Genomic DNA, 139349 nt, shown 5'->3' on the forward strand with positions numbered 1-139349 from the left:
TGTGTGCAGAGTGCTTGGTTTCCAGAAGTGGGGTGCTAGAAGGGTGTTAATTCCAGCAGATGACCCCTTTGCCTCCTTTACAGGCTATCCCTTTAAAGGGTTGTCGTAGGTTATTTTAGAGTGTTCCGAGATGCTGTTTTTAGGGTGCTAAGTGTGGATTTCGTGTGCATGCGCAATGAATTGAGTAAGCTCCAAGACCCCATAGGTCTACAGAGGAAAATGTAGCTTTCCAGTATGGTCAACGTTTGAAGTCGGGGGAAAGAACGAGGAGGTGGGAGCTTGTTCGGCTGTCTGACCAGTTGTGGCCATTCGTTCTGTCCACTGACAGGAATGTAAGGCACATGACCTGTGTGGTTCTCTACCGGTTCTTTTTTAAGATTTATTTATTATACATGCCTACACGGCAGAAGAGGGCACCACATCTCATTACAGATGGTAAAAGCCGCCATGGTTTGTAGTTGGGAATTGAACTCAGGACCTCTGGAAGAGTAGCCAGTACTCTTAACTGCTGAGCCATCTCTCCAGGCCCTCGGCTTCATCCTTCATTCTGGTCTCTTTGGCAGCTGTCAAGATCAAGAAGAACAAGGATAATGTGAAGTTCAAGGTTCGCTGCAGCAGATACCTTTACACCCTGGTCATCACAGACAAGGAGAAAGCCGAGAAACTGAAACAGTCCCTGCCCCCTGGTGAGTAAGCCTGAGAGTGGTTGGTGAAGGTGGCCAGGTCCCTGCTTCGAGTCATCCCCAGGATTAGGAGAGCCACTTTATGGGGGGTGTTTGTCTTCGCTGTGATCGGTGCTGGGGCATGGTTGTGATTCTGTCTGATTCCCCTAAAATAGCCTCCTTGGCCCTAGGCAGTTTATAGTTGATTTAATCCTCAAAAGCCCCTACTCGGGGATAATCCCAAGTTTGCAGAGGGAGGAGCCTGTGAGATGCAGTGGGCTAGGTCTGCGGGGACCCTTTGTGTCAACCATCTTTCTTTCTTTCTTTCCCAGGCTTGGCAGTAAAGGAGCTGAAATGAAGCAGACCTCTGTGTTTGACTATTAAAAACTCTAAAAAATCGTATGTGTCCTCAGTCTTTAATGGGAAGTGATGTGGCTGTGGTAGAAGGCAGTGTGTGCTCCCAGGGCTGGAAAGTGGTTTGTGGGACGGGTTACCTCCTGTAGTAATTGTAGGCTGAGCAGTGTGCCTGTCCTCCTTGGACCTTCGCCCTTGGAATATCCCCTGGGTGCACTGGAAAGAAGTGCTCCCACTGTGAGACTTGGGAAAGTCGGGGGTCAGTGGGGTGAATGCAGGACAGAATCTGGGGGGGCTGTCTACCATGAACAGCCTGGGAGCAGGAAGAAGTGGGGCTCCAATGCCTCCGGGCATTGCACTGTACACGGTGCACATACATGCAAGCAAGCAAAATGACACTTTTTTTTTTTTTTTTTGAGTAAGTAGACAGTTTGCAAGAATTTTCAAAAAACAGGGCAAAGTTAACTGTTCTGTCCAGCAAAGTGGCTTTGAACCACACTGGGTTCACCACCAGGTGGCACCCTATTATAGTAATGTGGATGAGCCACATAACTGGTGGGGGGGGGCTGTTGGAGATAAGATCCCAGGCTGGCATGAATCCCATCCTCCTGCCTCCACCTGAGTTCAGGGGCTGTAGGTGAGGTGAGTGCCTACCCTATTTAATGCGCTAAGGTTGTCGGTTCTTTCTCTGCTTTTAAAATGTGGTACAGCAGAGGGTTATTGAATACTTCAGTAGGTTATAACGGAAGTGATGTGCTTGCTGGAGAGTTTGCGGGCGCTGTGAGCTCATGGAAGATGGCTTTGTTTATCCCGGGAGTGGGTGGGACGGGATAGAACCCGTGGTGTTAACGGATTCTAGGACAGTTTACAGCTTTGGCTTTTTTGTTTGTTTGCAGCATATTTCTCAAAGACTCCCTGGCTCCTAGGAGCCTGACAGGATTTGTCTGGCATTGTGGTCCACTGAAGGCGCCTTTTCATGCCGTGCCTCCTACCCTGGCAAGCCTGAATCACGTAGGGTGCTTCTGTGGTCAAGGCTGGCTCTAGAGACTCAATGATGCCTTTGTGCCCTCAGGTGGCAGTGCACCCTGCTAAGGTTCCAGCTAGTGTTTGTCGGTGTAGGGCGCCCTGAGCTCTGCCTCGGTATACCGGGAACAGCTAGATGCTCAGCGGACTGTGGTCTCCTGAGCTCCACACGGTGGCCATGCCATATCCCTGAGGGAAAGCTCAGAACTTGGCTGCTGCAGTGCAAATCCTCTGACTCAGCACCAGGCTCAAAATCATAAAAGTTACTATTTGGGGACATGAACAGTATTATCCTGGGGCCACTGAGGACAGGTATGCAGGACACTGGGCAGCACCTCTGGATTTTCTGACTGAAGGGGCTGGCTGTATCCGGTTCAGAGGCTGAGGGCATGTTTGCCCCTTACTTGCTTCAACCAGCCTCACTCCCCGTCCATTCCCTTTTCTCTACTTCCTATTGTACTATTTTTTATTTGGGACAGGGTAAAGGGGTTTTCTCTTGAGGCCCTCCCACATTGTCTGGGCTGCCTTGAGCTTGTGACCCTCCACTTCCTGAGTGCTGCAATCTCATGCCCATGGGCATAGGTCACCATGCCAGATGTTTCTATAATTTACATGTATCAGAATACACTTGTGATCTCAGTACCTGGGAAACAAGCAGGATGGTAACATACTCAAGGTCAGCCTAGGCTACCTAACAAGACCCTGTCTTAGAAAAAGGGAGTCAATCCCAGAACTCAATAGGCAGGCAGATCTGTGAGTTTGAGGTCAGCCTGATCTACAGAGTGAGATCTAGCACAGTCGTGGCTGTTAACTGAGAAACCCTCAAGGTAGGGGTAGGAGGGATAAAGATGGAAAGAAACAGACTCACCCTTCTGGGTGTAGATCTACTAATCTTTGGGGTTTTTGTTTTGTTTTTTTGATAAGGTTTCTCTGTAGCTTTGGTGCCTGTCCTGGAACTAGCTCTTGTACACCAGGCTGGCCTTGAACTCACAGAGACCCCGAGGGCTGGGATTAAAGGCGTGTGCCACCACCACCTACGAATCTTAACCTCTGCTCAATTGCACAGAATATTTCCAGCTGCTCCCTGCAGCTGCTCATCCTGTCATTGTCTGTGCTCCAGGTTTTCCCTGTCCTAATTCCCTTTCTCCCCTACCTACTGGTCCCTGATCCCACAAGATTCCCATCTGCCACTCAGAATCCGCCTGAGACACAACTCCCCTTTCACTTAGTCCCCTCAGGAGGCATTCCCAAACTCCATCCCCGCCCCCCAAACATGCCAATGTAGGGTTCTGAAGCACTGGGAATCTTCATGAGTAAGAGGTTTAAAACCTCCCCTACTGGGGACTGGAGAGGTGGCTCAGGTTAAGCAATTCCCAGCAACCACATGGTGGCTCACAGCCATCTTTAATGAGATTTGATGCCCTCTTCTGGCCTGCATGCACACATGCAAGCAGGACACTGCATAATAAATCTTTAACCAGATTCAGCAACTACAGGATGGAGCAATGGTGAGGAGGGGCCCCAAGTGGCTGGGCAGAGCAGGATGGAGCAAGGGCATCTGTTCTCTGTTTCAAGATGCCATGAGAGTCTGTTAATGGTTCTCAAGAATTTAGGTGTGGGCTGGAGAGATGGCTCAGTGGTTAAGAGCATTGTCTGCTCTTCCAAAGGTCCTGAGTTCAATTCCCGGCAACCACATGGTGGCTCACAACCATCTGTAATGAGGTCTGGTGCCCTCTTCTGGCCTACATACAGACAGAATATTGTATACATAATAAATAAATATTTTAAAAAAAGAATTTAGGTGTAACATAGGGATAAACACTCAAACTGACACAGACTGAGTTAGACATCACCTCTGATCAGGCTGCCTTTGCCGCTTGTTCTGCCCAGGGGTGAAGAACAAGCCACCTGCACCGCTCCAACCAGTGTGGGAGCCAGAGAGTGTGGGACTGTTTCCCTCAGTCTTTAAACTATCACACCCACAGACAAGACCAGGCCATGGGGTTCGAAATCCCCAAAAGCCATTGGCTAAAAGGATCGAGATCCCACAACTGTTCTCCCACCAGCAGTAAATGTGTCCCTCGCCATTTCCAGGACACGAGCAGCGCCTAGTGGACTCTCCGAGCTAGACCCTCTGGGTCTCCTCTGCTTACAGCACCAAGTGGCCTCCAGCTGACTACCCAGCACTGTTCCCAACCAAGCTTGACCCAGATTTGACCCTTTGGCCACCTCACAGGTGTCCTGCTGACCCTTACCTGCCCACTACCTGCCTCTTTTTGTTTCTTTCAAGACAGAGTTTCTCTGTACTGTAGCTTTGGAGTCTGTTCTGGAACTAGCTCTTGTAGACCAGGCTGGCCTCACAGAGATCCGCCCACCTCTGCCTCCCAAGTGCTGGGATTAAAGGTGTGTGCCAGATTATAACCAAAAAACAGATGCAAGATGTACCCAAAACCCTGAGTTCTAACCCCAACTGCAATAAACAATCTGGGTGTGGGCGGCACACACCTTTAATCCCAGGCAGAGGCCTCTGATTACAAGGTTAGCCTAGTCTACGTTCCAGGGCAGCCAGCACTACGTAGTGAGATGTGGTCTAGGAAAGAAAATAATGGAAGGATGAATTTAGGACTAACCCAGCCTCCTAGGCCAAAATTACTAATTATGTGTCCACTGGCCACTTTGTGGTCTTTTTCCTCTCTCTCTCTCTCTTTCTCTCTCTCTCTCTCTCTCTCTCTCTCTCTCTCTCTCTCTCTCTCTCTCTCTCTCTCTCTCTCTTTCCTTTTAAGATAGGGCTCACATAGCCTAGGCTGACCTTCAACTCACTACCAATCTGAGGATGACCTTTGAACTCATGGTCTTTTTTGCCTTCCCATCCTAAGGCATAAACCATCAAATGTCCACAATCTTTTTTTTTTTTCCGAGACAGGGTTTCTCTGTGGCTTTGGAGCCTGTCCTGGAACTAGCTCTTGTACACCAGGCTGGCCTTGAACTCACAGAGATCTGCCTGCCTCTGCCTCCCGAGTGGTGGGATTAAAGGCGTGCACCACCACCGCCAGGCTAAATGTCCAAAATCTTGCTGTGCTAGCAAGGCCTCACAGTTTAGGGACTGACGTTCACTTCTCTTCACACCTTTTTCGCCCATCGGATCAGTGGACCCTTTGGGGTCTAATTTCTGGAGCGGGTGTGTATGTGCAGGAAGGGGTCCTGAAGGAGAAATCAGCCAGGGCCTAGGGTAAGAGCCTTGTGCAGGGCGGGGCGTGTCCTAGCCTTGGGCTGGACTTGGGGCGGGGCCGAGGCGGGGCGGGACCCGATCGCGTCCAGAGCCGGGCGGTAGTAGCGGCCGTGGCACTTGCAGCGGACCGGCTGCAGCTTTTCCAAGCCATGCCGGCGGCGCGCGTGGAGTACATCGCGCCCTGGTGGGTTGTGTGGCTGCACAGAGTCCCACACCTCGGCCTGCGCCTGCAGCGGGTGGACAGCACCTTCAGCCCCGGTGACGAGACTTACCAGGAGGTAAGTCCACGCGTCGCAGATCTGAGCCACTGAAAGGGACCCTCAGAGAGGGAACCAGAGCTGGTCTGGTCTGATCGCGCCCAGGTCCCTGCTCCAACCTCTCTTGCCTCAGCAGCCCGCGTCTCCGCGCGTCTCAGACCCTCTCGGACCTCAGTTTAGTGCCCTCCGCTCTCCTGAGGCCCTTGTCCGGAACGCTAGTCCTGGCTGGGAACCTCGGGGTTCGGAGAGCTGGAAAGATGGGAGTTAAGAGTGCCCAGAGGAAGAGAGGAAAGGCGCGGAGGCTGCGCCCAGGAGGCGGGGGCTGAGCCACCCGGAGACTGACCGTGGGGGTGGGGCATCGGAGTCAGGGTGACTGGCTGCCGAGGTGGGTGAGCAGGGGTTCCACGAAGTTCCCTCCCGAAGACTACAACACCAGACGCTTTTTCTCCGGGTCCTGACGGCCTGAGAGAAGTTTAGACAGAAACTGACTTGAGCGTCCAGAGTCCTTAGTGCTCCTTTCCCAGCCCCAGCTCCCAATACCTCTGCCTCTTCCCTTCTCAAAGGCAGCGGTACTAGTCACCACTAACCTCTCGGACGCCAAGAACCCAAACCTGTTTGAGTCAAGGAAGGAAGGGAGCTTCACCTCGTCTCAGACATCCTGCACCTGTCCTGTCTGTCCTGGCATCCCTACACTCTAGGCTCTGAAATTCCAAGGTCTTGGTTCCTGTGCCAGCTACACTCTGTACTTCTGAGTTGTCCCTGATAAACAGGGCCTTCCCGCTGCGGGTTTGGTGGGCAGGTCCAGGCTTCTGGTCCCCCTTCCAGACCCAGCTACAGTCTCTCTCAGCCCGTCTCAGCCGCGGTCAAACCCACAGCGGCCTCAGCGGCCCCTGAGTCAGTTCCCTCACTAGGTCAAAGATTCAGGGGTTGGGACAACCTGGGAAGAGGGCCATTATCAGTTCAGAGCCCTGTGCCCATGTCGGACTTTGACCTCTACCAGCAGTGGCTAGGCACCATCTCCTGATCGCCGTTGTGGGGCAGTCTGACCGAGCAGAGCCTCTCTAGCCTGTACCCACGAGTGGATTATTTGCCCTCCCAGACAGTCCTCATTCTGAGGCTTGGGGCTCCTGATCCCTGTGCTATGTATGCACTGCCCACGAGCCAGTACCAGGGAGTCTAATTATAACTTTCAATGACCCTGCTGCTTGCAGGCTTGGGCAGTCAGCACCTGCTCTTCTGCGAGGATGGAACCCCTTTGTGCTGTTGGGGGTGAGTACTGTCCCCCCCAGGCAATGCAGCACTATCCGCCCCCCACCTGGCGCCTTTCTCCCCCTCCCCCCCACAAACATCTTGTCTGGTCCTGGAAGGAAGGCATGTTCCCTGCGGACCAGTGACTACCGGCACAGCTCCAGGGAGTCTTCCTTCGGCTAGGGCTTGAAAAGAGACGGATATGGTTTCCGAACAGCAGCTGTGTTGGGGGTGTGGAGAGGTCCCAGAGACTGTGCTCTGAGTCCAATCATAGTTTTCTCCTTTCTCCTTGAAGAAATCTAGCCCCTCAGTTGGGTCAAGGAGACCCCTAGCTGGGAGAGGAGTGGTGTGGGTACTCCCCTCACCCCCACAGCCCAAGCCTGACTCCACCCACCCCCAGTCTATGGCTAGATGGCAGCTATACCGGTGAGTCCCAGTCCCTAAGCCCCAAACCTTTGGTTTTTGTTCTTTCTCATTACCACTGTACCTACCCCACCCCTGCTTCCATCCTGGTCCAGCAATGAGTGGAAGTAAAACCCTGTGAGATGAATGTGGTGGGCCTTCATGGAAGTCTAGCATTGGGTGTTATTTAAGGCCACTCCTATATTGATAGGTTCCCTTGTTGTCTGACCAACGGGTCTCTTTCGTACTGTGCCCTGGAGTCAGGCAGCTGATGAGCTCGCAGTGTAGACTGGGTGCCTTCTATCGTAAGTCATCTTGGTGCTCAGCAAACTTAATTTGAGGCTGAGTGTTGTGCCAGGACCTGGAAGATATGGTAAGCAGGGCAGCAGTGACTTAGGCATCTCTGAAGCCAACATAGTGTGAGGCAGGGGCATTACCATTCCTGGGTGGGATTCCAGTTCTATGGCTGTGTGAGCACAGGCAGATGAGATTCCCCCTTCACCTGCATGTAATCCCGTGAGTTATTCTACAGAGCACGCACAGTGCGGGCATTTGCAGAAGACATAGCCAGACCCAGTGATGCAATCACTAGGCAAACGGTCTTGAGATGATGGGTGTCTAAGGACTGTGCCCTATAAAACAGAGAAGAAGAGAGCTAAAGGCCCTGAGCAGGGGAGACTGGAAAACGCTTGGGAAAGTCCCAGTGTGGACTTTAGGGTCAGTGTGTGTGTTTACACACGTGTGTAGATAGGCTGGAAATGCCCAGTTAGGCTCCAGGAATGACTCTTTGTGTGCTGGGACCTAGCAAGAAAACCAGGGCATAGAGGAGCAGACCATCTGATGAGCAGGCCACTTGGTAAGCACGTTCTGTGATCTAGAACTTTCCTGAGAAAGACGGGTTCTGCTTGCTTCCTGGGATTTTTTTTTCTTTCTGACTAGAAGAGGCAAGAAGAGGGGAGTCGATGCCCTTGGAACTGGAGTTAGAGATGAGATGGGAGCCACCCTGAAGGTGATGGAAACTGTACCCCTGCCCTCTGCAAGAGCAACAAGTGCGGGGCTGGAAAGATGGCTCAGTGGTTAAGAGTACTGACTGCTCTCTCTGAGGACCCGGGTTCAATTCCCAGCACCCACATGGCAGCTCACAACTGTCTGAAGATCCAGTTGCAGGGGATCTGACACCTTTGTACCAATGCACATAAAAAAATAAAGTTAAATAAACCATAAAATATTTAAAAAAAATAAAAGAGCAACAAGTGCTCTTAATTGCAGAGCCATCTTGCCAGCTCTTGATTGATTGATTGATCTCTTGGAGACAAGGTTTTATATAGTTCAGATTTGCCTTGAATTCACCACACAGCAAAGATATTGAACTTCTGATACTCTTGCCTCTACCTCCCCAGTGCTGGGATTACAGGTCTGTGTCACCATGCCCTGTCTATGGAGTGCTGGGGTCTGAACCCAAGGTTTCCCACGTGCTAGGGAAGCACTCTACCAACAAGTTACATCCCCACTCGCCCCTCCTATTCATTCACTTATTAATTATTTTTGAGGCGAGTGCCCCAGTGTAGTTGAGGCTAGCTTCCAGCTGGTGATCCATCTGCCTCCCACCCTAAGATCTGGAATTACAGTTGTGTGTTACGTTACCACTCCTGGCTTCTGCCTGGGGACTTTGGGCACCTTAGAAGTCCCTATTCTTCTGAGATGCTGATCCTCCTCATCTTCTCTGTCAAGGACCGGCCTCAACATGTACACTTCTTACCGGGGTAGAGGCGTGGGAATTGAAGAAATTTAAGTAAAGAATACGAACACACATCAAACAATAAGACAAGAATCATAAGACAGGAGGGTTTTACAGGGATTATTGAAATCCTGAAATCACCTGCATTTATTTTACCACAGCTTTTATTCCCAATGTAAACTGGGGGAGAAGGTAACAAAAGGCTTTATTAACATGATAACAAGAGGTTAACTCACAGTCAATGGCCTTCTCACTCTGAGACTTCAAATCATTAGCATTCTGTTCTCTAGGTAGCTAAGGTGATCTAGGTCACATATGCTGAAGACCGCCCTCTATAGGTGACCTCATAGTTACAACAGAAGTACATTTGCATATCCTGACCACCCATCATTATGGCATTGGGCATTGAGCTATCTTTTTTTGTTTGTTTGTTTTTTGAGACAGGGTTTCTCAGTAGTTTTGGAGCCTGGCCTAGAACTAGCTCTTGTAGACCAGGCTGGCCTTGAATTTACAGAGACCAGCCTGTCTGCCTCTGGTGGGATTAAAGGCACGCGCCGCCACCACCCGGCACGTTGAGTTATCTTAATCTCAAAAGAACCAGGCAACCACCTCCTGAGTTAGGAGGTGCGAATAGGCCTGTCAGTCTCCAAACTCGCTGACCGGCAGACAAGGTGGAAACGGGCCTGCATTTTTTTGGTCTCTACAATTCCTCTTTTTTTTTTAAAAAAAAATATTTATTTACTTATTTACTTACTATGTATACAATATTCTGTCTGTGTGTATGCCTGAAGGCCAGCAGAGGGCACCAGACCCCATTACAGATGGTTGTGAGCCACCATGTGGTTGCTGGGAATTGAACTCAGGACCTTTGGAAAAGCAGGCAATGCTCTTAACCTCTGAGCCATCTCTCCAGCCCCCAATTCCTCTTTTTTATTAATTTTAATAACGCCTGTGCTTCTGCAACAGGACAGATGATCATCCGCCTTAGGCGAACACTTCCCCATTTCCCAGGCACGCCCTTTGAAACAGCATCCTAATTATGCAAGTCCAAGTCTTAGTCTTAGGTGCCTGGGGCAGGGGGAGGATCAGACCCGCCACTGACTGCTGACCTCTGTAAACATAGGATTAAGGGAGAAAAATACTTTTGGGCTCTGTGTCTCAGAGACAGTTTTTTTGTCAAGAGAGTTCATCTGTAATTAGGTAGTGTTTTGTGAATAATCGTGCTGCTAATGACTACAGTCTCCTAATTAAAGGAGAGGGGGATCGTCAGGGTTGGGAATGTCCTTTTCAGTTGGTGTAGAGCACTTTTTAACCATTTTTTTTTTTTTACTGTATCAAAATCTAAATTTCTTGCCAGGCAGTGGTGGCGCACGCCTTTAATCCCAGCACTTGGGAGGCAGAGGCGTTGGATTTCTGTGAGTTCAAGGCCAGCCTGGTCTATAAGAACTAGTACCAGGACAGGCTCCAAAGCTACAAAGAAACCCTGTGTCGAAAAACCACACACACACACAAAATCTAAATTTCTTATCAAATATGTCAAATCCAAGTGCTCATAGGAAATGTCAAAATTTTTCTTAACTTATGGGGAACTAAAGTAGCTACAAACATTAACCAGTCAATACCATAATTCTAGAATGGAAATTAACAATAAACCCACAATTTCTCCTATCACAATTCTCTTAAATCCGTTGCAATCAAAAGACAAGAAAAGTTTTTCTGATGTGTGAGAGTCAGCTACATTGCTGCTTTTAAGTAACTGTCCAGTCTCTGAGCAGCAGCCACACCCTTAGGCCACCCTCCTCATACTGAAGAGGGCTTCACACTCCTTGTAATGAGTCCTTTTTCCCCCGAGGGGAAAGTTTAGGTCTCAGGTCCAATATTCCAACAGCTGATACAATATCACACTGTCAAAATGAGTTCTGTGTCCCAAAGAGTAAAGCATTCGACTGGGTGGTAGTGGCGCACACCTTTAATCCCAGCACTTGGGAGGCAGAGGCAGACGGATCTCTGAGTTCAAGGCCAGCCTGGTCTACAAGAGCTAGTTCCAGGACAGGCTCCAAAACTATAGAGAAACCCTGTCTCAAAAAAACAAAACAAAAAAAAGAGTAAACAGTCAAATGTTGAGTCTGTGTTTCTGGTCCGACTCCATGGTAAACAGGACTCAGGAGGTCTGTGTAGCAAGTCCATCAAGAGGCTGGAAATCACCGGTCATCACCACGATGATGTCAGACTGCAGCCAGTTGTTTTCAGGATGATTGGTTCAGGTACCTCTTTCCTCGGCCTGCAGCATGGTGGTTATGAGAAGTCAGGATCATGAGCTCAGGAACCTCTTTTCACTTCCCCTATGGAGTCATCAGCGGCTGTGATGTCATCAGGGCTGGTACTCCTCTGTGGGTGCGTTAGCAGCTACCATGTCATGGAGGCTGGCTCTTCTTTTCTGTAAATGCAGTCATCTCATCCAGGTTTATTTTCTTCCTGTGAAAAAAGCACAAACACATCCTCCATCCCCAAATTAATATAGGGTCAGGTCTTTTGTATAATCCAGTGCAAAGGTTTTTTTTTTTCACCTTGCCTTAGCAAAGGTCACCTTGGTATCCTCACGCTGTAATCTGTACCTGACGTAAACTAGGGGAGAAGGTAACAAAAGACTTCATTTAAACAAGATACAAAAGATTATCTCACACAGTCAATGGCCTTATCACTGTGAGACATCAAATCCTTAGCATTCTGTTCTCTAGGTAGCTAAGATGCCCTAGGTCACATATGCTGAAGACCGCCCTCTATAGGTGACCTCATAGTTACAAAAGAAGGAACAGAAGTACATTTGCATATCCTGACCACTCATCATGATGGCATTGAGCTATCTTAATTTCAAAAAAGCCAGGCAACCACCTCCTGAGTTAGGAGCTGTAATTATGCCTGCCAGTCTCCAAACTCTCTGATGGACAGACAAGGTGGAAATGGGCCTACATTTTTTGGCCTCCACACCTCTCCCCATTGAACTTGAGTCTGAGTCCTCAGGAAGCCTCTGCATCCCCAGCCATTCAGAGAAAGTATCTCTGGGCCCAGCAGAGGCTGACAGGGCAGGGATCAGGAATTCTACTGAGCTGTGTCTATAACAGGGAGTAGCCTAGCTCTCCATCCCAGATCCTAGAAGTGGGAGATGATCTGATCCCTGCTCTGAAGAGTAGCAAAAAGGCCGAAGAGCTCACGAGTGGGAAGCAGATAACCATAATCCCCGCGTGGGGAGAAGACCCCAACTGGCTTGGTACCCAGCTGGCAGTGCTAAGGATAATTAGAAAGTCACAAAGTTGAACTGTTTCGTAGGAGGCCGCTCGTTTGTTCCTAGCTGCTCAGCCCTGAAATAACCACACAGAAACTGTATTAATTAAATCACTGCTTGGCCTATTAGTTCTAGCTTCTTTTTGGCTAGCTCTTACATCTTAATTTAACCCATTTCCGTTATTTTATATTTTACCACAAGGCTCGTGGCCCGCAAGATTCTGAATTGTCTGTTCCCGGTGGCAGCAGCTACATGGTGTCTCCTGACTCTGCCTTCTTTCTCCCAGCATTCAGTTTAGTTTCCCCCCACACCCCCGCCTAGCTCTGTTCTGTCCTGTAATAGGCTCAAGCAGTTTCTTTATTCATTACCCAATAAAAGCAACACATATACAGAAGGACTTCCCACACCAGGGCTGTGTCTCTAAAGCTACTTCAGTTCCCTTCTCATCTGGGGAATTGTTGCTCTCATCATCCACCAGCCACTCAGAAGAGGCCAGACCCTGATGATGTCATGTCCACAGTACTTCCTGTTGGGTCTGTGAACAGCACACCCATCCAGGCCTTCTGCAGGCCGTGTGTTAGGAAGGTGTTCATTGTTAGAATTTGACTTGGATTTTCCCACATCTCAGTTCAGACTCCCCTGAGAGTCCCCTGTGAGAAGTTGAAGATGTAGTTTAGTTGGGAGTTCTTGCCTAACATGCATGCACGAAGCCCTGAGCTGCATCCCCAGCAACCCAAAAATATGCGTATGTTAAACACATGCCTCAATCCCAGCACTTAGAAAGCAGAGGCCAGTGGATCTTTGTGAGTTCTAGACCAGCCTGGCATACACAGTAAATTCCAGGACAGCCGAGGATTTAGAAAGATCCTGCCTAAATAACGATGATGATGATGATGATGATGATGATGATGATGATGATGATGATGATGATGATGATATAAACACAAACAAAAAATAACTCTTGGCTTCATATGCAGTTTGAGACCAGCCTGGGCTATAGATCCTGTCTGTTTTGTTTTTTTGTTTTTTTTTTTAAGCCCCAACTGAGTATAGAAGGGACAGAGTGTGGAATTCTGGGAGAACAACAGGATGCTCTGGCTCAGCTGGAGGCAGATCTGAGGAGGAAAATGCAGACTTTCAGAACCCAGCCCTGTGGGAGATGAGCCAAGGTCGGGATGAGGAAGCCCGTTCATTCCATCTGAACTTGGAGTCATGGTCATCAGGCAGTCACGCCAGTTCCCCAAGGGATTAACCCTTCCCTAGCTTTGAGGTGCTGTTCTCCCTACAGAGCATGAGGAGAGGCCACCTGCTTCGACCAGAGGCTAGCACACCACTCAAGATGTCCATACTCCCTCAGGGTCTGTCTACAGTGGTTGCTGCTGTCCCCCTGACCCGAGTCCTGGGGTGGTGCTGACTGCAGATGAGAAACCAGAAAGAACTGAAGGAGCTTTGATGATGGGCATGGTACTGGGCCGGCAGCAGTGGTGGTGTGAGGGTAGGGGGCGGGGCAGTAGGAGTCGCAGGGCGATGTGGACGTTGGCGATCGCTTGAGTGTGTATGAGTGGAATTATCCACCCGTCTTCCCTCCCCACTCCCTGTCCTGTCCGGGCACTAATTAGGAACAGAGACATAATGGCCTGTTAGAGCAGCAGGTGGCACCAAGTTGACTGTGCTTCCCTCTGTCTTCCCCACCCCGTCTTTCTTTCCTAATTCCCTTTCCTTTCTGTCCCTTGGTCCTTGGCCATTGGACAGCCCAGTTTCCAGCTTTAATCCTTTAGTTGCCCAGGGCTCATGGGGTGAACAACTAACAGCCCCACCCCGCCTGTATTTGGGCTTCCTATCCACAGCCATTTTACCCTGACCTGATATTATTGACCGAATTGAGGCTAACTGCCTGGCCTGGAGAGAGCCCAGACCCAGAGCTGTCCAGGAAATCCAGGCTCAGGAGTTCAGGGCCCCGCAGGAAATCTCGGCTCATAATTTCCAGGAACCAGAAATCCAGCAACCAGCTGTGGAGAGCTGGCGGGTCAAGTTTATAGAGACTGGAAAGGCAGTGGCTCGTCTCCCTCCTGGCTGAGGACACCTGGTAGAGTCAACGGTTCCTTCTGCTTGGGAGGACCACAGAGGAGACCCTCCTGGGAGTGAAGGAAGCTGGGCCATTAGCTTGGCAACGCCAGTCATTATTATTGAAAATACTTTCTGGGGCCAGAGAAATGGCTCAGATAGTAAAGACACTTGCCACCAATCCTGATGACGACGTGAATTCAGTACCCATGACCCAAGTGCGTAAGGTGAGAATTGACACCCTAAAGTTGTGCTCTGACTCCCACACTAGAGTCATGGAATGTGTGCACCCCCCCCACATAAATAAATGTAATAAAATGTAAATTATATATTTATTCATTATAACATAATACAACATGTCTATTCCTAACTCTTCAGCTTAATCAATCCCACTGTCTCCCAAGACAGGGTTTCTCTATGCAGCCTTGACTGTCCTGGAACTCGCTTTGTAGATCAGGCTGGCCTCGAACTCATAGAGATCCGCCTGCCTCTGTCTCGCGAGTGCTGGGATTAAAGGTGTGCACCACCACCACCTGGCTAATTTTCTTATTTTAAAAACTGTGTCTCTGTGTGTGGTGGTGGATACACACATGTGTGCATACGCATATGCTTTTTCACACATGGAGGACAGAAGGAGACATTGGGTGTCTGGCTCCATCACACTCAGCCCTACTCCCATGAGACAGGGCCTCTCACTGTGTTTAGAACAAGGTGGGGGAGCCAACAAGCCTCCTTCCTATCTTCTCTCTATAGATCTGGGGTTATAGGTTTTGTGTGTATGTGTGTGTACACGCGTGCGCATGTGCGTGTGTGCATGTATGTGACCATATTCAGACTTTTAGGTGGAAGCCAGCATCCGAACTCAAGTCCCCATGCTTGTCAGCAAGTATTCTTACCACCAAATCCTCTCCGCAACCCTCACCTTGTATGTAATATATTATCCTGGCCAAGTGTACCCTTGACCACCCAAGGCACTGTGGCATCCGCCTCCACCTCCGTTGCCACAGGTGATCACCTCTGACAGCACTGAGTGTGGTCTGTCGCCCCGTCCCCCCTCTGTTAGGTTACCCCTATCATACGTAGCTGCTGGTACCCCCTGATGCCTGTGTAGAGTTCCATCATATGACTACAGCACCAGGCGTGTGTTGAGTGCTGTTTCCAGTGTTTACTGACGGCCGCTGAGCTGAGTGACTGTGGACTTTTGTATGTGGATCATGTGGGGATGACACACCCCTCCTCTCTAGGAAGTAGAGCTGCTGGGTCACGGTGCATATAGACACACAGTGGCTTGCAGGTTGTCCAATGGGAATGCCTGTTTCTTGGTGGTGGGTTTTCAGGGCCTGTAAGAAAAGTGGGGTGGGGCTTACTTTTAGTTTTTGGAAACGGGATCTCATTCTGAAGTCCAGGCCAGCCTTACTTCCTTGATTGCTAGGATGATGGGCACAGAGTGTCATTTCTAGAGCTGGATGTGGTAGGAACACATCATCCTGGCACTTACAAGAGAGGGACACCAACAGGACAAGGTAAACCTGGGCTACATAGTGAGCTCAAGGACAGTGTGGGGACCTGACGTGGAATTCCCCTCTGTGTGCTGTGACTACCATTGGTTAATAAAGAAACTGTCTTGGGGCATGGAGAAAACTAAACTGAATGCTGGGAGAAAGGAGGCAGAGTCAGAAGCCATGTAGTCCTGTAGGAGACAGACGGACAGAACTTTATCCAGTAAGCCACAGCCACGTGGTGATACACAGATTAATATAGATGGGTCAAAAATATAAGAGTTAACCAGTAAGAAGCTAGAGCTAATGAGCCAATCAGTGATTTAAATAATATAGTTTCTGTGTGTTTATTTCGGGGCTGAGCAACTGGGAACCAACAAAAACTACTTCCTCCAACAAAGACCCTACCTAAAAATAAAAAATAATTAAGTTTAGAAACCAACAGTGGTGAGGCTGGAGAGATGGCTCAGTTGTTAGGAGCACTGACTGCTCTTCCAGAGGACCCAGGTTCAATTCCCAGCACCCACATGTCACCTCACAATTTTCTGTATTTCTAGTTCCAGGGTATCCAATACCCATGGCAAAGCACAAGTGCGCATTAAAACAAACAAACAAAAACCAACAGTGGTAATTGCACCCCCAAGGCTCTGTGTACCCTGAAGAGTAACTCAATTTCAAGAAGAAGCTAAACTGCTGGGATGTGTGGCAGGATGAGGTGGGGTGGGGGGTAGAAGGATCATCCCTTAATTAATCTATTGCTTCTGAACTTGAGTGAGATATGGTTGGCATGGGGTCAGCTCTAGTTTTGTTCTGTTCTTTGGGATTTTGTTGTTTGTCCTAGTTAGGGTTTTATTGCTGCGAAGAGGCGCCATGACCATTTCAACTCTTATAAAGGAAAGCATTTAATTGGAGCTGGCTTATAGTTAAGAGGTTTAGTCCATTATCATCATGGCAGGAAGCGTGGCAGCACACAGGCAGACGTGGTGCTGGGAAAGGAGCCAAGAATTCTACATCTGGAACAACAGGCAGCAGGAAGAGAGAGTGAGGACACTGGGCCTGGCTTGAACTTCTGAAACTTCAAAGCCCACCCCGCCCCACCCCCACACATCCCAGTGATGCATTTCCTCCGACAAGGCCACACCTCCTAGTAGTGCCAATCCCTATGGGCCTAGTGGGGCCATTTTCATTCAACCCCCCACACTGTTACTGTGGTTGACCTTTGAGACGGGTGTCTCATATGGCCCAGACTGACTTCAGATCAAGTATGTAACCAAAGACGATCCTTCCCTCTTCAGGCCCACCTAGAGCTCAGAATTTTCAAAGGGAGTTGTTGTCTGTCAGGAAGTCAAGATGTCCCCTCTACATGGGATTATAGGTGTGAACCACCAGGCCCAGTTTTATGCAGCGCTGGGGGTGCAATTCTGGCCTTCCAGCTTGCTAGGCAAACCACTCACCTCCTGGACCACATCCTCAACTCCTCCTACTTCCGACTCTGATGGTATAGGCCCAGGGTAGGCCTTCAGGGTCCCCCAGCTCCAGGGAGGTGTCCTGCTTCTGTCAGAGAGCACGTTGCAGGGTGGTGACTTTGTGTAGGGAGCCTTAATCACCCTTCCCTTGCCCCAGCATCCTCTGCAGGGGAAAATGCCTTCCAGGAAGGTGGGCGGTGACTTCCCACTGTCTCAGGACAGCAGAGTTTTGAGGTCATTCTAAGGGGCAGGTGAGTGGTCCAGGCCCGCCTCAGCTTGAGGACTATGGAGGATGCTGCGCGCAGAGATGCTGCCCCACCGTCCATGCTTGAGTGTTTGTTGCCCAGGTGGAAGTGGGCATTTGCTAAGTGAAATGAGACATCTCATTTGTCCTCCCAGTTGACCTCATCACTTCCAGATTTGTCCCTAAGGATGAGAAGCCTGTCCACCCTGTGTTAGCATAAGGGCAGCCCAGTTAAGGGGTCCTATGAGCTTCCAGCATCCTCCCAGGGATGCAGGGCAGCTGAGCAGTTTGGCCATAGAGTTCATCTCCATACAGTCTACCCAGCCTGCAGCCACCAGCCTCAGTGCTGCGGGTCGCCTCCCTGTGGTCTCCTGCACACATGATTGCTACCACCCGCCCAGGTTCCCTGGCGAAAGCTCTAGAGAGAGCAACCCCCACTGGGACACTCTGGATGAGGGCATGGCTGAGGCCGAATGGGAAGCCAGGAAGCTGTCAGCTCAGGAGCCTGACTTAGAGCCAGGTCCAGCCCTGGCTGACGGCCACTGATCCCTGGGCCATCTGGCGTCCATCTGGCCAAATCAAGGGATTGGAAGAAGCGGTGGAGGGGGCCACCTAGACCTCCCGACAGCAACGGTTCCCTTTGAAAACCCTGAGCTTCTAAGGGGAACTGAAGAGGTATCCCCACACCCCTCCACGTTCTGGCTTCACTGCTACACTGGCATGTCAGTTGACTGTCCCTGGCCGGGTACAGCAAGGAGGACACCACAGATTATCTACCCTGGTCTTTTATACCCACCCTATAGCACCGAGCTGACTTTTGAGAACTCTGGAGAGCTCCAGCATTTGGGATAAGCACATTGCCTTTTGATATAAAAAGACTGGTCTGGCCTGGTGCGGCCGAGGTATGGCAGCATCTGTGATTCTTAGTGTCCGTAGCTTAGTTTCACGGAGCACTTAAGAGAGACCAAAGGCTGCTGCTTCAACTGGCTTTCTCTTTCATATTCAGTCTGGAACTCCAGCCGATGATCCCGCCCACATTCCTGTTGGATCTGCCCACCTCTATCAAATTGATCTAGAAACACACAGAGAGAAAGAGAGAGAGAGAGAGAGAGACAGAGACAGAGACAGAGATACAGAGAGAGAGAGACAGAGACAGAGACAGAGATACAGAGAGACCAAGAGAGATTTGAATTGCCTAGCCAATTCTGGACACCTCGCCAACCCTTCTCATCGCCAAGCCCTTCCGGTTCATCCATTATCCCCATGCTGGCACCAGTGGAGGACAAGCTGTTTATTTAGAGAGCTGAGCATAAAGATGCAGTAGGCTCCTGGGACTCCCCACCCTGCTGCTGGACCAGAAGCTGACACGGCCCCTCCCTCTCTTACAGTCGCTGCTCTTCCTGGGGGTGGTAGCGGCCATCGGCCTGGGCCTGAACCTCATCTTCCTCGCTGTTTACCTGGTGTGTACATGCTGCTGCCGGCGGGACCACACAGCGGAGACCAAGCAGTCCAACTCCTGCTGCGTCACCTGGACAGCCGTGGTGGCCGGGCTCCTCTGCTGGTGAGTGTCCTGAGCGCAGCCACACCGTGGTTTCAACTCAGCTGGCAAGGGAAAGCCAGCCTGTGAGCAGGACACGCCCCATGTCCATGTGGCCCCTCATCAGTGACTGGCCACATTCACCAACCTAGCTGATGATGCCTGGATGAACAAACCTGCCTCCCCAAATGAATACTGTCCCTTTTGTGGCCACACATCCCTAGTGTGGTGATGGGGGTCTACGTAGTGGCCCCCCCAAATCTCCCCTACCAGACTAGGGCCAGGCCTGACAACTACCTGGGTCCCTCCCTGAGGTGACCAGATGACAGTGGGCATCTCTCTTCTCTGCATCCCCATCGCCTTCCACAGCTGCCCTGGGTCTGTAGCCCCAATCAGTTCCGTTGTCTTGTGAGATCAGGAGCTTTTAATGCCCTTCAGTAGATCTTCTCCTGGGCTCTGACTGAGAAATGAAGGCTCCCAGCACTGTGGGAGAGCCCACCCCACCCACCCAACACCCAGCCCATGTGTGCAACCTCTGTTGGGAAGTTGCTGTGTTTTTCTTGTTTCTCTAGCTGTAGAAATTTTTCAAATGTGTAGCGCCCCCTTGAGATGTTGAAGGGTGTGGCTACCCTCTAAGGTAAGAGTCCCTTGCTGCTTGTTGGAAGGGCCGGTCCTAGGCTCTAGTCTACAGGAGGGACCCCTTACTCCTAAACACTTCATTTCTATTATAATGTATTCATTCACTGTTTCTTTGTTGCCTTTTGGCCAAGATGGAGTGTGGTGACATGTTCATGATATCATGTGGGTGGGAGTGGGGGTTCACGGAAGCCAAATGAGAGGCCATCCTCAAAGCAACGAACTAAGACCTGGGACTAGTGAAACTGTGGCTGGGGCCAGGGCCTATGGGAAAGAGTTCCAGCCCAGATGGGTAGGTGATCTGACCAGAGACGAGCTAGAGCTCCCATGAAGAACTGGGGTGCTAAAAACCCTCTGCCTGGTGTAGGACATCACAGAATGGTTAGGGAGAGGTGGGACCCAAAGACACACACCAATAGTGCTTGCTCCAATGCAGCAATCCCTGGATCCACAGAACACTACCCGTGCTCCAGGTTTCCAGTAGGGTTACTGCCGGATAAGCCTATTATCAGGTACAAATGCCAGTAAAGTGCATTAAATGCTGGGTAACCCAGCGTCCAAATAGCACCATCATAATTTGGCCGTGTGTATTTTGTAGCAGGTAAAAATGGCTCTAAGTGGTCTAGTCCAATAAGCAATTATTACCTGTAGTGAAGAAAAACACCAAGGGGCCGAATGAGAAGACGGCTCAACAGTTAAGAGCCCCGGCTGCTCTTCTGGAGAATGTAGGTTAATTTCTCAACAGCCACATGGTGGCTCACAAGCAGCTGTATGTGACTTCAGTTCCAGGGGCTCCAATGCTTCGTTGGGCCTCCATGGGCACCAGGCACACATGTGGTGTCTAGACATACGCTCAGGCAAAACACCCACGCTTATAAAATAAAATGGAAAAGGAAATCAGGAGACGGGTTTCCAGAATAAGCTGAACTGAAAACAAGGAGGAGGAAGAAGAGAACAGCTCAAAACAGAAGGGGCCATGGTGGCAGGGTTCCTTCTCTACAGCAGGCTCCAGGCAAGAGGACATCAGCAGTAAAAGCCAGCCGTTGCTTCCACCTCTTTTTGTTTTTTTTTTTTTTAAGTTTATTTTTTAAGCGTGCTTTCCGCGTGTGAATGTTTTGCCTGCGAACTTGACACCAGCGATGGTGTGGAGAAAGATGGACAGGGCCACGGTGCCACGAAGCCGACTCAGAGTGGGTTGTGTTACTGCTTGAATGCCAAGACCACTGATGGGAGCCAGGCATGGTGGTACAGCCTTTAATCCCAGGACTTGGGAGACAGAGGCAGATGGATCTCTCTGAGTTCAAGCCCAGTCTGGTCTATAAATCGAGTTCCAGGGCAGCCAGGCTACACCTGTCTCAAGGAAGGAAGGATAAGCATCTGTGTGTGTGTGTGTGTGTGTGTGTGTGTGTGTGTGTGTGTGTGTGCGCGCGCGCATGCGCGCATGTACACACACACCCATGCACGTGCCCTCTTGCATTTATTTTCCCCCAAGGTAGTGTTTTGGATGAGAGCTCAGGAGGCTGCTCGATTGGTCCTGTGATCCCTGGAAGAGAGGACCACATAGAATATGATGGATGACAGAGTTAAGATTGCAAATGATGTACTCAGGCTGGAATGTTGGATTCAAGCCAACCATGAAATTTCACACAGATGGATTTCAAGTTTGGCTTTAGGTTAAAATCAATACGACACCATAGGAAAGAAGAGAAACTGAGCCTGACCATTCCTAAGGAGAAATTCTGGGAGGGGCTGTTACAGACCATAGGTCAGTGAGAACATGAGGGGCAGGCCAGTAGAGGGGGGTCCTAGAGCACACACCACACACACACACACACACACACACACACACACCAGCTCCCCACACTCTGCTCAGAGTGATATTGGAAACCAGGCTTGGAGACAGGGGATCAGGAGTTCAAGGTCATCCTCAGCTATATGGGGAATGTGAGACCCAAGCTGGGGATAACATGAGTCCCTGTCTCATGTGTCTATCTCAGAGAGCAGAAGGCAAGAGGTGAGGTGACAAAGGAGCCACTTTGAAACATCGGATGCAGTTTGTGGCAGAATTGGAGGCTTGTTCCAGCCACTTTGAAACATCGGATGCAGTTTGTGGCAGAATTGGAGGCTTGTTCCAGCCACTTTGAAACATCGGATGCAGTTTGTGGCAGAACTGGAGGCTTGTTCCAGCTACTGCAAAGCGTGAATCAGGACCCAGTGGGTTCTGGGCTAACGAGGGAGGCAGGCAGAAGCTAAAACTTTATAGTAGAGAACTCGATCAGGGGTATATAGGGAAGTCCACGGTTCTTGGCCAGGTCAGGAGGGACCTAAAATTTGGCATTGAGCATATCAAATCAGATCTCAAGGCTCTACCAGGGCCACCAAATCATAACACCCCAGGCTTGCCTGCAGTCTAGTGCCTTTTAGAAGTGTGTTGCCAGCCAGGACAATCAGGCTTCTGCCAGGTCACTTGAGGTGGTCCTTAACCTTCACCCTCAGACAAGACCCCCTCATCCAACTCCCAGAATAAGGCTCCCCAGCTGAAATCAAAAGCCCACACTACGGCTGTTGGCAGTGGCTTTTATTCTCAGTTCCCAAACCTGCAGCCAGGTCAAAGACTCAGGAGTTGAGTGAATGTGTAACATTTGGACAATGGAAATGGCTTGCTGAACTGTGAAAGACACCTGGGAACCTTGCATGCCTGTCACCGAGGCAAAGGAGCCAATCAGAAGAGGCTGCATTCTGTGACTCCTGCTATACAACCTTCTAGGAAAGGCCACGGAGATGATCAGGGCTGGGGTCGGAGAAGTGACAAAGAGAGGCAGAGCACGGGGCAGTTTTAGGGCAGGGGCTGCTCTGATGGTAATACCTGACATGGCATTTCAACCAAGAGTGACCACCGTGCACACTGTGGGCCTTGGGCCTGTGCTCCCACTGGGTTATCAGTTGTAGCAAGGATGCTTCTTCATAAAGGATACCCTCGGGGACTGTATACCATAGAGGAATTCTACATGCTCAATTTTGCTGTGACCTTGAAGACACTTTAAGGGGATTTTACGTGTATGGATGGTTTGCCTGCCTGTGTATCTGGGCACTGTGTGTATACAGTACCTTTGGAGACCAGAAGAGGGTGTCAGATCCCCCTGGAATTGCTGTGTGGGTGCTGAGAACTGAACCCAGGTCCTCTCTGGAAGAGCAGCCAGTGCTCTTAACCACTGGGCTATCTCTATAGTCCTAAAAACATTTCTTTTTCGAGACAGGGTTTCTCTGTGTAACAGCCCTAGCTGTCCTGGAACTCATTACCTAGACCAGGCTGGTCTCGAACTCAGAGATTCTCCTGCCTCTGCCTCCTGAGTGCAGGGATTAAAAGCGTGCGCCACCACACCCAGCTATAGAATCGATTTTTAAAAGGTAAATGCAAGGGTGGGATTGTACCTCAGTAGTAGCTTGTTTGCTTAGCTTGCCTGAGGCCCCAGGTTCAACCCTCAGCACAAGGACAGACAGGGAAGAAAGATTGACAGCACTTTTTGGACCTAGGAGATAGTGGGTGATGTGCTTGCTGTACAAACATGAGAACCTGAGTCTGGGTTCCCAGCACCCACATAAAAAGCTCACACATCTACAATCCCAGCGCTAGGGATGGGGATCAGAGACAGTTCACTTGCTGTGAGCATAATCCATTCAGTGAACTCCAGGCTCAGTGACTCTGTCCCAAGGGAATGATACAGAGAGCAATGGAGGAAGACACCAGCATCCTCTCCTGGCGTCCTGGTGCACAGGCTCACACACGTGTGCACAAAGGGAGATAAGTGCATTCTCTTCTGCTTACATCACCTTTGTTTGGGGTTTTGCTTATAGTGCTGCGGTGGGTGTCGGTTTCTATGGAAACAGTGAGACCAACGATGGGGTGTACCAGCTGATCTACTCCCTGGACAATGCGAACCACACCTTCTCTGGAATTGACGAGCTGGTAAGGATGGTGGGCAGGCGGCTGGGCACAGACACAGCCCATGAGATCAGCGGGGCCAGAACAAGGGTGCCAGTCGGCTCTCAGGAGCCCAGCTGCACCCTTCAGAGCTGTGTGGTGGCTGCCATGGGCTGGGCTGCCCTCTGAGCAGTCGCCCTGCCAAAGGCAAACAGTTTCTATGACCCTGGCCAAGGGAGACTTCAGGGTGCCTCTTTACCAATCAGCCCCTGGTTGGTCTGTAGAGCATCTGAATAATTGCCCATCCTCAAAGGGGACCTTGACACAGGTTTCTGGTTTGCCCATCCTCAAAGGGGACCTTGAACACAGGTTTCTGGAGTTTTTGTTGTGGTGGTGGTGGTGGTGGTTGGTAGTGGTGGTGGTTTCAACGCAAGAGGCCCCTATGTAGCCCTTATTATCCTGGAACCCACTGCATAGACCATTCTCACCTGGAACTTTCCATGACGTTTTGTCTCTGTGTACGCAGTGCTAGGATTGCTCTCACATAGCCCACTGAGCATGGGTGGTTTGTTTATTTGAGAAGGGGTCTAACCTCGAACTCTGTCTCCGGTGATGACCAGGGCTTGAATACAAGTGTGCACTACCGTGCCTGGTGGATGCAGTGTGGATGCAGTGTGGGAGTTTGAACCCCAGGCTTCTACACGATAGGCAAGCTCTCTATTTGAGCTACACCTTCTGTCCCAAATGTGGACTTTTAAATGTTAGTTCTAAGTACTTTGTACAAAGTTCTGATCCAGCTATCAAAAGGGAAACTGGGGACCTAGCATGGTGGCATGCTGCACCCCGCCCCCCAAAAAATTTAAGTGGAGAAAAACAGTTTGGAAACAATGGAAGAACAATCCCCTGCCCCACCCTCAAATTTTGAGGGTGTGCAAGGGGTGGGAAGAGTCCCCATAATCACTGTGTGTGTCTCGGGACTCTGGGTTCAACAACAGTCTCGCTGGAAGCTCATGGTGGAAGACTAAGCTTCCAGCTCAGTGGAAGAAGAGAAGTTGGCTTGCTCGGAAGAACGAGCTAACCTGCTGTGCCCAAGTGATGGAGCCGGGATCTAGGTTTTCTCTCTTTCACCCCGTCCCTGCGTACCTGTCACTTTTGCAGGGTGCCAATTTTTCCTGCTGATTTTCTAGGTGATTCCATGTGTTGTCTCCTGAGGACTCTGTTGGGAAAGGCCAAACATAGAACTAGTCCTTGGGCCCCTGACTGTCTCTAGACCAGCTCCCTCTGGAACATCAAACGTTCCAGCCAAAGGACCCATATGCGTCAGCAGCTTCCACCACCAAACCCAGCCCTAACTAGAGGAATCAGTCACTCCCCGGGCGTCTTTCTAGGGAGGACAACCTCCTACACCCCTCCTGGCAGGCTCCTTTAAGCTCTTCCACCGTCCTAATCCTTCCATCAGCCCCTGGGGGTGGGGGAGGGGGCTGGGATAGGAACTCTCACCTTAAAGAGACAGACTGTGCTGTTCTTGTGCACTGCCCAGTATTTGTGGGAAGTGACCCCTGGGAACTCTGCCACACTTATTCACCTTGGTCCTGATGAGGATCAAGCCCCCAAGGACAACTTCTGCCTGTCCTTGGCACTGTACCGCGTCCCTCTCTCTAGCCATCAGTGACCTTGGAAGGGGGAGAAGTCAGAGTTCTGGGAAGCCCCAGAGCTGTGATCTTCCCTGATGGGAAAAATCAGTCTTTATCTCTGGGGAGAAACTTGCAGATGTGTGGGAACAAGCGCTAGGCTCCCAACCCTTCTGAGCCAGGTTTGAACACTTGGCTGTGAGTCCCACTCTCTAGACCTTCCCTCACCCTGTGCTGGAGATAGCCCCTTACCCTTTGGCTGAAACTGCAGTGTGGGACAGTTGTCCCAGGGCTCTGTGATGGTGCTGCCAACTATGAAAAGCTTCTGTCCCTCCTACCTAAGGGGCTGTGGGTGTCCAACAGTCTCAGGCCCCAGGGCTCCAGGGAGATGGTAGATCCTTATAGGGCCTTCCCCCTCATCTAAGGGGTGGGGTCCAAATTGCAGGTAAATGGCTAAATGGCATCAGGTGAATTACCACCGAGGAAAGTGCAGGTAAACTACAGAGGGCCCTCTCCCTGGGGGATTAAGATAATGGTGTCATTACAATAATTACGGCAATCACCACGAGATAGAGATGCTGGGGTTTGGGAGGCTGTGGGTGGCAGAGTCAGGATGGAGATTCACCTAACAGCCCAGATGGCTTAAAGCTGGGCCCTGCTGGAGCCCAGAGGTAGCAGCCAAATGGTCAGCTAGAGGCCCTTCCAGGGCTGCCCCCAAACACAAAGGCCGGGGAAGGACCCTCTGCATTCCCTTCTCTTGGATCCCCCACCATCCTGGACCTGTAAGCCTATGGGAAATGACTCAGTAGAGAAACTGAGGCACAGACAGGTGTCCTCAGCCCACAGTGCATCTCACAGCAAGAACACCGAGCCCAGGCCTTGGGTCTCAGCCCTGTGTTCTTTCCCTCCCCCTAGTTCCCTGAACCTGAGTTGGTGGTCCTCTCAACTCCTGGCCTAGCGCATGCTCGCGCTCTCTCGCTTTCTCTCTTTCTCTCTCTCTCTCTCTCTCTCTCTCTCCCCCCCTCCCCAGAGGTTCTCAACCTGGCACATAATCAGAATCACCTACAGGTAGTTGGGATTTGTGGCAGCAGGCCCCACCCTGCTGGGGCTCCAATTCACCTCAGACAGGCTGAGCATTTGCATTTGTAATGAGCCCCTGGGTGATGCTGCTGGCCTGGGGACCACAATTTGAAAACCACACCCCTGTTCTTTGAAACAGTGACCTTCTAGCTTTCTAGCTGGTCCTTGTTCCCGTCTGGCGGAAGAGCTGAGCTGTCCCCCTCATCCTCGGTTCCCAAGAGAAAGCCACAGTCAATCTTGGGGGAATCACACCTCTGTCTTTTTGAACCTCAAGGACTGGGAACCATGTGAGCAAGCACAAAGCTAAGGAAGGCCACTCCCCCTGAATCTGGGATTATAGACTCGGCTATCAAGCCTGGCATTTCAGTTTGGTACTGTCAAGGGTGACCTTAAGAACAGACAAACCAAGGATGGGCATGTAGCTCAGTTGGCAGAGCGCTGGCTTGCCTAGGATGCAGAAGGTCCTGACTTTGACTCAAAACATCCAACAATTGGGGTGTGGCACTGAACACTATATTCTCAGGACTCCGGAGATGCAGGCAGAAGGAGTTTAAGGTCCTCCCTGGCTACGCAGGGAGTTTGAAACCAACCGGAACTATCAGTGATCCTGACTCAAAAACAAACAGAAAACAAACAAACCCCTCTCACAAACAACAAATCCCCAAATAAACAGAAACCCCAAGCAAAAATAGAGAAGTTAAAAATTTAGAGAATAGCCAGGTGTGGTGGCATATGCCTGGTCTACACAGCAAGTTCCAGGACCGCCAGAACTCTGTAGAGACCCTGTCTTAAAAAAACAACCAACCAAACAAAGCCACAATTAGAGAATAGGCCAGGGTTGGTGTCTAAGGCCGGTAATCTAATTGCTTAGTAGGCTGAGGCAGGAAGATCAGGAGTTCTAGGATGGCCTGGGCTACATAGCAAAACCTTGTAGCAGAGAAAGAAAGAAAAGAAACAAAGCCACAAGCCAGTAAACATCTGTCAAGTTCATTTTTCCTTCTGGTATTGTTTCATGGGAAGAGATGCTAGATTGATTAGATGGGTAGATAGATAGATAGATAGATAGATAGATAGATAGATAGATAGATAGATAGATAGAAGATAGGAGTTCAAGGTCATTGTAGGCTGCATGAGATCTCTGTCAACACACACACGTGTGCATGCACACAAGTGGGGGGTAGAGAGCTTGAAGAAGTCTAAGACAAAGTTTAAATTTTTGATTTGTCTTTTTGTTTGTTTTGGGAGGGCTTTTTTTGTTTTGTTTTGAGACAAGGGCTTGTCTGTAGTGCAGATTGGCCTTTACTTCAAGACAATCCTCCTGCCTCAGCCTCCCAAGTGCTAGAATTCTACTGGCATGAATCAGCCTGCCCAGTTAGCTGTCTCTATCTTGGTGTCTCTTAATCTCTTGCCTTCTCTTAAGAGCCCAGATGAAACCAGGAAACGGAAGAAGCAAGCATTGACACACAGAGAAACAGAGAGCCATTCTCTCTTCTAGAATCAGGAAGTCACAGTGTAGGAAAGGCATGAAGAGCCTCAAGGTTAATGTCAAGTTCCCATGATTCCAGAGCTCAGAATGCTCTCCTGGGCTCCATGGCTGTGCCCTCCTCTGCCCCTCTGCCATGCCTTTATCCTGCAGGCTGTGGGAGCCAAGACTGCTGGGTAAGGATTAACCAGGCACCCTGCCCTCCATTAACTGCTTGTCTATGACAATGTCAAGGCCGCAAAGCCAGACCCTGGCAGCAGAGTCCTATAGTGCCAGCTATCCACAAGTTGGGGCAGGAGGATCTCAAATCCGAGTCCACTTAGACTCCATAACTAGTTCCAGGCTAGTCTGGACAATTATGGAGACCTTATCTGAAAACAAAACAGAAACAGAGTCCTTCCTCATTTAGCTGCAAACATGCCGTCTCTGCTTAGATGGCTGTGGGGCTGTGACCCCAAGCCTAGTGCCCCTGAGTATGACATTTGCAGTGTAAGCTGCACCTTGCCCCTTGTTTGGGAGCTGGCAAGGACAGCCATTGCCACCATCCTTTCGTTTCGGTTTGTGTAGGCAGATGTTCCTTCGGGGTTCACTTAAGGCCAAAGCAAAGGACGGGGGTGCCTCTATACCCACCTAGCCAGACAGACATCCTGGGAAGTGGGGGGCTATGAGCCCAAGAGAAGACACTGATTTCCTCCTCCTGCCCCAGGGCCAGGGTGGGAGGAGACGGCATCTGTTCCCTGTTTCCAAGGCCCCATTGTTCTGCCTTGCCTTGCGGTTGGGACTTTACAAGCTGATTCTAGCTCAGAGACAAACCCCTTCTCTTGTCGGGTACCTGGGGATCCTATTGGACAAAGTGGCAGCCTGGGACTCCAAGTCTCTGGTTTCCTCACTGCAAGTGATTCAGACTTTAGGAGAATAATCAGGGAAGAAAAAATGAATTGGTTTGGTTCCCTTTTTGGAATCCAGGTTGAGCTCCACCTGTCTGAAATTCAAGAGACCTGAAGTATTTGGGATTTTAGGGTCTGGGGGTTTCTGTTTGGAGTTATTTGTACAGAGCTTGTTGCTCGAGTTTTCAGATTAGAGAAACTGAGGCTGCAGAAAGGCTTGGAGTGGAGAGCCAAAACCCAGGGAAAACTAGAACAGGGTCAGACGGAGCCGGGCTGTGTGTGCTTTCCAGCACTATAACAAATCACCGAGATCATCAAATTTATGAAGAAAAGGATCTGCACACCTATAATCCCAGCACTTGGTAGGTGGAGGCAGGAGGATCAAGAACTCAAGGTCATTCTCAACTTCATATCAAGTTGGAATTCAGCCTGGGCTTCCTGAGACCCTGTCTCAAAAATAAAATATTTTTTTTTAAAAGGAAAGCGAGAGGGAAGAAAGACAAAGACTGGTTTGGGTTCGACATGGTTTCCACTCATGCTAGTTGGTCTCATGCTGGTTGGTCTCATGCTGGTTGGTCTCGTTGCTTTGGAGCCTTTGATCTGAGAGGTCTTGGTGAGCCCACATGACGGGCAGAGCTGCTCACTTCGATGTATGCAGAAGCAAGGGAAGAAAGAGTTCCAGTGTCCCCTTTGAGGAAGGGCGCTCCCCCATGACCTAAAGTACCGTCACACACCTAACTACCACTTCCCAGTATCACCAAGTCTGTGGCCATGGCCTTAATATGGATCTTTGGGGAACATCTGTCCTTGGCATTCCCCTGGGGCAGCAGTCTCATGAGCTCCCTGGGTCTGTGTCAGTGTGAAACAGCTTTTCAAGCCCAGCTGGCCAAGTGCTACTTCCTCCTGCAGAGACCTTCTCAGGGGCTATCCCAGAGCCAGACTCCTAGCCCTGTCCTTACCTCCCATAGGTGTCTGCAAACACCCAGAAGATGCAGGTGGACCTAGAACAGTACCTGGCTCCGCTCAGCGAGATCTTTGCTGCTCGCGGTGACTATATCCAGACCCTGAAGTTCATACAGCAGATGGCAAGCAATGTCGTCAACCAGCTCTCAGGACTGCCCGTGTGGAGGGAGGTCACCGTGCAGCTGACTGAGCTGTCCCACCAGACTGCCTATGTGGAACACTACAGGTGAGAAACTGGGGAGGCAGTGGGAGGACACGGAAGGCTACGGATGCAGAGCCAGCCCCTCCCCGCAGCCTCACTGTGTAGCACCTCAGCAATGCAGGGCTAAGGGGAGCCACCCCACCATGACCACATCTATTATGTCCCTTCCTCATGGCTGTGACTAAATATCTTGACCCAAACAACTGAAGGAAGGAAGAGGAGTTTATTTGGGCTCACGGCTTGAGCGTGGTCCATTGCCATGGCAGCAGGAGCATGAGGCAGCTGGTCCCATCACATCCACAGTCAGGAAGCGGAGCAATGTCTGCTGGTGCTTGCTTTATCCTTTTTATTCAATGGCTCTTCCTGCTTGTCTTAGTCGGGGTTACTATATCTGCGTTGAAATACCATGACCAAACAGCAAGTTGGGGAGGAAAGGGCTTATTCTGCTTACACTTCCACATCACTGTTCATCATCAAAGGAAATCAGGGCAGGAACTCAAGCAGGGCAGGATCTGGAGGCAGGAGCTGATGCAGAGACCATGGAGAGGTTCTGCTTGCTGGCTTGCTCCACGTGGCTCGCTCAGCCTGCTTTCTAATAGAATGCAGGGCAACCAACCCTGAAATAGCACCACCCACGATAAGATGGACCCTCTCCCACCAATCACTAATAAAGACAATGCCCTACAGGCTTGCTTACTGTCTGACCTTATGTGGGCATATTCTCAACTGAGGATCCCTCCTCTCTGGTGACTCTAGCTTGTGTCAAGCAGTCATAAAGGCAACCAGCATATCACCTCAATTAATATAATCTACAAAATCTTGGGTCATTGAGATAGTTCAGCTGGTAGCGGCCCCTGGCACCAAGCTTGATAACCTGAGTTCAATTCCAGGACCTCACATGACGGAAAGAAAATTGGCTTCTGCAAGTTGCCCTGTGACCTACACATGTATTATGACATGTGTTGTGTATGTATACACACACACAAAAATAAAATCTTTCTCAGACATGCCCAAAGATTTGTCTCCTGGGTGAGTCTAAGCTCCACCAAGTTGACAATCTAGATTAATGGCCATAGCAACTTAGGCCTCCAGCATCTGTTTATGTCCCTCTGTAACCCCATCCCTAGTGATGTCACTAAACTTGGGTCATAGGCCCCAGACTGGCTGCCCTCCTTCTGAATACAGAGTCTCAGAAGGGTCACTGTTGAGAGCCAAGGAAGGAGACAGCTGTCACTGTCCCGGGTTGACCTTCACCCGAATGGTAGCATGGACTCATATAATGTGCGTGCATCGTGTGTGACATGCACGTCACTGTGCTCAAAGGGTCAGGGATCCAGTATCATAGACACGGGATGGAACAGATATGTGGGTCTTGCGTGGCAAGTGTCAGCTCTTTAAATCCCACCCTCACCCAAACGACTTGGCACCTCTTCAAGCCACTGACGAAGAGCAGAGCCTCTGTCCAGCATTGCACAATATAGCCTTGGTTTTCTGGATTTGTGTACTATTATATCATAAAACCCCACCCGGGAGGCTGCAGCTGGGGGCTGAGTCCAGAGGAAGTGTTCAAGGCCTCCCCCATCAGACTCCCTTTCCCAAAGGGAAGCACTCACTCAGGCCTGAACTCCATGTGCCAATCAGGGACCCATCTGGGCAATGCTCCCATCCCACAGACCTTGAATTTCCTTGATATCAAAGATATTCTAGATGGACAAGGCTCCTGGGGTTACTCCTATCAGACATGGGCAAGATGCCTTCCTCCTTGGGGACCGAAAGGAGCTGCCAACTCTGAGGAGACAATCTGCCCCCACATCAGAGCCAGTGGAGTATTCATAGGAGTGTCCTTACTAACCTGACTCTTTCCCTGGAGTTCATCTGGCTAATCCTGTGGATGTTTTAGTAAAGACCATGATGAAATGGGTATAGATTTTATATATCAAAAGAGGCTCCTTATTTGGGTCAGGTTAAGGAGCAAGGGTAGTTCAAGCAGGGCTCCCGAATGCTGAGGGTCACTTCCCCTTCTCTGCTTGGGTTTGTAGCTCACAGGCTTCTCTGGGAGGCTTCCCAGAAAGGTTTCCCAACAGTTCCACTCCCAGGAGCACTTTACTGGGGAGACACATCCAGCTCCAGCGTGGAGGGGATAACAAGCGGAGTTACTGCCTGGGGCTGAGATGTGGACACTGGCTTACCAATGCCGGATGTGGTGGGGTGAGGGGTGAAGCCGGCAGCATTAGTTCAGCAGGCAAGAGCCAAGTTTATGGTGAGAAGTCCCTCCCCCAGTTCCCAGAGGCTCCCGTGGGAAGACACATCCGCCCGGGAGCTGTTTCTAGGAACCGCTTACATAGGCAGCGGTTGCAGGAGCTGCAAAAGCACAGCTGTGGAGGGGACAGGAGCCCCTCTGCATCTGGGTTTCCTGCAGATGGGAGAGGAGATGGAAGGAGCAACCCAGATTTAGGTTGGGAGCTTGGAACCCATGTTTTGGAGGGTTTTGGGGCTGGGGGGGTGGGGCTATGCCTCTAGAAGGAAGGAGAGTATAGGGTTCCCATGCAGCTTCTGGAAATCTTAGCCACCATGAGTCCGTAGCATAGGACGCTAACACTAGATGGATCCCAAGTTCCTTTCAACTCTGACTTAAAAAAAAACTTGAGTGGCAGGCCAGCTCAATTCATGTCCCCAAGCCATAGTCCCATTTCTGAGACCCCAGAGACCTGCCATGGGGTACCTGCTGCTCTGGGGGTTGAGGGTTTTAATTAAGCCCTTTCTTTTAGGCATCAAACCTCCATTCACAAAGACAGAATCTTACTTGGCCTCTGGGAACCTCTAGCTTGCTCCATCTTCCTCAGAGCCTCTGTCACTTCCTGTCAGCGCTATCATGCCCTGCTTACACCTGAGGTCCGATCTCCAGCACCGCATAAAATGTATGGCGGTGCACGCCTGGAATTCCAGCACTTGGCCCGCGAAGGCAGAAGAATCACTCTACTGCACTGTGTATCCCATGGAGGCTCCCCGTGTTAAGATGGGAGGCCTTGGGCAAGACAGGCAGGCATCCCTCAAAGAAGGGGGCCTCTCAGAGGCTCTCCCTGACCTGTGACTACAGTGTCAGGCCTTACCAGATCTGCTCTCTGAAGGTTCCAGAGACAAAGCAGAGCATCCGGGAGCTGCCTGATCGATTGCAGGAAGGAAACTGCAGAGACAGAGCTGTGCACTCCACTATGGATGCTTCCAACCGTGTGTGTCAGAGTGCATTAAAATTTGGCTGGGCGGCTGGGGTGTAGCTCAATGGCAGAACTCTTGTTAGCATCTATGAGGCCCTGGACCTGCTCCCCAGCCTCAGAGAAAATAGTAATATTGTTGGGTGGTAGTGGCGGCGCACGCCTTTAAATCCAGCACTCGGGAGGCAGAGGCAGGTGGATCTCTGTGAGCTCGAGACCAGCATGGTCTACAGAACTAGTTCCAGGACCTCCAGGACTGTTATACAGAGAAACCCTGTCTCAAATAAATAAACAGTAATATTAAGTAAACTGAGACATTCATATCTTGTGATAGCTTTGTAAGCTGAGTTTGCTCTATAACCCAGGCTAGCCTGGAACTCCCCAGAGCTGGATTCCAGGTGTCTGCCACCACCTTTAGCTTCATTTTCTCGCTTGCATAATTCACACCTCAGGTTCTTGGGTTCCCAGCAGGCATCTGTGAATATAGTGGCGAATAGAGTGGACAGTATAGATGTAGACTGTTTCCACCATGATGGAAAGTTCTAGTGCCCAGTACTGGTCTAGGTATTCCACTGGATGGTTAAGGCAAGGGTAAGGCAGCTTCAAGCCCCTGAGGACCCACAGCCTCGGAACTGTGCTCTCACTGGTCCGGGCTGCTGTTCTGGCCTCCCAACAACAGCGTGTGTGTGTGTATGTGTGTGTGTGTGTAGGTGTGTGTGTAGGTGTGGGGGGGTTCTGTTATATTGATCCTCACCTTCTCTTTGCCTTCACCCAGGTGGCTCTCCTACCTCCTTCTTTTCATTCTGGACCTGGTCATCTGCCTCGTCACCTGCCTGGGACTGGCCAGGCGCTCCAAGTGTCTCCTAGCCTCGTGAGTAGCCCTGTTTATGGTCCTGAAGCAAAGAGTTGGGCCGGAGGCCCCTTATAGAGGGAGAAGAGGGCCTAGGCAGGTTCTGAGAGAGGTAGCAGCCAGGATGACCCTCCTCAGCACCAGCTCCCTTGCAGGCAAAGGACTCCTCGTGTGTCACATGCTCCACACTCCAGCTGTCTCTGTACTGTCACAGCTGGGTCTCTTCAACCCTGGCCTCCACTGGGATCCACAGCCCTCTCCTACCTGTTAGCAGAGATGGGATAGGTGGGGGGAGTCGATGCATGACGGAGATGGGGTGGGGTGGGAGGGCAATTCATGGCCAGGTAGGGCTCTGCCTGGGAGGGAGGATGCTGAATCCAGGTAGGATGACTGCTGTCCAGCAGACTCCCCCCTGTCCACCCTGCTGAGATCCCAGAGTGTCTGCCTCTCTCCTAGCATGCTGTGCTGTGGGGTGCTGACCCTGATCCTCAGCTGGGCTTCTCTGGCTGCTGATACGGCTGCTGCAGTGGTAAGTAGAGGAGATTGTGGGTGGCTGGTCTGACCAAGACAGTCTGTCTGTCCTGTCCTATTCAAAGACCCTGGCAGGCTACCTTTGGACTCAGTCCCTTACCTACCATCCCAGAGTCTTGAACTAAAGAGTCTTGGCTCACTTTGGTCCTGGCTCAGAGACAGGAAGGGGTTTGTCCAAAGTTACAGGGCTTCAGGGACAGAGCCAAGACAAGACACCCTGCTTGTTTGTGCATGCAGAGAACGCGTGGGTGGCTGGGTAGCTTTTGTGTGAGTGCGCAAAGCTGAACTGGTGGAAGCTGGGTGGGTTCCTTTACCTGCCCCCAGACACCGGGTACGAAGAAGGTGGCGTCTCCTACCTTCTGTCCCTGCAGTCTTTTGCCCTTACATTCACATGTGCTCTGAAATACACGTGTGTGCTTCTGTATGCGATGCCTCAAATGTTATGGAAAAGTGAAGGATTTCCTATGTAGGCTGATCATCATAATGTGGTATGAATCACTAGTTATAGATGCTTGCTCGCTCTATGTGTGTGTATGTTGCTGCATGTCTGTGTGAACGTGCATGCACATACAACTGCACACATGCTGAAGAAGACACTTCACTAGGCGATTTCAAGGAACCGCTCTGCTCTGAGGGCTGTAAGCCAACCCTGTGGTCTGCCCCTGCTCTTCCTTACTCACATCACACCTTGCCAGGTGTTCCTAGGGGTGGCTGGGAGCACTGGTCTTGGGCACTGGTCTGTCATATCCATGAGATAAATGGCCCCTGGTACCACCTGGCTCTGCCACTTTTGATAGAGGCCTGTGTAGAAGTGCTAAGGAGCCAGTTCTGGTGACACAAGTCTATGGCTCCAGATGCCCCGGAGACCGAGGCAGGACTGCAAATTAAAGGCCTGTGAGCAACAGAATGAATTTAAGTTTGCTAAGTAAGACCCATCTTGTAAAGGGGCCAGGAGACTGTGGGGCTAGAGAGACAGCTCAACTCCTAAAAGCACCTGCTACTCTTTGCAGGGGACCCAAGTTTCATTCCTAGCACCCATGTGGTGTCTTGCAGCCATCCATAACTCCAGTTCCAGACTATTAAATGCCTTCTTCTGACTTCTGAGCAGGACACCAGACACACATGTGGTACATACATACTTACACACACATAAACACACAATAAATCTAAGGTAGGGGGATGGGACTGGAAACATAGCTCAGTGGCAGAACCCTGTCCTAGTAAGAAGCTGTAGGTTTGAGCTCTACTACTGTAAAAGGGGAGAGGGAGGGCTGAGAATGCCCAGTTAGTAAGCTTACTGACACAGATCATACTGGGTCCACTGGCCATGATGGTGTCCGTTTGTCATCTCAGCACTCGAGGGGGTTAAAGGCAGGGGTTTGTAAGTGTAAGACTAGTTCGGGTTACATGAGGTCCTGTCTCAAAACCAACAAAAACAAGACGCGGGCATCTCACGTCTCCCCTTTCTGTGCTGCGACCACACACCAAGGCCTGGTGCCGAAAAGACAGTGCTGGAGCCCAGGCTGTGTTCAAGGCATCCTAGCGGCCTTGGGAGCTGGGAGGTTGTAAACACTGTGGGGAGGGGCTCCGCTGCCCAGAGTGATGGGCACAGCTGCCTGGCTGGCTGCCTCTGCTCCAGAGACAAGTGCAGGCACAGGGAAGCTTTCTGTGCTGAGCCTACGGGACTGGGTCCTGCTTCTGGCAGCCTCTGCCTTTTGAAGAAGCGATGGTATCCAGCTTGCCACCGTGAGCTGCCCCTTGGAAGCTGGCACCCTTCCCACAGGGGCTTCTCCCATCAGGCATCTCGCCGTTCAAGGAACCCACGGGTCGTTTTATCTGCAGCCGGGTGCCATGGAATGCCAGGGAGCTGGGAGCCATGCCATTTCCCTAATTCCTTTAGTCAGGCCCTTGTGCGGGAGAGGCGGGTGCAAGGGTTCTGAATGGGTCTTTGACAGAGGCGAGGCTGCTGTGGCATTTTAATAGGAAAAGGGGTAAGGAGGAGCTGCGGGTGTGTGGGGGGAGGCCGCCAGCTGTCAAGGGGTCATTGTGCAGAGCTTTTTGTGTTCCTCTACTGCCGCCCTGCCCTCTGAGGCCTCTTTTGAGGGCAGTGGGGCCAGATTCACACTGTTGCCCTTCCCCCAACCTGCCAACCAGGCAGGGCATCCATAGGATAGAGTGTGGACACTAAGACTTCCAGGACACGCTGAGTTGGGGGAAGGCTGAGAACTGGGGGCCAAGCTCAGAGCCTCCAGACCCGTGGTCCTAGGCCCTCACTGCTGGCCTTCCTGACCACCCCTATGTAGTCGGTAAGAGCCACAGACAAGCTTTTAGGTGCCGGGGGCTCTTTGGGCAGAGGAGAGGCAATGCCAAGAAGGAAGAGAGCAAGAGGAGTCTCCACAGCTGCTTTGACCGCAGCAACGGTGACAGACAGAACACTCCCAGAGTACGCAGGCCTGAGGGGCAGCAGGCCCACCTCCTAGGTCGGAGGCAGGAGCATTGCTTCTAGAGCCCCTAGTCTTAGCCTCGTCATCCCTTCATCCCTTCCCAGCAGCAGGACCCCCGGAAAGTCTCCACGCCACAGTGCTCTCCTGTGTAAAATGGGGAGAAGAGCAGTGTTGGTGCCTCAGACAGCACGCAGGGATTACTCGACATGCGGTAGCCATCTCGGCTGCTAAGACAGTTTCCACAGTTCTGAGGGTCACAGGCATGACTCCTTCAGATACTCAGGAGCTTCCTGCAGGCTCACCTGGGCTAGCCTCTGGCAACTCCTCCTACCCGACCTACTTGCACTAGTGACCCTCTTCCCGACACCCTAGTCACCCACGCCTTTCAATCCTGTTCTCTATTGAAGGAATACTGTATGAACACATACATGCATACACATGCATGCCTGTGCACACACGTGTCTATATCACCTTCACTGGTAGATCTGGATTCTCACAGTAAGCCATGTACCCCACACTGTCTTAACCCACTTTCCCAGGAGATGCGGGCTAAAGCTCAGGCCTGGCTTAAGCAGAGAAGGAAGCGAAGTCTCAGCATAGATGAAGCCTCATAAAGGAGTTCCTAGTTCCTCATCTTTGGACCCTAGGCTTCTTGAGGTGTGACTCCATTTACCATTATTCTCTACAGAAACCCCAACCCGGCTCCCCATCTCTGCTAATCCAGCCAAGGGGTGAGGGTGCACCGCCGGGCCTGCTGGTGCTGCAGCTCTGATAATAATAGGCTTGCTGATTTATTATGTATGTTGGTGGTTTGTGTGTAAAACCATCCTCTGCGATCCTGAGTGCATGTGGGTGATCGCATACGTTGGGGGGAGGGTGGTCGTGTCTGTGTTGGGGAAAGAGATGAATGAAGGTCAGGGTACTCTGGAGAAGTTTTGAATCTAGAGGATCCTATTGCTCCCCAATGCCCCCCCCACATTTTCTACTCTCAGTACCAAGACATAAACATACGCCCCTGACAGGTACCAGACCTCAGTCCTAAAGCCATGCCCGCATCTAGAAAGAGCTCAAAAGCCAAGTATTGATTCAGTGGGTAAGGGGTGATGCTGCATTTAGACAGTATACTCCTCATGTTGCAGGACCACCTGCAGGATTTCCAAGCTCGGGGATCATGCACCAGAGAAGTGGGTAGCCCCTTAGTACGGGGCACAGGAACCAGAGTTTGCCCCTGCTGCTCTGAGAGTTGGAGCGCCCCTTTTCTCCAGTTCCCCATTGCACCCCAAGTCAGTTCTAGGCTCAGAACATGGCATCCTCTCGCAACTCCTCTTTCATGCAGTCACCCTGACCTTAGTGGTTCCTTAGCCAGCCCAACGCTCCGACTCCAGTTCTATTCCTCTGACCCCCTGCCCCTGGTCTCAGCAATGGAAACCTGTCCCCAAAGGCCCCAAGATAAACTTTTTCCTGGCCTCACCCGTCAGATGGCAAGTCAGAGCTAGGCATAGTGACACACGTCTTTAATCCCAGCACTTCAGAAAGCAGAGGGCAAGCAGATCTCTGAGTTTGAGGCCAGCCTGGTCTACAGAGTGAACTCCGGGACAGCTACACAGATTTTGTTTCGTTTTGTAAGTTGGGGACCTTCCAGGTGTTGATCACCAGAGTGTCCAGAGCTTGTTGAGAAGAGCAAATAAGCCTGAGAGGGAAAGGAACCCCCCCCCCACTCACACCTGCAGCTGCCCCTGGGTTAATAGTCCTACGTGAGGTGAATAGAGTCATCAGGTCTACACAACAGGCGAGACTACTCAGACACAAAAAGTAAGTAACTTGCCCAAAGTGACAGGTAGGAAAGGAGAGGCAAGACTCAAACCTGATAATCAGACTCCCAGCCTCTGTTCGGCCCCGGGCTGGGTTAGAGATCTTGTGACCAGGGTTGCTGGTGTCAGGCTCGCTCCTCCCAGTGCCTGAGGGTCTGACCTTCCTCTCCCGACTCCTGTCTCCAGGGCACCAGTGACTTCTGCGTGGCTCCTGACGTCTACATCTTGAACAACACACAGAGCCAGATCAGTTCAGGTAATGTATTCTGGGGCATCTGTCCCTAGAGCCATTCATTAGCTCAGGCTAAGCCTATGGGACTCTTCCTGCAGTCACCAAGAGTCTCCCTACCCAGACTTAGGTTTTTCTAGACCACTTCTTGGATAATTGCCTTCTTTGGGAGCTGGAGGGAAAAGGGAGTGGGGCTGGACCACTGAGCAGGCAGAGGGTCCGGTGTCCTGTGGGCTTCCTGACACGGATGCTGTTGCTTTGCAGAGGTGACCCGCTACTACCTGCATTGCAGTCAGAGCCTAAGCAGCCCCTTCCAGCAGGTACAGCTCCCCAAGTGCACCCTCATCCTTCCCACAGCCCCTTATCACCTTCCTCTCTCTGGATCCTGAACCCTGCCGTGTACCACAATGGTGGACAGCTGGGCATCTCTTCCCTGTGGTCCGTCTCTTAGCCATTCTCTGAAGGGGGCTTTGCTCTTGGTCACTGCATTCTATACCTTTCTCCTATGCTCCCAGTGTGCTCCTCCCTGGAGAGCTGGTCATTCTGCTGGTGCTGGGTCGGTAGGGATAGAGCCCAAGGTTCTGTTTTTCTCACAAGCTCCATGGCAAGCTCCATGTAGTCTGAGGACCACATTTGAGTAGCTTGAAGCAAGAGGACTGTGGGACTCATAAAAAGCGAGAGGGATGTTAGGAAAGACGCCTTATATGGGGAGGAGCATAATCCTACCATAGTGATTGGGTTGGCCGAATGGCTCAAAATTTGAATGCTGGGGAACAGTTTCCTTCTATGACTTAAAGTCCAGTGTTCCAAAACCAATGGAATCCAGCTTCTTAAGCCTGTCCCCTGAATCCAGAGTCCAAGAGCCCTTTACAATGGGTACAGCCTGTTCCTCCTGTATATTTGCCTGATGGTGGTGTGGCTACAGGAGGAAACGCCTCCTTGTAGCTGTGGGACTTCTGGGTGAACGGATTCTCACGGGAGGCTGTGGTCTCTCCACTCAGTCGCTGACCGCCTTCCAGCGCTCTCTGACCACCATGCAGATCCAGGTCGCGGGCCTGCTGCAGTTTGCTGTGCCCCTCTTCCCTACAGCAAAGGTAAGGGAACTGCCACACATAGCGACTGTGTTGGCAGGAGGGGAGTCCTCGCTGAACCCCCACTCCCATCTGCCCTTTCCTCTGCCACACTCCTACCTGTACCCTGGCCAGGTTGTGTGGGGGAGGGCATTCTGCCAGCTGTGCGTCCCTCACTCCCTGTGGCTCAGCCCTTCCCTCCTCCTACTGCAGAAAGACCTTCTTGGCATCCAGAGTCTGCTAAACTCCTCTGAGACCAGCCTGCACCAGCTGACTGCCATGTTGGATTGCCGAGGGCTGCACAAGGTACTAGGTTACTGACCATGGAGGGTGTGGGAGACACCAGCAGGACACATTCTCCTAGAGAGAAGCCAGCAAAGACCTAGGAAAAGGACTTCCTGGCCTCCCTTCAGGCCCAGGAATGAGGCTGAAGCCAGATAGTGGGAAGGAGCTTTTTGATTCTCTCTGACGGCTGCAGGGGAGCACAAAGAAAGGAACTTAGGATATTAACTAGGAAGGTTGGGCAGGTTAGTTTTCGAATATTAGAACTCCCTGACCTAAATGATGAATGTATAGTTAACCATTGCCTAGACTTCTGGCCACTGGGTCAATCCATCCATCTCACTATTTTGTAAGTCAGTGGTTCAATCTCATTACCAGGATACAATGTATACATGCATGCCCTCCTGACAGACATGCTAGTGCATGCTTGTAGTCCCAGTACTTAGAGGCCGAGGCAGGAGGATCATGAATTTAAGACCTCCTGGGAAGCCTTGTCTTAAAGAGGAAGGGAGGGAGGGAGGGAGGGAGGGAGGGAGGGAGGGAGGGAGGGAGGGAGGAAGGAAGGGAAAAGCCAGAAATGGTGGCACACACTTTGAATACCCAGAACTTGGGAGGCAGGGGCAGGTGGATTTCTGTGAATTCCAGGTTAGCTAGGGCTACATAGTGAGATCCTATCTAAAAAATACCAAAACCCTAACCTCACATATATACAATAATGCAAAGCACACTAGGGGTATGTGAGCTCCTCACCCCCAAGCAATGTATGAGCCAGTGTATGTCAGCATCTTCCACAACCCATATAGATGTAGAATAAACACATATGCTATGACCCATGTATGCCCCACACACACATCGTATACACTTAGACATAAGATAATAGACTTTTTGAAAAAACTAATAAAGTTATGTATGTAACCTGTTTCCAATTCTACAACTAGTCACCTCCTCATCTGTCTAGTTGGAAGTCAGCCTCCAGTGTCCAGCACACAGTAGGAGGTCAGCAAATTCCTGTAGCGCAGTCTGTCCCAAAGAGTCCCTCAAGTGGCTCTAGAGTGGGGACCCTAAAAAGCAGTGAACTGTGCTTTGGGTGGAGAGTAACCAGAAGATGGTAGGTGAAGGCAGGAAGGAGAGGGGCTTCCAGGGAAGGGCTCAGAATCTAGGCTTTGCCACCCATCCCTCTGCAATGGCATGTCCCTGTTTCCTTAGGACTACCTGGATGCCCTCACTGGTATCTGCTATGATGGCATTGAAGGCCTTCTGTTCCTTGGTCTCTTCTCCATCCTGGCTGCCCTGGCTTTCTCCACCCTGACCTGTGCAGGACCTCGAGCCTGGAAATACTTCATCAACAGGTAGGGTACCAGAAAGGTGGCCCCCTGCAGCATGGAGGCTTTCTGTGTAGGGGACACTGATGAGCTAGGACCTGAGACAGAGGAGGGCAGCAGAGGGTGTGGCGGGCTGGATGGATTTCCCTAAGGATTAAAATAGATCCCCGCAAAAGTAACTGGGCCAAAGATGGTGACAACCCTCCTGATACTGCCCTGTATCCCTTGCTCTGCTTCCTAGGCAAGACTTTGCAAGGTGATGTGATGAGAGGGAGGCCCCAGAAAATAGCAGGGAGGGTCAAAGATGTTATTGTTAAGATAGAACCTGTAGCCTGGCGTTGGTGGCGCATGCCTTTAATCCCAGCACTCGGGAGGCAGAGGCAGGCGGATCTCTGTGAGTTCGAGGCCAGCCTGGTCTACAAGAGCTAGTTCCAGGACAGGAACCAAAAGCTACGGAGAAACCCTGTCTCGAAAAAAAAAAAATAGAACCTGTAGGCTCCTTATGGAGAGAGACAAAAACGAGATTTCAGGACCTTACGGATGGATAAGATAGGGTGAGTGGGTCACCTCCCCACCGCCGTGTCTGCAGCCAATATGGTACGCTACCTGGAAGGTGGACATGGAACTGGAGTCAGGTGGAGTAAGTCGTACCCCTGAGGGCCATGCTTTTGTAGTTGCTAGAGAAGATATATACGACCCAAGTATCCTAGGAGAGATTGGGGTGCATAATAGGACCTTGAGCCTCATCCCTCATGGCTGACCAACTCCTACATCTTGTTCTAGGGACAGAGACTATGACGACATTGATGACGATGACCCTTTCAACCCCCAAGCTCGGCGCATCGCAGCCCACAACCCAGTGAGGGGGCAGCTACACAGTTTCTGCAGCTACAGCAGCGGCCTTGGCAGCCAGTGCAGCCTTCAGCCTCCTACCCAGACCATCTCCAATGCCCCTGTCTCCGAGTACATGTACGCACAGTAGAGCCCTCCCAGCCCCGGAGTGAGGTTGGGTTTATAGACAGAGTGGTCCCCAAAAACACTTGCGGGAGGTCACACATCAGAGGTCACGGGTTGCCTGATAGGAGACCCCTCCACAGCCATGTATGCTGAGAAAAGCACGCTACAGGTGTCAAGATGTGGACTTTTGCCACAAGCCCTCGGGTCAGTCCCAGGCCTGAGAAGCTAAATTTCTCCACGCCATAGTGCTCCTGGCATCCGTCCTTCATTGGTGGTCTCTTCCCTGGTCCCCCTGGAGCAGTGGTTCTCAACGTGTGGAGTATCAGATATTTACATTACGATTCATAACAATAGCAAAATTAGAGTTATGGAGTAGCAATGAAATAATTTTACAGTTGGGAGTCACCATAGCATGAGAAACCATATAAAAGTGTCAACAGCAGAAAGGTTGAGGACCACTACTCTAGAGCGTTCTTTCCTTTCAATTTTATTTATTTATTTTAAATTTTTGAGGCAGTCTCACGCTGTAGCCCAAACTGTCTTCAACCTCCCCATGTGCCGGGATTACAGGTGTGAGCAGCCACCCCCCCCCCAACTCTTTTCCCTTTATTGTTCTTCCCACAATCCCTCCATCATACCCACCTCCACCTGCCACCACCACCACCCTCGGCTTCCATGAGCACAAGTTCATGTACACACACCTGATCTCTCCTCTCGGCCCACAGGAACCAGGCCATCCTCTTTGGTGGGAACCCACGATACGAGAACGTGCCACTCATCGGGAGAGGTTCCCCTCCGCCCACAGTAAGTATTCCTTCCGTGGTGACAAAGTCCCTATCAGGAACATAATCAAAGATAAAACCTGTCAACACAGTGCGTGATCCCCACAGAGATAGAAAAGAAGGCAACAGCTTTGCTGTCAAATAGGTATCAAAGCAGGCTGCCTCACGTGCCACGGGACATAAAGATACAAAACAATCTCACCCTGTTAGATGGTCTACCGGGCATGGCCCACTGCACAGCTGTCCTCAAGATAAATGGCCTCGGTCCTCAATCAAGAGGACCAGCAAGAGCATTTGTCCCACTGGCCCATCATAAATCCACCCCGTAGTTAGAGTAACATGCTTGTCTGGTCATTGTTTTCACTCAGAGGGAAAAGCAAATTTCTCATACATGCCATAGTCAGGGGTCCCTTAACTCATAGTTCACTGTATAGCCAAGGCTGTCCTTGAACTTCTGATGCTCCGGCCCCTACCCCCAAGTGCAGGCTTCACAGGCTTGCGCCTCCCGTGGTTTATGTAGTAGTGACTTAGAGACTGCACCTTTAAAATCCCATCCTGCCTTCTGCTAGTCAGCTTTCTAGACCTTTCTTTCTCCCTCCAGCTGTCAGGCCCCAGTGACACAGGCTGTCTTTATTATTAATCTAAGCCAAACATGATTTGGGAAAATCTGCTGCGGGAAAAAGGAATTAATTGCTATACTGCGATTGTAAATAAAAGGGATTTCTAGGTTACCTTCTGTTTGAGACAATCAGGCCACTCGCCACGTCCTCAACCAAGGTAAACAACAGCTGACCTTATTTGCAAGGCTGGAGGACAGAACAGCCCTCATTGCCTTGGCAAAGGTGATTACCGGCTGTCCCATCTCAGCCAGCCTCAGAGGAAGAGTCCCACCCTCTGCCCCTGCTGGGGATATCTGGAGAGATGGGTACTGATGCTGTTGTCCATGGAAACCAGCAGGATGAGGATGTGGAACACATCTCAGGGAACACAGCACAACTGGCTGCCCTCCACCCCATGTGCCGTCTCTGAACTCTCAGCCCAAGCTGTGAGGTGGAGAGGGTTCTGCCTGTGCCTCCTCCTCCCTCCAGAGTCACCAGAGTGGGTGAGTGAGAGGAAGCAAGGCCACCAACGACTCAGCCTGGAAAGTGTCTTCCCCTTAGTTCTGTCTCCACAGAATCTCTCTTGTGTTTCCAGACCCTTTCCTAGACCCCAGCAAAAATAACTCAGGGCGATTGTGAAGATTCCTGAGTTCAAGATCTTCACTGTCTTTATCTTCAGCTCTAAGCTCTCCCATCCTATAAAACAGCGGTATTCTTGTAAGCCCTGAACGGGGTGGTATTGGTGCTGAGAACTAGAACTCGGGACTTCACACATCCTCTGTCTACCACCAGGCTATACCCTCAGTCCCAAGAGATGGGCTTTACAGATAGCAAAGGACCAAGGAGAGCAGAAACAAAGAACGGAATTCTGATTGGTCTTTTCAAAGTTCTGATGCTTGTAGTCCTTACTGCTGGGTAAGGATTAAAGCAGAGGGAACCTCATGATCGCCCCACTTGAAACTGACCCATTTCGAGGAATCCTGGCTGTTCTCACTCATGTGGCACTTTAGCGTGAGTGACTCCATCTTGATTTTCAGTCTGGCCCAGTGCAGGACTCAGGTTCGATTCCTGGTCCAAAGCAGTGACCCCTTGTCATTTTCTTATAATAATAGTTGTAGAGTTTGTGTTTGTGTTTTGTTTTGGTTTTTTGGTTTTTGATTTTTCGAGACAGGATTTCTCTGTGTAGCTCAGGCTGTCCTGGAACTCTGTAGACCAGGCTGGCCTCGAACTCACAGAGATCCGCCTGCCTCTGCCTCCAAATGCTGGGGTTAAAGGCAGGCGCCACCACCACCTGGGCCTCTGGCCTTTTATCGTTCTCTGTTATATATACGTTTCTTTACTTCTTACCCCATGGCTGGCTGTATAGCTGGGTGGCTGACCCCTGGAGTCCTCTCTCCTCCTCCTCTCATTCCTTGATCTCCTTTCCTCTCTCTTTATTTAGTCTCTCTGCCTGCCAGCCCCATCTGTTTCTCTTTCCTGTCCATCTATTGGCTGTTTAGCCCATATTAGATCAATCAGGTGTTTTAGGCAGGCAAAATAGCACAGCTTCACGGAGTCGAACAAATATATCATAAAAGAATGCAACACATCTTTAACATTTCACAACAAATAGCAGCACAGGGGTTCTCCTCAGACTCGCTGAAACAGACCCTCCCAGGGAAGCGGCCTGGGAGATTTGAAGTCTAACAAACTTAACAGGCAAGTTTGGGGACTATTGCTTTCAGGGTGTGGGTCTCATGCTTGTGTGTGCACTGGAATCTGTGGGCTTGTGGAATCTGGGCTGGGACCCAGGCAAAGCTGATGCTGGAGGCCTGGGAGCCAAAGTGGAGAGCCAGCACTCTCAGGCTGCCTTGCTCAGCGGTCCCAGTGTTCTAATGGACAGGATGGCCCTGTGTGTTGAAGGTGGCCCCGTGCGCTGTGGGATGCTTATCTGGCTTCTGCTTGCTAGATGTCCATAGTATCCCACCCTCAATCTTGCTGTGACAATTGGAGCATCATTAGATATTGTAGGTGTGTCTGAGAGACAAGATCACCTCATGGAGATGCCCTGGGCCACCTGAAGAAGCGCTCCATGTCCTTTCTACTCCTCATCCTACCCCAAGTGGCATGCTTGCTGTTGTGTGGGACCTAGACCTCAGAAAGGTCCCTGGGGTCAGCAAACCAGCAGCAGTCATGAGCTTGTCAAGAAATGTAACATGTCTGGCTGGGTGGTGGTGGCATGCACCTTCAGTCCCACCCAGCACTCGGGAGGCAGAGGTAGGCAGATCTCTGTGAGTTCGAGGCCAGCCTGGTCTACAAAGCAGATGCTGGAACAGCCAGGACTGTTACACAGAGAAACCTAAAAGCCTGTCTCAAAAAAAAAAAATCACCAAGAAGGAAGGAAGGAGGGAGGGAGGGAAGGAAGGAAGGAAGGATGGATAGATGGAGGCAGAGTCCCAGGGCCAGAGAGGTGGATCAGTAGCAAATATCACTGCCTCCTCTTGCAGGGAACTCAGGTTCAGTTCTCAGAACCCACATGGAGGCTCACAGCACCTGTTCCTTGAGTTGCAGGGGTTCAATGCCCTCTTCTGACTTTTGCAGGCCAGGTACACATGTGGAGCAAATGCACGTGCAAATGCAAAGCACTCCTACAGATAAAATCAGTCTAAACATTTTCACAGAAGGAGCGGAAATGCTGCCTCTCGGTCCCTTCTCAAGGTCTCTGGTGTTCCCACAGTGTCTGCTGGGTTTGCACGCGTGCCCCAGCTTCTTCAATTCTGGAATTCCCAGAGCAGCACGCTTTAAAACTGCTATATTGACAGTTTTAAAAGTTCGGTTTTCTATTTTCTGTACCCTACCTAATACAGGGAAAAACAAATCTTGGTGGGTGTGGGCCGAGTGTGGGGATGTTAAAGCCCCCTAGATATTTGAAGACCCTTGTAGCAGGGGTCTTGTTGAATTATTTTAGGTCCATTTTTTTCAAGTGGGGAAATAGAGGCCAGGAAAGGTTAAAAGACCTCCGCCAAGTCCCGGGTAAGGTAAAATGTATAGACCGGGACTGGATGACGGTTTGGGCAGGAAAGTGCATGCCTTGTGAGAACCTGAATTAGAGCCTCCAGTATTATAAAAAGCATAAAAATATAAAAATGTATACCTACATAAAAGAGAACTAGGTGTGGAGTCTGTACTGTAATCTCAACACTGGAGAGTAGAGATGGGTGAATCCCCGGGGCTCACTGGCCAGCCAACCTCACCTACTGGGCAGGCTTTAGGTTAATGAAAGACCTTGTCTCAAGGGGAAAAGAAGGGCAGATAGCACCTACACACCCACGGTGTACACTTGGGAGGCGTTCGGACCTGGTTCCTGGAATCTGTGGACCTGCGCCCCTCTGTCTGCGGCTGCTAACTGCTCTGAATGTCTCTAGTGTGCCTGATACAGCCCAGTGCTGTGCCTCAGTAAGAGTGCAGCCTGGGGGTGGGGGTGGGAAGAGGAGGATTCCTGCTCTGTGTGCATATGCTAGGCTAGAGGCTAAAGCCTGGGGTCCCCAAGAGATGTCAGACTTGAGGCATCAGTAGACCTGAAGCTTCTCACGCCACCCTGGTGTTCCCCCAAGCTACACGATACCTTGTGATAAAAACACCGTGTCTGACTGCTGTACCTGGCCAGGTTGTCATCCCCTGAGAAGTTCCCGGCATCTTCGATGGTGCAAGTGCCCCCTCTATGTACACAGAGGACCGGCTCCAGGAATCCCAAGGGTACCAAACTCCGACGATGCTCAAGCTCCTCGTGTAGAATGATGTGCTATTTTCCCATGTAACTGGTGTCATTGCCTCTGAGTGTGGTGACACACACACATAACGTCTCTCTGGAGGCTGAGAACAAAAGGCCCTTTTGCGTTAGAGCCTAACCTGGCTACATAGGGAGTTCCGGGCTATCCTGGTCTACAAAGTAAGACCCTGTCTAAGCAAATAAGTAACAGAAACAATAGAAGAAAACCAGAAAGTACAGACATGCGCAATACAGGATTTTTCAGTAGCTTTGATTTGATCTAAAGTTGGTTGAATCCTTGGGTGTGGAACCAGCATCCCCAGAGGGAAAGGCAGGCTGTATAATTTCAGTTTGACCCAGTAGCGAGCTGTACCCTGTTCTCACTGCCCCTCCTCTCCTCCACAGTACTCTCCCAGCATGCGGGCCACCTACATGTCCGTGGCAGATGAGCACCTGAGACACTACGAGTTCCCATCGTAGCAGCTTCCGGGGTACCTGCCGCCTCCTGCCAGCTTGGTTTTCAGCAAATGCAGATCCCAGCTGTGTTTCTGTAACAGAAACTGAAAAGTTCCCAGACGGGCAGGCTCCTGTGGCAGCAGGGACATAGCTGGTACTCCTGACCAGAGCCACAGGTGGACAAGACCAGCCTCCGGCCAAGCTCTCTATCCTGGGACTCCCCAGGGCTCAGGGCCTGGTTCAGTTCCCCCTTTAAGTCCCACCCTCAGCAGAGGAGAGGAGGCAGTGAGGAGGGGAACACCCGCCCAAGAGCTCCATTCTCTCAAGGTTCTGCCATAGGGCCCCTGGCTCTTGTTAGAGTGGCCCTAAGCCCGGGCCACACCTTCCAGTTAGTTACTCTGTCCTCGGTTCCCAGCAGGTGACAATTGGAAGTGTGTTAGGAGGACACATGGTCCAGGAACCGTATTCTGGGACCACGCAGACTCTGCCTAGCCCACAGGATAGCATTCCGAGTACTTCCCAGAGGGGATTGGTGGCTTCAAGCTGGGCACTGCAGTCTGGCAGTCTTGGGCAGGAGCAGGGGAGAAAGCCTACCACGTTCTGCCCCTCTCACCTCCACCAGCCACCTCCATTCCGGAGCCAGGTCTCAGCTGCAGGCAGGGACAGTCTCAGGTATGAACGGACACTTTGAAAGCAGCCAAACTCTTGTTCCCAGTATTTTAAAACATTTTGATGATCCGAAGAGTCATACCTCCCTCACAGGCACCACAGACCGGCTCAGGTCCTTCACCTGTTTCCAACTCTGGCTCTCACATAAGCCGTGCTCCAGATCTGCAGGAGACGCTGGGAAGTGGGTTGTGGGTTTTTTGTTTTGGTGCGTGCCTTGGCCCAGAACTCACAGAGATCCACCTGCCTTTGCCTGCAGAGTACTGGGGTTAAAGCAGATTTTGCGGGGTGGGGGGGTTTTGAGACGTGATTTCTCTGTGTACCCTTGGCTGTCCTGGAACTCAATCTGTAGACCAGGCTGGCCTTAAACTCACAGAGATCCACCTGTCTCTGCCCCTAAGTGCTGGGATTAAAGGTGTGCACCATCAAGCCCAGTTCATTTTTTTTTTAATAAACATCACTGAGACAACATGTCCCAGATGGCTGAAGGAAGGATATTCTGGGGCCCTGTAAAGGGATAGACGTGATAACTAAGAAGGCTGAGGGCTTTCTCTATCCTGAAGAATAGGCATTTCCTGGCTAGGAGAAAATAATTAATGATCCCTGTCCTGCCTGCTGGGGGACCAGGTTAGGCTATTTGGTGCTTCCAACTTTCTGCCAACACAGAGTACACGACACACTAAAGCCCTGTGGCCTTGCACACCCAAGCAGGACCTGGGTGATCGTGTGTGACAGGACCGTTCCCATTTCAGAAGAGCCACGCTGTCGTCGCACTGACAGCTCCCAGCCAAGCCGCCAGGCGCCGGCCTCACTGTGTCTCCTATTAACCCGTGCATACTGTGAGCCGCCTGTCTGTGTCTGCGTCCTGTGCAGATCTTGGGCTGTGACCTCAAGGCATTTGCTTCTAATGTTTCCTCTGCAGCAACGGAAGGACTTTTAATGCATGTACATCAAACTAAAACTCCTCCAGGTTCTACAGGTAGTCGGGTGGGCAAACCTCTGCTTGAAACGTCTTCGCCCTCACCTGAGCCGAGAAATAAACCACTTCTCTTAAGATGTGCGGTTGAGGGCGTCTCTTACTTGCTAAACTTTGGGGGACTAGCAAGGGTGCAAGCCTTCTCCACAGAGGTCAGGGAGGGAGGGACTACGAGCGGCTCCTCCTCCAGCAGCAGTGTCAGATTTCAGTGAGAGGCGAGGAGGGGGGCTGTGAGGAGCTGGGTAGATGGCTCAGCAGGGAAGAGTGCTTGCAGCTCTTCCAGAGGATCTGAACAACACCCACATCAAGCAGTTCATAGCCCTCCTAGCTCGCTCCATCTCCAGGAGATCCACTGCCCTCCCTCTGATCTTCCAGGATAACCACATACATACGATATACACACAGAGAGACATATATACACATACATAGAAACTAAGCAAATCTTGGAGCTGTGGAGATGGCTCAGTAGTTAAGAGCACTTGTTACTTTTGCTGAGAACCCGGGTTCTGTTCCCAGCACCCACATGACAACCCATGATCCTCGGACGCTTCAGTTCCAGAAGTCCTGATGCCCTCTTCTGGTCTCCATGGGCACTCAAACATACATGAAGGAAAACACTCATACACAGATCTCATGATGTAGCATTGGTCTACCTGGAACTCATTGTGTAGACCAGGCTAGCCTAGAACTCAATGAGATCTGCCTGCTTCTACTGTTCAAGACCTGGAACCAAAAGGTGTGTGCTACTATGCCCAGCATAAAAACATATTTTTGTTTGCTTTGTGTTTTGAAAGGGAGCTTCTCTGTGTAGCCCTGGCTGTCTTAGTACTCACTCTGTAGACCACACTAGACTTGGCAACTTCTGTCTCCCAAATGCCGGAACTAAAGGTATTCCCACATCTAGCTATGAAATCTTTTTTTTAAAAAAAAAAGGGGGGGGGAGCTTTGAGTGACTATTTCAGGTCACAGGGATCTGTGGCCTTTGCCTAATTTTTGTTTTGTTTTTGTTTTTCGTTTGTGTGGTGATGGGGTGTGTGTGCGCCATTACTTGCGCGCGCACGTGTGTGTGTGTGTGTTGCACATACGCCAGAGAACAAAAACATCGGCTCTTCTGCTCTACCCCCTCCCCAACTTATCCCCTTGAGATGGTGTCTCTCAATAGTCTGTCAGCCAGAAACACTCCTGTCTCCCCCACTGCAGCATTAAGGTTACAGGCTTTTAAGGTGGGTGCTGGGGATTTGAACTCAGGTCCTTGTGCTTACAAAGCAAAAGCTCTTATCTGGCTGGGTGGTGGTGCACGCCTTTAATCCCAGCACTTGGGAGGCAGAGGCAGGAGGATCTCTGTGAGTTTGAGACCAGCCTGGTCTACAAGAGCTAGTTCCAGGACAGGCTCCAAAGCCACAGAGCTCTTATCTTCTTATCTGAGAGCCACCTCCCTAATCTCTGCCTGTAGCCCCTCTTACAGACAGGGCTAAGCCCCGTTTCTACTCTGGGCTTTCTCCAAAGCTCTCTCTGAAGGTCATCCGTTGCTCATCGGGCTGCTATAGTAAGCAGTCTTTATTGAGTGTTCACCGGGAGCCAGCAATCCTCCCTGGTATTGATATAAATTTTTCATCAGAGTAAAACAGTAGTTCTAACAGGTGCATTAAGAGTCAGGATCTGGATTGAGGACAGAACCAGGTGTCTCTCGCACAGAGCCCTGGACCCCATGCTGGGTGATTCTGGTCAGGCAGGAGCTGCCCAGGCTGCGCTCCTCCAGTCGCCATCCGTGGGTCTGTGCTGTGTACTCCCGAGCACCTTGCCTTCAAAGGTTGCTTCTCAGGACAGGGATGACTGGATCCTCTGGGGCAGCCATTCCCCCCCCCCCCCCCCCCCCCCGCAAAGTCTCTGCTGGCTCAGCAGCCCCCAGTCTGGTGCTTCCCCACTGGCAGAGTGACCTTTCACACCCCTGCAGCTGAGCTTCTGCAACTTCCTGGAACACGCGGAGCTCCTGGGCAAGCTGCTGGAACCTTTGGGGGTGCTTGAGGGGAGAAGCTGAGCGTCACATGCAGATGAGCTCAGCGACCCAGAAGTGGACACGTGCTCTTGTGGCTTTTCCTGGGCTCTGCCGGCCCTGGGGAACCCACAGCCTTGGGTGAGAAGATGAGTAAGAACGGTTTGGGAACTCCCATAACTAGTTTGATTTTGGGGGAAAATTGCTTCTCAGCACCCAGGTGACGTAGGCTGTGGGGGCCTTTATGGTCTCTGCTAACTAGAGGAAGCTTGAGTTGCAGAAGGACTGCGAGGAGTAGGAAGGCCAGGACTGGAGATAAGGCTCCGTCTCTCTGCCGTTCATCATCTGGCTGCTCTTCCAGAAGAACTGGGTTCAATTCCCAGTACCCGCATGGTAGATCCCAACCCTCTTTAACTCCAGTTCCAGGAGTGCCAACGCCCTCTCCTGGACACTGTGGGTACTACCTGCACATGGCGCACAGACAGAAATGCCATCAGTACACCCATACACATAAAATAAAATAAACTCAAAACTTTAGTTCTCTTATTTAAAATAAAAATAGAAAGGTGACTCTGAGAGCACAAGCCCAAGGGTGGTCACGTCAGCCCTGTGTCACCTCTCTGCCCCGAGAAAGAACTGCACACTAGCTGCACGCCAAGGGAAAGTACGTGGTGGTCAGAAGTCACCCTTCACTGTCCACCGCTGAGCTTTGTCTGACTGTCATCTGGCAGTGACATAACCGCTGACCCAGGAAAGGACAGCTGGAGGAAGAGGACGGCTATGTAGCCTGCTCCCTGGGGAAAAAGCAGACTCCACAGAGGCCCTCAGTGAGCTCAGGCTTCCCTGGGAACAGATGTCCTAAACCACTGTCCCCAGTGCTTCAGATGGGATCCAGGGCCTTGCTCATGCTAGGTGGCCGCTCTGCCACTGAGCTACACTCCCAGCTCGGCACTCCCTCCTCCCTCCACACCGTGCTCAAGAGGCCAGCAATGCCCACTGCCCAGTCAGATAGGAACCGTCCTTGCCAGCCCCTGTGAGAACGTTGATCTGTGCCTCCTAACCCACAAAGCCTAACTCTGTGATGGCCCCTTCCTTTCTCTGAATTCTAGGGTGGTAGGGGTGTTTGGGAAGACGTGGTCATGGGCCTGGAGTGGAGTTTCCAGATGGCCATGTAGCAGAACCAGCTCTGATTGCTTGGATACGGGTTAGCTTTTGTGGGCAAGACTCCCATGATCTTGTGCTTCCTTTTTAGCTAGCTCTCTCTTTCTCTCTGTGTGTGCATGTGCGTGAGTGCGTGAGTGTGTATGTGCGTGTGTGCGTGCGTGTGTGTGTGTGTGTGTGTGTGTGTGTGTGTGTGTGGTGTCTGGTGGTTTTGGTTTTCACTTGAGACGAGGTTTCACTCTATAGCCCTGGCTAACCTGGAACTCACCATGTAGACCAGACCAGCCTGGTCAGGAGTGCTGGGATTAAAAGGCACCCAACTTGGTCTAGTTTTGTTTGCTGTTTGTTCTGAGACAGTCGTATACAGCCCAGCGTGGCCTCAAATTTAGTGTGGAAGGTTGACCTTGAAGTTCTCATTCTCTTGCCCGTACCACAGAAGTATGGTATCATGGTGTTACTCCATTTTAAAATTGGAAAAACAGAAAACAAAACAACAAAAAATGGTGAAAGCAGAAGGTAATGGGGAGTAGATATGATCAAAGTACATTTTTATACATGCATGCATATATGTATAATGAAAGCCCTAACCCTGGACTATTAATATACACGGATATAAACCACTAAGAAATCTTTCTGTAGAGGAGTTCTAAGGCCTGGTGTGATGGCTTGTACTTACAGCACTTAGGAGGTGGAAGCAGGAGGATCAGAAGTTCAAAGTTAGCCTGAGTTAAGTGAGACCCTGTTTTAAAAATGAGAAAGTGGGGGAGGAAGCCAGTGGTGGGGTGTAATGGACTAGGGACCTGCCTGGAGTTTGTCCAGGGCGGGGGCTGATCTAAGCAAAGAATTTCTGTGACCAGTTATGCTGTGATTGGGTAGAAATCCGAGAAGCTGAGAAAAAAAAAAAAGGAAAAAAAAGTAGGACTTTCTGAATAGTCTAATTATATGACCTCATGCTGGCCTCCCATGGTGGTTGAGCTGGACCTGCCAAGAGCTAAGAGTGAGTGAGTGAGCCAGTGTTGGTCGGCTCTACACAGGTCTGAGTGAGGGGAAGGGAGGGTGGTGTGGGGTGGGAAGCCGGGGATAACATCATTGTCATAATAAAAACGACTGAGTCCAATTTCCCCCACCCCCTTTTCTTATCTACACTCCACCCCCGCTTCCCTATCCTCGCGTCATCAGAGGGGCCCCGGCTTGCAACCCCAGCCAGCCACGTTGCTCTAGCCTGGAACTGCTCAGCTCGCTCCTCTGGTTCCCATCATGCCCCACCCCCACTCCGGGACTCACTCCCCGCTCCATCCCCTGCAACTCAAAACCACTCTCTAGGGCTCAGTTCCAACCCCATATCCCACATCTTGGTGACTCATTCTTTGCCTGGCTTCATCCAAATCTCCAGTGCCCACGCCTGGCCTCAGGTTCACCTCATCCTCTGGAGCCTGTAGCGGCAAGCACAGCGCTGGCCGGGCCGCAATGCGGGCTGGGCTCTCCTCGGTGTCTGATGGCGCTTCCCCCCCTCCCCCATACCCCGGAAAACTGCCACTGTCCTCCTGCTGTGAAGATGTAGAAAGTTAAACCCCAGAAATGGAAACTCAGGTTGGGGATGCAGTTCACTGGTAGAGCTCTGACCTTTCGATGGCAAGGCCTTGTTCAATCCCGATACTGAAAGAATATGTCTTAAGTCATGGGTCGATTATACAAGAAAGCTTTTAATTGGGGGTTTGCTTATGGTTTCAGAGGTTAGTCCGTAATCATCACGGAAGGAAACATGGCAGCATGTGGGCAGACATGATGCTGGAGAGTTGCATCCTGATCCGTAGGCAGCAGGAAGAGAGGGATGCTGGGCCTGGTGTGGATACTGGAAACCTCCAAGCTCACTCCCCACTAGTGACACACCTCCTCCAACAAGGCCACACCTCCTAAGCTTTTCCAGCCAGCTTGCCCAACTGGGAACTAAGCATGCATATCTGTGAGCCTGTGGGGGACCAGTCTCTTTCAAACCATCACCAGGTACACGATAAATAAATGACCAGTCTAGGGTCCCCAGCTCCAAACGCTCTTAGGGCCTTCTGGGAAATTATACGAGATTCCGTAGCTTTCTTTCCCTTCAAAATAATCACTGTCATGCCACCTCCTGCGGAGTCTGCGTGGTCTCTCCTGTAAGATGTGGCACAAGCTTCAATAAGAATGCCCACAGAGAAGGTGTCTGTGTGCTGTGCTTCCTGCGCTGGAGCCCTTGTACTTCAGGCCTAAAAACTAGAGTCTGGTCCATCCCCCCCAAAAAATAGTATGTTTAATACTTACTATGTTAAATAGAGTTTACTAATGAGTCATTGCCATATACAAGAGTATCTGAATGCTAATAAAAAAAAAGATGGGTTAATATTCAAGATAAAAAGGTTTCCAGGTTTAATCTGATGCTTATTAAAATTAAGACAAATTCAGCAAAAATAAGATAAAATAAAAAAAATAAATGCCTGTAACTTCTTAAGATTGGTTCTGGGGATGGTTAAAAAAAAGTTAAAAATATAAAAATAAAGTTCTTCTACATAAATTACAAAATTGTAAAAAGACCGTAGACTGTGTGGCTGTCAACCTCAACCACTTGCCCTTAGCTCAAAATGCCATAAATTCAAAACCTCGATAATGACTTATATCAAAATTAATGCCAAGCCATGTCTGGCATGACTGACCACAGACTCACACCAAAAACGTCTGTCTGATAAAAATCTGTTTTCATGTATCTAATATAAGAATTCTAAAAATATTCTATACCACATAAAAAACAATACATGCTGTTTTGTTAAACAATCTTTTCTATACATAAAAAATGAGCCTCATGTCTAGTAAAGACACATTCAGATACAATTCCTTTAAGTCTGGTGTCTGTCATTTGACAACTCCTTACCCACCTCTTCCTGAGACCCTGTCCCGTCAGTCCCAGTGCTCCAGCTGAGCTGGTCTGTCGCAAATCACTGTGTGTGTGTGTGTGTGTGTGTGTGTGTGTGTGTACATTCATTACACTCATGTGGCATGCATGCACAAATATGGAGGTCAGAGGACAGCTTGGGGAAGTTAGCTCTCTCCATCACTATGTGTGTCCAGGGGCACAAACCCGGGTCATCAGCTGTGGTGACAAGCCTCTTTCCCCACTAAACCATCTCGCCAATCTAGATGTAGGACTAAACCCCCCCCTTCCTTAATTTTTTTAAATTACTGATTTATCATTATTATTATTATTATGGGTGTGTGCCTTGGCAGGTGTAGGTCAGAGGACACCTTTGTGGAACCCATTCTCCTTTTCTGCTTTTATGTGCCTTCTAGGATTTGAACTCATTGTGTCAGGCTTTGAGCCAAGCGCCTACTGCTCACTTAGCCATCTTGCCGGCCCTCGGTATGGTTTTCTAACCCCTCCCGCATTTTCTAACCGCATTGTCTTAAGCTCAGGAGAAACACGCGTCTCACTGTGTCGTTCATACTTCCATCGGTTCTTTCATTCATGCAGTGAACCATGTTCGCTATGCGCCAAGCACACAGCTAAGCCATGCATATATTCAGTCTGACCCTCGAGGAATTTCCATTCTGGAGATATATTCAGAAGGGTGGTGGCTCATGGGATATGGCAGCAGAAGAGAACAGTGACAAACCAGACAACGTAAGGACTCAACAGAGCAGGCTTTCACGAGCCCAGGCACAGAGCTTCCCACCCACTGGCCACTTGATTTGCGTTTTCAGAGGACTTCACCGGACACATAACTGCAGCCTTAGGTAAGCGTTTTGGCCAAGTCCTTATGACCACTAGTGCTGTTTACAAGTTGGTTAACTTCCCTCCAGATAAAGGAGGAGAGAAGGGCTTTGCCCCCCACCAGCCGGACCATTGTCACGTGCTCCAGTTCGTCTTCCGAACGGCCCGTGTCTCGGCCCGTGTCTCGGCCCGGCTGGGGTTGCTAGGCAACGAGTAAACTCCACAACTCCCAGCCGTTTGAACTGCGCTGGAGACCTGGACGTGGCTTGGGTGCTTCCCGGGCGCGCTGTGGCAGAATAAACTGAGCCTAGATCAGGTACTTGAGCTCGGGAGGACGTCCAAGCCTGAAAAGAAACCCGGCGAAAGGAGGGAAGAGTCCCAAGGGGTAATAATCACCAACAGCGCAAACCTAGGAGATTGCTTCTAGGAGAATTGTCGGATGCTGGAATGAGGACCAGCGCTCCCTAGCGCTCTTCCCGCTGCATTAATCCTCGTCGCCCGGAATATTCTCCAAGTTCCAGGACCTCTGCAACCCCCAAGTACTTTGCCTTCTGCACCACTACCCTACCAGGCCCTAACCCCGACTGTGTCCCGGAGTGAGCGGGACTTCTTTCGCGCTTTCAGGTGAATGAAGCAAACGTTCTGCCCGGGGAGGATGGGGCTGTTAAGAGAGCGTTCAATTAAGAGGATGGAGAGGGAAAGGCACACGCCTGTGATCCTGCACTCGAAAGACGGATGCAGGAGGATTGCCAAGAGTCCGAGGTCAGCCTACACTACTTAGTAGCTTCCAGGCCAGCTGGACTAAGGGTGAGAACCTGTCTCAAAAAACTAAGAGAGGGGCCTGGAGGAATGGCTCAGCAGTTAAGAGCGAGTACTGTTCTTGCAGAGGGCTGGAGTTCGGTTTCCAGCACCTACATCAGGTGACTCACAGCTCCGCAGCTCCAGCTCCAGGGGATCTGACACTTCTGGCCTCCACCCCACTGCACTGTGTGCACATATCCACCCCCCCCCCCCACGATTAAAAATGAAATCAATTTAAGAGAAGTGAGGTTAGGAAGTGATGGTGGGACGGGTACAGGGACCATATGTAAATGTATTCTTTTGTTTGCCCCTCAATGTGAGAGCTGGCCTTAGCATGCCCATTAGAGTCATGAAAACATTTTCCTAACCGAGTCCAGAAGGTTCTCAGAGACATGGGGATGACGCAAAGAGCCCTCTTTCTGCGTTCCTACCTCAAGCAAGGCTCCTCTGTTCTGGGCACACAGATGGGCTGCCCCAAGGGACAAAGACTGGCCCTCCTCCTGGCCTCTTTCCGGCACTGACACCCCTGCTTCCTGCCATTCCCTGGGCTCACCTCCCAGCTGTATACCATACTTTCTGTTCATCATCCTCGCATGAGGCAAGTTTTATTTTGCTATTGGGCAAAGGATCCACCTTGACGCTCCCCAGGAGGGTGCAGAAAATGCATGCATGTTTTGATGTTTGGACCAGGCTAAGGAGGTTCTTTGTGATTCTGGGTTTGGGAGTTGTTGGGGCTGGGTGTAGGTCGGTAGTAGAGTAGACCATATGTCACAGTAGGGGCGGGGCGGGGGTAGACTATGATTCTTCATGCTTCTGGGTCTTTAGACTCCCATAGGGACAATCACCCCCTGACACTCCTAGGCAACAATAATACTCTTGGTCCCCTCTGCTACACACACACACCCTGCTCAGAACCTGGGGAAGCCCCATCCTGCAGCATTTATCTCCCCAAAGAGGGGAAAGACTGTTGTGGCAGCCTTGGCTGACCTTGTCTTTTATCTTCACCACGCTAGCTTGTTAGGAAAGGCCTGAGCAGGGTCCTTGAATGTGCTGTCTTCCTGTCACCAGGCTAGCCTTTAAATGTCCCCTCTGTCTGCCTCCAGACACAGGACAAAGCCTCCGTTCTCCAAGAGGCCTTGGCCTTGGGAAACACCAAGGACAGAGCAAAGCTGTTAGAGTCTGATTGGGGCTGAAGAGGCTGTTTTTTGTTTTTTGTTTTTGTTGTTGTTGTTGTTTTTGTTTTTTCTTTCCAGGATTTTCTCATTCTCTTAAGTGTCCTTATGTCACCTTAGGAGTCAGCTGTGCCACAGCAATCGGAGATGGAGGGAGACAGCCCCTAATTGCCTGGCTCCAGCTGCCAGGACTGGGAGGCACGGGTGCTTGCCAGGACTGGCAGAAGACAGGGAATTTAATTGACTTCTTTTGCATTCTTCTTTTAAAAAAAATTATTTATTGGGGCTGGAGAGATGGCTCAGCGGTTAAGAGCATGGCCTGCTCTTCCAAGGGTCCTGAGTTCAATACCCAGCAACCACATGGTGGCTCACAACCATCTGTAATTAGGTCTGGTGCCCTCTTCTGGTCTGCACACACACACACACAGACAGAATATTGTATACATAATAAATAAATAAATATTTTAAAAAAAAGAAAAAATTATTTATTCATTATGTATGCAGCGTTCTTTCTGCATGTATGCCTGCAGGCCAGAAGAGGGCACCATCTCATTACAGATGCTTGTGAGCCACCATGTGGTCGCTGGAACAGCAGACAGTGCTCTTAACTGCTGAGCTCTCTCTCCAGCCCCTTCTTTTGCATTCTTTTCCCCAAGACTTTAATTTCACCCACACAGAACAAAGATATGGGGCACCCGTATGCAGACTGCTGCCTTGACCACCCTGCTGCCCTCTGAGACATTGCTCCCACCCTTAAGGGAGACTTTCCAATCTACTTTCTCCACAAGTATGGTTTGTGTTGTCTGGGAGTGGTTAGAAGCAAGCTTTTACAGTTTTGTTGGCCTTGAATGGTGTCACTGACGTTCGCCTTGAACTTCTGCCTCTACCTCCCAAGTACTGGGATTACAGGGGTGTGTCTCCATGCCTAGCAGGTCATGCTCCTTCAAGGAGCACTATATGGATGCCAAGAGACTGGGGAGTTAACCCCACCCCTCTCCTTCCTCATCCCCTGCCCTAGCTGTTCCCTTCCACCCTGGCACCTGCTGCTAGATGGGCGTGCCCAGCTCTCAGCCTCTCAGCAGCTAAAGCTTTTGGGTCCAACTCCTTATAGTCTTGGGGTCTTATAGTTTCTGCTCTTCCATTTAAAACCACACAGCCCGTTTCGAGTTCATTGTTGCGTATGGTATGAGGTACGGCTCTTGCTGATCTTTTTCTTAGGGGATGCCCAGTTGTCCCAGCACCGTCTGCTGGGACATCCCTCCCTGCTGCATCCCCTGATGCTTTGTCGGAGATGAGCTGACCGGAAACAAGAAGGGTTAGTCCTGAGCTTTCGGTTCTGTCTCATTGGTCATGTGTCTCTTTTCATCAGGACGTCACTGCTTTCATTACCCATGATTAGATTGGTTTATTGATTGATATTAAAAGTTTTTTTTTTGAGTTGAAGTCTCACTGTGTAGCCCTGACTCTGTAGACTAGGCTGGCCTCGAACTTGCAGTAATCTTCCTGCCTCTGCTTCTTCAGTGCTGAGTGTATAGACACACCAGCATGTCTAGTGCATAATTCATTTAATTGTCTCTCCTTTCCCCTTCCTCTCTTTCCTCTCCCCACCTTATCTGTGTCTTTGAGATAGGATCTTTTAATGTGGGGGGGGCGATTTTGTGACAGGGTTTCTCTATGTAGCCTTGGCTGTCCTAGAACTCAGTCTATAGACCAGGCTGGTCTTGAACTCAGAGATCCACCTGCTTCTGCCTCCCAAGTGCTGGGAGTAAAGGTGTGTGCCACCACCGCCAAGCTCAATCTTTTAATTTTTAAAAACATCATTTTAAAATTGCTTATCTTATATGTATGCATGTTTTGCCTGCATATATGCCTGGTACCCACAGAGGCCAGAAGATGACATCAGATCCCCTGGATCTGGAGTTACAGATGGTTGAGAGCTGCCATGTGGGTGCTGGGAGCCAAACCCTGGTCCTCTGAAAGAAGAGCAAGTTCTCTTTACCATTAAGCCATCTCCCCAGGCTCTGGGAAAGTTTAATTTTTGTTTATGTGTATGTGTGTTGGCCCGCTTGTCTGTCATGCATCATGTGGGTCCTGGGAACAAAACTCCAGTCCTCTGCAGAGCAGTGAGTGCTGTTAACCACCCAGCCACCCCTTCAGCACCAGACAGGGGACATAGCTCAAGCCGAAGTCCAATGTCCACTGTATGATGCCCTGGATGGCCAGCCTCTTGTACTCAGCCTCCTAATGTGCAGGGTTAGAAGGTCTCTCTGTGCTGAACACAGGGCAGCTGGCATTGTCTCTCTGTGTTCTCAGGGACTTTGATAAGGAGACCTTTCCTCACACTGTGATGTGTGCCGGTGGCACCTTGGCAGCTGCAGGTCAGCCCTGGAAAGACTCGGTCACCTGGTGACCTGGTGAAACCCGGTCTTGTCTTCCTGCTTTACAATTATTTATTTTAATTTAGAGTGTGTGTGTATGTGTGTGTGTGTGCTTGTGCAAGGCACCATGTGTTGTGTGATGATTTATTCTTTTGACTTCTTGAGGGGCCCACCTCCCAAATGAATGACACATGGAGGCTCATTCTTAGGAATGGCCGGCCTTAGCTTGGCTTGTTTCTAGCCAGCTTTTCTTAAATTATCCTGACTACCTTTTGCAAACTCTGGGCTTTTTCCTTTTCTTTCTTTTTTTAAATATTTATTTATTAAGTATACAATATTCTGCCTGCATATATGCCTGCAGGCTAGAAGAGGGCACCAAATCTCATTACAGATGGTTGTGAGCCACCATGTGGTTGCTGGGAATTGAACTCAGGACCTTTGTAAGAGCAGGCAGTGCTCTTAACCGCTGAGCCATCTCGCCAGCCCCCTTTTTCCTTTTCTTACTTCTGTATCTTACTTTCACTCTTACTCGTGGCTAGCTGAGTGGCTGGCCCCTGAAGCCCTCCTCCCCTTGTTCTCTCATTGCTCCCCCTCAGCCTCCGTTCTCCTATTTATCCTCTCTGGTTGCCAGCCCCACCTATCCTTGCTCCTGCCTCGCTATTGGCCATGTAGCTCTTTATCAGGACCATCCGGTGTTTTAGACAGATGAAGAATCACGGCTTCACAGAGTTAAGCAAATGCAGCATATAAACAAAAGCCACACACCTTAAAATAACATTCTCCAACACCCATGCATGTGTAGCGGTCAGAGAGCGACCTGTTGGAGATGGTCCTCTCCCTTCCACCATGGGCTCCGGGGACTGAACTCAGGTCATGCGGCCTGTACCACCTGTACCCGCCGAGCCAGCTCACTGGCCCAGTTCTTGATTCTCATGATCAAGTAGCACAAATCAGTGGCTGTCCAGTTCCAGAAGCCACCTGGCTTTTTGTCCCTTTGCAAAGTGGCTCACAGGCCCACACAGGTAGAGGGATGCAGGAGGCATAGAGTCCCTGTGTGGGCACCAAAGGCAGTGTAGAGCCTTTTAATCTGGCACGCTGGCATGGATAAGCCTTTTGAACAGTTGTGCCAGTGGCTGGGGGTTGTTAAGAGGTTCAGGTCTCTCTGATCTGTGAACCATGTTATTCAAATCTGATTGTGGCAGTGGGTTTGGCTCAACGTTACAGTCATCAGTATTGCTTCCTGCCTCTCAGCAAGTGTATTGATTCAATAGAAAGTCTGTAATTTCATGGGTAAGAACTCTGAAGCCAGGCAAACTACCTGGGCTACTTATTGACAGCCATGTGATGCCAGGAAAGTCATCTGAAGGTTTGAATGTTCAAGTGAATGATGCTTTCAATGCCCATCTTGGAGGGCAAGAGCAAGGACCATACAATGTAATCTATACTTAGCATACCGTTGGCACTCAGGTGAGTTAAGCTATTCTTGTTGTTTGAGAAGATTTTTGTCTTGATTTGTTTTGTTTCTTTAAAGATTTTGTTTTTCTGGACATGATGGCTCATGCTTTTAAATCTCAGTACTTGGGATGCAGAGGCTGGTGAATCTCCAAGTTTTAATGCAGCTTGGTCTACGTGGTTAGTTCCAGGCCGCCCAGTGAGACCCTGTCTCAAATAAGATGTATTTAGCTCTGTGTGTGCGTGCGTGCGCATGTGTGTGTGTGTGTGTGTGTGTGAGGGGAGAGGGTGGCACATACACACATGCTTCCAGAGGCCAGAAGGTGGCACCGGCTCAGCTGGAGTTAGAGTTGAAGAACCAAACTCCATCCTCCACTGGTCATCACTCCAGGCCCATTTTAGACGGGCTGCTTTCGAATCATAGGCTGTCTTTGAACTCACGGCGGTCCTCTTGCTTCCTTCCTTCTTCCAAGTGCCAACACAGCACAAGTGTGAACCATCATACCTGGTTTCGGATGAGGGATTTTGGTTTTGGTTTTGGTTTGTTTTACTTCTATTGTTTTTTGTTTTGAGACAGGTTCGCGTGTAGCCCAGACTGGCTTTGAACTTGCTGTGTAGCCTAGGATGACTTTAAACTCCTGATCCTCCTGACTCCACCTTCAAAGTGTCCCACTGAATGGGATTATTTTTAAAAGATTGTGGGGGTGGGGGTAGAGGGTGGTGCCTGAGTGTGCACTACCCATGGAGGCCAGAAGAAGGCAATGTTGGGTCCCCTGGATCCGGAGTCACAAGTGCTTATGAACAGCCACACGGGTGCAGGAATGGATCCCAGGGTCCTCTGGAAGAGCAGCCAGTGCTCTTAACCACTGAATCATCTCTTTAGTCCCTTAATGTTTTGGGGTTTTTTGTTTTTGTTTTGTTTTTGAAGAAAATACAGATGTAACTTCTGGAAAGATCCCTTGGGATTCCCCAACCTGGCTCCCTGCCAACCAGATGCAAAAACATGGCCCTGCCTCTGGTGGGACCTGAGGAGATGAGCAGGCTCTGGGTGGGACACCTCACCAGTCTCAGACTCTCCTCTCTCCCGCCACAGCCGCTGCAGCCATCACCATGGAGATCGTCTACGTGTACGTCAAGAAGCGCAGCGAGTTTGGGAAACAGTGCAACTTCTCAGACCGCCAGGCTGAGCTGAACATCGACATCTCGCCCAACCCTGAGCTGGCCGCGCTGTATGTGGAGCGGAACCCAGTGGACACGGGCATCCAATGCTCGGCCAGTATGTCAGAACACGAGGTGAGTTCCCGCCCTAGAGACCCGGGCAGTGGGGGTTCAGTGAGGAAACTGGCCTACCTGAAAAGAGAGAGCAGGTGCTGGAGGTGTAAGGGCAGGGGAACCCCAAGACTTACCTCTATGCTAGCATCAATAGATACCACCAGCTCTACTTGTGCCAGAGCAGGTGTGTCCACGGAATGCACATGGCAAGCCCACGCTCTGAATGCAGTATCTGTGATGTTGAAGAATGGAGGGTTTTTTTTTTCTTTTGAGACAGGGGTTCTTGTGTAGCCTTGACCATCCTGGAACTAACTCTGTAGATCAAGCTGGCTTTGAACTCACAGAGATCTACCTGCCTCTGCCTCCTAAGTGCTGGAATTAAAGGCATACACCGCCATTGCCCGGTTAAGGATTAATCACTGTTAATATGATGGCTGGGTCGATTCCTGTGCCTATTCACGTCCAGATATGGCTGAGAAGAGGTGTGAATGTGGCCCAACACAAACTGGCAAATCTACTTAAAGCATTATTAGATTTTTTTTGTACGTGTGATTTTTTTTTTGATGTCTGTGACAGAGGGTCTCTGCACCCCAGCTTGGTCTTGAACTTGCCAAGACAAGAATAACCTTGAGCTTCTGATTGTCCTGCCTCTATCTCCCAATTCTGTTTTTTAAAGATTATATCTATTTTCTCTGTCCAGGGGGTGAGGGGAGGGAGAGAGAGGGGGAGGAGAGACAGAGAGAAAGAGAGTTGACCGTATGGTTACCAAATATGAACTTTGTAAATGACAGTGTTGGTGGGGGTCCTATTACAATATCAAAAAGATTGGACATGTCTAGAACTGAAATGTTCCTCCCAGGACTTCTGAGACCTCTAAGATGTCACTGGAGTCTTTCTGGGCATTTGGCCCTTCCCAGGGGGTCTTGAGATAAAGGAAGTGTTACATAGAAAATTTTCACTGGAATGGGTCAGGGTTCCAGGAACACTGTGTGCCTGTGAAGTAGGGGATCAAGCCCCGATCCTGTCAGTCACAGTGAGAATCATGTGGAAAGAGCTAGCCCATCTCATCCTGGGGTCATCCAGTGAAAGTCTCACATGACTTGGCCAAACACCTTCATAGTCTTGTGGGCGTGAGCGATCTTGATGACTCACGCGAATGAGCATCTCGCATTCCCAGCCTGATCGCTGCTTCCAGACCCAGAATGACAGTGCTCATGGTATACCACACTGCCCAGGGCTCTCCAGTTGTAGTCTCTCACCCTAGGAGAGCCAGCTTAATGCAGAGAGGAGATGGAGCAACCAGCTAATGGGCATGGGGATTCCTTCCCTGCAAGATCCTGAAAAGTTGTGGAGCCACAGAGGGGTGATGGCTGCAGCACACTGTGGAGATGACCCTCAGTTGCAAGAGTTCTTGCTGAGCATGCGTTGAGAGCCCTGGGTTCCGTCCCAAATGTGAGCCAGGCGTGGTGGTGCACATCTTTAATCTCAGCACTCAGAAGGCAGAGGCAGGGGATTCTGAATTCAAGGCCAGTTTGACTGAGACATAGTGAGTGAGAACCTGTCTCAAAACAAACAAACTAACACACAAATAAATAATAAAAAAATAAAATCAAGTTTGGCAGTATATGCTTATAATCCCAGCGCTCTGGAAACAGAGGCAGGAGGATCAGAAGTTCAAAGTCATCCTTAAGCTACACAGTTTGAGGTCCACCTGGGCTACATGAGACCCTGCCTCAAATATAAAATGAAAGAATAAAAGGATATGGGGGTTGGGAAGGCTGGGAGGAGTGGGGGGAGGAGTCAGGAAGGCAACTTTAGCTGAGAAAACTGTTCTGCCTGCTCCCCAGAATGCACAGGGCAAGCCCATGCTCTGACTTGCTGTTGATTTGCAGTCTCTGTGATGCTAAAGGATGGGGGATTAATCATTGCTAATACAATAGCTCCCAGGACCCAGGATGGTTGGCTGGGCTCCTGGACCTGTTCCAGAGAAAGATGGATGCAGTGGTGACACATGCTCTAATCTCAGCACTCAGGAGGCAGAGGCAGGTGGATCTCTGTGAGTTCGAAGTCAGCCTGGTCTACAGAGCAAGTTCCAGGACCAGTTTCAAAGCTACAGAGAAGCTCCGACTCGAAAAGAACAACAACAAATAAAAGATAAAGATGGAACCGGGTTTTCCATGAACACCATTGCCCCCACAAAGCTGTCAGCATTGTGTTGCTGGACCACAAAAGGCCTCACTTTGTTGGTTTGTTTGTTTGTTTTGAGACAGGGTTTCTCTGTAGCTTTGGATCCTGTCCTGGAACTAGCTCTTGTAGACCAGGCTGGCCTCGAACTCACAGAGATCCACCTGCCTCTGCCTTCCGAGTGCTGGGATTAAAGTCGTGCGCTGCACGCCTTCCTCAGCACCCCCTCAAGAGCTCAGGGTGCCATTATCTCGGGATCTGGGTTTGCAGAAATGACTGCTTAGACCTGCAACATCTTCTCATCTCTGGTTCTCTGTTTAGGCCAACACGGAGAGGTTTGAGATGGAGAGCTGTGGGGTTAATCACATCGAGGGGGGCTGGCCCAAGGATGTGAACCCCCAGGAGCTGGAGCAGACCATCCGCTTCCGGAAGAAAGTGGAGAAAGACGAGAACTACATCAACACCGTCATGCAGCTGGGCTCGGTCAGGCTCCCCCCAGCTCCAGCTGTCCGACACCAGCTCCCCTTCCTCGGACTGTGCCTAGGCTGTGCATAGCCCCCTGTAGGCTCCCATCGCTCCCAGCCAGGGAATGGGGACCCTCATTGCTGGCCCTAAAGGCCTATAGCCACGCAGGTTTTAGAGAGTCTAAAATGCTGGAAGAGGGCTGACAAGATGGTTCAGTGGGTAAAACCCTTGTCACCAAGGCTGACCACTTGAGTCGGAGCCCTAGAACTCACGTGATAGCTGGAGAGAACTCACTCCTCTGAGGTATCCTCTGACCCCCACACATGTGCAATGGTGAGCACATATCCCCAAAACAAGGTACACACCATAATAGTAATAAATAAATAAAATGCAAAGAGCCCCTTGGGTAAAGGGTACCCCAAAAGAGCCTATCAATCAGTCAATAATGCTCATTCATGCAAAGAACTAATTTTAAGTCTCAGTCAGACACGGCAGAGGCTGCAAATTGAATCTCACATGCCTCCTGCCGAAGAGTTTGTAATTCACTCCGGGAGTCCAAGACAGACAGACACACAGACTTTACCAGATACTATCAAAAGAAACCCTGTCAGAGACAGGGACTTATCAATTTGCTGCATAAGGAGGGGATTTCCTGCTGAAGGAATCAAAGAAGTTTCCAGGAAGGGTGTTGGGCTTGGGCTAGACCTTGCTGAACATCAGAAATGACAAGGAGGGCCTCTGGGGTGGTTTGTCCTTGACATAAGTGCTCTGTGGGCCATGCTTGTATGCGTGTGTCCCCAAGAACCAGTTGTAACTCTTTGGAGGTGATGCCTCTCCCAAGAAACAAGGGCAGGGACCACTCCACATTTGTCCATCTTGGGCTGCAGGATAGCCCTGCTGGGCTGGGCTGGGACAGAACTCTCCTCATAGCTAAGAACTCTGGGTTCTCCACAGATTATGGAGCATTGCATCAAGCAGAACAACGCCATTGACATCTACGAGGAGTATTTTGATGATGAGGAGGCTGTGGAGGTGACTGAAGAGGCCCCTTCAGCCAAGACCATCAACGTCTTCAGGTAGTTCCAGAGGGAGGGGTGCCGGGTCCTCTTAGAGCTGATTGACAGGTGGCCTGCCCAATGAGGATGCTGGGAACCAAGCTCAGGCTCTCTAGAGGAATCTGATACCCTCTCTGGCCCACACAGGCACCAGGCATGCGTGTGAGGCACATCTATCCATGCAGGCGAAACACTGGTACACATGAAATAAACAAATCTTTAGAAAAGTAATTGGCTTTAGCTTTTCACACGGTTTTAGGCTCTCAGCAAAATTGAGCAGGAGGGCAGAGAGCTCTCACGTCACTCCCACACGAATTGCACAGCAAACCCGGAATTTCTCTCAAGCCTGTGTGATACTTCACACTCCTGTAGTCCTAGCACTCAATAGGCTGAGACAGGAGGATTGAGAGTTCTAGGCCAGTCGCAGGAAGATGAGGAGTTCAAGGCTATCCTCAGGCTCTGATACTTAGTTCATCCTGGGATGCATAAGATCTGTCTTAAAAAAAAAAAAATCAAGAGCCAGCTAACCAATCGACCAAATCTCCACCGTGCAGAAGCCGTGGTTTCCATTAGGGGGCACTCTTTTTTTTTTGTAGCCATAAAACATGTATTGAGGGAGAGAGGGAGAGAGGGAGTGGGGGGAGAAAGAGAGAGAGAGAGAGAGAGAGAGAGAGAGAGAGAGAGAGAGAGAGAGAAGAGATAAAAAGAGAGAGAGACAGAGAGACACGTGCACACGCCAAGGAAACAGAAAGGAAAGAGGTAGGGGGCACTCTTGAGCCTCGCAGTCTGGAGTTGGACCAAGCTCCAATGCAGAGCAGGTTCTCACTGCCTAACAAGTCCTTACTGCTTTCCCTATTCATCCTCCTGCCCTCCAGCTCCTGGTACCCACCGATCTCTCCATCACCACCGACGTCCACATGCCGCACAATGCCGTACACTCTGTGGCCCTGGTCTGCCTTCTTCCTCTCGCCAGCGGTCTTGTTTCTTTGAATCTTTTCTTTCCCTCCCCGCTTCTCCTCCCATCCTTTCCTTTTCTTTATTTCTGTGACAGGGTGTCCTGTATCTCAGGCTGGTCTAGACTCACTATGTAGCCAACACTACTCCTGAATTCCTGATCCCTCTGTCTGTCTCCGAAGTGCTGGGATTAGAGTCCATGTTTTATGTGTGGGGATCAAACTTGCGGCTTCATGCATGTAGGCAGAGACTATCAAGTGAACTATGTCCCCAGATCCCCCTTTTGTTTTGTTAGGACTGGGGTCAGGGCTGTAGGTGTGTGCTGTCATGCCTAGCTGGACAGGAGTTTTGAACTCATTTGGGCGAAGACCAAGTAGTGAAGTGGCTGGATTCCCTACCTCTTTTATGCTGATAATCATGGAATCAGACTCACAGTGAGACCCTGTCTTTAAAAAGAAAAAAGAAAAGAAGCGTGTTAGACTACAGCTCATCGTGGTGACACATAGGAGTATCAGATCAGCCAGGGCTACACAGGCACTGTCTTGCTGAGGACACCGCCTGTGTTGGTGTGCCCTAGCATGCACGTACAAAGCCCTGGGTTCAATCCCTGGTACCTTATAAACTGGGTGCACTGGTGCATGCCCGTTCTCTCAGAACTTGAGGGGGGGGGACCAAAAATTCAATGTTCTCCTCAGTTCAAGGCTAGCCTGGGATACGTGAGATCTTGCCTTGAAAAATAGATATATTATTAGCCTGTATCTCACTCATTTGCATCCCTGACTGTTTCCTCTAGGTGGAGCCATTGGGATTGACTTTCCATTTAAGGGAGTCTTGTCAACTTTGGGGTTTTTGTGGGTTTCATCTTCGTCTAATCTGTCTGTCTGTCTGTCTGTCTGTCTGTCTGTCTGAGACAGGCCTATCTACTCTGTAGCCTAAACTGGACTCTAGAGCTGTGGATTACAGGCAGGAGCCACCCGTCGTCCAGCTTTAACCTGGCAACATCATTTCCAAAGAGAATGTCTTTGCTTAGATCTACTTGGATTATGTTGAAAAGGAATCCGATAGACACAGATTTTGGGGGGGGGACCCTACCCTCCAATCCTCTGCCTTGCCTGCTCTCCCTCCAGGGACCCTCAGGAGATCAAGCGGACAGCCACACACCTCTCCTGGCACCCAGATGGCAACAAGAAGCTGGCGGTGGCTTATTCCTGCTTGAACTTCCAGCGGGCCCCCATGGGCATGAGCTATGACTCCTACGTCTGGGACCTGGGTGAGAAAGAGGTGGTTCTACTGACCAGGGAGGACTGAGGGGCCAGGTCAGAGGCCAGCAAAACTTGGGGAGCCGAGAGTAAAAACAAGGGGTGCTGTCTGATGTTTTATTCTTTTGGCTTTTTGAGGGACCCACAACCCAGCTCCCAAATAAACCACACCCAGGGGCTTATTCTTAGCTATGAATGCCCAGCCAGTCTTAGCTTGGCTTGTTTCTTGCCAGCTTTTCTTAAATGATCCTGACTACCTTATGGCTTGCTGTGTAGCTGGGTGGCCCCCAGTATCCTCCTCTCCTTGTTCTTTTGCTCCTTCCTCTTCCTTCTCTTCCTATTTATTCTCTCTGCCTGCCAGCCTGCCTGTCCTTGCTACTCCCTCGCTACTGGCCATTCAGCTCTTTATTTAGGATCATCGGGTGTTTGAGAGAGGCAAAGCAACACAGTTTCATAGAGTTAAACAAATGCAGCATAAATAAAAGAAACACACCTTAAAATAATATTCCCCAACAAAGGGGGTCCAAGACACACTGTCAGGGGGCACCAGGGGCAGGAGGAGGGCTCTTGTCTCTTCTCCGTGTGGGAGCAGACAGGCACATCTCCACAGACCCAAACCACACCCAGAAAGTTCCAGTCCACTCTACATTTGCCTTCCGCACCGGGCATGGATTGCACAGCCTTATGAGTGTTAGGGTTGCTACTCCCCAGCCCAACTCCAGATTGTTAATCTGGGGTTTTAAGACCCAGATCCATTGGGATCCCAGATCCATGGGATCCCCATAGCAAAAGGATTACTACTTGACCAAGTAGGGGCCCAAGTGGAGGGAAACTATCCCGCCTTTCCTGACACTTGCCTTTTATTCATGGCAGATGGTGACAGACCATTCTCTACAGTCAGCAAATGTATAGGCACAACTCAGAACTGGCACCCGCTCCTTTAGGCAGCTCATCAAATTTTGACCGCTGCCCTCACCCAGGTGACTCCATGGAGTTTCAACCCTGGTCCTCCAACCTGGGTGGAGGAAATTGACAGAGTAGATTTTTTGAAAAGAGTAGATATTGTTTGTGGGGAGGACACATGTGTCATGGTGCACACGTGGAGGTCAGACGACCACTTTGAGCAGTCATTTCTCTTCCTCCTCCTTTTTCTGGTCTCCGAGCACTGAACTCGGGTCACTGAGGCTTGGGCAGCAAGTACCTTTCCCTACTGAGCCATCTCTCCAGCCCCAAGAGTAGACTTTATTATAAAACCTCAGTGCCATTAAGTCCATGGGCCCAGGGACTTGGAGCTGGCTGAAGCAGCAAAGGAACAAAGAAAAGACAAACACAGACAGACACACTGGAAAGCTGAGGAGGGCGGTCTGGACTCTCGGCTGCAGAAGTCGCAGTATTGAGGAAGCACGGTCTTTGTGGTATAGAGCTGAACAGAAACGTGGGGCTATTACACACAGCTGAACAAGGGTACGGGGTTAGCATGTACAGATAAACAAAGAGGTAAGGTCATTGTGTGCAGCCAAACCAAGGAGGCAGGCTTAGGGAATCTCGGTAGGAGCCATCTCCGCAGACGAGCTATCTTCAGTTTGTAAGCATCTGGCGAGGAGAAAGCTATGGTAGATATTCTGCACGCTCTGTCCACACTCATTCTAAGTCAGCTGAGAGAAGTGGTACCGTTTCCCTCTGAGCCTCCCCCCTCTCCACCACATGGGATGGGGGTGAAGTCTTCCTCCCTGGGGTTCTTGGCATGACTGTGCCTGTGTCAACAGCACACACACACACACACACACACACACACACACACACACACACACTCAGGATTTCACTCACTCAGACTTCCTCCACTCCTTCCGCCTTAGGATAAAAATTTCATTTCGTACCAAACCTGGGAAATGGATTAGAGCTGGAATTTAATATACGAACACACATCCAATCCTGATTCTCTCTCCCCAAATAAAGGCACTAGCCAAGATTCAGACAAAAGAGCCCACCGGCTGAACTGGTCGGCCCTGCCCTTTCTTTGTGTTGGCCTAATGGATTTTTTTTTCTCCTTCTTTGTTTTAGAAAACCCCAACAGACCTGAAATTGCCCTGAAACCGTCTTCTCCTCTAGTCACCCTGGAGTACAACCCTAAGGATTCCCATGTGCTCCTAGGGGGTTGCTACAATGGGCAGATAGGTAAGGAGACCTCCCTGCCCCCACCAGCACCAGGCAGGATGTCGCTAACCCACAGGCCACCAGGGCACAGCCTGGACTTAGCAGGCGGACCATTCAGGGAAGCTAACATTGCAGTCCCCTGGGAGTCAAGGTTTGCTGACACTTTGGTCTAGCCGCCGGTCATGCTCATTCAGGTAAGTCTAACACTAACTAGCAGGCAGTAAGAAGGTTTGAGAAATTATAATTCAGGTCAGGGAGACTGTTTTCTTTAACAAGATCTCAATTAATTGATTTTACCAATAAAGACTTGGGAGCCAAATGCTGGGATGAACGCTTTTTCAGAGAGGAAAAGCATCTTTTTCTCAGTGGAAGCCTCCCGCCTTCTCCTACCAGACTTCTCAGACTGTCCCCTTTTTACTTCCTGTGCACCTCTCTATCCATCTTCTTGATTCCCTCTTACTCTCTATGGTTTTTTCTTAATAATCCCATGTTCACTTCCTGTCAACTGGTTGAGTGGTTGCTTGCTTCGCCTCTTGACCTACGGCAGGCTTTATTTAATCCTGTTTACAATATTCAAGCAGAAAGCTCTTGGACTAAGGGTGTGTGCTAGGGTCAAGCCACACCACAACTCCAAACAGGTTTTTCCAGTAAATAATGCAATCTCGGGGCTCCCAGTGTGATCAAATATCCCGCAACTGTTGGCTCCATTGGTCAGGGTGCCTGCCCCTAAGCCTGATGACCTGGGCTGACCTGTGCCGCCCACATGGTGGACGGAGACCAGTTGTCCTTTGGCCTTCACATGTGTGCAACGACACATATGCACCCACTCACGTATACATGCATAATAAATAAATAAATAAATAAATAAGTGTAGGGGTTTTGCTTGGTTGGTTGGTTTTTGGTTTTTCAAGACAAGGTTTCTCTGTGTAGCACTGGTTGTCCTGGAACTTGCTTTGTAGACCAGGCTGGCCTGGAACTCAGAGATTCACCTACCTCTGCCTCCTGGTTGCTGGGACTAAAGGAGTGAGCCATCACTGCCCCAGCAAATCTAGTTTTTGTTGTTGTTGTTTTAAAGCTCAAATAAACTCAAGGTTCAGGGTCGGTCACGGAGGAATGTGAGGGCCATCGTGGAGTCAGTCCCGTCTAGGGAGAGGGGTCTGGAAAAATAGGTGGAATGAGCTTGGGTGACGCTGGGTTTGCACATGCCGTCAGAAGCGTTGCCTCCTGTGTTAGCTACAGTTCCTATTGCTGTGATACAGCATCCCAGAGAAGAGAGAGACCAGGGGAGAGAAGGGTAGAACGATTCCCGAGGGAGCAGTCCATCATGCAGGGGTGGGGGGAGCATGGCAACTGGAGTGAGCTGGTCCCTGGTGGGGGAGGAGCTTGCAAAAGGGGCTTCTCATGTGGGCCCACCAGGAAGCAAAGGGTTTGGGCATTAAATAAGACTGTCCCCCACTACAACACACTTCCTCCAACTAGGTCCCACATAAACACCTGGGGATGTCTATTTATTTATGGGGGGGGGAGATTCCTTTTCCTAAAATCCCAATGATGAACCGAGGCACAATCTGGAACATGTATCAGGCTTACTTAAGGATTTCCTACAGGGGTTTGGGTGCTCTGTGCTCTTTCTCTCAACAAGCCCCACCTGGAAAGCTGTTACCCAGAGGGGTGCGAACTTCCCCCGTAGCTTCATAAAGAAAGCCATATGTTTCCCTGCCATATTATCCATTGTCTGAGCCATGAGCACCGCAGCCAAGCTGCTGCCATGACTTATTCAGCAACCCTCCTCGCTCATTATTCATGACCCCTTTCAGCGGCCTTTCATACTGGCTCAGATCAGCTCAGCCCCGGGGTCCTGCTCCCATAGCAAGGAGACTCCAGCTGTGACATCAGGATCACAGCACACATCCTGGAACACTGCTTTATAGAGCAAGTTCATCTTGAAACATTTCTGGGCCAGGCCAGGCCAGGGTCAACAGCCTTGGACCTGGGGGCTACTAGGTCAAAACTGATGATGGGCAAGTAAGTATGGTCCTTGGTTTACAAAATCATCTTTCCCAGAAATGGCTCTTAAGTAAGTATGTGGGCCCTTGATGGGCCTCAGGAGGAAGGGTAAGCCAGACACTTCAAGGCAGGAAGCAGGCAGGCTATATCCCTTTGTTGGCAAAGCACAAAGGCGGTTTGTGGGGGGGGGGGGTCACAGCAGAAACCTGAGCGTGCCTGTGAGTTTCCTTTCTTTTTTTCTTTCTTTTTAATTTTATGTGCATTGGTGTTTTGCCTGTATGTATGTCTTTGTAAGGGTGTTGGATCTTCCCGAACTGGAGTTCAGACACTTGTGAGCTGCTGTGCAGGTGCTGGGAATTGAATCCAGGTCCTCTGGAAGAGCAGCCAGTGCTCTTAATCTCTGAGTCATCTCTCCAGCCCTGTTTCTTTTCTTTTTAAAACTTCTTTTAAGAGTTTTTGTTTGTTTGTTTTTTGGGGTGTGTGTGTGTGTTGGGAGGGATGTCAGAGGAGGCCAGAAGAGGGCGTCCAGAGATTCCCCTGGAGCTGGATACAGGCATTGTGAGTTGTCCATTGTGGGTTCTAGGCATCAAGATCCATCTCTGCTAGAGCAACAAATGCTCCTAACCACTGGGCCATCTTCCAGCCCTGTTGTTCTTATCATTAAAATGTTGTCCATGTGTGTTTGTCTCTGTGTGGGTACGCACACCTGCGTGCAGGCACCTGCAGGAGGTCCATGTGTGTTTGTCTGCACCTGCAGGAGGTCCATGTGTGTTTGTCTCTGTGTGGGTACGCACACCTGCGTGCAGGCACCTGCAGGAGGTCCATGTGTGTTTGTCTGCACCTGCAGGAGGTCCATGTGTGTTTGTCTCTGTGTGGTTATGCACACCTGCGTGCAGGCACCTGCAGGAGGTCCATGTGTGTTTGTCTGCACCTGCAGGAGGTCCATGTGTGTTTGTCTCTGTGTGGGTACGCACACCTGCGTGCAGGCACCTGCAGGAGGTCCATGTGTGTTTGTCTGCACCTGCAGGAGGTCCATGTGTGTTTGTCTCTGTGTGGGTACGCACACCTGCGTGCAGGCACCTGCAGGAGGTCCATGTGTGTTTGTCTGCACCTGCAGGAGGTCCATGTGTGTGTCTCTGTGTGGGTATGCACACCTGCATGCAGGCACCTGCAGGAGGTCCATGTGTGTGTCTCTGTGTGGGTATGCACACCTGCGCGCAGGCACCTGCAGGAGGTCAGAGGCACCAAATCCTCTGCAGCAGGAGTTACAGGGAGTCATGAGCCATCTGATGTGGAAGCTGGGAACAGAACTCTGGTCCTCTGTAAGAACAGCAAACATTCTTAACCGATGTGCTATGTCTCCAAACCTCTTTTTTAATTTTTAATTTACATTTTAAAAATGTGTTATGTTGGAGGGTGTGGTATCATTGGCCCCCATAATCTCGGGGAGTGGCACCATTAGGAGGTGTGGCCTTGTTGGAGTAGGTGTGACCTTGTTGGGGGAAGCGTGTCACTGTCGGGAAGACTTTGAGGTTTCTTATGCTCAGAATACTGCCCAGTGTTCAGTTGACTTCCTGTTGTCTGCAAGATGCAGCAGGCTCAGCTCCAGCCCCATGTCTGCCTGCATGCCACCATGCTCCCACCATGATAATAAGGGACTGAACCTCTGAACTATAAACAGGCCACTCCAGTTCATTGTTTTTTTTATAGGAGTTGCCATGGTCATAGTGTCTCTTCACAGCAATAGAAATCCAACTAAGAGGGATTCATGTATAGCACGCATGCCTGCAGAGATCAGAGGACAACTGGATCGAGGTGGTTCTTTACTCCCGTGCGGATCTCAGGGGTTAAACTCAGGTTTTCAGGCTGTAATAGGCTCCTCTCCCTGAGGAGCTGTCCCATCAGCCCTTTGTTTATCACCATTCATTATTAATTCTCTTTAGATTTATTTATTTTGTGGACCATGTGTCTGTCTAGTTAAAAGGTAACGGATCCCCTGGAACTGGATTCACAGATGGTTGTGAGCTCCCAGGTGGGTTCGGGGAATCAAGCCCAGGTCTTCAGGCTTTGTGATAATACCCTTTACCCACAGAGCCATCTCTCCAGCCGCCCCTCCATGAGCTTCTTTCAGCACGGTGTCCATGCAGCAGGGTGCTCTGTTCACATTCCAACCTCAGGGCCTCTGCTTGTGTCTCCCCTGCCTTGGATTCTTTCCTCATCCCCTTTGTTTGACTGGCCCTACCCTCCACCTTAGCTCTCCGCCAACTTCCCCTGCTGATCTTCCCTGACCAGCCCACCTTCTGTACCTCCCAACCCCGCTGCTGCACCAAACCTGGTCCACACCCGGGAGCTTCACCAGGGCGTAGAAAGGTCTCAGAACATGGCTGGGACACAATGGAATGAATGAAGCCTGAACTCCAGGAGTCTCTGCATAGATTGTGTGGGACTGGTATAGAGTGTAGGCTGGTTTGAATGTTTGAATGTAGCCCTGATTCTCAAATTTCAAACTCAGAGAAACAACATTCCTCCAGTTCAGTTCCTTCCTGGGGAAGGAGTCCCATCACACACACACACACACACACACACACACACACACACACACACACACACACACCACACACACCACACACACACACACACACACACACACACACACACAAAACCCCCAAACACAGCTCTCTCCTGAAAGGGAAATGAGAGACAGCTAATTCTAGAGTTAAACATGAATGACCGTGGTCTGGAAACATGGACAGGTTACACCAGATACTAAGTAACAATGTGACAATGGTTTCCCGAAGTTCTTAGAGGCTCAACGGAAAACCACTAACCACTGTTTTTATCAGAGGCAGTGGCGGGTGACAGCACAAGTCTGTAAGCCCAGCACTCCTGAGGGACAAACAGGAGACTCAGTAGTTCAAAGCCACCCTTAGCTACAGAGTGAGTCCAGCCTGTCTCAAGGAACCAAAACCAAAGCAAATGAACACCCACCTCCCACTGCCAAATATCAGTGAAAATAACAGGATTACAACAGTCCAGGAAGCCTGTTACAGGCCTCACACGCGATCTGATGGCATTTTCTTCTGACTTACTTGTTTATTTTGAGACAAAAATCTCACTATGTAGCCCTGGCTGTCCCAGAACTCACTATGTAGACCAGGCTGACCTCAAACTCAAGAGTTTCAACTCTCCTCAGTCACAGAAAAGCCTTACTGCAGGCTCGGTCGGTTTGCTTTTCTGGGAACTTCAGTTCACAGCTTCCTCTTCTCCCCTGCCAGCCTGCTGGGACACCCGGAAAGGCAGCCTGGTGGCAGAGCTGTCCACCATCGAGTTCAGCCACCGAGACCCAGTGTATGGCACCATCTGGCTGCAGTCAAAGACAGGCACCGAATGCTTCTCAGCATCCACGGATGGGCAGGTACCACCTGGCTGGACCCTGGAGAGGAGAGGAGGGCCCACGAAAAGCATCCAGAGAACAGTGCCTTGCATTCTGCTTTCCATCGTTGCTTGATTGTGCAACGCCGGGGCTGGAATCCAGGGCCTTTGAAGCCCTGGATAGGAGGCACAAGTCGGGGTCCTCAAGGTCTCAGTCGCCTTTCCATGCCAGGTCATGTGGTGGGACATCCGCAAGATCAGCGAGCCCACTGAGGTGGTCATCATGGACATCTCCAGAAAGGAACAGCTGGAGAACGCCCTGGGAGCCATCTCCTTGGAGTTTGAGTCTACTTTGGTGGGTGTTTCTTGCTCTATCTTTCTCATCTTCACTTGTGGGACTGTGGGCTGACCGGGCTGGTGTAGGAGATTAGGGAGAAGGCCCCTTCTGAGTCAGCCTTGCTCCATGTGGAGACTTTACTGAGATATTCCAGCAGGGGGCAGCAGAGCACCACCACGAAGACCGCCTCTCTCACTGGTTTGAGACTGGCCTTTCTGAGCAGAGGCAAGCTTTAAAACCAGAAAAGCACAGTTTCAGGGGAAGGTCGCTGGCCAGGAGCAGTAAACACACTGCTTCGACGTCATTTGAGGCCCTAGGCTGGTCGCTTCCCTTCTTCAGGCGAAGAAAGAAGTGTTGGGGAAGGAAGGAGTAGCCCAGGAGCCTGGGAAACCACAGCACAGACAGGGTTGGCAATTCTCAAATGACAAGAGACGGTATGGAACCCCAGAAGCAGGGAATGGTGTTACATGCCTGTAATCCCAGCACTTGTGAGCTGGAGGCAGAAAGATCAGGGGTTCAAAGTCATGCATAGCAAATTTGAGGTCCTGTTTTTTTTTTTTTTAAAAAAAGGCAAAACAATAACAAAACAGAAACAAGAGGCTGGCGAAGAGGGTTCTGTGGGTAAAGGCATTTAATGCACAAACCTGAGGGCCCAAGTTCAATTCCTGGATCCCGCTACGGAAGGAAACCGACTCCTGGATGTTGTTCTCTGACCTCTATATATACATAGGATGTCATGGTACTCATGTTCACACATGCCCCTCCCCCACATACATCTTGATGATGATGATAAATACAAATTTAAAAACTCGCCAGGTGCTGGAGAGATGGCTCAGCGGTTAAGATCACTGACTGATCTTCCAGAGGACCCGGGTTCAATTCCCAGCACGCACATGGCAGCTCACAGCTGCCTGTAAATCCAGTTCCTGGGCAAACTGACACCTTCACACCATTGCACATAAAATAAAGTCAAATAAATCATAAAAAATAAAAAGTATAAAAGCTCACCAGGTGGTGGTGGTGGCACACACCTTTCATCTCAGCACCGAGGAGGCAGCGGCAGGTGGATCTCTGAGAGTTCGAGCCAGCCTGATCTACAGAGCAAGTTCCAGGACAGTCATGGCTACACAGAGAAAAAAATAATACTAAATAATAATACTAAAAAAATAAAATAAAAACTCAAAGTTGAAGCCAGAAGCAGAAGAATCATTGAAAATTTGAGAGTTCTAGGTCAGCCAGAAGTACATAATAAGACCATGTCTCAAACATACAAAACCTAAAACCAATAAAATAAAAGCACAAAGCTTGAAGTTTAACAGAGCAGTCGTGAGAATGAACACTCAATAAATAAGGCAGGAAAACCACGTTTCCAGGTGGTTGTTGGCTTGGACTGGTTCCTCCTCTACATCTTGCTGAGGTTCAGGTTTGTTGTCCCCCCACCTGTGCCTTGGGGGTGTCACTGTTTGCTTAGGCTCCTGTCACATCACTCCTAGGACCTTGGGTGGCTCTGACCTCACACCTGCCCTGGGGATCCTCAGACACTGGCCAGAGCTCAAGGCTGGGGTGATAAGGCGGAAGGCAAACCTACTGCCCTGCACCATGGCATAGGAGGAGGCCCTGAACTCAGAGCCTGTCTGGGAGGGTTCAGTAAGACACTGTGTCCCAAAGCTGGGATTTCTAGGCCACATGCTATGTGCAATGTGCCCTCTTCTCCGTGCTCGTCCCTGAGTACGCAGCCTTTGCCAGACATGGGCAGCCGCCATGCTCCTTTGAGATCTTGATTTTATCCCCGCTTCCCCATAGTCAAGAGGACTCTTGGTGACAGTAAACCGAGTGACCTGGCACATGGTAAAGCTGGAACCTGAGCCCCCCAGCTCTGATCCTATCTCCATCCCAATGTCACGTCTGAGGCAAACAGGCTGGGTGGCTTGTACCTAGCCACTTACAGGTGCCCTGTAGCTGGCTTAATAACTTGCTTCTCAGAACCCCCCAAATTTGGTCTTTTTATCCGATGCCCAACTTAGTAGCTCAGTTTGTTCTCTCTCTCTCTCTCTCTCTCTCTCTCTCTCTCTCTCTCTCTCTCTCCTCTCTCTCTCTCTCTCTCTCTCTCTCTCTCTCTCTCTCTCCTCTCTCTCTCTCTCTGACTCTCCTGAATACTGAACCTGGGCTCAACATTTTAATACTAAGCCATCTTCTATTCTACGCATGTTTTAAAATTCTTTGTAAAAACTCATAAAATTACCACCTACACTCTCGCCCCCTACACCCCCGACTCTTTCAAGACAGGGTTTCTCTGTGTAGCCCTGGCTGGCCTTGAACTCAGAGATTCACCTACTTCTGCCTCCTGAGTGCAGGGATTAAAAGCAGGTGCCACCACTGCCAGCTCCTCCTCTCTTAACTCTTTATTTATTTTAAAGATTCATTTTTGTGTGTGAGTTTTCTGCCTGCATTTGTGTGTGCCACATACAAATCTCATACCTGAAGAGGGTACCCCGAAACTAGTGTCATAGATGTTTGTGAACCACCGTGTCCATGCCGGAAGTCGAACTTGGGTCCTTTGCAAGAGCAACAGGGGCTCTTCACTGCTGAGCCATCACTCCAGCCCCTCTTAACTAGTTATTTTGGACAAGTCCCTTGTATCCAGGCTTGACTTGAATCTACTATTTTGCCAAAAACAACCTTGAACTTAAAGAAGAGAGTGAGATATTACATTTTAAGTATTTATTTTTGGTGGGGGTCGTTCTTGTGAATGCCTGAGGACAACCTGTGGGAGGCAGTTCTCCCCTTTACCGCGTGAGGGGATGAACTCAAGGTGTCCAGTTTGACAGTTAGGGCATTGAGCCATCTCCCAGACCCATGACCTTGAACTTGTGATACCCCTGCCTCCACCACTTAGTGCCGGGTTACAGGTGAGCCCCCCCCCCAGGTGTGGTCTGGTTTGTCCACCTTGAAAGGCCAATCCAGTGTGCCCCACCCAGTGTCATACAGCCCATCCCCACTATGGACTCCAGAATTTCCCCATCTCTCAAAGCTGAAGCTCTTTATCAAGATATGACATTTTATTTACCATTGGGACAGAACAGACAGAGCCTGGGTGGGCAGGAGCCCTGCCTCCTATGTTACTGATAAATATGATTGTACTTCCTTGTAGCTGTGTGGGTTCTGCTGACTCACCTTTAACATGGCTCGTCCTCGAAGGAGTTGGTATTTTTTTTTTAATTTCTGGTGAAGCTGGGCTTGGTGGTTTATGCCTTAATCCCAGCACAGGCAGGCAGATTCCTGGGAGTTCAAGGCTATTCTGGTCTACACAGCAAGTTCTGGGACAGCTAGGGCTGTATAGTGAGGCCCTATTCCAAAAAAAAAAAAAAAAGAAAGAAAAAGAAAGAGGAAGGAAGGAAGGAAGGAAGGAAGGAAGGAAGGAAGGAAGGAAGGAAGGGGGAAAAATCCCATCAAGCCTCTTTACCTAGCACTCACTCTGATTTTTCAAATGTTCAATGAAGCATATGATTTCTTCCCCAATAACTAATAACTCTCCTGCCAGGACAAACACAAAACAAAACTGAAACCCCGTGCCTGTGAGAATAACAGCTCCCCACTTCCTTCTCCCTAAGACCTCATCACTCTTTCTACCTCGATGGCCTGGCCTACTCTGGGGACATCGAAGGAGAAGGGTCATACAGTAATTGTCTGCCTGCCTTCCTTTCTTCCTCCCTCCCTCCTTTCCCCCTCCCCTCCCCTCCCCTCTCCTTTCCTTTCCTTTTCCTTTTTTAAAGCAGGGTCTCATTTAGTCCAGGCTGGCCTCAAGCTAAGTATTTGGGGGTAACCTGAAACTTCCGCTCTGCCTCCCCTCCTGACTGCAGAATTGCAGGAATGCACCACACGCCCACTGTGCAAGGTTGGAACTAGAGTTCCACGCCTGCCAGCCAAGCTCCCTACCAACTGAGCTGCTTTCCTGGCCCTTTTCTTATTTTGTTTTTAATTTTATTTTTACAAGTTCACTTTAAATTTCTCTGTGAGTGAGTGTGTGTGTGTGTGTGTGTCTGTGCTTGCACATGCACCCATGCCCTGGTGCACGTATGTGTAATGTACCTGTGGAATTAGGGCTCAGAGACAACTTAGCTTGCGGGAACTGGTTCTCTCCTTGCACTGCTGGTCCTGGGCACCAAGCTCAGGCTGGCAGGTTTGGCAGCGAATGCTGTTGGTCACATCTCCGGTCCCTGATTGGTTGGTTGTTTTGTGTTTGTTTGTTTGTTTGGAGACAGAACTTTACCTCCAAATGGTCCCAGGCAAGTTTCCAGGCTTGGTGGGAGGGAGGAGGCACCCTGCACAGAAAGACAGCTCCGGGAGTTCACAGACGGAGGTGGGGGACTTGCATCACTGACCACCTGGTGGCTATCTGAGTGATGTCTGGCACCTGTCTGAGTTCACAGTGATATCCAGAGTAGACAATGTCCCTGTGGTGCCAGAGAAGGCTTCTGCATGATCAGAGCCATGCTGTGTCCATGCTGGGCTTTCTTCATTCTACACATAAACAAATATCCAAAATCCTTACAACAGAATGCTTACTGGGACTGGGGAGGTGGCTTCATGGCAACCTACTATCCTTTAACTCCAGTGCTGGGGGGAAACGGAGACAGGAGAGAGACTGGGGCCTGCTGGCTGCCAGCCCATCTATAAAACATGAACTCTAAGTTCAGTGAGAGACCCTGCCTCAAAAGAATGAGAGAGAGAGAGAGAGAGAGAGAGAGAGAGAGAGAGAGAGAGCGCCAAAGCTTCCTTTGGACTCTCTATGCCTACACACACAAAAGCACTTTCAACACACACATATTCTCTCTCTCTCTCTCTCTCTCTCTCTCTCTCTCTCTCTCTCTCTCTTTCTCTCTCTCTCGTGCATTGATGCCTGTGGAGGGGCCTCCTAATGACCCTCTAGAGACCAGACGAGCCAAGGAAGCCCTTATTAAGCCAGGAATAGTCCCGAAGAGGCTGGGAAGCGGGATGGGACTCAGCCTGAACAGAGCTGAAACAGGCAGCAGGTCACGTGGGTCCAGCCCATGTCTCATGACACCTTTGTCTTTTGTTTGTCCCCTCCACAGCCAACCAAGTTCATGGTGGGCACTGAGCAGGGCATCGTTATCTCCTGCAACCGCAAGGCCAAGACAGCAGCCGAGAAGATCGTTTGTACCTTCTCAGGCCACCACGGCCCCATCTACGCCCTCCAGAGGAACCCCTTCTACCCAAAGAACTTCCTGACTGTTGGTGACTGGACAGCCCGCATATGGTCTGAGGACAGTCGGGAGTCATCTATCATGTGGACCAGGTAAGAGAGGGTCAGAGAGGAGCAGAGGGGACACAGGGGGCCACTTCAGACACTTGGTATGGTAGCTCGTGCTTGTTATCCCAGCACTCACCCCTGATGTCCTCCTCTCCTTATTCTCTTGCTCCACCTCTTCCTCGGTTCTCCTTCTATTTATCCTCTCTGCCTGCCAGCCCTGCCTGTCCTTCCTCCTGTCTCGCTATTGGCCATTCAGCTCTTTACTAGACCATCAGGCGTTTTAGACAGGCAAAGAATCACAGCTTCAAAGAGTTAAACAAAGCACCATAAACAAAACAACACACCTTAAGATAATATTCCCCAACAATTTAACCTCAGCTATACCTCTTTGGGGGAGGGAGAATGGGTTCAGAAGAAAACTCAGAGAGAGAGAGAGAGAGAGAGAGAGAGAGAGAGAGAGAGAGAGAGAGAGAGGAGAGAATTTTAAAAATATTCCACCCGCTTTAATCCACTTTGAGGAATGAATCTTTGTTTGGCCTGGTCAGATGCCACAGTGGATGAAGGTACTTGCTACCAAGCCAGACAGCCTGTGTTTCCTTCCCAGAATCCTCTTAGGGGAAGGAGAAAACTGACCCCTGCAAGTTGTCCTCTGCCCTCCACATGTCTGCCGTGACATGAATGCACCTGCACACATGCAAACACACACATAAAAATATATGCCTTTAAAATTATTCAAAGTATTTCCTGTTCACCAAACAAGCTTTTGAAGAGCCAAACAAGGACCAGGAGGAAATAGAGCCAACTCCCATCTCAGAATTGTGGACTTTTCTGGGAGTGTCCTTCCTGGGACCCCATGGCGAATCCCAGTTCCAGCAAGTCTGACATAGTGAGAAACACTGAGGCCCAGCCAGCCCATGGGGAACAGCCACACCCCCAGGTCCCTGCAAAGTTCAGCCTGAGACCCACAGATGAGTGAGGCTGGCATTCTAGAGGTCAGGCCCAAGAAAGAACTCCCTGCCCAGAAAGACTCAGAGGCCCTGGGTCCTGGGAGAGCCCCAGTGAGAGGAGCTGTGAGCAGCCTCAGCCCTCCCCCACCACAGGCTCTGAATCCTACAGGTACCACATGGCTTACCTCTCTGATGGAGCCTGGAGCCCCGTGAGACCAGCAGTTTTCTTCACTACCAAGATGGATGGGACCCTGGATATCTGGGACCTGGTGTTCAAGCAGTGTGACCCTGCCCTCAGCCTGAAGGTCACATGTCCCCCTCCCACTGGGGTCCTCCCTAGATGGGTCCAGGGTTGGGGGGCATGTATGTGTGTCTTGTTGCTGCTGCTCCTTGGTAGAGGCACTTGGACAGTGTCTCTCTGGGTAATGTGATTTCTGCCCAGCTGCACTCTGGCCTTGGGACCATGGGTTCCTGCAGAAGGGAGGGGCCAGGGGACTTACAGCTATGCTGATGTTGAAGAATCACCCCAGGGAATTTAACCAGGAGGGAAGGATTAGAGGTGCCAGTCAGTGACAAGGTACTTGCTTTGCCTCCCTCAAGTCTGAGTTCCATGCCAGGACCACAAGAAACAAGTTTATTCAGTAGGTAGGACTCTTGTCTAGTGTGCACAAGGGCCTGGGTTCTGCCTCTAGCACTGCAGAAACTAGGTAAGGTGGTGCAGCCAGAGGATCGGAAGTTTAAGGTCATTCTTGTCTAAGTAGTGAATTCAAGACCAACCTGGGCTGCGTGACTCAAACAATAAAACAGGGGCGATCTTAAGAGAAAAACATTCTCTGCCCTCCCCAGTGGTGATCCCTATACTCAGACCTCTATACTCAGTTTCTCTGCGGCTCCCCCATCATCCTGTATTAGCAGATTGCAGCTGAGCCCCACTGGCTGGGGCCATGGAAGGCCAGGGAGCTTTGCAATCCACAGCAGGAATAGAGCTAGACCAACAATGAGGCTGGAGACCATGGTCTTGGCATGAACCTCATCCACCATGGAAGGGTGTATTGCTAGGGGTGTTCCAACAGGACCAGATAATAGGGTGTGTGTGACTTCGGTTTTCTTTCCCACCCTACCTGGTTCTGCTGCCCCCCTTCAACAGGTGTGTGATGAGGCCCTCTTCTGCCTCCGGGTCCAGGACACGGGGTGCCTCATCGCCTGTGGCTCCCAGCTTGGAACGACCACTCTGCTGGAGGTCTCCAGCAGTCTCTCCACCCTGCAGAGGAACGAGAAGAACATAGCATCTTCCGTGAGTGCCAGGACAGGGCCCACTCTGTACACGTCCTGACCTGGCTCGTCACATAGAGACCAAGGCAGAAAAAAACGGGTTGCTGTGGTTGGCGAGGGCAGCATGGAGTCACCAAACTGTCAGTCTGCCCTAGCTCCGCTGCCAGCATTCAGTAGTCTTGGCCAGGTCACCCGGCATGCCCAGGCTTTAGCTTCTCGGCTGTAAATCAAAGTGGTTTGATGGTAGAACAATGGGACTTCTTGGCAGCAGAGCCTCTTCGCTGAAGGCTTTAGTCATCCACAAAGACGACAAAGGAAGTGACCTGCCTGATGACAGAGCCACTGAGATCCAGCACTACCCCTCTTCCTACCCTAGGCTCATTCCCCAGCAGTATGGGGGACACTGGGATTGAAGTTTTTTTTCGAGACAGGGTTTCCCTAGCTGTCCTGGAACTAGCTCTTGTAGACCAGGCTGGCCTCGAACTCACAGAGATCCGCCTGCCTCTGCTTCCCGAGTGCTGGGATTAAAAGCATATGCCACCACCGTCCAGTGGGGATTGAAATTCTTGATGCTGAGGTTTGGCTTGCCTCCGGGCAGTGCCTGAGGCTGAGCCCTCGCCCCTGAGCTGAGGACCAAAATTATCATCTTTTCTACTCCAAAGGACATTCTGTAGCCTGTGTATCTGGGGTGCCTTGGAACTGAGTAACTCAGTGTCCCTGCCCAAGGATGCCTTTGAATTTCTGATTCACCTGCCTTTGCCTCCAGAATCGCAGAGTTGCTGGTATGTGCCACCATAACATTTATTCAGCTGGATCTCTGGTAGGCAGGCACTCTAACAGCTGATCAACGTCTCTAGCCATATGAGCAAATGTGTAATTGTTTGTTTCGAGGCAGGGTCTTTGTAGCCTTGGCTTGGCCTCTGTCAACCAGGCTGGCCTCAAACTCACAGAGATATCCACCTGCCTCTGCCTCCCGAGTGCTGGGATTAAAGGCATGCGCCACCAGATCTGGCTTAGTTGTTCATTTGTTTTTTTCCAGTGCATGAGTACAAATAAACAAAAGCAAGTGTGCAAAGTTCACATAATCCGAGATGTATTTTCAGTTACAAATTTTCTTGATGTGTCACTATTGCTGATATCTTTTTAATTTCATAGGGAATAGTTCAATACATAATAAATCTCTCAGCTCCGGCAGAGATTTTATTTTTAGACAATGTTTTGCCAAGTAGTCCATGCTGTCAAACTTTCTTCTAAGACCATCAGCTCCCCAAATAATTACACGGAGATATTTTTTTAATAATTTATTTAATTTTATTTTATGTGCATTTGTGTGAGGGTGTCAGGTCCCCTGGAACAGTAGTTCACAGACAATTGTGAGCTGTCATGTGGGTGCTAGGAATTGAAAGAGGGTCCTCTGAAAGAGCAGTCAGTGTTCTTAAACTCTGAGCCATCTCTCCAACTTCTGCTCCAGATGTTTGAACGTGAGACCCGGCGGGAAAAGATCCTGGAGGCCAGACACCGTGAGATGCGGCTGAAGGAGAAAGGCAAGGCAGAGGGCAAGGATGATGACCAGAAGGATGAGGAGATGGCCCTGAACCTTGAAGAGCTAGTTGTCAAAGCCGAAGAGGAATTCTTCGAAGTCATCTTCTCAGAGCTGAGGAGAAAGGAGGTGGAGGCATTGAAGAAGAAACCGAAGCCTGTAAGTACCTCAGCAGGGATATGGGTGGGCTGGGGTTTGCGACAGAGTTCTGCCCGACTTCTGACCTCCTGGGTGACCTGGAGCCAGTAACTTTCCTGGATGGATCTTGAGTGTCCACTGGTAAGAGGGTGGACTTAGTCCTATTGTCTGAGATTTGTCTCCCAGGAGACACCAGAGAGCGCTTCCTGCCTCCTGCTGTCCTCTTCTTTGCCATGGTAAGGCTCCTCTTCAACATGCGAGGTGCCCCCTGAATCAGGACCCTGAGAGTCTGTGCACTGTTCTGGCTAAACCCAACCAGGCGACAGGAGTGTGGCCTGTGACTGCTCCCTGTCCCCGGCCCCAGCCCACAGCATTTTCTGCCTTTGTCCTCTGGCCTCTCATCTTCCTTCCCAGTGCCTCAGTTGCCATCTGGAAAGTGAAGAAAGCACTGTGAAGACGGCGCCTGGTTACCTTATGGGAACAGAGGGGAAAAGGGTCTTCTCCCTCTGCGTCATTGTTCTTAAGAGTCCAGATAGAAAGGCGACAAGGGCCAGATGTCAGGAACGCAATGAAGCCCAGCCGTGCCTGTGCCTGATCTTCTAAGTTGTGTCCTAGGGTCCAAAGACAAAGTGTGGAGCCCTTGTGTCTAAAAAGCATTTAGGGGGAGGGGCTGGAGAGATGGCTCAGTGGTTAAGAGCACTGACTGCTCTTCCAGAGGACCCCAGGCAACTGTCTAACTCAACTCAAGCTCCAGGGGATCCGATGCCTTCCCCAGGCCCCTGTGGACACCAGACACGCATGTGGTATTCTGACATTCATGCAAGCAAAACACACCTACACGCTAAAAACAAACAAAAATAAATAAATGTTTTAGTGGAGCTAACAAGATGGCTTAATTGGTAAGGGCACTAACTACAAGGCTGGTGATGATCTGAGTTGTCCCACATGGTGGAAGGGAAGAACCAGCTCCCACAAGCTGTCCTCTAACTACAACCAGGATATTGTGGAACTCAGGTCATGTGCATGATCACACATGTGACTGCGCACACACACATACACACGCACACACTAGATAAATATAACAACTATTTAGAAGGGCCTGGGATATAGCTTAGTTGTTAGAATGCTCTCCTGGCATTCCTAAATTCCTGGGTTCCATCTTCAATATCAAACCACAAACCAGGTGGGATCATGACACCTGTCACACCTGTGCTGGATGTAGATCCAGGCAGGAGGGCGATATCACAGGAGGAGGGTGTGGGATCCCCTGGAGATGGAGTTAGAGGTAGTTATGAGCCATCTGACATGGATGCTAGGAACGGAATACAGATTCTGTGCGAGAGGAGCAAGTGTTCTTAAGCACTGAGCCATCTCTTCAGCACCTCATTTTCCTCGGCGCCACTTTCTCTGTCTCCCTCCTACTTCTGGAGGACAGGGACTGATTTCGTGATGTCATTTGTATACCACTAGCCCTTGGCTGCGAGCCACGCATGTGAGCGGGAGGGGAGCCCCCATTTACAGCACAGGCTGGACTAGAGTCCCGCCTCTCTGTCCCTCTTCCCATCTATCACTTCCGGTCCACCCCATCCTTCAGAAAGCAAAGGTTACAGTGCCAGGCAGTCAAGAGGCTTGTGCTTGGCGTCTTACATCCTGAAAAGCTTTCCTTACAAAGCTTAAACATTTTCGATGATGCTGAACTGGAGAAGGTGTTGAGGTTCGCAGACTCAGCTCCTCTTTTGCCCACCCCATACCTCCTCCTCTCTTAAGTCTCCACAGTTAGTCTGAAACTCTGGGGGGTCAGAGAGCACCACTCGGGAGCTAAGAAAAATAATCCATCCTGTAACCCAAGCACTGCAGGGACCCCGGGAGGGAAAATCCAGAATTTGAGGCCAGGCTGTTATACTGCAAGAGTTGGTCTCAGAAGAATGAAAGTGGGGAGGGGCTACCCATGACGGAGGCATCTCTATACGCTATGTCCATTCACCCTTATCTCTAAGGCCAGCCATCCGGGTGTCGTGCCTACATCACAGGTGAGGGTAGCAAGGTGCTCCATGTGAAGGAGGCTCAAGGTAACCTACTCTGCAAGTGGCAGAAGCCTGGCTCTTAGATTCCCAAGGTCTTGCCTGCCTTCTCCGTTCCATGGCTCTGAGCACTGGCTGGGCCAGCTTGGAGCAGGCACCATCAATGCCTAGGGACTTCCTCTCTGGGCTCCCAGCAGCTCCCTGCCCTTGGCCTTCGGGGTTTTACCTCTGGGGAATAGGGAGGGCCTGCCCCTCACCAACGTTTCTGTTTCTGCTTTGAAAGAAAAAGCGAAGTATAGACATAGAGGGCGAAGAGGAACTGTTGGAAGAAAATGCCGAGGAGGAGGAAGCATTCGAAGAAGCTGGTGAAGAGAGAGAGGAGGAGGTGTCCACCTAGGGCAGCATCTGCCCAAAGCGCTGTCCCTTTGTGTCCCTTGCGAACCTTCTTCTTGATGCCACCTCCTCTGACAAGGAAAAGCTGAGTTTCTTTCTTTCTTTGACAATTCTTGATGGGGACAGATCAGAGACAGTCACTGCCCCATACTGGGGCTGAGCCCTGCATGCACCCCTTTTTAGTGGGGGGAAGGGATAGGGCTAGCTCCTCCGGCTTCAGCTACCCTGTGGCTCACTCCAGCTCAGGGCACACAGCCTTCAGTTAGACTCTAGATATAGCCCTAGATTCTGCTTATCCCAGGTTCCCCAATTAAGAGTTACTGGTGCCTTTCTCTAGAAGCTTCCAGAGCTCAGCTGAGCTTGCCCCCATGGTACAGGGGCCCCAAGAGCACCTATAAAGGGGCATGTTTCTTTCTCCCTCTCCATCCCCCTCACCTACTTTCAAATAGGAACAGAAGTTTTGTCCCCTTCTTCAATGCCTCTCCAGGCAACTCCAGGGGGTATCTTGACACGCAGCCACGTGAAGGTGGTCTATGAGAAAATAGGTAGATGGACCTGGCTCTCCTTGTACATTCATGCTTTTTATTGCTATGCTTTTTATAAAAATTAAATCAGTGATAACAGCAGTCAATGTCTGTTATGAATTTCTACACTCGGGGCCCCTTATTGACCTCATATAGTTCTTCCAAAGAAGAAGGTTTGTGTTGATCAGTCCTTATTTTACCAAAGAGGAACCCGAGGCTCTAGGAGAGCTACCTGGTCACAGCTGCTGAGGCATGGAGCAGAGACAAGGGCATCAGGCAGTCAGTTGACTGTGTGCCAGGTACTATGAAGAATAGTAGGCCCTTTGGGGTTAGGCGCTGGGCTGGGCCCCAGAACCATGGCTACATACAGTAGTAGGTGGGTAGAAGGCACCTCTGAGCCAGCTCTGTACCCATACAAGTCCCAGAGGGTCATGGATTCTGTGACCATCAACTGAGATTCAAAGTGCCTGCAGTAGGACTATTATGGCCTGGGCATGGTGACATGCACCTTTAATCCCAGCATCTGGAAGGCAGAGGCAGAATGGATCTCTGTGAGTGCAAGAGCTCCAGGACAGCCAGGGCTACACAGAGAAACAAACAAAAACAACAACAAAAAAGAAAGGCCAGGGAGCTAGCTAGCTCTCGCTAGCTCAGTCATTACAAGTCTTGCTGTGCAGGCATGAGGACCCATGTACCAAAGTCAGGCATGTTGTCAAGTACTTGTGATTCCAGCACTAGGAAGGTGGAGGCAGGCAGAGGCGGGCAGATGCAGATCCCTGGGGCTCGCTTCCTGGCCAACCTCAAATCCGTGAGCTCCAGGCTCAGTGAAAAACCTTGTTTCAAAATCAAATGAGTGACACTCAAAGTTGACCTCTGACCTCCACAGACTAGCGTTTGAATAGTTGGTGGAGGGAAGACCCGGGCCATTGCTTTTGCCCAAAACAGTGAGGGGACACTGAGTTGCTGCATTTGGCTAGACTTTGAAGTCAGTAATCGCTGTCCATATTTATTGAGGGTTAAATCATCACAGGAGTCCAGGGAGGCCCTCACTCACCATCTTCCACCCACACATCACCAATGTGGCAGGTGACAGAGAGAAGGAAGAACTTCTGGGTCTCGTAAAAGCAAACGATAGAGTTCATCTCAGGGTTGTTCATGATCAGAGTGTATATCACACACTCTGAACTCTGAGCGCCATCCTCCAACCTCAAGAGTGGGCTCACCTGGGGCCCTGCTCCCTGCCAGCTGCTGCACCCATTCTGCAGGCAAAAGGTACTGTAGGAAGCAGAAGGTTCCTCACAGAAGGAGCCACAGGGACCACCCTTGCTGCCCTAAGGGACTTTCTTCTCAAAGGTGTGGTTCTTTGTGGGGTGGATTTTGCTGCATTGGGACATTTGTCCACATATGGAACATTTTGATTAACACCCCTGGTAAGTGAGTTATTCCTGGCATTTCACATAGAAAGGCCTGGGTGCTACACTGCTCAGCATTCTAGAGTTCCCAGGACTCTAGACTCCTACCAGAAAAAAAAGTGGTCTTGTCCAATATGTCAGTAGAAAGCTGGGGTAGTGCCTGCCCAGCGCTGCAGAAAACCAAGGGGTGGGGGGCGCACCAGCAGTCCCTGTACTCAGGAAGCAGAAGCAGAAGAATCAGACATTCACAGTCAGCCTGAGCTACACATCAGGTTCAAGGCCACCTGGGCTATAAGAGACCCTCTCACACAAACAAGCAAAATGAGATGGAGTCAGGGTGCAGAATCCCAATTTGGAAAGCAAAATCAATCAAATGGAGAGCTCTTGGGGAGGGGGACAATGTAGCTACTTGTTGACTTGGGCACTGATTGTCCCTGTGAGGGGCTGCCACTCTGAGATCAAAGCAGAAGAACATTCTTTGGCTCTTCTGGAATAGTCTTTGTTTTGTGCTTGCAAAAGCCAGTCACCTGCTAGAGCCTGAAAATCCTTTCCTGTGGGTACAGAAGGTGCCACTGTGGATAAGATGGCATTCCAGAACTGACTGTGGGAAGAAAAGAACCTGCAGACAGTGCTGGGCAAGGGGCTGGGAGAGCTCTATGCATATGGTGTCCCTGTTACCAGCCTTATTGCAATGTCCTTCATTGGCCTCATGCACCTGACAGCTATTGTTTGCTTCCCTCTGTGGTGGTAAACCTTTGTAGAGTGAAAAGAGTCAAGGAAGAACTGCCTGATCCTGACTTGGGAACAGGGGATTGAAACCCCACCAATCCCTGAGCACAAAAATTCACCAATTCCAAGCCACACTAAAAACTCCACCCCCTGGGGCTGGAGAGATGGCTCAGTGGTTAAGAGCATTGCCTGCTCTTCCAAAGGTCCTGAGTTTTAATTCCCAGCAACCACATGGTGCCTCACAACCATCTGTAATGAGGTCTGGTGCCCTCTTCTGGCCAGCAGGCATACACACAGACAGAATATTGTATACATAATAAATAAATATTAAAAAAAAACTCCACCCCAAGGAACCCTAGATAAGCTCTATACCCTTATACCCTAATCAGTTTGCCCTAGAGGGAGTCACCCTCCTGGAGTCTTCCCTCCCAACAAATCTCTTGAATGAGATTTGGGTGACCACTTTCTTGCTCCAGAGTGCAGCTGAGCGGAGAATTAACAACTGTTGCTGGACCTGAAGCAGGGCAGACACCTTTGCTTCCCCTAGCAGAGCAGAGCTGTTGTACTCTGGGGGACCTAAGCAGAGCTGTAACAACTTCGCTGGGGAAACTTTCCCCTAGAGGAGCAGAGCTGTAACAACTTCACTGGGAAACCCTCCCCTGCCTGAGCAGAGCTGTTAAGTTGGGTTTCCCAGAACAGGGCTATAAGCTGTTACACTCACAACCACTTTGTGGTATTTCAAGTGCCGGATACCTTTCCATTCAAGCTACAATGTTATGATCTTCACTGCCAACTGGACCTAAGAGCCACACCTCTGGAAGTATGTATGAGGGTGTCTCCAGAAAGGCTTAACTGAAAGAATGCCCACCCTGAATGTGGGTGGTACCATCCAATGGACTCAAGTCTCAGAGTGAATGAAAAGGGAAACATGGGAAAGCCCAGGCTGCCCTTGAACTCACTCTGTAGCTGAGGATGCCCTTGAACTCCTAATCCCCCCAGGACTGAAATTATAGGTGCATACCACCACCATGCTTGTTTATGCAGTGTTGGGGATGGAAGACAGGACTTTATGAACGCTAGGCAAGCACTCTATCAACTGACCGGCATTCCCCAGTCTCTGGGGCAACATTTTTAAGGAACACAGGCATTATGAGAAGGATAACAGGAAGAAGTATCCTAGCTTCTCGGGTGTATAGGGAGAAGCTTTTAGGTGCCCTCCATGAGAAACTGACAAGCAGAGACCCCGAGGGGAAGTGTGAGGCACCTAGGTGGTATGTAGCATATTTCTGTACACATTTGCACACGTGTGTGCCCATCCACCTGTGTACGCATGTGTACATCAAAAACAGTGGCTTTTCCGTCTAAGCTCAAGCAGGTTTATAGTGATCCTAGATACTTGCAGCGTCCTAGCATTGCGGAGTCTGAGGACCCTCATGAAAACGGGAGAGGGTGTTGCCGAAGGGGGTAGTGACAGTGGTGATGGGTTTAGCATCAGAATCGGTGTGGAAACTCACCTCTGAGTCTGAAGATATTTCCAGAAAGGTTTAGCAGAGTAGAGAGGAACCACCATGAATGTGAACAGCACCATCCTCAAAGGCTGGAGTTTGGGATCAAATAAGGAGAAAGTGAGCTAAGCACCATTCCCTCAAAATAAGCCCTTTCTTCAGCTTCTCTTGACAGGAATTTTATCATAACAACTGAAAAATAATGAACACAACCTCGAAGTCACTGAAGAGAGTGTTTGAGAGCAGACATGATCTCGGGATGAGTCTCCATGTCAGAGAGGCTGAGACCTCTAGCTATGAAGTGCTTTGTATTGAGACAGGGTCTCTCTATGTAAGCCAGGCTGGCCTCAAATTCACCACAATCCTCCTGCCTCAGCTTCCTGGGTGCTGGGATTACACATACACACAGCTATCCCGGCCTCCAAGTCTGCTTATTTTTTGCCCATCAGTCATGATGGGCCATCTTGGGTGGAATTTATATATGTGGAGGAATGACAAAGAAAAAGAAACTAGACAAGCCCAATATCCCAGGGACCTTCTTGAGGAAGCCAAAGAGTCAGTTCAGGGCCTAAAATGCTAGAATGGTAGTGGTGACACATGTCTGGGATTTTATCAGTCAGGAGGCGAGACAAGAGGATTGTGAGTTTGAGGCCAGCCTGGGCTAACAGTCTCCATCTCCATCTCAGAACAAAATGAACAGGTAGAAAACACTCTGAATGCCACTTGCAAACTGGCCAGCCTCCGAGGCTGCTGCAGCCAATCAGGCAATGCCGAGGACCCCCACTGCAGCAGACATTGGTTTCCAAGCTTAGCTGCTCCCTGCTGCTGTTTATTAATAACTATCCCCATCACAAGCTCCGGGGGAAGCCGGGGAAACCAGTCCCAAGGCATAGGCTGACACCGTGCTCGGCCTCTGGTGCATGCCAGGCAGCTGTGACAACCGCTAGGGACGTGAAGGCTAACTTCTCCAACTTCTTTCCTGGATTCAAACCCCATGGAGTCTCCCTCTCTGGTCTTTGCAGGGGACTCTGGGCTCAGTTTCAGTGCACAGATGACACAAAAGACATCACTGTAATCAGGAAGAGTTCCAACGCCCTCCAGGTGATGGACAATGACGACAGGAAAACCAGGCTCCCAGAGGCTAAGCAGGTTGAAGGAAGAAGCAGGACTAGAATCCTGTTTGCCCAGGCCTCCTGAGGGGAGGAATCTTTCCCCTGGGCTCCCCAGGGTGTGACTGTTGCTACTGTTACCAACAATTGTTACTGTTTATCCATTGTTCCACCTGGTCACCTGGCCAGCCTTTTGACATTGCAAAATGATGGCTCACAGTGGAGAACTGTGCATGAAAGTTATTGGTTTTGTTTTGCTTTTTGACTTTTTAATTTCAAGAAACTACCCCAACCCATTAAACAACAACAAACAAACAAAAAACAGAAAGAAAAAAATCCAAGCTGGGTGATGGTGGCACATGCCTTTAATCCCAGCACTCAGGAGGCAGAGTCAGGAGGATCTCTGAGTTTAAAGCCAGTCTGGTCTTCCAGGACAGCACAGCAAGAGCCACAGAGAAGCCCTGTCTCAAAAAACAAACAAACAAACAAAAAACCAAAAAAACACAAAAACAACAACCTCCTGCATTTCTGGTGGGAGTGCAAATTGGTACAGCCCCTTTGGAGATCAGTATGGCAATTTCTCAGAAAATTAGGAAACAACCTTCCTCAAGACCCAGCAATACCACTTTTGGGTATATACCCAAAGGATGCTCAATCATACCACAAGGGCATGTGCTCAGCTATGTTCATAGCAGAACAATGCCCCTCAACCAAAGAATGGATAAGAAAAATGTGGTACATTTACACAATGCAGTATTTACTACACAGCAGAAAAAAATAATGATACCTTGAAATTTGCAGGCAAATGGATGGAGCTAGAAAACATCGTATTGAGTGAGGTAACCCAGACCCAGAAATACAAATATCATATGGCCTTACTCATAAGTGGCTTTTAGACATAAGACAAAACAAAACAAACAAACAAACAAAAAAACAGCCTACAATTCACAATCCCAGAGAACCTAGACAACAATGAGGACCCTAAGAGAGACATACATGGATCTAATCTACATGGGAAGTAGAAAAAGACAAGATCTCCTGAGTAAATTGGGAGCATGGGAATCATGGGAGAGGGTTGAAGGGGAGGGGAGAGGCAGGAAGATGAGCAGAGAAAAATGTATAGCTCAATAAAAACAATTTTTAAAAATGTCAAGAAACTGGCCATTTTTAAAAAGATTTATTTATTAAGTATACAGTGTTATGCCAGCAGGCCAGAAGAGGGCACCAGATCTCATTACAGATGGTTGTGAGCCACCATGTAGCTGTTGGGAATTGATCTCAGGACCTCTGGAAGAACAGGCAGTGCTGTTAACCACCGAGCCATCTCTCCAGCCTTGAAACTTGTCATTTAAAAAAAAAACAAAACTTACTTTTAATAATGTGGGGGGGGGGCTGCTAAGGTCAGAGGCATCCGTTCACTGTTGTTAGAGTTACTGGAGTTTGTGAGCTGCCTGATGTCAATGCTGGGGACTGAACTCAGGTCCTCTTTCAAAGGAGCAAGTGTTCTTAAGTCCTGAGCGCTTAACTCCAGCCACCCCTCCCCCAATTTATACGTTTAAGAAATTACTTTTATATATTATGCACTTGTACTAGGGTGCCCATATGGAGGTCAGAGGACAACATTTCAGAGTCAGTTCTGGCCTTTTTCCACCACGTGGGTCTCAGGAATTGAACTCAGGTACTAAGGTTTAACTGCAAGCTCCCTTACAGGCCGTGCCGTCTATAGGGCCCTCAGAATGTTTTAAGTAAGCTTATGACTTTGTGTTGAGCCACATCCATAGCTAACATAAGTGAAATGCAAGTTGGGGCCACAGGTGGACTCTCCTAGGTGATGCTACCCTGGCATACCCGCTGGGTCCATCCATTTTGACCTAGATTCGGGTTTGTGCCTCAGGCGTAGTTTGCTAGTGGGCCAATACCGAGGGGAGGGGACCCTTCCATAAGATACACCCCACTAAACCAGGTGCCACAGGGTGCATGCACAGCTCTTCACCCACACTCTCAACCTCTGCCTCTGGACAATGGGTGCAGCCACCCACACCCTAGGCGCTGGCCTCCACAGCTGCGATGTCTGCATCACTCCTGGAAACCCGACTCTGCCGGGAGAGCCCTGGAGACGCCCAGCAACAGTCAGGAGGGCAGCAGATGATCGTGGCCGCAGGGGCAAGGGTGCGTCTGCCCAGGGAGTCGCGTGCCAGGCGGATGCCGGGAGCGCAGAGGCCACAGCCAGGAGCCACGAGCCTGGGCGCGGGTGTGTGCGGAGGAGCCACCAAACGGACGCCGCTGCGCCGGAAGGAGGCCCGGATGCTGAGGCTGGAGAGCCACTCGGTCTGACGGAGCGCTTCAGCACCAGCTTGCAGTAGCTGTAGCAGCAGTGCAAACCCGAGGGGCGTCCTGGGTAGAGACGTTCTGGTCAGGGGGGGCCTAGAGCAGGGGGCGGAGCGAGCACAGGGGGCGAGGCGGAGCCGGCCGAGCCCTCCAGGCCCCGCCTCCTGGTCAGCGCCCGGGCGGCAGGCGCGTTGTTGGTTTCGGGTTGTCAGGCAGCGGAGGCGGAAGAGCGACCCGAGGAGGTGACCACGGTGGAGGTGCGTCTCGGTCATGCCAGCTGTCGCGGCCTGAGGCTCTCTACCTGCCACAATCATGAAGGACAGCGGTGACTCCAAGGACCAGCAACTCATGGTGAGACCCCCTCCCCCACATCAAGCTCCTCCTTGGTCCCCTTCACCAATTTTGAGACCTGACAACTTCACACATAATGATCACTAAGGACACATGAGAGACAGGAGTCTGAGACTGTGCAGAATAACTTTGCCCAAGTTCTACAGAACAGGTGGCCAGAAGGTATGGTTGAGCCTGCTGAGACTGAGAAGTTAGGACCCCACTTTTCTCTCTCCAAGCAGAGCCTTCTTTGGGCCAAGACTCAGAGGTCAAGACCCAAAAGAGACCTGAGCTATTGACTGAGAAGAAAGCTGGGAGTCTCTAGTGAACCAGGGTGCTTAAACCCAGCCAGATCTTGCTTTGAAAGAGGGCAAAGCCACAAATAGAAGGGAAAAAGCTCCTGAAACAGCACTAGCACCAAGTCTGGAGTAGCTAGCTACAGGATATAGCATAGGCTCTGTCCAAATCAGTACTCCATATACTTCAAAGAAATGTTGGAAGCCACTTAGATGGTCCCCAGGATCTCCTGGCCTGTGATGGATGAGAAAATGGCAGGCTAGGGTAGGGGTAGGTCGAGACCAAAGGCAGAGATTCCTGGCTATCAATGGTGGAAGCTGAAGCCACAAGAAGAAGCCTTGGTACTTGGGGGATCGGTGGAGATTTCTCTCTCCCAGCCCCTAGCCTTTGATCTGCGGAAATGGTCCCGCAGCAGCAGCAGCAGCAGCCAGATGGCAGGGCAATGTTAGCACAATGCCCCCTATGTGGGGAACCTGCTTCTGCAGAGGGAAGCTTGGACCCATCCCCAGGGGCCAGTCCCAGACTCTGTGGCACCCTCTCTGGCAGTGAGAATGTCTTCTTTGAAAGGGTTTTCTCCAGAACGCTCATTGTCATTAGAGAAGGGGCCTCCCTCCCACAGGGAGATCCAGCCAGGAGGCTGATAAGGACAATCTGACAGGCTGTGCGGATGAAATGAACTGAGAACTTTTGTGTCCACCCAGTATCCAGCAGGTGCCTCTCTTTGTTCAGCGGAAGAAAAATCTCCCCACTCCCTAACTCTGTTCTTTTGGGAGACACATGTATAGGGTGAAGACCCACCGTCTCTCTCACTGACCAGGAAATAAAGAGCAAAGAAGCCCTAAGTGGCTCTCTCTTGGGAGTGTTAGGATGGCATCTCAAGTTGTTAGGGTGACAAGGGGAAGACCTCGGTCCCATCTTAAGTTCCAAGCCCTCCTATCATACCTCACTTGTAGATGCAGACAGGTGGCCCTGGTCCCCAAGGCCCCAGATTTAAGCCCAAGGGAGTGGCAAGTGTTTAATTCGGGCATGTGACTGATGCAGTCTGTGTAGAGTTTTCCTCCTGGGGTGCAGGGTTTTGAAAAGAGACATAGACTCCGACTCAGCCAGACACCCTATGCACCTGCTGTTCTGCCTTAGGCAATACCCTCAACCACAGTTTTCTTCAGAACCAAAGAGTCAGAGTTGGTTGGATACTGGAGAACACAAGACTGTCGTGGAAGGAATTCAAAGACTTCTCATTCCCCACCCCGCACCGCCACCATGGCCAAGTGTGGTCCTTGTAACCCAGGGCTCTTGTCTTCCTCCCAGGTGGCACTTAGGGTCCGGCCCATCAGTGTGGCTGAGCTGGAGGAGGGAGCCACCCTCATCGCTCACAAGGTGGACGAACAGGTACTTGAGGCTACAGCCAGGTGCTGCAGGGTGGAGGCCTGCTCTGCTTGATTGACACACTTGGCTGGACAGCAAGAGCTCTGTGTCTCACTGCACCCCTGGGTGGGTTAGCCACAGCATCACCAAGGTTTCTTCTTCCAGGAAGACTTCCTAAATCAGCCCAAGGAAAGCTAAGAGCATTTGGAGCCAGGGTGGGTCCGGATCATAGAATATATTTTGGTGTGCATGGTGTAAAACTCTCCCATCTGAGACACCTGCTATCCACAGAGCACATATTCAGACGCCCATCTCGAGAACATGCAAGTTTGGCAAAGTCCTTCACCATCTGTTCCCTGGGTCCATGTCACCAAGATGAGGGAGGGCATATAAGGCAATAATTATTCATAAAGAACCTACAGCATGCCTGGGACTGTGCTAGAAACTGGAAAAGCACTCCAACATGAAAAGCCCCACCCTCCCTGTGTTGCAGAAGTTTTCCCATGGGGAGAGAAGATGAGGCACTGGTAAGAATTAAAACAAATGAGGATTTGTAGCCTCAGAGGGCTAGGAAAAGAGGGTGTGTTGCCAGGAGAGGAATAAGGGGCATTGGACCTAGGTTGGAGAGATAGCTCAGTAGTCAAAATGCTTGCCTCATGAGCACGGGGAGTTTGGATCCCCAGAACCCACATAAAATGCCACAGAAATGTTTGTGGGCGTGGTGGCAGTCTTGGAAGGCAGAGACAGGGAACTGGCAGGGTGAGCTAGCCAACAAGAGTAGCTGTATCTGTCAGTTTTGGAATGGATTAAGAGACCCTGCCTCAGTGCAGGATGTGGAAGGGTGGACAAGAAGATGGAAGCCGTGATTCAGGAAGAACACAGTAGAAGTTAATATCAGTGTTAGAGTTCCACGTGTACACTGCATTCAATGCACTCATACCCACATCCGTGCACACAGACATACAAACACACAGGAAGGAAGGAAAAAGAACAAGATGAGGAGAAGTAGTGATGAAGCCAGATGCAGTGGTGATGTCTGTAATTCCCACACTCGTGAGGCTGAGGCAGGAGGATCAGGAATCCCATGCTACCCTGAACTTCAAGTCAAGACCCTGTCTTAACTGGAACTGGAGTGTGTTATAAAGAAGAAAGCTTTCTGGGTGGTGGTGGCGCATGCCTTTAGTCCCAGCACTCAGGAGGTAGAGGCAGGCGGATCTCTGAGTTTAAAGCCAACCTGATCTACAGAGTGAGTTCCAGGACAGCTAGGGCTACACAGAGAAACCTTGTCTTGAAAATAATAATAATGATAATGATAATAATAATAATAATAATATGATGATGATGATGATAAAGAAATCTCAAGAGGGAAAATTGCAACCAGAGGGACTTGCAGTGTGCAAGACCCTTGATGTGCGGCCGCAGTTCAACCGCGTCAGTAAAAAAAAGCTAACGTCGCTCAAGGAGAGAGATAAGAGGTAACATAGGTGACATGTGACACAGATAGGGCCCAAACCAAACTCTCAGTCAATGTGGCCAAGGTGCCTGTGTTGTGTTTGTTTGGGTAGGTATTCCAAAATTCAGGTACTAGAGTGGTCCTGGGCACAATGGTGGGAACTGGAATGGGTTCGGTGTAACAACCTGACGGTGACCCTTGCCTGTGCCCAGAGCTGTATGGCTGGCTACTCTGAGTGCTGGGCTCGCTGGTTGTGCTGTGGGACAGGCTCTGGGTCAGGGAGCATTGAGTGGAAGCTGCAGAGTTGAGAGAGGCTGTGTTCAGATGCTGCCCTAGGCTGGGTCCTTTGGACTGGGCTCCGGAAGCCCCAAATGGTTTTTCTCCTTTGCCCCTTTCCTCAAAGCCCTTTGGGAAAATAGAGGTGTCTGGAAGAGCCCTATATGGTGAACAGGAGCAGAGAGAATGTATGTAGACAGCACAGGAGCCTCAACTCTAAGTGGGGAAGACAGTCCAATGTCTTCTTTTCCAGTGGTTTTTGTTTTTGATGTTGTTTGTTTGTTTGAGACAGTGTCTCACATAACCCAGACTGACTTTGAATTTACTTTGTAGCCAGAGATGACCTGCTCTTCCTGACTCTTCTTCCCAAGTGCTAAATTACGTGTGTGCATCACCATTCCCGGGTTATGAAATGCTGGGGATTCAACCCAAGGTTCTGTGCACACTAGGCAACACTCTGCAAGACTTTTTTTTTTAACTTTTATTTTTATCCTAAGAGTGGGGCTAGGGATCGGATTCATGCATATCATGGTGCATGTTTGGGGTTCAGAGGGCAGTTTGGGGTGCTGGTAGTCTTCTCCCACTTGTGGCTCCCTGGGATCAACTCAGATAATCAGACTCAGCAGCAAGCAACTTCACTACCTGCTGAACCAAGGCAGGGTTTCTCTGTAACTTTGGAGCCTGTCCTGGAACTCATTCTGTACACCAGGCTGGCCTCGAACTCCCAGAGATCTGCCTGCCGCTGCCTCCTGAGTGTTGGGATTAAAGGTGTGTGCCACCACCACCCAGCTTGAGCCGTCTTTCTAGTCCCCACAAAAGGACTTCTTTGGAAGGTCTTTGCTTGTGTCTGCTCAGTGCCTAGTGCACAGGAAGAACTCCATAGATGTCAGTCTGGTCCGTAGAAAAGGAGGTCCCCAGAGCTGCTGCGTTGGCTGTTGAGAGGGGTCGGCTAGAAGAGGCAGAGCACTTCGGAGGAGAAACCTCCTTCTAGACAAGGCCACTCCCTATTTGTCCATCTGCCTCGGAGGATATCAGATTCACGGGTTGGGACAATGGTGTCTCTCTTGGCTGTTCCTGGCTCCAGGCCACCTTGGGGGTTGATCAATACAAAGTGATGGGAACAGTCCCTGTTAAGTGCCCACGCCTGTCAGACACTGGCTCCTTCTGTCTACGAGGGCAGAGGGAGGGTCACCCAGCCTGGCTCTAACCTACTCCAGGGAGCTCCACCTCCTACCAGGCCAGAGCTGGGCCAGCCCGACAGGCTGTTCTTTGTCAGCTGAGGCTCTTAGAGCGCTGTCTAAGCACAATGGCACAGGGCTCTCCACACTGCCCCCTGCACACTCTGCCCTCAGCTCCCCAGAGGCTTCCAACCGGATTAGTACAGGAGGGCCTGGCCCAGAACCTCTCGCTGCTGCCTGGGAGTGGCTACAGCCTCCTGAGTAAGCTGTCTCTTGGCACACAGGCCATGGCAACTAGGTGTTTAAGACATGGGAATCCAAAAACCAACATGGAGGAGAAGCTTCACTGCCTCCTGTTCTGATCATCCCCCTGGTCCTATACCTCTCTCAGAACCTCGCTGTTCATCTGTCCCTCTCCAGGGATGCATGGCGCAGAGGAAGGCTCAGGGCTGTAACTCAGACAGACCAGTTGTCTCTCTTTTCTTCTCATCACCCCCTTCATCGTAGGGTGTGATGGCCGGGCAGTGGGTGAGCTGGGAGCTAGCCCAGGACAGTATGGCAATGGTGATGTGGCTGGGCTCCTGTGGCCAGCACAGTGCCCTGCCCCTCTGAAGAAAAGGTCAGGTAGGATGTTTATCTGCTTTCCATTGCTCCCTGGGCTTTGGCTCTCCTGGACCATCTGAGAGGCTCGCTAAATCAACTCCCTAGGGGCTTGCATGGTAGAGAGGTCCTACTTCTTGCTTCCTGTTTCTCCTTGAAGCTGAGTGGGTTCCTCTGTGGGTGTCATCTCAAAGTGAGGGAATCCAAGGCTGTCGTACCTCTCAGGAGCTCAGCCAGCTCGTTGATCATCAGCAGATAGTCCAAATTTCAGTAGTCCACATGTCAGTGGGTTCTAAGGAGGAAGAGGTGGAGGGGATTCAGTTACTCACTGACTTCAGCGACTATGAGGGGTCTGAGCCTGCCTTAGGACTCAGCATATCCTTTTGGGGTCATCTGGAGCTTGGTGGGCTGTAGCAATGAGGTTTCTCAGAAGAGGGCATGCCAGCAGGCAAAGAGTCCCTGAGCATCAAGAGGCCAGGGCGAGCCCAGGGCTGTATCTTAGTTGTTAGGGTGCTTGCCTAACTCATACAAAGTTGTATATTCAATCCCCATCAGCACAGAAATCTTACATGGTGGCACACCTGTACCACTGGCACATAAGAGGTAGAGGCTGGATGATCAGAAGCCCATGGCCATCCTTGGCTACATAACAAGCGTGAGACCAGCCTGGGTTATATGATGAAACCCTGTCTTATTAAAAATTAAAACAACAGAAAGAAAGATAGATAGACAGACAGATAGAAAAAGAAATGGAGGAAAGAAAGGAGAAAGAAGAAAGGAAAGAGGAAGGAAAGAAGGAAGGAAGGAAGGAAGGAAGGAAGGAAGGAAGGAAGGAAGGAAGGAAGGAAGGAGGGCAGGCAGGCAGAGAACAGGCCAGTGTGTGTCTGGATTCTGGGAAAGTTGAAGCTGGTCTTGGATTTGTCAAGGAGCTAGTTCCAGTGACTTCCAGGCTTGAGATCACAGAGTGCTAGTACAGTTCAGGACGGTGATCTTTGTGCTTCTATTAGAAGAGTCTTCATCATAGGGTCTGTGCGTGATGCTTAAACATGGCACCTGTCCTAAGGAAGGGGGCATGAGAGTTACTTTTCTCAAAGGCTGAACTGTGGGGTGGCTTCTGGGCCCAGGGCTGAGTAAACCCCTGCCTGCCACCGCGTCCATTTTCTACACCAAAGCTCTCTTCACTCCCCCGTGGCTGCCTTCCAGTGGGTGCCCTCCTCGAAGGGTCTCCTGCCTTTACAGCTCCTGGGGTAAGATGGATCCTGTAGCCAGAACCTCCCAAGGAAGCCAAGAAAGCAGAAGGGGCCTGGAAAGTATCCCAGGTAGGGGTGGAACTCCGGACAAGCAGCCACCTGCTCCTCCCACACACCCCTCCCAAAGCCTCCTCCCAGCCCCCCAGACTGTGTTTATCTGTAGGATTTATATGTATAATCCCATAATTAGCCCTTGTCCAACTGCCTATTTCTGGGGTCCTGCTGGCCACACGAGGGCTCTCCAGGAGGCCTGCAAAGGGGACAGAACAAGTGAGGGCAGAGAAAGCACAAGGAGGGTGACATGGGGCAGAAAGGCTGCAACGCTGGGCCCGGGACCCAGCCATGTCATCCCTGGCTGGGTGCCTGAAGGCTGTTAATGACTCCCGGGGCCTCTGCCACCTGTCAGAGGACTAGAGAGTGAGCTGGGTTCCATCTACCTCAAGAGCTACGGAGAGGATTATAAGTGAGGCCAGGAAGCCATTGTGAAAGATAAATACAGTATAAAGTAACAGATTCCAGAGGTGAGCTGGCACTAGCCCAGAGGTAAGCTGGAGCTAGCCTGCTTGCTGCCTTGGGCACGGTGGGATATGAGGCTCCGTACCATTCATATAGCGGCTCCCAGGCTCCGTAGGTCCCTAAGAGCGGAGCATCGTGGGTAATGAGCAGGGGGTAGTGCAGGTTTAACCACATCCCAGGCCATCACTGCTTCCCATTTCTCTATCCCATTGTATGTCCCTGTGATTGGATCATAGTCTTCATATCTGGTTCTTCACGTCTGGCTTCATTTTCCTTAGTATGACGCTTTCAAGGTTGTATGTCCCTGTGATTGGATCATAGTCTTCATATCTGGTTCTTCATGTCTGGCTTCATTTTCCTTAGTATGACGCTTTCAAGGTTGTATGTCCCTGTGATTGAATCATAGTCTTCATTATCTGGTTCTTCATGTCTGGCTTCATTTTCCTTAGTATGACGCTTTCAAGGTGTATGAATATTATAACTTGTATCAGAACGTCGCTCTTTTTCATGACTGCTCATATTTTAGAGGATAGACATACCATAGCTTCTTTACCCGTTCAGCAGTTGACGGGCATTTGAGTTGTTTCTGATTCTTTTGGCTCTGGTGGATAATGCTACGAGTATGCAAGGGCTCCTACACGGGAATGGGTACTAGGAGAGGGTGCTTGTTTCAGCAGGCTTGTGGGCCCACCTCTCCAGAGATTTTAAGTGATTCCGGGTGGTACCTGGGAAATCTGTGATCAGCGTTCCTTGGAGGTCTGTGATAAAGCAATCAGCAGGCTCCCTGAGAGACACATTAGACTACCTTCTAGGTCACGCTTCCCATTGTCTGGAGCCTCGGGGTTCTCAGAGTCCTGGAATCAGATGGGGTCCTGACTAGTACATCAGCCAGATGTAACTGTGCCCTCAGCAGCTGCCCGGGCCTTGGTGATCTTATGGGCCTTGGTGATCTTATGGGCCCAGTGATGATCCTGGCATCAAAGTCTTCTTTTTAAGGCCTCATGAGTCTCTGCATCTACAGCTAGAAATGTGAGCGGCAATGGGCGTTTTCATTCACAGAAATCCAGAATCAGTCTTTCAGGTCTGATAGTCACCCAGAATGGGGGTTCTGTTCTACTTCCACCTGCCAGTAAAAAGGGACTGTGCACCTGGATCTCTGGACTGAGGATGAAGCCAGGAGCAACCTGAGACTTCCTGAGTAGGCCGGAGTGTCAATGTGGCTTCCTGTGTCGTGGCTTAAGCCCAGACAGTCCCCCTATACTTCCAACTGGGCCAGATTTATGGCCCCACAAAAGTGATGTCTCTGGCTCAAGGCCACATGATACATTGTCTCTGATATCTGAAGGGAGCACCTCAAGTGATGGATCTAGAATTCCCGATCATAGCCAGGCAGTGGTGGTGCATGCCTTTAATTCCAGCACTCAGGAGACAGAGATAGGATCTCTGTGAGTTCGAGGCCAGCCTGGTCTACAGAGTAAGTTCCAGGAAGGCTCCAAAGCTACACAGAGAAACCTGGTCTCAAAAAAACAAAAGCAAAAACAAACAAACAAACAATCAAAATTCCTGATCGCATCTGCATTGACCTAAGAGCCGGGCCAGAGTGAAGACCTAGTTGGGGAGGCCCAGAGCTGCCTGGCCCACTGCTGAGTTAGACCCAAGGGCTGCAGAGCAGCTGAGCCCAGAGGGAGCTTCATGGGTGTGTAGGTGACCACCATTCAAGTTCAGGCAGACTTTGACCCATGTGGTAGTGAGCTGCCACTTCCTTCCCTTGCCATCTCTCACCGATGTCTTCAGTAAACTCTCCTGGCCAAGAGCAGAGAGTCCCTGGTGCCCGTGCACACCTTTGTGCTTTGGGTTGTGGCCACACCCACTTCTCTGAGGCAGGATAGCTGTCTTGAGGAATCTGTACATGAGTTTGCAATGTGTAAGGAAGTGCATGGGGCTGTGGTTTCAGTGACAGTTTATTGTCCCACAGGTCTGGTACCCAGAAGGCTGCACAGACCCCTCTACTGGGCTCATAGGTGGCCATGTCTTCCCTGCCTCTCCCTATCACCTTCCACCTATGCAGAGCTGTGGTTTGGTTGTTTGTTTCAGGCAGGGTCTCCCTAGGTAGACCAGGCTGGCTTCAAACTTCCTGTGATCCTCCTGCCTCTGCCTCCTTCATGGATGGCAGGCACGAACCATGAGGTTTGGCTCTCTGGCACTTTGTGACTAGGTGTTCATGGTGGCTGGGCTGTGGACTACATTAAACTGTGATCTTAGCACAGCTCACTGGTCGGTTAGATGCAAAGTAGTGAGGTTCCAGGGCCCAGACTTCTCACCCTCAGCCCATCCCTGTTGTTCCCAGAGAGTGACTGGATAGGCAGTTGTCAAGGGCAAATGCCCACTTGCTAGGGGCTAATTGTGCTCTCCATCTCCACCCCAGATTCAAATGTTGGAGTCCTAACCCCAGGACCTTAGTCGGGGCTTTTAAGGAAATACATACCCATTGATGTGGTTACCTAAGTGAGGATGAGGTCACGCTAAGAGTACAGTGGTGCTGGGTGGTGGCTGTGGCGGTGGCGCATGCCTTTGATCCCAGCATTTGGGAGGCAGAAGCAGGGGGATCTCTGAGTTCAAGGCCATCCTGGTCTACTTAGTGAGTTCCAGGACAACTAGAACTATACAGAGAAACCCTGTCTGGAAAGAAAGAAAGCCATAGAAAATGATAACACACATGCCAAGCCATTAGCAAGGTGCCCAGAACACCCCAAACCGCTTCCAAAGGCAGCCTTATTCGACAAACGTCCTCAGGCATATGCTGTGTACTAGCCAGGGTGACGTTCAGAGGGCCATTGTGAGCTCACAGCAGGCCCTGCGTCTGACTGTGAGGATGCCCAGCGAGGAAGACCAAAGGCAAAATGCCAGGCTTTCCCTCCAACCTGCATTTCTCCCTGAAGACCAAAGACCATGTCTGCCATCTCATCTTTGATTGCTCATGTTTTTCTCTAGAATGTTCTTCTTCCACCTCCCCCCTACCCTGCCACCTCTCTTGACTGTCTCCTGCTCATTCTTGAAAATACAACACCAATGTCATCCCTTCCAGGCTGTCTTTCTGTCCTGGCAGGGCTGGATTTGGGGGTCTCTCCTCTCTACACCAGCTCTCTCCTAGTTCTGAATCTGAGAGTCTCAGGTGCAGGACTCCAGGCCTCATCTTTCAGTTTCTCTAAGGCCTTTCCCATGTCTGGGGCACACACTGTAGGGGCTTCACAAATGAGTTGCACTGGTCCAAATACCCCAAGCCGGTCTCCATGGCAGCCCAGGCTCCCTGCCTAGTCCTTATCGGCTCAACCTTGCTTCACCTGGTCAAGGGGCACAAGGGCTCCATTGTGTGCTGCGGTGGCCCAGAACAGTGATATTCTGGGGCTTGGTATGGGGGCCTGACAGATGGAGCCCAAACAAAGCCCTCATTAAGGGGGATTGAGGGTGACAGTGCTCTGATACAGGAGCTTTCCAACATCAAAGGAACTGGGTGTCCAGGTGAACTTGGCAATGTCTGAAAGTCATACCGAGGCCATCTGTTATGGTGGGTGACACCACATACTGTTCACTCTCCCCAGCCAAAGCCCCTTGAGGCTCTGTGTCCAGGGAAACCCCAGTCCCCAAGATGAAAGTTCTTATAGCTGGCCCTGCTCCTGTTGCAGCCCTTGGGGACCCATGCCAGGGTCCCCAGAGCCAGGGTTTGTCTTCATCTGGGTCTGAAGTCTGAGCGGGGCTCAAGCTGTTGATAGCCTGGGACAGAGATCAGACCCTACTGGGCGGGGGGGGGGGGCTTGGAGGGTTCTGGGGCTGATGCCCTGAGGAGAGGCCGGTGGCTGAGGGCAGGTGAGTCCCTAGGGAACAGTGCAAGCCCTAAGCTTACAGTGGCTTCCAGCCTTTGGTCACCTAGGAGAGGTCATGTTGGTGGTCTTTCCCTACCCAAAGGCCCCACCCAGCCTGTCTGTGATCCTTCCCTCTAGCTTACTCACCTGTAGCCCCGTCTGATTCACAGAGACTTCTGTCTCTTGGGGAGTCAACCTCCCCTGGAGAACCACAGAAGGGGCCCTGCAGTTGTCTGAGGTTTGTCAGATGAGTTCAAAGAGCCCAGGTGCAGGTTGCTCCAGGTATTGCGCGCGGTGTGCATGTGCGTGCGTGTGTGTGTGTGTGTGTGTGTGTGTGTGGTGGGGGTGATCCCAGGATATGAAATGTAGAGAGGAGTCTGCTGGGAATCCCAAGGCCCTTGTCCTCCTAAATCCTCAGGCCTGACTGGAGGACTCAAGGGGTCCGCTGAGGACCGCCTAAGCTGCTGGGTTCACTTGAACATATAGGCTGGACTCCTGCAGCCTCATCTTCACCCTCATTACCAACCTCTGCTGCCTCTGGATGGCTCTCCATGCCTGGCCTATTCACAAGGCCTTTGGAATAGTCATGAGTCTCGGCTGTCCTGCTTATCCCTGTGAAGGGTGGAGTGGGGGCATAGCTACTGTCTCCGCCTTCTCCTAATTGCCCTGCACCAGCCAGCTCCCTTCCCTCTTGGCCCCTGTGAGGACTTACCATCATGTTCCCTAAGGCGGAATGAGCACCCAGAACCCATGTGGGAGCAGTGGTGGGTGGGGGTTGGGGGGCTGTCAGGCAACATAGACCATGAAAACTGCCAAGGCGCCCCACAAGACCCTGTGGCAGCAGAGGGAGCAGGAGAGGTTAGGGAAGTTTCAGAGGATGAGCTGGTACCACCCTGAGAGCCATGTGGCCAGAATCCCCCACTCTGGCTCTGCCGTTTCCAAGCGACAAGATGACTGGTTGAGAGTAATAATGAGAAATCCACGTTGAGGGGCTCAGTAAAGACCTGGTGTTGGTTGAGTGTGGTGGTGTATGCCTGTCATCCCAGCGCTCAGGAGGCTGAGGCAGGAGGATTGCCCTAAGGTCAAAGCTAGCAGCGCTACAGACAAGACCCTGTCTTGAAGAAAAAAAAAAAACAAACAAACAAGGCTTTTTAGTGTGCCCTAAGTTCGAATGTTGGTGTGCACCAGGAGTGATTGGCAGTGTGTACTGGGAGTGAAGGTGCCCCCTCTGCCCTCCTTGCCCCCACTCCCAGTAGAGGGTGGATTCTGAGGCCAGCCACCATCTAGCCCCTGGGAGCAGCCCCACCTCATTAAGTAAGGACCATGGGACGGCTTATTTCCCCTGGCTGTCTGGCAGAGCCTGGTGTCTAGGGAACCATGCCCGGCACTCCAGGTGCCAGACATCTCTCAGGGGGCACCAATGTTGTGTAAGGGAGCCGCCGATGTTGCCACTCTCAGCCTGTCTTCTGTTTGTTTCATTTTTACCACCCTACATTTGATAGCAGGGTCTTGGGGTAGGGCAGTTGGTGACGTCCCATTGCCTGCCTCCGTGCCCACGCTCCCTCTTCATGACTCCTTGAGAGAGGATCCCTGAGGCTCAGCGTGTGTTACACACTTTGTCTCATGGGCTCTGTACAGCCCTGAAGGAGATTACACCACCATTTCCTGCCCTGGGGAGGGGGACTAAGGCTCAGGCAGATCCTCATGCAGACATGAGGTCACTCTGCTAATGAGAGGTAAGGCTAGGATTCAGAGTGCATCCCTAGTATCACCTTATACGCCTACTCCCTTTGTCCCTATGTCCTCCCCTGAAACTCAGATACCCCCTAGAGTACTTGAGTGTTTTCTGACGTTTCCTATCTCAAACCCTACCCTAGACCAGGAACCCAGCAAGAACTGAGCCGTTTGCCTGTATTCCTGCTCAGAGCCCTCAGCAAAGCTCAGCACACTGGGACCTGGGCAGATGCCTGGGCAGAGTGGAGTGGGCTCAGAGATTGTTCTTAGAACATGGGAGGAATACTGCCAGCCCTGTTCTATGCCTTAATGCATGTGCACACACACACATACATAGAGTACAGCTACCCCAGCACTCCAGGCACCGGTGGAACCCCAGGCTAGGGTCCTGCAGTCTCTCTCTCTCTCTCTCTCTCTCTCTCTCTCTCTCTCTCTCTCTAATCCCAGGTCCTGGCCAGGGATGGAGTTATTTTAAGTTCACACAGGAGGGACTCAAGGCCACCTGCTCTTTTCACACTTCACCCAGCTGTCAGCAGCTCTTTGCCTGCCTTGTCCTACAGTGGAAGCTGGTCATGGAGGACCACACAGGGTCCAAGAGCTACAGAGCTACAGAGATACGGTTACGTCTGCTGGTTTTGCAAGATAGTGGTGGTGGTGCCTGCCTTTAATCCCAACACTTGGAAGGCAGAGGCAGATGGACCTCTGAGTTCAAGGCCACCTTGGTCTACAGAGCAAGTTTAGGATAGCCAGGGCTACACAAAGAAACCCTGTCTCGCGGGGAGGAGGGAAAGAAAGAATCTTGTGGTTTGGAACCCAGGCCCTGGGTTCTGAGTTCTGTCCCTCCACAGGCTAGTGCGTAGCCTGAAAAGGGCCTCTGGACTCTAAATTCCTCACTGTCAGGTGGAAGCACGAGCCTTGCTGCTCCTGAAGTGGGATAAAGCGAAGCTGCGGTAGAGATGGGAGTGTTGTGGGCAAAGTGAATCTTGTCACAAAAGATGTGTTATGACAACCAGCGGTGTTGCTGTTCCTCCTTGGGTAAAGGCAGCACGGGAAGTGGTCCTGTGGTTAGTGGAAGAGGCCTTGGTTCCGGGGTTCCCTGTAGATCCCACCCCCCTCACACACATACACACCATTCTCTGCTGCCTTGGGATAGCGCCATCTTCAGGGGACAGTCACTCATCACCAAAGAGCACCCAGACTGAAGCCCAGAGAGCAGATAGTGCCGGGAGAGGTCTGCACGCTGTGGGGACTCCAGGTGACTGTGGTCTTCCTCCTCGGGGACATTTGCAGATGGTGGTTCTCATGGACCCAATGGAGGACCCTGATGACATCCTGCGGGCACACCGGTCTCGGGAGAAGTCGTACCTATTCGATGTGGCCTTTGACTTCACTGCCACCCAGGTGAGGGGGTGCCTGGTCTGGAAACACAGGAAAGATCCCACCTACACTTCGCCCTGCCAGGAAAGATTCTCAGGGGACCCTGCTCACCTTTTCTCTAATATTCACTCAATGATCCACTTTCTGGAACTTTGCCCGTTTGTAAAAGTCTACACGTATTTACACGGCCTCTCACCTGAACATTTGCACCGTCTGACACCACGTGACAGATTACCTGTGCACCTGCAAGACTGCACACCGGCTTTCTGTAGAAATACTTGTGGTTAGCCCTCACGTGCCAACTTGCATAGAGTAGCTGCATGCGCTGCTCCACAGCTGCTCCACAGCTGGCCTCTGTGGGCCAGGACTGTGAACCCCATCTGGCATGGAGAGAGCAGGTGTGTGGGACAGACTCAAGAAAACTGACACCCTCCTAGGGATCCCATCTCACCCATCTTCTGGATGCTCTCAGGAGCTGACTCTGCACCCTCAGAGCAGAGGTGGGGGTGTGGGAGCCACCTGTAGAGGAGGCTTCTCAGGTGTCCTGAGTCCTCTTGCAGGCTGGTGTCTCCCCTGAGGGGTGTAAGCAGAGCCTCCCTTCCTCCACTCCCTCCACTCAGCTACCTCTAACTTGGGAGTCCAGAGACAAACACTTCACCTCTTCAGAGCCAGGACCTGCCTGGGGGCACCTGCGTCTTGCCCTTGTCCTGTCTCAGACCCCCAACAAGTCTCTTCTCCCCTGTAGGAGATGGTGTATCAGGCCACCACCAAGAGCCTCATTGAGGGTGTCATCTCAGGGTACAATGCCACTGTGTTTGCCTATGGCCCTACAGGTGAGGAGGAAAGTCGGGGACAGACAAGGGCTGCAGCACCCTTGTCTCCTCTGAGAGCCAAGTACTTCACCCTCCATCCTGAGTAGGGTCAGGAATGGAGCATGGGAATGGTCCAAACCTTGCCTCACCCAGAAGCCTCCTGCCACAAAGACCCCAACTCCTCAGCCGTCTGGGAGGGCGCATCCTCACGGACAGCTCAGGTTTCCAGAAATAGCTCCCAATTAAGGCTTCACCCCTGCTTCACCCCCGCCTGGCCCCTGCCCTGCCGACCACCAACCTGTCCAATCCAGGCTGTGGGAAGACCTACACCATGCTGGGCACTGACCATGAGCCGGGCATCTATGTTCGGACCCTGAATGACCTGTTCCGAGCCATTGAGGAGACCAGCAATGACATGGAATATGAGGTGTCCATGTCCTACCTGGAGGTAAGTCCCCACCAAGCGTGGCTAGGAGGCTTAGAAGATAGGATGGCACCTCCCTAGAGCCAGTCCCTGGCAGCTCAATACTGGGGTGTTCAATATGCCTGCTCCCCACCCCACATCTATAGCATTAGCCCTACTTGATAAAAGTTAAGACTCAAGAGTCAGGCATGGTGGCACATGCCTTCAATCCCAGCACTCGGAGGGCAGAGGCAGGCCAGTCTCTGAGTCCAAGGTCAGCCTGGCCTACAGAACAAGTTCCAGGACAGCTAGAGCTGTACAGAGAAACCCTGTCTCAAAAACCAAAAACCAAAAACAGAGACACGGAGAAGTTAGGCAACTGTCTTTGTGGAACACAGTGATGACAGAGCAGGGATGCCAACTTGGGACGCTGTGACTACAATGTGGTATTGCACTTCACAGTAACCTGGGCAGCAAGCAGTTGGGCTACCATTCTCAAAAGCTCACCTTGCAGCCAGGCTGTGAAACTGTGGTGGCACACACCTTTAATCCCAACACTTGGGAGGCAGAGGCAGGTGGATCTCTGTGAGTTCGAGGCCAGCCTGGTCTACAAGAGCTAGTTCCAGGACAGGCTCCAAAGCTACAGAAAAAGCCTGTCTCAAAAAAACCAAAAAAAAAAAAAAAAAGCTCACCTTGTCCTAATACGTTGAGGCCAGTGCTTAAACCAGTAAACCAGTAAACCAGTGGTTCTCAAACTGTGGGTCATGACCCTTTGGGGATCAAACAATCCTTTCACATGATAATAACATACATATACATATATAATACACATATATACATATATAATAACATACATATACACATATAATACACATATATACATATATAATAACATGCATATACATATATAATACACATATATACATATATAATAACATACATATACATACACATAGATATACATTTCGGTATTCGATATTACATTATAATAACAGTAGCAAAATTACAATTATGAAGTAGCAACAAAACTAATTTTATGGTGGGACGGTGACCACAACATGAGGAACTGTAGTAAAGGGTCGCAGCATCAGAAGGTTGAGAACCCTTGCCTTAAGCAAACATTTTCCCATTAAGGACTTCATGAGTTGAGAGGTGATCACAGAAGTCGGGGTGGGGGGGCGTAATCTGAGCCAACAAGCCAACCTCCATCTGGCTCCTCTGAGAGCTGATAATCTCCAGGGTGCTGGCTCAGAAGGAATGATGAGGGGAGCAGCCAGCAGGTGTTTGCTCAGCCAGCTGGGCTTGTCTTGATTGGGGGGAGGGGGACAACACAGCATCAGAAGCAGCCTGAAGGTTGCCCAGCAACAAGCTGAGCTCCCTCATCTGACCAGGGATCAGGTCCCTGTGTCCAGCCCAAGACTGCAAGGGGGAGCCTGGGGGGGGGAGTTCCGAAACCCCCTGCAACATTGACTTTGAAGCCTCTACCATCATGGAAAGGGAGCAGTTTCCCCAGCTAGGACTTCTCTCATACACGGGGCCTGGGCTCCAGCAAACAGAAGCATGTAGTCCTTCTCTTAGGGTGGAGGGGACCCCATGACTGCTCCTTCATCTCCCTCCCCCTTTCTCGCTGTCCCATCAGATCTACAATGAGATGATCCGGGACCTGCTGAACCCCGCCCTGGGGTACCTGGAGCTGCGGGAGGACTCCAAAGGGGTGATCCAGGTGGCCGGAATCACTGAAGTGTCCACCATCAATGCCAAGGAGGTAAGTCTACAACAACTGGCTAGGGACTGTGGGCAGGATCATCAGTCTGAGGGACCAAAGCCAGGGAGCTCCTGGGAGAGAGATACCCTGAGTAGTGGCAGGGGAAGTCACATCACCCGTCATGCCCTAACACCCTCACCCTAGTAAGTAGACAGGCCATACAGTTTCTCCATTTACACAGAGACCTGTCCAGAGAGAACTGTCCAGGCCGACTAGCCCACCCTGGGAAGCTAATAGGTTGGACCTCTCCAAGCTCAGGCTCCTTTCTACAGGGCTCCCAACAGTCACCTGCATCTCTCCTTGCCAGATTATGCAGCTGCTGATGAAGGGGAACCGGCAGAGGACCCAGGAGCCCACAGCTGCCAATCAGACGTCCTCCCGCTCGCACGCAGTGCTGCAGGTGGCAGTGCGCCAGCGCAGCCGGGTCAAGAACATCCTGCAGGAGGTGCGGCAAGGCCGCCTGTTCATGATTGACCTGGCTGGCTCCGAGCGTGCCTCCCAGGTGAGGCCTGCTCCAAGGATACAGTGGAGTGAGGGGTCCCCAGAGAGAAGCGATTGATTGGCAGGGGTGATGGCCCTCCAGGGGAGGCCAGATTTCAGAAGAGGAAGGACGTCAAGGAGAGGTTAACTGGATGGGGCAGTTGGAAAAGTAGGGTATCCCAAAGAGGTCAGGATACAAATGGCGTCCCCAGAGTGAGGGGCTGAGCAATGGACCTGACATCTTGAAAGGATGGGCTGCTCAGGGAAGAGGATGAGGAGAGGGAAGAGCAAAGCCTCCTTCCCTGCCATGACACCTCTACCTTCAGGGACCTCAGGAGCGAGGCCATGGTCTACAACCAGGGTCATTGGGGTGTTGTTGGGTAGCTGAGTGAAACTTCAGTAGGTTATCCCACAAGGCTATAGTCATATCCCCTGCTGTCTCCCCAGACACAGAACCGGGGACAGCGCATGAAGGAGGGAGCCCACATCAACCGCTCTCTGCTGGCCCTGGGCAACTGCATCAACGCGCTGAGCGATAAGGGTGGCAATAAGTACATCAACTATCGGGACAGCAAGCTCACCCGGCTCCTGAAGGTACCAGAACAAGCTGGGCCTGGGCGCTGACATCAAGAGTGGGCCTGCCAGACCAAACATAAACAATGTACAGCTATTCCCTCTCGGATTTCAGATGAATCACCGAGTTCATTATGCATCAGTAATGCCTCATGCAATGTTTGAGGCTCCCTTAAGCTGAAACAGTCCATTTTCACTGTTTATCTGAAATTTGATTACAAGCAGGTGCTCTCTATATTTCTGGCAACTCTCACCAAAGCACAGGTAGAGAATGAAGAAGAGCTGTGCCAGGACCTCCTCCCAGGGCTGTGAGTCAAAGAAAACCTAGATTGGGGGCCTTTGTGATGGTCAGCCTTATAACCAATGAAGCTGCATTTTGGGGCCACTTACTCATGGCATGGTCACTCTTTGCCTTCAGTTACAGACACAATATCAACAAGTTCCCAAGCCTTGCTGGGTTCAAGGGCTTCTTCCCACTAGAGCTAAAACCTCCCCGGCGGCTTTGTGAGTTGGGAGGATTACATTTACAGATAAGGAAACCGAGGCAAAGGCAGGTTAAGGAATTTCCCTGCAGGCTTAAACTTTGTGAGCTCTGAAAACAAGATCCCAGCTGAGGCCTGTGGCTTGTCACAAGGACCTGTCACGAGGACCGCGTCCACAAGCCAGGGCAGTGGGGATAATTGAAAATGACCGCCACTATATGCACGCGCTCATGTCGTGTGTGCGTGCATACATGCCTCTGTCTGTGTTGTGTACATGTGTGTACACACAGGGAAGGTGTGGTACACAGCCTTGGGGAGCCTCTGGGGGAGGTGGTCTCCAGCACGTCACATCCCTGTCCCCGCAGGACTCACTAGGGGGGAACAGCCGCACAGTGATGATCGCCCACATCAGTCCAGCGAGCACTGCCTTTGAGGAGTCCCGGAATACCCTGACCTACGCTGGCCGAGCCAAGAATATTAGGACTCGGGTGAGGGCCCTTGGACTACCCCCAAGGCACACCCTCATGGACTGAGATTTGAGGTCCTGCGAGGATTCTTGCCAGCCACGCCTCTCTCTCTGCACTGACCTCGTTAGCCAGGCCAACACCACCCCAAGCCCTATTGCCTGCATCCCCAGCCCCAGCCTGCCTGGAGCCCTTGTTCCCCAAAGACCCTCTTCTGCCTCTCACTCCAGGCTTACCCTCATCCCATCCCTCTACCTTCCCTGCCTCTTCAGAGGTTACTCAGTCCTCTGTGTGTCCAAAGCATGTCATCACCATAGTCACGATAAAAGACTCCCTTGCCTAGTGCCACTCTGAGCACCGTCACCCACTGTCCCGTTTGACCTCAGAACCAGGCAGGAGTTACCACTTCCCTACCATACAGTTTAGGATAAGGAAGCTGAAGGACATTAAGTGACTTCAAAGCTAGTTGAGGACAGCACTACAGGAGCTAAGTCTACCTGGCTTCCAAGTTCACGGTCAAACTCATGTCCCCTGGCCAGGAAGTCAGTCTCAGCCTGCATGGGTATCGGGGGAAGAATGACTGACTTTGAAGTAGTGTGTAATGAGCCGTCTTCCAATACCTACAACTCCCCCTGACATTGTCATGCAGCCTCCAGGAACTTCAGGGAGACAGGCTACATGATTATAGTGAACACTGCAGCCCAGTATTAGAGGGCAGACACAGGAGAATCAGGAGTTCAAGGTCATCCTTGGTTACACAATGAGTTCAAGGCTAACCTGGGCTACATGAGACCTATGTTTTTTTTAAAAAAGCAAGTAATTATTTAATTGATGCCAGCAGTAGGTGCCAAGGCAAGCGAGGGAAAGGAGAAGTAGGGATGAGCTGGCAGTTGTGGGTATGGAGAGACCAGCAGAATTACCTGCCTAGAACAGGGCACTCACACAGAAACAGAGTCCAAAAAGAAAAAGAAAATCTCGGGGCCCGAGTGATGGTTTAATGGTTCAGAGCGCTTGCTGATCTTCCAGAGGACCTGAGTTCAGATCCCAGCACCTACACCTACATCAGGCACCTAACAATTGCCTAGAGTTCCAGTTCCAGGGGACCTTACCCCTTCTTCAGGCACCCATGCGCACACGCACAAACTCCCACACAGACACATACGCATACACATAAAGTAAAAGATAAAATCGGGGGGGGGGATCCGAGGGGCAAGATTTCAATACCCAGTGAGGGAATGAGCCCCTTAGGCATTAGGGAGCCACTGAGGTTGAAGAGTAGGCTTGGAACTTAAGGATTACAGGTCTAACAGAGGCATGCAGAAATGATAGGAGGCTGTGGGGATGGAGGCAAAGAGGACAGACATTGCTGTCACTGAAAAGGACTGGCAAAGGGGAGAAAAGAGAAAGGCAGATCCCACAGGCAGGCCAGGCTCCTGGGGTGGCCGTACCCCCTCATCCCTCATCCTGGGCTCCTGACAGGTGAAGCAGAACCTGCTCAACGTCTCCTACCACATCGCTCAGTACACCAGCATCATCGCGGACCTGCGAGGCGAGATCCAGAGACTCAAGTGCAAGATCGACCAGCAGGCGGGGCGGGGTCAGGCCCGGGGCCGCCTGGACCGGGGTGACATTCGCCATATCCAAGGTATGCACATGCCCCTGCAGGTCTGGAGGTGAAAGCGTCTCTCAACACCCCTCTCCAGGCGGCCTTATGAGGTTCTAACCCTGGCTCCTCTGGCTGAGCGGCCCTGGAGCCGTCCCCTGTGATATGGGACCACACCTCTGTTTTGCAGAGCTGTAGATGGGATGGGATGGTCTGAGGAAATTACATGGGGGCTGCCCTTTGGGGCCCAGAAGGCACCACTCACTGAGGCTTGCCTGTTTGCTGTGATGGTTTCCCAAAAGATAGCAGAGAAACATGGATACCCATTTGTAGTCGGCACAAGGATGCTGTGAGGGCTAGCACAATCTTAGTTTGTGTGGGAGAGCAAGAGTCATTTGGGGGCTGCAGTCTGAAGATGCATTATGGGAGGGTGTGTGTGTGTGTGTGTGTGTGTGTGTGTGTGTGTGTGTGTGTAAGGAGAGGAATCTAAGAAGCTGGAAGTGGAAGCGGTGGTCTAGGAAGAAACTGGGGGACAGAGCCCCGGGTCAGCTTGAGCTGGCCCCTGTGCTGACTCCCTCCCACTCCTCAGCTGAGGTACAGCTACACAGCGGGCAGGAAGGGCAGGCGGAGATGGGACAGCTTCGGGAGCAGCTCATCGGCGCCTTCCACGAGCAGATGGATGTGCGGCGGCGCCTGCTGGAGCTGGAGAACCAGGCCATGGAAGTCCAGATTGACACCTCCCGGCACCTACTCACCATCGCGGGGTATGCTTTCCCTGACCCGGGACCCTCCAGCCCCGCCCCAGATTCAGATTTGTCATGGAGGGAGGAGCCTGGAACATAGAAACACAATGCCCTGCCCCTTGAGCCGAATCTTGTGTGTATTTCTCTCTTGGCGGGGACGGCTGGCAGCTGGGAGCATGAGAAGTCACGTCGGGCTCTCAAGTGGCGGGAGGAGCGAAGGAAGGAATCCTACACCAAAGACGACAGCGAGAAGGACTCAGACACAGGAGATGAGCCTGATAACCTGGAGCCACCAGAGGTGGCGTCAGCTCGGGAAAACATCGCCGCCCTGGTGGGCGAACAGAAGAAGCTGCGCAAGCAGAAGGTATACGGGGTGGGGTGGGGGGTGGCTTGGGGGCGGGGGTGTGGTCAAGAGGAGGGGCGGAGACCAGAGAGCTCAAGCCACAAATCCTGGGTGACCTTGCTAAGTTTCTACATCTCTGGGTGTCTCATACTTCTAAAATGGGAGGGCCCATGATGGTGCCCGAATGGAGTCTCTGGAGACAGTTCTAAGTTAATGCTTGGCATAAAACAAAGACTAAGGACATGGTAGTCAATATAACAACAGATTTTTTTTTTACCTTCTTTGGTGGAGTAAGGGCTGCCACAGGGCGTGGCTGAATCAAGTGGGCACACAGGTGCCGAATAGTTTGCGAGACTATTTGAGGGCTGGTCTGGGTCTGGAGCGTCCTCCAGGGCCTGGCTGGGCAGGTGGGACTATCCTAGCGCTGACCTGTGCCGCGGTCCCCGCAGCTAGCGCTGGAGCAGCGCTGCCGGGAGCTGCGAGCGCGGGGCCGGCGCCTGGAAGAGACGCTGCCTCGGCGCATTGGTACCGAAGAGCAACGTGAGGTGCTCAGCCTGCTGTGCCGCGTGCACGAGCTGGAGGTGGAAAACACCGAGATGCAGTCGCACGCTCTACTCCGCGACAGTGCTCTACGCCACCGGCGCGAGGCCGTGCGCCGCCTGGAGCAGCACCGCAGTCTCTGCGAAGAGATTATTCAGGGCCAGCGGCAGATCATCGATGGTAGGGCCAGCCCAGCGCGGGCCTGGGGCATTGTTTGAGGGACTGGGGGACCATGCCGAGCCCTCAGCTCCCCTTCCCTCACATACAGACTTCAATCTGGAGATTCCCCGGCACCTGGAGGAACTCTATGAAGTCTACCTTCGGGAACTGGAGGAGGGCAGCCTGGAGCGGGCCACCATCATGGACCGCGTGGCCTCCAGGGCTCTTCAGGTGGGCGCTTGGACCAGCCTAAATGAGGGTCCCCATTCCTGGGCATTACTGCCTGGCCTGACATTTGTCCCCACCTAGGGTCACAAGGTCAGGACTGGCTATCTGAGATATCACAAGTGACCACTAGCCGATAGAATAGCTTTTAATCCCAACACTTGGGAGGGTGAGGCAGGAGGATTGAAAGATTGGTCCAGTCTGTACGGCAAGATTCTGTCTCAAAGAATAGATAGATGGATTAATTAATTAATTTCTAAAAATCAAGGAAAAATGGACCTAATGCTCTAATGGGTTCAGGCTGTTGAGCTGTACCACTGACACTGCCTAGTAGACCCCAAACTGCTGAGGACCCAGAGGATAGGCCCTGAGCCCTCCAGAGCTTGTCACTCTGTTGCTGCTGGGTCTAAGTCTTCTTTCTGCTCACCTTTATCATTGTCTTCCCCCCCCACACACACACACAGGACAGCTCCTTGCCCAGAATCACTGCGCCTGGGACCACACTGACCCCGGACTCTGACCTGGAGAGTGTGAAGACACTGAGCTCTGAGACCCAGCGCCCCCAAAACAATACCCTACCCCCGCTTGGCACAGACAGGTGAGGCTTCCTGATAGCTACCTAACCTGGTGCGCAGTGTCAACCCCAGAAAGGGTTCAATAGGGAAGACGGTGTCAGAAACAGTGAGGCTGTGCAGGGGTCTGCAGCCAGGATCTGTAGGTTCTCTCTCCCTTGGCACCAACAGTTTCTCTCTAGGGTGGGGGTGGACTTTGGTGTGACTTGCCTGGTTAACAGCTGCCTCCTTCTGTTCCTCTGCCAACTGCAGTGAGTCCTACCACGTGTTCAAGGTCAGTCCCAGGGCCTGGCAGGCGAAGAATTCCTCTATGCCCACTCCACCTCCCATCCAGGTGGGCACCTTGGTGACCCAGCAGATGAATTCTGGGTGCCCCAAACGATGGGTGGATTTTTTTCCCAAAAAGGCTAGCACCTCCAAGACCACACAGCCCTCTGTAGAGTGCGGTGTGGGGTCCCTGTTGTCTACAAGGCCTTCCCCTTTCCAAATGGTTCACCCCCTAGGCCCCACCACAGGACAGCCTGGGCAGCCAGATCAACTCTTCCCCAGACAGCAGTGAGAATCTGTCAGAGATCCCTCTGTCTTATAAAGGTGGGTGTGCCCTACACTTCACATGCCCTGGCCCCCATTGCTTGACATTGTCTAAACTGCTCAGATGACCAAGCCCGAAGCTCCTTCCTTCTCTCTGCCCCTGCTGAAGGTACCCATTCATTGGCTGTGCCAACCACCTGCTAAGGACACACAGAAGATGGGGAACAATGAGAAATTAAAATAGGGACACTTGGCCAGGCATGGTGGCATACGCCTTTAATCCTAGCACTAGGGCGTCAGAGGCAGGCAGATCTTCGTGAGTTCAAGGCCAGCCTGGTCTACAGAGCTAGTTCCAGGACGGGCATCAAAGCTACACAGAGAAACCCTGTCTTGAAAAACCAAAAAATAAAAAATTAGGGACCCTTGCCACCTGCTTCCTACTGGATTCTGGCAAATTCTTTTAGAATCTTGCTTTCTAGACAATTAAACTAAAACCATAAAAACATTGTCTAGACCATGTGGAGGTTTCATTTTTTATTTTGGGATCAGGTCTAAGTTGCCGAGTTGGCCAGCCTTTGCTTTTTGTTTTGTTTTGTTCTTAAGAATAGGGTCTCACTATGTAGCCCAGGCTATCCTGGAACTCACTACGTAGACCAGGCTGACCTCAAACTCACAGAGATCTGCCTGCTTCTTGTCTTCCAAGTCCTGGGATTAAAGGTGAGTGGCAACATGTCCAGTCAGTCTTGAACTTCTGATCTTCCCACCTCAGCCTCCTGAGGAGGTAAGATCACAGTCCTATGACATCAGTCTAGAATCCCAGCGTCTCAGTTAATCTTTGAAGTAGCCCCAGAACATTCGTTTTGCCCATTTACAAATGAAATTGAGGTTCTGAGGGGACAACCCAAGTTTTTCAAAGAGCTAGCGAGTTAAGGTTCTGGGGTGAAACCTGTGAGCCCTGGCTCTTGCTCACTTTTGACCTCTGGAGGGGTGTGGGAAGTGGCCTTGACCTTAAGTTGGATGTCTGTTGTAGAGAAAAAAGAGATCCTGACCCGGACTAAGTGTATCTCGGTGAAAGCCGCCCAGCGGCGCTCCCGGGCCCTGGGATCGGAGGGGCGCCACCTGCTGGCACCTGCCACAGAGCGCAGCAGCCAGTCCCTGAACTCGTTGAGCCAGGCTGACGATGTTCGCCCCTCGGGTCCGCTGGCCTGCAAGCGGCCGCCAAGCCCCACACTGCAGCATGCTATCAGCGAGGACAATCTATCCAGCAGCACTGGCGAGGGCCCCTCTGGGGCAGTAGGACCTCGAGGTGATGGCACAGGACCCTGGGTGCGTGGTCAGAAGAAAAGCCTCAGCAAGAAAAGGGAGGAGTCACTGGAGGCGAAGAAGAGGAAGCGGAGGTCTCGGTCCTTCGAGGTCACAGGACAAGGGGTGAGGCCAGACTCAGGGGGGAGATGCCTGCGCCCATTCCTGCTGGGTGAGGGTCTGAGGACTAGCTCCCTCCAGAACCTGCAGGACACTACACCCAGAGGCCCTGATCTGAAACACAATCCCCAGTCTGATAAAGTAGCTAGGACCGGGTTCTGTAGCTGAGTGCTAGGCGTCTCTCCATATATTTTCACGGTTTCCCAACTTTACAGCTGTCTCGTCCCAAGACACACCTGCTGGGGCCTCACCCCTCAGAGGGCGGAGACCGGAGGATGCCAGCGTGTGGGCGGCCATCCCCTGGTGTCAGACATCTGGGAAAGGTCACACTTCCTCTGGCCAAGGTCAGATTTCCTCCAAGCCAGAACACAGGTCAGTACCATCAAAGGCGGGATTGAGGTGGAAGAGGCCTTGACCAGCTCAAAGGGGAAACCTGCAGGGTTCTTGCCCCTAGCTGGAACTATGGTCTCCGGAGCGATACGGGCAGGGTTAACAAACTGGGATTGATCCCCTAAGAAGTTCAAGACCAACTGGATGTTGTGGGGGAGGGAAAGCACTCCTCAGCAACTGATGTTGGCTTTTCCTCTCTCATAGGCTCTGGAAACCCCTCACCCCTTCCTGTTCCCCCCAACCCAGCTGCTGTTTCCCGCAGAGCCACACGTGGGCCCAGCCTGCCCCACGGTTCAAGCACCCTTGGCAAAGATGGCCGCCTCCGGCATAATTGAGCAGCCCTGGCGCCTACTCTTTGGCCTGCAGGACTGACTGGGAGGTGGGAGCTGGACAAATGGGGATCCCATGAAGCAAGGGCGTAGGGGACTGGGCTCCCATGACCCAGAATGGGTTCATGCTCAATGCCACTAGAAAGAGAGACTGAGCCCCACCGGCTTGGCCTCCCAGCCCTGGACAGAACATTGTTGCCAAATCCTTGCACAGACCTGGGGCCAATCTTGGCTTCAGCAGTGGGGGAAGAGGAGCTGTTAGTGAAATGGGGTTCCAAGGCCCACCGTGGGCAAGGGTGGGACTTGGGGGTGGGGAAGGAGTCACGGGACTTCACACATGGTGGGGAGGGGTGGGGAGGGAGTCTAGTTTTATAACTTCTCTGTTGCTTTTTTTTCCCTGACATTCCTTTAAATAAAGTCCTATGGGGGTTTTGATGGTTTTTTTATGAGTTTTCAGTATGTGCCGTGGCCGTGCCTGGTTCTAAGATTCCTACAGTTCCTGGCCCATTCACTCCCAGCACCCCATCTCCCTTGGCACAAACCTACCAAACATCTGCGGAATGCATGTTTTCCTCAAGATGACAAGACTGTCCCTCCCCAGAAGGATGGGGCTAGAGCAAGGTCTCATTTGTGGCAGTCTCTCAAGGGCCTTTCCGCTGACCTGAACCCCTCCCCAAGAGCCACTTGATGTAGGCGGTGACAGAAAGTCTCTCAAGCTAAAGGGACCGTTGCCCACTGGAGGTGGCAGCTCAGAGAACACCTTCACCTCCAGATGTAAATACTCAAAAGGGAGATTGCTCACGTTGGCTGTCAATCCCTGAGCATCAGTTCTTCTTTCCTGCCCTAGTCCATGTCTGGATGGGAATCCTTAAGGAAAATCTCAGGGGAGGGCATGTGAACCCCAGACTTTTGAGACCACCCGCGGAGTCGCTTCAGGACCTGGCCTCTCTGAGCATGGTTTTATTCTGGAGCAAGAACGCTGCCTTCCAATCAACTGGGAAAGACATTCCTGAAACCACAGCCATCTTGTCTACCACATTCGCCTGCCTTCCATGCCTGGCCCCAACCAGCAGGACCTGGTCACCCAAGGCCCAGGCTGGCAGTCGCTTCCACATTTGCCTACCCCTCCCCAGACCCTGGAGCACCAATCAGGCCAGGCCTTTATTTCTCAAACACAGGCTAACTGGGAGTCCTGATGAGGGTGTGGTAAACGGGCTTGACAATGAGATGGAGATGCAGTGCATTCTCCACCAGGTACTCCGAGTTGCGCCTCTGCAAATCTGCGTGGACCAGGAAGTCGCCAGCCTCCTCGCTGCTCTGATGGAAGCTGTAGGCGTGGCGGACCAAGAGGCGGCCCTGATGGCGCGCACCCACCAGCACGGTCTTCTGGAAGCTCACGCCTGCCGCGTCTCCACTGCTGCTGGCCGGCGTGACCACCAGCCGTGGTCTTCCGTCCTCGGGGCGTGCAGCGGGCAACGCAGTGCCCGCTGCGTCCGCGTAGACGGGCCGCAGGCTGACGGGCAGCCAACGCGGGGAGAAGAGCACGTTCCAGGTAATCCGGCGACCCGCGTCATGGCCGCTCGGACCTAGTTGCGTCTGGAAGCTGGTGCTGCGATCGTCGCGAGCCGGGTTGTTGATGACCCAGGGGGCGCCCCAGGCAGGCGCGAGGTAGTTGCGCGGCAGGAAGGCGCTGCCGTTCACGTGGAAGAACTTGGCGTAGTGCAGCGGCGAGGCGGCGTGGAATTGGTAAGCTTGCAGCAGGAGGTCTGCCACTGCTGGGCCGTGGCGCGCCAGCGCGGCCGAGCGCGCCTGCAGCTGGAATAGCTGTGCTGGCGGGATCATTGGGTAGCGGATGGCTCGCAGCGCTCGCTCGGCCACTGTGGGGGGCGGCCGCGCGCGACCCAGCCACGCCTCCAACGCATGGAACAGCTCCAGCTCATCCTGCAGCACCAGGTCCGAGCGCTGCAGGAGCTGCGCCAGCAACTCTGGGCTCACGGCGCCCCACTCGGCGCTCCCCGCCACGGCCGAAAGGTTCCAAGCCAGGAACTGCAGGCAGCTCTCACGCAGAGCTTCATCCCCGGTGCTCACTGCATAGTGGTACCAGCCCACAGCTGGGCCCGCGCCTCCAGCCAGATGCGCACGCATGTAGTCAGCCACACCTCGCTGCAGGGATGCCACACGGTACTTGGTGGCCAGTCTGTGCAGCGGGATAGCCTGAGCTAGCAAGATGGTCAGCTCACCGCAGTACAAGTACCTGCAAGGGAGTTGAATAATGGGCCCTTTGAGATGGCTCAGCAGTTAACAGCACTTGCCCAGGAGACCAGAATTGGGTGCCTCGAAACCACCTGTTCCGACTGGAGGAGGGCACCCATATTCACATGCCGGGGGAGGGGAGAGAAACTAATAATAATATTTTAAAATAGAAATAGGGGCAAGGCAGTGGTGCTGCACGCCTTTAATCCCAACATTCTGGAGGGAGAGGCAGGCAGCTCTCTGAGTTCGAGACCAGCCTGGTCTACAGAGTGAGTTTCAGGGCAACCAGGACTACACAGAGAAACCCTGTCTCAAAAAAACATTATCATAATCATCACCATCATCAAAATAGGAAGATCAACAGTGCTGGTTCTGGACAAGGCCACCTGCTCCATCCCTAGCTGGTTTTCCCAAAACACAGCCTCTCTTGTAATCAGGCGCTAACAGGACGAATGGGCCCTGAGGCTTCCTGTCTTTCCTTAAGTTCCCTCCCGGCTTATTCAAACATCTTCTAGCTTCTGGTGTTGTAGAAATCACATGTATTTAACGAGCATCTCCTAGATGTCTAACTATAAGCTAAAATGAAAACAAGCCACTGATAACCTCGGAGTCCACAGTCTGGATTTAGGTGCCCATCTGACCTCCTCCTTGCCACTAGACAAGGCAAGTCCTTTAACTTAGGTAAATCTTAAACTTACCTAGGAAAGGGGAAGAGCCCTGCTCTGGATTATTGTCACAGAGAGAGGATATGAAAAATTGTGCTACAGAGTACATAGCCAACCCAGGCTACTTCCTATGCCCGGATCCCCTCCTCTTTGCAACTGGGTCTTTCTTGCTGTCCAGTTTCCCTTTCCTTGTTCGCTGTTTTGATGTCTCTGGCTCTCTTACAGTACTGCCCCCCCTTATTCTTCCTGGCAGGCCCACTGGCACACAGCACCCCACTAGGCCCTATGGAAAACGCTTCTCTTTTTATCCCTCTTCATGATGCTTGGAACTTGAAAGTGATGTCTGGAATCTGCAGCCACCTTGTCTAAGCCATCAGAGTAGGGTTTTACCTCCTTAGACTATTTTACAAGTCTTTCCCTGTGCAGGAAGCAGAGAGGCAACACAGACCTACTTAACCTTTTTGCTCCATAGCCCTGTGGTTCCAAAACCATGTGCAGGGTTAAGAAATGGCTGGTCTCTGGCTGTAAAGGTGGCTCAGACGTTCTGGAGGTCCTGAGTTCAATTCCCAGCAACCACATGGAGGCTCACAACCATCTGTAATGAGATCTGGTGCCCTCTTCTGGCTTGCAGGCATACATGGAGGCTGAACACTGTGTACATAATAAATAAATAAATCTTAAAAAAAAAAAGAAAAGAAATGACTGATCTCAACCCTAAGACTTGAAAGAGACCATCCAACGATCTGTCATAAACTCTCTTGGCCTGGTTTGTAAGTAGCTCAGAAGAAACTCCCAAGGGCAGGAAGTGGTACAAAGGCTCACAACAGGGAAGGCAGTAGAAGCAGGGACAAAGGAGCTGAGTGTTGTGTGTCATGCTATGACTTTTGAAAGTAGATATAATAACCTCTAAGGCCAGACTTCTGTGACCCTGGAGGTGGAGAAGTTGGGGGGCTGTGGACAGAGTGCAGCATGGTGTCCTTCCCCTACATACCTGATGAATTTGTCAAAGACAGCAGCGCAGTCCCGGGGTTCCTGCAGCAGCACCTCGCTCTGGTTACTCAGCAGCTCGCGGAAAAGCTCACTGTGCATCCCCAGCAACAAGCGGTGGGTGTGGAAGGCTCGGACCTCATCGGTGCCCACAGCCTGCACCCGCAGGACGACGTCACTGGCGTTGCCCTGCTTCAGCAGGTCCTGCAGTCTCTGGAGCAGCATCTGGGAGTGGTTGATGGAGGTGCCTGCTGCCTCCCCACCGACATCGGCTCTCTGAGCTGCAGCAAGAAGAGACATAACATAACCTCAGCAGCCACCGGACCTACAAAGGGACCAAAGGGTTGACATATGTGCCAGCACGTGGGAGAGGGTCTGAAGCCCAGGGAGGGAGCTGTGTGCACACACGAAATACATGAGTATCCAAGAGTTCGTCCTGGTTGGGCATGGTGGCCCCACGCAGACATAGGAGTTAAGGCCTCAGAAGCAAAGTGGGCTCTGGTCAGGAAGAAACCGTGAAGCATGAGCTGTTGTCCATGAGACAACTTCAGGGGAAGGCGAAGAAAACTCTGGGTCCCCACCTCTCTCAAAAATGTGTTAGAAGTGGCACACTCTAGTGTGCTCACTGCACTTGTCCTGTGGCTGCTGTGTGGCAGCGAGTGAGCCAAACCCATTTCTCACGTTTTCTCATGCTCGGGAAAGCTTAGAGGAGCAGAACAGACATGTAGCAAGTATATAAGTGAAAGGGTGAGACAAGAGGATTACCCTGAGTTCAGGGCCAGCCTAGGCTACATAGAAAGTATCAGATCAAGGGTTACTGCTTAGCAAGGCCCAGTATATAAACGGGGTGGGGGGCATCTGATGGCTCAGCCAGTAATGGTACCCGCTGAAACCATGAATTTTATACTGGGGCCCCACGTGGTATAAGGAGATAACTGATTCCTGGAAGTTGTCCTTTGACCTCCACCTGTGTCCAGTGGCACATGAGCACACACACATACGCACGCACACACACACACACACACACACACACACACACACACACGGGACCCACGTGGTATAAGGAGATAACTGATTCCTGAAAGTTGTCCTTTGACCTCCACCTGTGTCCAGTGGCACATGAGCACACACACATACGCATGCACACACACACACACACACACACACACACACACATATACGCACGAGGTAAACTAAATAAAATATGATTAAGGAGGGGATGGATCCTGGAGACAGAGAGAGAGAGAGAGAGCACTCCCTTGGTAAAATGATTGACATATAAGCTTGAGTACCAGAATTCTATCCCTAGAAGCCAGGTTAAAAACAGCTGGTTGTGGTTGCACGTACTTGCAGTCCCAGGACTGTGGAGGCAGAGGCTCCCTGCTCAGCCAGCTCATCCTCATCAATGAACCCCAGGTTAGTAAGGGACCATCTCAAAATACAAGGTAGAGTAGATGAGTAGATGGTGCCTGCGGAACAGTTCCTTGACCCTCTGACTTCCACACACACAATATAAATATATATAAAATTGGAAAATAACTAAATGCACAAGTGAGCACTCTGAAGCCAGCCAGGGAAAGAATACACAGAGACAAAGGGAGACGCCCCTAGGGACCCTTGGTGGGAGTGGGCTTGTGGGGCTGGGAAGAACAAAGCTGAAACAGCAGGCATGGGTTTTCTTTCTGTCTTTCTTTCTCTGTTTCTTTCTTTCTTTTTCTTTTTAGTTTTTTTGAGATGGAGTCTCTCATAGCTCAGGCTAGCCTTGAACTCATTACTAACTAAGGTTGGCCTTGAATTCTTAATCCTCCTCCCTCTCACATGCTGGGATTACTGGCATGCACTACCACATCCAACTGGCAAGCTCTGAGACAGATAAGGGACCCAAGGAAGTACCATGGGCTGCTGGAGGAATAGGACTGTAGGTAACTGAGGGTTGAAGCTGGCGTCCCCCATCCAGGGAGGCTGTGGGGTCACATGGGGACACAAACTGAGTTCTAGAAAAGACAACCCCCAGCCAGAGCAGGGCAGGGAGCCTGCTAAGTGAGAAAAGAGGGTGTCTAACAGTTTGAGAACTGCAGAAGGGCACCGGCAGACAGCTCCTGCGCATGTGAGCGCGCACACACGGTGGGCACGTGGCTTATGTGTGGATGGTTGAAAGGAAGGCTCACAAGAGTGACCATCTGTGTGTGGGAGAGGGAGACCCAGCAAGAAAGGGAGCAGCTGCCGGGCGGTGGTGGCGCACGCCTTTAATCCCAGCACTCGGGAGGCAGAGGCAGGCGGATCTCTGTGAGTTCGAGGCCAGCCTGGTCTACAAGAGCTAGTTCCAGGACAGGCTCCAAAACCACAGAGAAACCCTGTCTCGAAAAACCAAAAAAAAAAAAAAAAAAAAAAAAAAGAAAGGGAGCAGCTGCTGGTGAATTTCCCAGCCCTGCCTCCCCAGCTGTCACTCTGAAGGACCTGAATGCTGATGACGATGACGTCCCCTTGCGGCCTCTGCCTGAACCCAGCTGCCTGAGACGATGAATAGTGGGTCTTTTGTCATTAAGACCCCTGCCTGCCGCCCAGCCCCTCTTTCCCGGGGATGCTGTCCACCCCTTCTCCCTTTTGAAGACCTGTCCTTGGAGATTTCCGGTCTCTGGGTGTTCTCCGTGGCTGACTGGACCGCGCCACCTCCTGGCCAACCCTAGGTAGCTCCTAGGAGAAGTTCTTGCCCCCACCCCTTGCCTTTTTCCTTACCAAGAAGCTGACCCCCTCACAGCCCACTCACCTGCACGAGTGGCCAGTCCCACCAAGGCCAGGGTTGCCCAGAAGCTTCCCCAGGACCCAGGCTTGCAGTGGCCTTTCCTAAGCATCTTGGTGTTCTGTCCCTAAGTCTACTGCAGGGACAGTCAAGTCCGGAGCACTCCAGTCCCATCCTTCCTCCTTATATAGGATCCAGCAAGGGGACTGTACCCCCTTCCTTCCCAGCCTCCCTCCCCTACCAGTCTCTGCCATGGATTGGTTGAAGCTGGCCCCTGCTGTTGCCTAGGCAACTAGTTAAGCCAGAGTGTGGCAGCCCCGGGGGCTATTGTGCAGGCCTGGGCCCCCAAGGGGAACAGATCCGGACACCCTCCTCCCCCACCTCTCCGACAACCCAGCAAGGCTAACTGCTCCTCTCTGGAGAAGTTTAAGCTTTCTGAAGGGCAAGCAAAGGGCTTTGGGACCCCTGGCAGCCACCAGCCCCAAGGCCCCAGCCCCCAGGCCCAGCCTCCATCCTGGCACAGGGCATTACTTGGCAGTGTCCTGGTGAGCTGGCTGCAAAGGGAAAGACTGGAAGAAGCAAGGAAGAGCTGGCTCAGGGTTCTGCCCCTCCCCCTCTCCCATTTTAGGGTGGGCCAGTTCTCCAGAGGAGAGGATAAGGACCTTGAATAGGGGTATGGAGCAATGGGGGTTGTTCTCGTGCTGTTTGTGAAGTTCCTTCTACTCTGGAGAGGGTGACGGGGCCCTTAGTGAAGCTGCACAGGGACTACCATCTCCCACCAGGGTTGCAGCCTGTTTCCCTACCCAGACAGCCCAAGACTTTAGTCCACCCCATGCATGCCCCCACGCCTCAAGATTCCCTCCCTAGACCGTGTCTCTCACCGGCTTCTGACTAGTTTCTAGCCTTGCCCTTCCCAAAGTTCCAAGAAGACGTGCGGGCAAACCTTGCACTGTAGTTCATGTATAGGGAAACTGAGGCAGGGAGCTAGATTTCAGTCTCGGTTAGACAACACAGGGATATGTTCTGACAACAAAGACAACGGAGACGAGGAGGGTGGGGTCCAGAATCCCTTGAACGTGTATGCATGCCTGTGTGGGTAGTGTGTGTTTGTGTGTACATGTGTGTTCATATGCATTTGTGTTTACACTTGTATGTGTGTGTGTTGTTAAGACAAAGACAATGGGGAGGGGAGGGTCTAGAGTCCCATTGTGTGCATGTCTAGGTGGGTAGTGTGTGTTTGCGTGTACATGTGTGTTCATATGCATATGTGTTTACACTTGTATGTGTGTGTGTTGTTAAGACAAAGACAATGGGGAGGGGAGGGTCTAGAGTCCCATGGACGTGTGATGTGTGTGCATGTCTAGGTGGGTAGTGTGTGTTTGTGTGTTCATATGTGTGTGATGTGTGTATATGCATGTGTTCGCACTTGTGTGTGTGCGTGCACATGTGTGTGCTAAGATCTCACCTTTGCATGGAATCCACAGGATTTGCCCCCTTTCCTTGTGAGAGAGACGCCCTTGAGGCTGACATATGGGAATAAGTGGATCCTGGGAGATCTGAGTTTCTCAGAGAGGCCAGATCCCGCTCTGGCATTGTGTTGGAACTTCTTGCCCTTGCCCTCTGGATCCCAGGGACCACTTTCATGTATTGAGTTCGGTGTGGGGAAACCCAACAGTTTCACCTCCTCCCGGAGCCATAGAGAAAGCAAGAATTGGGTCTGGCACCAAGCTTGTCCGGGTTGGCAGAATCGGAGCTGTCCGGCTTAGCGGAAACGCCTCCCGGCTCTCTTACGCCTGGTCTCTCCTGTCCAGATGGACCATCCATCTCCCGCTGGCTGCCTGCCTCCCCTTCCTTTAGACTGTACCACACCTAGGCTCAACTGAAACAGCCTGAGCCTGTGTGGAATAGGGCAGTCCAGCCTTGGAGGCAGTCTCAGGTCTATGCAGAATGCCCATCAACAAGAATGAAGGTTTTCAGTAGGCATGCTTCTCATCCCCTCTTCCTTGGGGACCCTCCTCAGTCCCTCTTGATGTCTGGCCTACCTACACCGGCATCTTCCGTGCTCCACTAAGAACCCAGAATTCCCAGTGGCAGGCCTGGATATCATGTTTCCTAAGCAAACCAACTGATTGTTATGTACACCCTCAGGTATGATCTAACCACTAGAGAGAGGTGATTGGTATTTCAAGTGTCAGCAGGTCTCAGGCTACCAAGAAGACCTCCCACCCCCACCTCTGACAGGCCTTTCCTTCCCATGGATTCTAAGATTCTAATTTCCCTCGTTCCTGCCTCTCTTCCAATGATTTAGGAACCGACAGACTGGATGAAGCTTGCATCACCACAGTGTGTGCAATCATATGTGCACATGCGTGCTGTGTATTCATACATGTGGTGGGAGTGTCTCGGGCCAGAATATGTACAGCAGAGTGCTCAGCCTGCGCTGAGGTGACAGATAGACAGATGGATAACACCACAGTTTAGTCCCTGTCCTCCCCTCCACCACCACCGCAGTCTGGAAGCTCCATCATTCCGTGAGCACAAGTCTGAAGATCTCATAAGCAAGAACGGTCCCCAGAGAGGGGCCGGTGGAGTGTGACTTCCTGCCCAGGGTCCACATGCATCGTCTAAGGGATTTGTCTACGCTCATCCAGAGCTGGCACAGCCAGGGCGTAAGTGTCCATAAGCTCAGAATAGCTTTTCCGGAAAGCTAGGTCAGCCCCAATGAATGATCTCTATGTAGCAAGGTATCTCAAGAGGGTCTTGAAGCAACCGGAAACTTCTGCAGTCATGGACAGGGAGGGTGGCTTCAAGAACTACAAAGGTGAGGATAGCTCAGACACTGAGCTTGAAGAGACATGGAGGATGGATACACCTGAGGCCCAGCCTGCTTCTACCTAGCGGTCTCCTCACACCTGTGATGTCATCTGCCCTCTCATGAGTGACTCAACTCACTGGGGAATAGGGACTCTTGTGAGTTTAGACTCCAGGCTCAGTATACCCTGTAGGCTCACTAAAAATAAAAAGAAAGGCTGGACGAGGTGGCAGGAGGAGGACTGGGAATTCATGGCTGGTCTCTGATACATAGGGAGCTTAGGGCCAGCCTGGGCTACCCATCCCAAAAGGGGAGAACATCTTTTCCTAAAGTCACTCACATGCTATGGGCAGCTCACGGTCTCACAGCTTCTTTCCTCTTCTGTTGTGGAATACTAGTTTAACATGTGTTACATTTGTTTATGCCGTGGAACATTTGTTGAAGATGCAAAGGTGTGTTGCATTCTTTTTTTAATATTTATTTATTATGTATACAATATTCTGTCTGTGTGTATGCCTGCAGGTCAGAAGAGGGCACCAGACCCCATTACAGATGGTTGTGAGCCACCATGTGGCTGCTGGGAATTGAACTTAGGACCTTTGGAAGAGCAGGCAATGTTCTTAACCTCTGAGCCATCTCTCCAGCCCCGTGCTGCATTCTTTTATGTTGCATTTGTTTAACTCCATGAAGCAGTGTTACTTTGCCTGTCTAAAACACCTGACTGATCTAATGAAGAGCCAATAGCTAAGGCAGGAGAACGGATGGGCGGGGTTGGCAGGCAGAGAGAATAAATAGGAGAAATCTAGGCTAAGACAAATGAGAAGAAAGAGTGAGAAAAGGAGGAGAGGAAGATGCCAGGGGCAAGCCACAGATGCAGCCACCGAGTAAGAAGAAAAGAAAGGTAGGTATATAGAATAGAAAAAGGTAAAAGCCCAGAGGTAAAAAGTCGATGGGATAATTTAAGAAAAGTTGGCTAGAAAGGAGCCAAGCTGAATCCGGTCATTTATGAGTAAGAATGAGTCTCTGTGTATTTATCTGGGAGCTGAGTGGTGGGTCCCCAAAGGAAAAACAAAGACCGTCTACACTGTTCAGCACCCTTGGTCATGTCCTCCATCCAACACGGTCAGCTGTCTGTCCACAGACCTCTCCTCCCTGGAGCCTCAGCTTACTGCGGCCTCTTCTCCCTAGCACATCGTGTGAGGGAATGAAATAGAACAGTCCTGGGGGAGACAACAGGAAGGACCAACCTGAGTTCGGATCCAGATGCCACATCTGTGGGATCACCACCAACATGCTTGTCTTCTCTGACCCCTGGTCTCCTTGTGTGTCAGTGCTGGTAGGCAATTAGCTAGTGGGGTTGCCATGAGGATGAGCAGTGGAGGGATAAGCAGATGTGCGACCCACGTGGTGCTCCCACCAGGTAGCTCTGGATGGATGGGTGGTGGCTAAAGATATTGAGTGACCCAGCCTGGCCACTGATGCAGGTACAATGTAGGAAAGACTCACCAAGAAGAGGCCACTTAACCTCTGAACAGGCTCTGTGCCTGGTGATGACCTGGTGGCCCTATCCCTGCCACCAACTGTACCCTGTCAGGTACGGCCATTCCCTGTGTGACTGTGTTGACAGTACTGTCCCCCTGGCTGCGGATCCTGCAGATCCCAGCTCTTGTTTTGTGGAGCTCAGTGCTATTGATAAGCATAACACCTTCTGGAGGTATGAAGGGTCCTGGGACCCCCATGTCCCTGAATTAAAGCATTTTCTGTCTTCACCTTCACCCTGAGGATTCAAGAGACAATTTAAAAGATATTTTATTATTATTTTACATGTCTAGGTGCTTTGCCTGCATGTGTGTCTGTGCACCCTGTGTATGCAGTACTCACAAGGTCCAGAAGGGGACATCAGGTCCCCTGGAACTGGAGTTTACAGATGGTTGTAAGTTTCCATGCGAGTGCTGGGAATTGAACCTCTGTCTTCTGGAAGTCTGCAGGGTCTGTCTGTAGCGCTTGAATTTTTTATTTTTAGATTTCTTCATGTATGCAGCGTTCCATCTGCATGTACACCTGAATGCCAGAAGAGGGATCAGATTTTTTTTTTTGAGACAGATTTTCTATGTAGCTATGGAGCCTGTCCTGGAACTCGCTCTATAGACCAGGCTGACCTTGAACTCACAGAGATCTGCCTGCCTCTGGCTCCCGAGTGCTGGGATTAAATGTGTGCACCACTACCGCCTGGCTTTTTGTTGTTGTTGTTTTGCTGCTTTTTCTGCATCAGATCTCATTACAGATGGTTGTGAGCCACCATGCAGTCTGAGCCATCCCTCCATCCCCAGCACTTGCTTTTTCTGGCTGAATTCCCAAGTCTGTATCTGAGGTCCTGTCTTGAGCAAATAGTACCTGCCCCAGTTTCCAGGAGCTAGACCACTGTGGTATCTTGGATGAGAATGGCCCCTCATATGCTCATATATTTGAATGCTTTGTCCCCAGTGAATGGAACTGTTTGGAATGGATTAGGAGGTGTGGTCTTGTGGGGGGAGGTGTGTCACTAGGGGTGGGCTTTGAGGTTTTCCAGTCTCTCACTCTCTGCCTGCTGCCTGTGGATCAGGATGTAAAGCTCTCAGCTGCTACCCCAGCACCATGCCTGTCCACCCCCATCATGATGATCGTGAAGGAACCCCTCTGGAACCGTAAGCAAGCCCTTGTTAAATGCTTTGTTCCCTAAGAGTTGCTTTGGGCACAGTGTCTTCTCACAGCATTAGAACAGTGACTAAGACAACCATAAAAAGTGGCTCCAGGGTAGGTCTCAGTTCTGTGTTCCGGGCAGTCTCCCTGGAGTCTGTGTCCTGATGCCCAGGGTGGCTCACCTGGTTACTCTTCATCCAGGTGCTGGGAGCTGCTGGCCACAGATTCCAGCTTCTTTGGAGCGTTGCTGGCACCGGCTGGTGTTTATTTACCAGAGAATGGTGTTCCTGAGAGCTGCTTGGCTGCATCACGTCCAGGGGGAAAAAAGCTTGCTAGACCACTGGGTTCTGTGCTCCACATTGCCGGCAACCTGGCCAGCCTTCTCCTGGGGGTAACAAGCCTCCTGCTGACCTTTGCCCCAACATCCCCCTCCTTCAGGTAGCCTGGACCTCATCCTGCCCACCACTGTGGTGTCTACAGGTAAGACTCCTTTGAATCTGATCCCTGGGACCTCTCTGGGAATCTAAACCCTGCCTGCTGCTGCCTGCCTGAGGCTCAGAGCCAATCCCCCAGTTCCTGGACATAAACCTCCTCCTTTCTGACAGGCACCGTGAATGCCCATAGAATCAGCCCCCTATATCCTTCAGCCTTCCCCAAGAGCCTCAACTCCAGAGTGTGGTTGCCCCCACTCAGTGGGCCAGTTTGCCATGGACCCTTGAGCACAGGGCTGCTGTCCAGAGCTAGTTGGTCTGTCTTCCTGCCTTTTCGCCCCTCTTTCCTTAACCCCCAAGTACAGAAATATCCTTTTAAGCAAATCCTGACCCACAGCCTTTTTGTCCTGAAGCCCCTACCCAACAGGCTTTCCCTGTCAGTTTGTACCTTAGAAGAAGCTGTTTTGTCCCTCCTGGGTCCCCTGGAGACTCAATGGCTGGGCCCCCGCCCTTCCTTCCCCACCCCCACTCTCCCACTCTCTGTACCAACAGACTCAGAGCTACCGGGGAGAAGCGTGGGGCAAATAACCCTCCCTCAGAGAGCCAGAGTCACGGCAGGTAATGCACAAAGAGGTGTGAGCACCGCAAGGAAAAGCTGCTGGGGACCAGGGGGCCGGGACTCGACGCTATGGGGCTTGCGGGACCAGAGACAGGTAAAATATTTTCAAATGGGGAGAGGGGCAGTAAGATAAAGGGCAAGTGTGTGTCATGAGGTGGGGTGGGGCGGGTGATGTTGCTGATAGTGAGATGGTTGGGGGGGAGGTGGGAGGTGGAAGTGGGGGGGAGCTCCTCCACTCATCTTCAGCAGGAAAGAAAAGGCTGCAAGTTAAATTCTAAAACAATTTAAAGCGCATTTATGACTAGGGTCAAAGCAGATGTGGGTAGGGATCCTCATTCCGTATTAGGTCCTAGACAACGGGGCCACCTTACTCTGGGACTCAGTTTCCCCATGGGATAATCTGAGTCATTTGAACACTGGTGGCTGAGGAAGGAAGGGATCCTCTGGTCTTTCCTGAGAGGAGCTGGGTGTGGAAGGGAACCGAGCAGCTACTGGCAGCCGCCACTGGTCAGAGTCACCGGTCAGAGTCACCGGCATCCTTACTAAAGATGCAGCCTTTCCAGTCCCATTCCAGTGTGTTCACAACTACCGCAGTGCAGCTGGTTTCCATAGTGGCAGGGGTTATGATGCAGGGGAGGGAATGATAAGAGAGCAGCAGAGAGGAGGGGGCCGGAGTCCCACGGGGAATTGCATTTGGCTGAAACTCTCCCAGAGCTCTACACGGAACAGTACTGAATAGAAGGGCCTTGGCGCTAGGCAGGGGCTGCTGTCAATCAAGCCCAATTGGGAAAAACAAAAAAAAACCAAAACCCTAACTGCTGTCACTCTGCCTTTCCATCCTTCCTAGCTGCGCAGCCACGCGTGACCCTGCTGCCTACACTCAATGGGAGTGACCCAATATACGATGATGTGGATGGCCACTGGCCAGAGATCCCAGAGAGGTCGCCATGTGTAGCTGGTATCATCCCTGTCATCTATTACAGCGTCCTACTAAGCCTGGGACTGCCTGGTGAGTGGGGAGCCAGGGTGTGGGACCTCAGGTTGAGTCAGAACAGGGTCCAGATTCTCTCAAGATGGCTAAATCACAGAGGATCGTGCAACATTGTCGCAACCCTTCTGTGACCTATGTGCAGAGTGGAGCCAGGGAAGAAGGCAGAACACTGATGAAGGAAAGGCCATTAGCCTTGTTCAGGGGGTACTCCCTAAATCTAGTAACTTATACCTGGCTCCCACGACACCTCTGCTCTGAAGGACATAGAACTCCTGAGAAAGACGTGGGCTAGAATACCAGGATGTGGATGCCCTCCTCGATGAGTCCATTTGTTACCAAGGTGGTCCATGGCCCCAGGGTATGATGGGTCAGGTGGTCCACGGTCTGGGGTATGATGGGTCAGGTGGTCCATGGTCTTGGGTATGATGGGTCAGGTGGTCCATGGCCCCAGGGTATGATGGGTCAGGTGGTCCACGGTCTGGGGTATGATGGGTCAGGTGGTCCATGGTCTTGGGTATGATGGGTCAGGTGGTCCATGGCCTGGGGTATGGTGGGACAAGCCTGACCAGATGACCCAGCTTGGCAGACTAAGCTTTGTTTTCATCTGACTTGGTCCTGTAGTCACTGGGGACAGAGCCCAGGCCCTGTGGCATGCGAGGCAAGTAATCTGTCAGTCAAACTATACTTCCAACCAGCCGGAGGGCTTTGGTGGCTTGATTGGTTGAATATTTGTCTAGTGTGCACAAAGCCCTGGGTTCAATCCCAGCACCACATAAATTGGACATAGTGGTGCACAATTGTAATCTCAGTGCAAGGGAGATGCACGGGAGGATCAGAGGTTCAAGGTCATCCTTCAATCTATAGGAAGTTTGAGCCAACTAGATCTGGGAAGGCAGAAGCAGAAAGTGCAGGCCCTACCAGGCTACTACATGATTTCCAGGCCAGCCCGAGCAACTTAGAGAGACCCTGTCTCAAAAAACAAAGTTAAAAAAGACAAATGGACTAAGGATGTGCTTTGGTAGCAAAGCTCTTGCCTAGCCCTGAGTTCAGCTCCCAGTACTGCAAGAGGTAAAAGAAGGAAACAAGAAACAGAGCCCCTCATAGTGGCGGGTGGGAGGGACCTTGCAAACATCTTGAAAAGCCCACTGCTAACAGCCCTTCTAACTCTTCTGGCTTCTCCCCTCCACAACCTGGGTCTCCATCAGTCAACCTCCTGACTACAGTGGCCCTGGCCCGTCTCGCCGCCAGGACCAGGAAGCCCTCCTACCACTATCTCCTGGCGCTCACAGCTTCGGATATTGTCACGCAAGTGGTCATCGTCTTCGTGGGCTTCCTTCTGCAGGGAGCTGTGCTGGCCCGCCAGGTGCCCCAGGCTGTGGTGCGCACGGCAAACATCCTGGAGTTTGCTGCCAATCACGCCTCAGTCTGGATTGCAGTCTTGCTCACAGTGGACCGTTACAATGCAGTGTGCCGCCCCCTGCGCCATCGGGCCACCGCGTCCCCAGGCAAGACCCACCGCGCCATTGCCGCTGTCCTTGGCGTTGCCCTGCTGACAGGCATCCCGTTCTACTGGTGGCTGGATGTGTGGAGGGACGCAGACCCCCCCAGCACGATGGACAAAGTCCTCAAGTGGGCTCACTGTCTCATTGTCTACTTCATCCCTTGCAATGTTTTCCTGGTCACCAATTCAGCCATTATCCTCCGGCTACGGAAGAGGAGCCAGCGAGGGCTGCGGCCCTGGGTGAGCAAGAGCACGGCCATCCTCCTGGGTGTCACCTCCCTCTTTGCTCTCCTTTGGGCACCACGCATCTGTGTCATGCTTTACCACCTGTATGTGGCCCCCGTTCACCGGGACTGGAGGGTCCACCTGGTCTCGGACATAGCCAACATGGTGGCCATGCTCAACACGGTTGTCAACTTTGGCCTCTATTGCTTCATCAGCAAGACTTTCAGAGCCACAGTCCGACAGGTCATCCACGATGCCCACATGTCATGCACCGTGAAGTCACAGCCAAAGGGCACGGAGGTGGAACTTGTGTTGAAGACTGTAGGGGCAGAGATGTAGAGAAAGGGAACCAGGCTAGATATCCCAGGGGTCGCAGGGCCACCTACAAAGAGACCTTTGCAACTGTTTTGTTTTGATTTTTTTGAGAAGGGTTTCCCTGTGTAGACCTGACTATCCTGAAACTCGCCCTGTAGGCCAGCCAGGCTGGCCTCCAACTCAGAGATCATCTACCTCTGCCTCCTGTGCGCTGGGATGAAAGACATGTGGGCCCATTGCCAGTGAGAGCTTTGCAACTGTATCCACCAAAACTTGACCAACTTTGCTGTCTCGGGGAAGAGAAAAAGACTCCTCTTTGAGTGACTCCAGGTAGAAAGAAGAAAAAAATAGCCACCCTACAGGTGAGCA

The 139349-nt window shown here is 51.1% G+C and overlaps 6 protein-coding genes across 12 annotated transcripts in view; 5 read left to right on the forward strand and 1 right to left on the reverse strand.

Annotated features, from left to right (window-relative positions):
* Window positions 1-1064, forward strand: part of Rpl38 (ribosomal protein L38) — a 4354-nt gene extending 3290 nt beyond the window's left edge. For both annotated transcript variants that reach the window (XM_075990018.1, XM_075990019.1), the window contains exons 4-5: window positions 564-686; window positions 995-1064. In XM_075990018.1, the coding sequence (XP_075846133.1) occupies window positions 564-686; window positions 995-1020 (149 nt within the window). In that variant the 3' untranslated portion in view covers window positions 1021-1064. The remainder of the gene's footprint in view (window positions 1-563; window positions 687-994) is intronic.
* A 4293-nt stretch (window positions 1065-5357) lies between these two features.
* Ttyh2 (tweety family member 2) lies at window positions 5358-49825 on the forward strand. Its single transcript, XM_075990017.1, has 14 exons — window positions 5358-5546; window positions 18858-19030; window positions 23498-23609; window positions 29614-29834; window positions 33798-33893; window positions 34329-34401; window positions 38845-38914; window positions 39152-39207; window positions 39889-39981; window positions 40171-40263; window positions 41446-41588; window positions 42345-42530; window positions 43244-43322; window positions 48053-49825. The coding sequence occupies exons 1-14, from the start codon at window positions 5418-5420 to the stop codon at window positions 48125-48127; spliced, it is 1599 nt and encodes a 532-aa protein (XP_075846132.1). The 5' UTR covers window positions 5358-5417; the 3' UTR covers window positions 48128-49825.
* Dnai2 (dynein axonemal intermediate chain 2) lies at window positions 43263-89708 on the forward strand. Of its 2 annotated transcripts, none has more exons than XM_075990016.1 (13): window positions 43263-43322; window positions 63535-63734; window positions 66219-66380; window positions 67317-67438; window positions 69499-69641; window positions 71692-71805; window positions 77067-77206; window positions 77396-77518; window positions 82594-82817; window positions 83889-84024; window positions 84867-85013; window positions 86463-86690; window positions 88974-89671. In XM_075990016.1, the coding sequence occupies exons 2-13, from the start codon at window positions 63552-63554 to the stop codon at window positions 89085-89087; spliced, it is 1836 nt and encodes a 611-aa protein (XP_075846131.1). In that variant the 5' UTR covers window positions 43263-43322; window positions 63535-63551; the 3' UTR covers window positions 89088-89671. The 2 variants fall into 2 exon arrangements, with proteins under 2 accessions (XP_075846131.1, XP_075846130.1); XM_075990015.1 differs by lacking the exon at window positions 43263-43322 and adding an exon at window positions 56863-57262 and having other exon boundaries at window positions 88974-89708.
* Window positions 89709-96874: 7166 nt separating this feature from the next.
* Kif19 (kinesin family member 19) lies at window positions 96875-122768 on the forward strand. Of its 4 annotated transcripts, none has more exons than XM_075990021.1 (20): window positions 96875-97041; window positions 98626-98706; window positions 110840-110950; window positions 111672-111759; window positions 112050-112186; window positions 113781-113906; window positions 114214-114408; window positions 114834-114980; window positions 115807-115929; window positions 117385-117550; window positions 118098-118272; window positions 118420-118615; window positions 119044-119314; window positions 119403-119524; window positions 119983-120116; window positions 120343-120424; window positions 120594-120681; window positions 121652-122049; window positions 122259-122415; window positions 122638-122768. In XM_075990021.1, exons 1-20 carry the CDS (start codon window positions 97003-97005, stop codon window positions 122766-122768), a joined length of 2967 nt encoding a protein of 988 aa, XP_075846136.1. In that variant the 5' UTR covers window positions 96875-97002. The 4 variants fall into 4 exon arrangements, with proteins under 4 accessions (XP_075846136.1, XP_075846135.1, XP_075846137.1 ...); XM_075990020.1 differs by having other exon boundaries at window positions 96890-97041; window positions 120343-120455; window positions 120601-120681; XM_075990022.1 differs by having other exon boundaries at window positions 96890-97041; window positions 120343-120455; window positions 120601-120681; window positions 121652-121947.
* A 270-nt stretch (window positions 122769-123038) lies between these two features.
* Window positions 123039-131007, reverse strand: Btbd17 (BTB domain containing 17). Of its 2 annotated transcripts, none has more exons than XM_075990024.1 (3): window positions 129435-129615; window positions 126672-126948; window positions 123039-125016 (listed from the first exon to the last, which is right to left on the reverse strand). In XM_075990024.1, exons 1-3 carry the CDS (start codon window positions 129517-129519, stop codon window positions 123942-123944), a joined length of 1437 nt encoding a protein of 478 aa, XP_075846139.1. In that variant the 5' UTR covers window positions 129520-129615; the 3' UTR covers window positions 123039-123941. The 2 variants fall into 2 exon arrangements, with proteins under 2 accessions (XP_075846139.1, XP_075846140.1); XM_075990025.1 differs by lacking the exon at window positions 129435-129615 and adding an exon at window positions 130873-131007 and having other exon boundaries at window positions 123819-125016.
* A 4955-nt stretch (window positions 131008-135962) lies between these two features.
* On the forward strand, window positions 135963-139004 carry Gpr142 (G protein-coupled receptor 142). Its single transcript, XM_075942141.1, has 3 exons — window positions 135963-136042; window positions 136796-136957; window positions 138145-139004. Exons 1-3 carry the CDS (start codon window positions 136018-136020, stop codon window positions 139002-139004), a joined length of 1047 nt encoding a protein of 348 aa, XP_075798256.1. The 5' UTR covers window positions 135963-136017.
* The last annotated feature ends 345 nt before the right edge of the window (window positions 139005-139349 follow it).

Source organism: Microtus pennsylvanicus, chromosome 11 (genome assembly GCF_037038515.1).
Source record: "Microtus pennsylvanicus isolate mMicPen1 chromosome 11, mMicPen1.hap1, whole genome shotgun sequence".
NCBI lineage: Eukaryota > Metazoa > Chordata > Mammalia > Rodentia > Cricetidae > Microtus > Microtus pennsylvanicus.

What these genes read in the sequence shown, in the direction of transcription:
- Ttyh2 (XM_075990017.1), top strand. Translation starts at nt 5,418, where the DNA reads ATGCCGGCGGCGCGCGTGGAGTACATCGCGCCCTGGTGGGTTGTGTGG. An exon ending in TAAGCAGCCCCTTCCAGCAG is followed by an intron (nt 39,208 to 39,888) that starts GTACAGCTCCCC and finishes CTCTCCACTCAG; the next exon opens with TCGCTGACCGCCTTCCAGCG. An exon ending in GAGGTTCCCCTCCGCCCACA is followed by an intron (nt 43,323 to 48,052) that starts GTAAGTATTCCT and finishes TCTCCTCCACAG; the next exon opens with TACTCTCCCAGCATGCGGGC.
- Dnai2 (XM_075990016.1), top strand. Translation starts at nt 63,552, where the DNA reads ATGGAGATCGTCTACGTGTACGTCAAGAAGCGCAGCGAGTTTGGGAAA. An exon ending in CCAGTATGTCAGAACACGAG is followed by an intron (nt 63,735 to 66,218) that starts GTGAGTTCCCGC and finishes TTCTCTGTTTAG; the next exon opens with GCCAACACGGAGAGGTTTGA. An exon ending in TGGAGTTTGAGTCTACTTTG is followed by an intron (nt 77,519 to 82,593) that starts GTGGGTGTTTCT and finishes TCCCCTCCACAG; the next exon opens with CCAACCAAGTTCATGGTGGG.
- Kif19 (XM_075990020.1), top strand. Translation starts at nt 97,003, where the DNA reads ATGAAGGACAGCGGTGACTCCAAGGACCAGCAACTCATG. An exon ending in GGTGACCCAGCAGATGAATT is followed by an intron (nt 120,456 to 120,600) that starts CTGGGTGCCCCA and finishes CCTAGGCCCCAC; the next exon opens with CACAGGACAGCCTGGGCAGC. An exon ending in GATCCCTCTGTCTTATAAAG is followed by an intron (nt 120,682 to 121,651) that starts GTGGGTGTGCCC and finishes TGTCTGTTGTAG; the next exon opens with AGAAAAAAGAGATCCTGACC.
- Btbd17 (XM_075990024.1), bottom strand. Translation starts at nt 129,519, where the DNA reads ATGCTTAGGAAAGGCCACTGCAAGCCTGGGTCCTGGGGAAGCTTCTGG. An exon ending in GGGACTGGCCACTCGTGCAG is followed by an intron (nt 126,949 to 129,434) that starts GTGAGTGGGCTG and finishes TTCTTGCTGCAG; the next exon opens with CTCAGAGAGCCGATGTCGGT. An exon ending in GTCTTTGACAAATTCATCAG is followed by an intron (nt 125,017 to 126,671) that starts GTATGTAGGGGA and finishes ACTCCCTTGCAG; the next exon opens with GTACTTGTACTGCGGTGAGC.
- Gpr142 (XM_075942141.1), top strand. Translation starts at nt 136,018, where the DNA reads ATGGGGCTTGCGGGACCAGAGACAG. An exon ending in GCTTGCGGGACCAGAGACAG is followed by an intron (nt 136,043 to 136,795) that starts GTAAAATATTTT and finishes CATCCTTCCTAG; the next exon opens with CTGCGCAGCCACGCGTGACC. An exon ending in ACTAAGCCTGGGACTGCCTG is followed by an intron (nt 136,958 to 138,144) that starts GTGAGTGGGGAG and finishes GGTCTCCATCAG; the next exon opens with TCAACCTCCTGACTACAGTG.